This window comes from Sphaeramia orbicularis, chromosome 9 (genome assembly GCF_902148855.1).
Source record: "Sphaeramia orbicularis chromosome 9, fSphaOr1.1, whole genome shotgun sequence".
Lineage (NCBI taxonomy): Eukaryota > Metazoa > Chordata > Actinopteri > Kurtiformes > Apogonidae > Sphaeramia > Sphaeramia orbicularis.
The window spans coordinates 18,679,331-18,813,330 of record NC_043965.1 but is presented as its reverse complement, the minus strand read 5'-3'; the positions used below and the strand labels follow the sequence as shown (position 1 = coordinate 18,813,330).

The 134,000-nt window shown below is 40.2% G+C and overlaps 1 protein-coding gene across 1 annotated transcript; it reads left to right on the top strand.

Annotated features, from left to right (window-relative positions):
* The first annotated feature begins 12,598 nt into the window (after positions 1-12,598).
* On the top strand, positions 12,599-124,937 carry sema6a (sema domain, transmembrane domain (TM), and cytoplasmic domain, (semaphorin) 6A). The gene is given in 38 exon segments (XM_030142590.1): positions 12,599-13,102; positions 57,521-57,671; positions 58,589-58,706; positions 70,350-70,410; positions 72,274-72,336; positions 73,240-73,273; positions 73,276-73,340; positions 79,960-80,050; positions 81,419-81,474; positions 81,476-81,539; positions 82,069-82,092; positions 82,095-82,155; positions 84,857-85,026; positions 85,029-85,074; positions 88,136-88,267; positions 90,207-90,362; positions 93,058-93,231; positions 94,821-94,923; positions 94,925-94,962; positions 95,058-95,135; positions 99,329-99,366; positions 99,369-99,386; positions 102,088-102,108; positions 106,622-106,638; positions 106,641-106,797; positions 120,607-120,651; positions 120,654-120,701; positions 120,704-120,738; positions 120,740-120,763; positions 120,765-120,861; positions 120,864-120,913; positions 120,915-120,944; positions 120,946-120,991; positions 120,994-121,154; positions 121,156-121,176; positions 121,178-121,237; positions 121,240-121,294; positions 121,297-124,937. Coding segments are annotated over 37 exon segments (3,033 nt in total). The 5' UTR covers positions 12,599-13,102; positions 57,521-57,571; the 3' UTR covers positions 121,773-124,937.
* Positions 124,938-134,000: the final 9,063 nt, after the last annotated feature.

Genomic DNA, 134,000 nt, shown 5'->3' with positions numbered 1-134,000 from the left:
GGTGTGTGAAGCCCCTTATGAAGTCCACTGGATAACCACAGGGTGTCACTGTTGCCCAATGATTTTGATATTGATCATTTCAGATGGCTAAACTGGACTATCATTATTAATCTTTCTTTACATGGATGATACTGTTTTGTTTTAGTAGAACTACAACAACTCTCTATCTGTTAGAGAAATAAAGCATTAGAAACTGTTATCATGCACTCTTTTTTTTAATAAAAGGCTGGGTATAGAATATTCAGCACTGTTGAATTTTGAGTAGATGGCACGGAGGTGGATTCTTCCAACTCAATACAAGCACTTGAAGATAAATGGGAAAGACATTCTCCATGAAAAATTAAAACAGCTGACATGTCACTGACATTAGGGAGGGCTGGCAACCGCTCGTGGCATTTGAACGGCAGTGATGATGAAACTGTTGAATCCCTGCTGAAGAACTAGGTCACAGTATTATTAAAGATGTAACTTCATGGCATAACCATGGTGAATATTGCATAGCTTTTCAACATTGATATATGCACAACAAATGTATCTATCAGTTCAATTTATGTACACTAAATATAACAAATAAGCCTAATGCTCCTGTGTGCACTGATGCATGCAGTGATTATCTACTCACCAACATATCATACATTTTTGAGTTATAATGTCACCTTAGGTGTCTTGCTTTACCATCTTTGTTTTCTACCAGGGTGTGTGACTTTGAACAACATTCTCTGAAAAAGTAAAGGAGAATAGTTTCATAGACAAACTTTGCTCCACTGTGTATAAAAGATGTTCTGTGTGATATTGAATTCTCTGCCTGAGTGCATTGTTCTTTGCGAAAGCACAAGATGCAGACAAAAGAAAGTAAAAAAGTAATGCTGCTGTACTCAAAGACTATGCTGAATTCTTAATGTATTTTTTTGAATTAAAAAAAGTTCAAAAAAACTACTGTGCGCGGTCTAAAGAAGCTCCTCATGTTGACATTTTTAGAGCTCATATTGTCTTGTAAATGAGGTCTTGCCATTATCTCCTGCAAATAACACACAAAATACTTCCCATTAAGTACTACTTTTTATCTGTGAGCTCCTGTTCACCGATGATGGCAACAACATACATTTTAAATTGGAGAAATGGATAAGGAGAGCAACAATAGAAAACACTAGTAGCTATTCATCACTTTGTCTAATGGGCATTAGACACAAGAGGGCAGTATTGTCACATACAAAAAACCCCAGGGTGGTCCGGCACTGCAATTTAACCTCACTACCTCCAATCACACATAGTAGCAGCATGGTTCTGTTGTTAAATGTGAAATAGGCAGTACAGCTGTAATACAGAGTTGAGGCTGGTTAAATCTCCCCAAACCAGTAGTTTGCTCAATTTTAAGAATCATGTAAAATTTATTTTCAGATTACTCCAACATAAATCTTTATTATCAACTTCAGGTCTCGCTCTAGATAACATAAACTCTGCCTCAGCTGCTCTGAAAGGTTGAATCAGTTCTTCCTAATGCATAATCCATGAGTTTTTATTTTTCCCTTGAAATGTGAGTTGTCTCTTTGAAGTGCTTTGTGGTGTTATTATACTGTGGTTTGACGAGTAATAATGTTGATGTCTTGTATGAACTGTAATTACTGGATCTGGAGGTAGGAGGGCAATGCCAAAATGGGCTTGAAGTTTCAGTGTGGCCTTGCTTTGATGTTTCATGGGTGGGGGGAGAGAAGCAGGGCAGCTTTTCCACTGGAGAAAATACTCATAAGTTAGTGAACTTTGTCTGACAGACAGCAACAGGAGTAACAAACCATAATGAAGCATAATGACAAATAAAACAGCTACTCTTTTGAAGAGACCAGACATTTTGCATTTGGCTTCACTAATCAAAGACTGACAAATAGTCTCATCTCAGGGTAATTATGTGCATCCTTTAAACTCTCATCAAATGATAAGCTTTCAGTTTGATATATACATATATATGTATAAAACTGCACAGAGAGGGATAATAAGCTTTGTTTGCAGTCAGTAAACCAAACCAGCTGCACTGCACTGCATGATAATATTGTTTTTGTTAGTGCCATCTCTGGCAGACTTCAGTGTTTATAATCCACTGTCTATTTCTCTGCTGTACCATAATTTCAACACTGCCCTTCATTTGTGCGTAATGCGGTGACCTGAGTGAGAGTGTCCTTGGCTTTGAATGTTGTTGAGTCAACTGGAGGTAGGTGTGTGTGTGTGTATGTATGTATGTGTGTGTGTGTGTTTTGGCTGTCAGCATGTGTGAAGGCCTGCGTACCTCAGTGCATGCATCCATCTGTGTGCGTGTGGACAGTGTCATCATGTGTGTGTGTATCTCCTGTGTGTTTGTGTTGTTTTGCACAGCTATGACCGTGCAGAGGTGACTGTGAAATGATGGGAACAGACATTACCGATGGAGGAAGAGAGGTTAGCGGGCAGCTGGCAGGATATCCCATCACATTAGGGCTGTTGCTGCACCCACTTCCTGTGACCCTTCCCAGCAGCCTGATCCAGGAAGGGGTCAGAGGGGGTCAAGTAGACTCCTCCCTCTGTCATTATCCTTCCATCACCTGCCGGTCTCTCTATGCTGACAACAGAACTTTCTCTTCTGTCTTACTCATGACACCAGCTTTAGTTTTTTTATGGCCCTCGGCCCTTTTCTTTTTCTTCTTGTCTGACTCTGCCTTTATGATTTTCACATCTTTTTTCTCTCCATCTGTTCCCCAGTTCTCTTTCCTTTCTCAGCTCTTTATGTGTCTCTTTTTTTGCTCTTTTGATAGTCCTGCATCACTCTCAATTTCCTTCTGTCATTTTCTCCCACAGATACAGAGACCTCGAGGGTCCCCTTTTTCTGAGACCTTTTGTTGAGTCTGCAGCTGATCTCTCGATTGCCACAGTGATACTACACCCAGTGCTGTTTTCACAGACAGACTGGAGATTAAACCAAATTCGTTCAGAGGAGAATCTCTTGTGGGTTTTTAGTAAGAGAGGCGAGGACTAGTTGTGTTCTGTGAGGCTGAGAGTACAGCCTAATGTGTGTCAAAAATACCGCTAAAACTGGGGCAAGTGGTAATGCAATATAGATGTTATATCATTATGAATATTTCATGATACAAAACAATGTACTGTAATAGAATAATGTATGGGTATTGACTGAACTGAGCAGCAGAGGTGATGATTTAATGGCTTTAGTTTCTCCATCATGCAAATGTAAAGTGATTTCCTTCAGCCATCTTAGCACAAATAGCTGCCTCAAAACGGAAACTTCATCTGCTTAATTCAGTATCTGGTTCAACATCTTAACATGGCGGATCGATATTTCTGCAATAGACTTCATGCAAAAGTGAGGAATAGATTTTGAATTTAATTTTTGTGTCTTAATTTTCACACTTGAAACCCACAAAGCTGTACAAATCTACTTTTTAAGGAGCTCATCAAATGTGTGCTCTAGTTGCCTACACATGTTTTGATCTTGTTTGAGTCCTATTCTCTTCATCATCAGATGCTTTGGCGTCATACTTTATCTGGCTGCATCCTTCTGACTGAGAAAATCTAGAGTGAACTTGTTTAATGATGAGACAAGAATATTTTTACATGATTTAAACTAAGATCACAGAGCAGGCATCCAGAACACAGCTCTCTCAAACAACAGACATCTGATAACAAATCAAATACAGTTGAGAAACACTTTAGATAAAAAACACTCACAATGGCAGTGAATTCCATCTCATGCCATCACTCAGATAAACAGCCCAGAGTGATGTGCGGATCCAGTAACAAGTTAAAAGCTATTTTTCACATGAAATATCAATCAGTTAATGAGGCAGTTTATATCACTGACACTGAAATGATCTGTATATGGTGATCATTATATTGCTATTTGTTGAACGTAAGTCACTCTCAAACCACTTTCCCTTTTAACCATTAAACACTCACTTATGTGTTAGCAGTAAAACATGCAATCCAGCATTTAGCTGCTATGACAGATTGTTGAGTTACTGCTGCTGAATATACCTGAAATGGCTCTGGTTGGGCCATTATCCTCAATGATATCTGGTTATTATCCCTGTCTGATTTATGCAGCTTCTGTCGACCCTCACCCATAGTGACCTACATTCACTTTCATCTCACCCATCAATCATTTAGCGGTTCAAAGCCAAGGTCTGTCTGGGGAAGAATGAGGAGGGCTTGATCATAATGGCATTAATTCTCTAATGACACCTAGAAAAGTACCTAATATTATGTACCTAAACATATTTTCACTTAATCAGTGTGGATAAAACACAATACAACTGACATCAAGGGATAAAAACAGCACACAGATTGTTTTGAGTGGCTTCTTCAATTAATTAAATCTCTGGAGTTGTCCAGCTATCATTAAGAACTGATGGATATGTAAATACTGTCATTTCCCAAGATTACTTTCCAAATGCAGTTTATTTCTCCTGTAATGCTACATAAATACCCAACCATTCACTTCCTCAAACGCCCACAGTTCTTAGAAAGGAACACCAAACGTGATTTAATACAGACAACAATAACATAAGAATTTGTAGTCTATTGCAGCTAAATGGGCTCTGAATGAAAACAATATTTACATACTATATGGGACACAGTCTAACCAATAGACTTTAGGATGAAGACAAATACAGACAGAGAAGGAAAAACAGAGAAATGCCCTGGTCTGAAAAATACATGAGCACTATGGGTGTGTAAGCAGAGGCTGAATGACTTATTCAGTAGGGACTGTGTGTACATGTCATTAAATCGGCTGCTATACCAACATCGAGCCAATCACGGGGAGAAAAAGTGAGACAGTGGGGTCGAATTTGGATCTGGAGCGGCTGTGATGAAGATGAGGATGATAATATGCAACGTCAGGGGAACATCTGCTTCCACTTTGTATGTCATTGTTGTTCTTTCAGGAGATATTGTGCTCTGCAACCTCCTAAAATCAATTCCACCCAACACCTGATATGCATTCACAGGTGCAACAAGGTACACTGTACTTTTATGATGTCTACACAAATATCTTGCTTGCTCACAGTGAGAGACCAAGGAGACAAAGGTCAGTAATGCTTTTTGCAAAAATGTATACTGAAAAATAGAAACTGAAAAGAAAGTATTATGTAGCTGAGCCAATATAGACACGATGTTTTCACACAATTATGTTATCATGAAATACTTCATTAAAATCTGTATTTTCTGGTTTTATTTTGCTTTTTTTTTATTTTGCTCTTCACTGAAATTGTGTATACAGATACTGGGAGAGGAGCAGGCATGTGGGCAGGAAAGAGATAAGGAGTAAATGAAGCTGAGCAAGACATTTTAAATGAGCTGTAGCCTGCAGCTCACCTGTGGCAAGGGTTAGCTTTCCACTGTCTGCCTGTCTTGAGGCTGTGGTTGGTTATGAATCGTGGGTCTGTGGGTGCATGGCCAAGAAATTTAACAATGTCAGCCCCCAAAAATTTTTTGACACATGAATTATTAAAAAAAAAAAAAAATGTAATACCAAATATCGTGATTGGATGCAGTTTTAAATTACATGAAAATGAAATGCAAGTGTTTTTCACAGGCCCAGTGCAATTTATACTAATCCATACATATAAAAACGAAAGAGTTGAAGATAGCTTTGTTACCAGTTTGACTTTTTTATCATTTAGTTTATTTAGATGACAGTTATGACCTTGCACTTTCTTACAGTTCACGTTCCCTGACAAACTAAGCAGCATTTGCTAACCTTTTCACATGAGAGTCAGTATCAGGACACTTAATTATTTGCTGCTGTACATGTTTCAGCAACTGCTGTTCTTGATGTCATGCCCAAATCATGAGATTCCCAAGTGTGAAGGTGAGTTGTTCTGTGCTCTCTGTCCCCGCCAGCAAGGACGGTTTCTGTAACAAGCAATTTGAACAATCATCCAGCCTGGATAGATACAGCCACACAGAGATAAACCATGCATCAGTAAATTAAATATTTAAAGAAAAATGAGGCCAAAAGGAAAAAAGATGGCCCAATACATACTGATATGTTTGTGTTGTAGTTGCTTCATCAACCAAGGACAATTACCTATTAGTCTCTTTTACCTTAACCCTTTTCTCTTTCCACCTTTACAGTTCCATTTACCAGTGACGTCAACAACCTTTCTCTCTGTTTCTGTCCTCATCAGCAGCATGACGTCCATTTGTGAGGTAGATGAGGGAATGGGGCAAAGGACGCAAACTCACATGCACAAGCACTCAGCCCCCTCCATGATGCACACACAACCACGCAGACACACACTGAGTCCCATCTGAGATTCTAAAGACTATGCTCTCTAACTGTCACTCCTAGTTACAGACCTATCATGCAGAAATGCTGACTTATTCATGCCTTTCATGCAAACCTGGATGCACAGAGGAAACTGAAGCTGTTTGGGGCCAGGCCCAGCAGGCCGTTTTGTGTATGTGTGGGTGTGTGAGCACAGTGTGCCTCATAGTACGTTACTTACTGTACCTTGCTCAGTCACGCTTTACATCATTTTGCCATTATATGTCACACAAGTACACACCTGCACAGACACTATGCTCTTAGTTACAGTCATAACTCTTCAACTCTGTATTACATCATAATTTTTACCTGTATGCATTTTCATTGACAGTAGTAGTGGGATTTAAAGATTACCATTCTGAATATAAAGATATATAACCAATAAAGCAATAATAATAATGATAATAATAATAATAAGAAGAAAAAGAACAATAACAACAACAACAACAACAAACATGATCAACAACAATAAGATAAACATCCACATGAAAAAATGATAACACAGGGTTGTACTTGTTTATGCCTGCATTTGTCAGTGTTTAGGGGTAAATATATCTCTGAATATAATCAGTTAATCAAACCATTCTCATAACAGCAGCACTGTCTGAACTGTAAAAACAAAATGATTCACTCGACTTGAAAGTTCTCTGAGCCCAATTAGAGCTGTGTGAAAGTGCTACTTGCCAGTTGGTTGGTGCTAAAAAATGGGAATGCTCTTCCTGTGGCTCTGAGTGGAACTTTTTTCTTGTAATCTTTACACTGTCACAGCTTACAGGGATTTCTTATGTCAAGCTCCACTAAGTAACAACTGCCAGGAAAGTATGCATATATATTCATGTATGTGTGTGTTAATAAGTGTCAGCGTCGGTATATGCACACTGGGTGTATATGAGTGCATGTGTGAGTGGCGGATTCTCCTTGAGATAACAGCGAGGCATCTAGTGATGGTAATGCAGCTGCTCCGGGGGCAACAGAAGCTCAGTTTATATGTTTTTTTCCCTGTCACAGCTGAAACTGACAGTGTCATCCTGGATCAGCTGAATATTGATTTTGAGGTGTGTGACAGCTAAAGAAAACATAAACAAAGCTACATGCAGATGCAGGTATAATGATGCATAATGCTGGATATTAAAAATTCATCAGGGAGGAACATAAATAATATCAACCTTTACATTGTAAGTTTTAACACCTGTGACTCCAATATGGCTTTTTGCTTGTTATTTATGACTATGGTCCTTATATTTTAATGCAGCCTGAGCTAATATGAGTTACTATTAACAGACATTCACCAGCTTGTTAAAATTATTAATATAGATAAAATAATGTTGGAAATAAACTCATTCAAGGCTTCAGTTTATATGCATGTATTTCTTCTGTATCACATTGGTTGGTGAACTTCCGACTCAAGGGTTTTGGCGAGAAAATTGTGTAGTGACAACAAGCTAAATTACTTTCCTCTATCAAGCCTAAGTGCCTAAATACAGCTGGGACACGAATAGTCTGTTGACCAAAATGGCCTATGGAAAATGACGACATACATCTCATTTTGCTATGCTGTGTGCAGTTTCTAAAATGGTTTGTTTTGTTTTCTGGAGCATTAGTGACTATTATAAATTACATGCAGTTTATTCATCCTGGTATTTATTTCACAAAGCTTTGTGATGGGTTTTGTTAATACTGAATATGAACAAATGGTATAATTGTTAAGCATGTCTGCACTACAGGACACTCATTTTATACACATATATACAATATATTGGTCTTATAGCTTGAAACTCAAATTGTATTGAGGGTATTTTACCTGAAAAAGATTGCTAAATTAACATAAAGTGCCCTGATAATTAACCTACTTGATGTAACACCTTCAATGCTCCATGATTTTTCAGTAAGGATGTTCTGTTCTCTGTAGCCTACTAACAAATCTTACATTAAATAATTTTGTCTTCTGGAAAAAGTAACACGGTAACCTCCAGATATTTTTAATAATCCAATTTTTAGTGACCTTGATTTTAAATTTAGTCTTAAGAAAGCAAAAATCTAACACAGTAACTATTAAGGTTCTTCTTCCTCTCCTGACAAACTCTTTAAAAAATACAGTGAACTTGGACATCATTTCAAAAAACCTCACAGTATCACTTCCACGCCCTAGGCTATTTACCAGTGTTAGTCCAGTTCCTTAAAATCCTCACTCTCTTGTCTGTTTTCAACATTATCCACAAGCAAATATCAATAATAGAATGACAGAAACTCCAAAATACAAGCTATGTTATGAATTCAGACATAGCCGCTGTTCTCCCAGAAGTCACATATGGAAAGCTTTAGTAATCAGTGCTTTACCAGCCACAAATCTAAACTGAAACTATATGTTTACCCCTTTCCACTTTGCACCCTTTGGGAAAAACAAACAGACTGCAGTGCCCATTAAACTACTAAGAGTAGAGGTAGCAGACAGGTCCAGTGATTGGCCTGCAACACTACGCTGTTACTGTAAATGGGCTCTGTTCCTTTTTCAGCTGTCTGTATGATCCACAGGTGAGCAACAGCCATTAGGGCTCAGGCAGCAGCAGCAGTGGCATTTTTAACAAATGATGCTCCTCCACTGGTCCAGCTGTAAAACACACAGCTCAGCAGGGCTGGAATAGACAGCCTATCACCTACATCACACTATGATATAAAGGCACAATGCAACACCTGTGACTCCAGAGGGCTCAGACCCAAAATCTGAACAAGTCTCAGGGACACATAAAAGACAATCTCTGGGTTTGTTATTATTATAGTCCTTAACCCCACAAGGGTATTGCACCTGGGTCTGGCTGTCTGCCTGTCTGTGCCTGTGACTCAAAGACTACAGCACATTATGACTTGAATTTTTCCCACAAAGTAGGTCTGGCCTACATCTGAGACACCCTGGAAATGGACTGGATCTGAATCAGGATGTAATTCTTTTTTTTAATGGATTCTTCACCATTAAGAAATAGGGCAATTTTTGACATTTCTTAATTTTTCTCAGAAATGAAAGCAGTTATTGCTATGAAATCAGTCACACACATGCTGCATGACAATGTCTGTCAACATGATCAATTTCTTGTTGGTACAGATGAAATTTCAGAATTGAGGGCAAATTATCGTTGAAAGTCTTCACGTCACTTTTGAATATAACAACTTCCAATTTGGGTTTGACACTCATTATTCATTCATTTTTCATATAAGATCAGTTCATACACAATAGAGCTTACACCACTGACACTGAAATCACACTCAGTCCACCGAAAGGGACTTCAAAACCATCTCTGATTTTAAAGTTTTCAACAAGTTTTTATTTAGCATATGTAATTGATTAAAGTTTTTATATAACCAATGTACAGTGATGTGCAATTTTAAGACATTTGTGCTGAAAGCAAGTAGCTTAAATACTTTGATATATGCCTTTATGGTGGTATTTTTGTGATATCTAGGTAGTTAAACAACCGACTAAAATATGATACGTTTTATAAATTTACACTATCCATCTGCAGTTCTTTATATTTTATCCCTCACTATCAACTGCAGTTAAAAGCCACTTACAGAGGTCTAACATTTAAATGCACTGTTACATACTGTTGTGTTCATGCAGTGTTTTCATCAAAACCTCTTAGACCACCCGTGTACTGCATGTACTTTCATATTTACAAATCAATATGTGTGCATGTGTGCAGGGTTTAAAATGTGCATAGATGGTGAAAAATGGTCTGTTGTGAATGTGTAACAGACAGTTGTATAACAGGTGTTTTAAGCAAAAGGGAGGTGGGAGAATAAAAGGACAGCAGATTTCTACATGTTGTTTTGAACATTTCAATTCCACACAGTTGCCTGATATTGTGAGCACTGGCACAAAGGTGAGAACTAGTTGTTAAACATTACCGGAAACAGTAAAATGAGCATAAGATATGTGGGACATCAGGAAGATTGTGTTTTGGATCAAGTTGCAGAGGTTGGAGAGGACACAGGCGGGTATAATACAAGCTGCTCTACTCGAGTCAGGAGATGAAAAAAGCCTGTGTATAGAGCTGTGCAGAGTCCCTGAAGAATAGCTGGTGTATGCCGACTGTCTGTCCCACTCTGGGATGTGATGGCTGCTCAGTTACAGCTGCATCACACACAGTCCTAATGCGCCTGGGAGAACTTTACCAATATAAGTGAGATCAGCTCTGACACGAGCATATTTCCGGAGTTCAAACTAACGGGTGTGTATCTTGACATTATTGAGCTCAAATTATACCCTTACCGCCTCCCACACTTAGCAACACTTCCACTTCAAAGTATGTGCAAGAGAGTGAGAGACCATGATCAAGAGAGAGATTTTAACAAGTGAAAAGAGTGTTTTAGAGTGTGAGGAATTCAGAGGGTACTTTAATTTTCTTACAGATTTGCATATTTATTGATATTGACACCTTCCTTATATAAATTTTTCAGATTTTCTGGAAAGGCTTAACTAGAAATTGATTATTTGATGATTTTTGTTAAAAAATCATTACATTTAGTTGATTTACAAGGCCATACTTGTACTATGCCTTCCTATATCTATAGTTTAATAACAGGAAGAAGTGTTAATTCTTATTGTCTGTGATCAAATGAGCATTTGTTGCTCTTTGTGCCGGTCGCACTGTACAAAGCTGGGTAAAAGGGCATTTGTCTACTCTGCTCCTTGCGCATGGAATATGTTGCTAAAAGACTGGAAACTGACTGAATTGATCTCCTTGCTTTTAAATCCAAACTCAAAGTGCTAGAGAATAACTCAATGACTTGCACTTGTTTTTCATAGTTTGATTTGTCCTGTAAATTATTAGATGTTGTAATTGTATGTTGTAACTGTATGTTGTAACTGTGTGTTGTATTTCATGCTGCCTCTTGGCCAGGACTCCCTTAGAAAAGAGGTTCTTAATCTCAATGGGATCTTTTTTTCCTAGTTAAATAAAGGTTAAAAATAAATAAATAAATAAATAAATAAATAAATAAATAGAAAGATGAGCTATGTTATAGTTATTTTAGAAAGATGATGATAAATAGCATCCATAATAGTTCACCTATATCAGGTACACATATTAATCTGCACTCAAGCATTGCTCAAGACTCAGACAAACACAAAATAACCCTGCTGTACATTGGAATGTAAAATGAGATGTATGGTGCATAAACGGGCTTTGGGTAAAGACAAACAAGAGTGCAAATTTGAACAAATGAATGATAAAACAACAGAGTCATCATTATTTTTCAGCTACAGGCTCTAAACTACTTGATGACTCACTTGCATAATGGTATATGAGTTATGTTTAAAGCAATTATAAGTTGCTGCAGATGAAGAACTGAATGGCCATCATAAATGCATTTACATTAAAAATAAATAAATAAAGTGTGTGGCATTGGGACTGTGGAGGCAGCACTGAGCTGTTAAAATAACAAGACAGCAATAGTACTTAATAGGCCACTACTCAGGAGCACAGTTACGCACACATACACCTACACACACTGGTGCTCTCTACAGGTGGCCGCTTATTATATAATGCTACAGCCACAGCTTCACACATATCATCTTAATATAGTGAATCAATAAGATCTACAGGTGTGTGCAGTTACTGAACACATACTAATTCTTAGTGCATGTTTGTGTTTTGTTCCAGGGTAATGTAGACCATTTTTGTATTTTGGTTTGGTTAAATGCTAAATAGATTAAAGACAGAGAAAAAGAGGGAGTATCAGATTGTGTCTTAAATGTACTGTGAATTTAGTCAACAATCACATGAACTTTGTAGTTGTTTCCATGTTTTACCTGATGGCCCCTCTGATTAAATAAGGGCCAAGTAAGTAAATAAGAAAGTAAGTGAGGGCCCATTTGTAAAGCCCCAATGACTGCTATGCGTGGGTGATGTGTGCGTGTGCGTGTGCCACCCTGCGACCAGAAGGGACCACCAGGGAAGGAGGGGCGGTCCTGACACCAGAGACAACAGAGGGAGCGACTCTCTGAACCTGACCACGTCGGCTTTTACAATAAAGTACAACATGAGGAGACGCTTGTGCCATGCGTTTTTATTGCCTCTCTAATTACCAGAGGCAGTTTGCATGACACAGAGCAAGGCTACAAAATGGCACTTAATTTTTCAGTCAGTTTTTAGTTAAGTTACTTTTAACACGCTTTTTTTTTTTTTTTTTTTTTTTTTTTTTGCTTGTGTATAAGCTATTAATAGCGCGCAGACTTTCTCCGCCGCTTCGCCAGTGCGCATTCTCATGAAATGCCGCTGCGTAAAAATAGAAATACAGTTGTCCATAACTGGCACCCATTGACACAATAGCTCCCGTTCCAAAGACGTAGCTCCTCCCTATGTATGTGTGAGGGAGCGTGTGTGTGTAGCGGGTGGGTGACAGCTGGGCTCACTGCGCTCCGCTCCAGTCTGGTAAGAAGCTTCATCTCCAAATAGGATGACCGTCGGCTTTTGTGGAGAAGGGACTGCATTCAAGCTCCGTAGCTAGTGCTGGGACACCCGTTTGGTTCGGTCCATTTAGTTTACCTGAGGGGACTTTAAACAAGAAAACGTCGTTTTTTTTTCTCCCAAGTGTGGATTTCCGATGGATATTCCGATTTGAAGAGGTGTGATTTAAGCGCGGCATGTAACAAAAAGAAGCGCAAGAGAAAAGTAGCGCTCGTATTGTTATTCTGAGACGAGCACCGTTTGAACTGCCTTTAGAGCACTGTCTCATGGATTACTAAAGGACAGAGCTGTGTAACCACTCCGCAGCACATCCATTCATGAGCTGAAGGTAAGATTTCTTTGTTTATTCCAAACTTTAGGTGCGCTTCCAGCCTCTCCACCAGTCTCTCCCCAGCCCCGGAGGCTTGTTTTCTGTAGAGCTGCCGGGCGACAAGTGCACTGCTTTACAGGGGCTTCCCTATCAACTTCAGCTTATTTCACGGGTATAAAACGCATTTTAGAAGTTAATAAAAAAACGAAAAAGTGTATTTTCCCAACTCAGATGATAACTCAGGGGATTTGCGCCTAAATAAAAACAGCCTTTGTGCCGATATAAACAGACTACATTATCGTGCGTAATCCCTCTTATGCTGTTTACCCATATGAATAAAGAAGTGTCAGTCTCTCAGGAGATATTCTAGACCATATCGTGCTTAAATACAAGCAAAACAATAACAGTGCCATTCCGAGTAGCAGGTACATGTGAGTAAATGATAAATGTGTTTGTCGGAACTTACTTGGCTCGGCCACCCATACAAGGCGTTTCTAAACCTTCTTTGACCCTGTACAATTAAAGCATAAGATATTTGCTTTCATATAACCCATTGTAAAATTTAAATAATAATAATAATAATAATAATAATAATAATAAAAAGATTCAAAATACTTCGTACCCCACTTATTGTAGTTTCATCACATCATATTCATAACTAATTGTTTTCCAAATGCTTTACTTTATTTGTTACAGTAAATGATGATGTTTTTATCTGTTATTTCTTTTCATTTTACAACAGTTTCAGAATAAGAGCAGGATTTTACATGTGGACCAACACGCCCCTCCTTACAGTCTCTTTTTTCCATTTCTCTCTCTCTCTCTTTTTTTTTTTTTTTTTAAAAAACATGCCCTCTTCAGTCTCTGACTTAATCTGTATTTTGTAATAAACACATACAGTAGCCTACATACAAAGGTGTTTAGGGAAGAGACAGAGTGGTCATTAATATTCTCTGGCCCAAAGGATAATTCAAATGTTTGTGATTCTGACCGGGAAACCAAAAATGTGCCAGTCTCAGAAGTGGATTTGCCATTAAATGAAGTGCTGCTGCACATTATTTCTTTAACAAGCTGGGAGAGGAGATAGAGGCCTCACAAACCACATCCAGCAGCCTGACTGCCAACACCCAGTCACTCCCAATGGTTTTCCTCTCCTCTCCTCATCTCTCCTCCTCTCTCCTCTCTTCCAGTATGAAAGATTCCCAGAGGCACTAGGAAAACCTGGAAAAAGGATTCAGTAACTCCAAATGTAGGTTATACACAGTCAACTGTGCAGTGATGATAGAAATGGTGGAATATAAGGAGTACTGAATGCCCACAAAAAACGTTTCTCTCGTCAGCTGATTTCTGGCAGCATGTTGTTTTGGAAACATGATTGTATTAACAGCCTTTTATTAAAAAAGACAAAGGTTTCATGCCAGATCAAAGAGGAAAGGGTGTTGTTTTTCCAGCTATCATTGGAAACATTCAGCAATGCTTTGTGATGTGTTGTGCGTTTTTTTCATCTGTGACCTTATGGTTTTTGCAGTCGTTCTACATACTGTGCTAGGGATTATAGACCTTGAATGTGAAATAGCAGAATGTTTTAACATTTTACCTCTGCTCCTCCTACAACATTTGCCTGAAGGCATCTAAATGTCCTGGAGGCATTTTTTGAGATGTTGCTTGGGCTGTAAATCCCAACACACTCTCTCATAAAGGCTACAAGACCAAAATCCATGGTGCTAATCCCGCTGTTAACACTTTATACACTGACATGTTGTGGTAGTGATACATGAATTACAGCATGATTACCTTTGTGACAGCAGCCTTCTTGTTCCCTATATGGAGTAGGAGAATAGCACAGGGCAACCAGAGTTGCTTGTATTTGGAGCAATGCTCTGTGGAGCGTTTGATCTGCCGATCCCCTAACAATAGCAATGGGGATGGCATTGTGTGTGACTGATGTGAATTTGTCACACTGTATGTCTGTCTGAAAGCAAGGGAGAGGGAGAGGGAGAGGGAGAGACTGAGGAGAGTTTGTATTTACCTTTGCCAGTTAAGAACAGATGCAAATGCAGCCTGAATACAGTAGGTTTAAATAATTGATAAATGGCTTTGCTTTTGTCCAAATGAATTGTCCTTTTATTATAAACAAGACCGGTCAGCTGCTGTTAACCATTGGTCCTCATTCAGTTAGTGTCAATACCCACATTCAATAGTGTGTGTATTTATGCATATTTTATAAAACCCATGTTTTATTGATGTGCGTGCTTGGTGTGTGGGCTGGTGTTTTTTGAAACAATTAGAGAGCGAGGAAGCATCAAACCCCTCTCACTCATCTGCATGTGATTTATTGATGCTTAACCCATTTTCCAGTTTCCACATCTTTCTAAATTGCTGCTGCTTCAATTATGTTGCCTTGACGCTGAATGACAAAGCCTGCTACAAACGTTGAACGGAAAAAAAGGCTAATCATGAGTTTGTGCACAGTATACAGTTTATGTTTTAGCACATTACATTCAGAAATACAGGTCAGCATAATCAAACAAGCTTGGATTTTAATAGAACTGCCTATCATAGATGTTACATGGCACATTTGCTGATTTTAGCTGCACTCTAAGATTCAGTGGTAGCAGGTGAAGAAAAACAAACAGTATGATATTCTAATCAGCCATTACAAATTACACTCTGTGTAAACTGTTTCATCTGAATCTCTTACTGCTCCACCTGTTTCATTCTTACTTGTGATTTCACTGACCCTCACATGCCAAACTTAATATTTGAAAAATACTGTTCATTTACTAAACGATATGCAGGATGAGAGAGTATGGTAGTGTATTTGCTCTATGACCTCCATCCTTAAGTAGAATATATTGCCAACTGTTTATATGATGATAAATGATATCTAGTGTATCCAGTGTGTTTTATTCACAGCACAGCTCATTGAAAAAGTAATCATTTGCTAATCACTGGCCCTAGTCTATGTTCGCTCTCTATTTCACATCAACACACACATAGACACACATGCATGACGTTCCTGTTTCCAAGTTTTGCTTTGTTGTTCTAACTGCCTCCCACTTAGTGTTAACCCTTCCAGCTCCCCATAAATGACTCTACAGTGCATCCATTGAATTAACCAACCATGTGTTAAACGCTCCTCATACTCGTAACATTAGCATAATTGATTGCTCATGTTATGCCAACGAAGCCAGAGGCATGAAGGACTGAGCAGAAAGGCTTATTTTGGGCTGGGTGCCACATGTCAGTGGCAGAATTGGATGACTGTCTGTTGGTGTTTTGGCTGTTGGTCCTTGGCAAGGCTTTGTTGTTAGAAATTAAGTGAATTAGAAAGTGATAGCCAGCCCATTTTTAGGGAGAATAAGGTTCGGTAGCCAAACTTTACCAAACATGAATCAAATCAAAAGGCTTCCACAAACACTGAAAAACAGCTTATAACATCATTTCTCCCCTGGGAAATTTTGTATTTTAAGCACTTTAGCACTACATTAACATGCCATAATACCTTTGTCACATCCGAGTTTGGTTATCTGTCATTACTCATGATGCATTTGCAGGGATAATCCAAGAGCAGCAGGGCTTTGTGTGATTGCCTGGGAGATGGCTGAGTGACTGGCCTTGAAATGAGCCAAATCTTGTACCACAGGTCAGATGATGTAAACTGTGGTACATAAAGTAAGAATATGATGTCCTACTTCCAGTTGTGCTGTTGTGCTTTTACAGGTGAGAGCAGCCAGCTGTGAGTCACGGAGACAGCCACAGTCTGTTAAGACTCATTAGGGCCCAGTGTGCTGCTGTTGCCTCTTGCTCTGTGGTTATTTCTGTGGTTAGTTCACTTGTTGGCAGCCAATAAGAAGGTGTGTGTCATGTGGATGTTAAGCATTAGGAAACTCTGCCGCCTCTTCGTTTGCTCCTTTAGCCTCGACTATGGAGGAGAAACCTATAATGCACTGTTTATGTGTCTTCCAATGTGTGTATATGTCAGACCATTTCCCATTTTCTGTCTATACTTCCACAAAGCACAGAGGGTGGTTAATGGTGGGGGGGTTTGAGTGTGTGCACTTAGTATGTGTACACTCTCTGACTATGCATGTATGTTTGCGTGGCATTGTTCGAGTGCATCTGTCCCTCCTCCCCAGGCCCCAGCGATTGGCACTGCATCTCTCATCTATTAATCATAGGGAGCGCTTGCTCTCTCATTCCGTTGCCATAGTTTCAGGACCTGAGACAGTGTTGGGGTGCCTAGCCGCCTAGAGAGAAGTGAGAGGAAGAGGAGAGAGGAGGAAAGGCAAAAAAGGAAAGGAACAGGCAGAAAGGAAAGGAAAGGAAAGGAAAGGAAAGGAAAGGAAAATGATACAAACACTGTAGTATGGGAAAAGCAGAACAATCGACATGCAGAGGAGCATAAAAGATGGGAAGTGATTGAAAGACCCATGTCAAGCCAACACACTGAGCAGGTCCTCACAGTGTAAATGAGTGTGCTTCAAGAACCAAAATGGATTCCATTTTTATCTCTCAGCGGTGAATCCTCTATCTCCTTTGGCGCATGCATCTTTTCATTCTCTCTCTCACACACTGTATATACTCTCTCTGTTCCTTCTTTCCTTAAGAGAGCAGAAGAATATTTTCACAGTAGGCATCATCTTGTGAAAAGTGTGTTCACGGGGCCAATGCATCTCTAGTGTGTTACAGTACATTGAGCGGCTGATATTTTACCTTGCTTTTACAATGGAAGAGCCTTCCACTGAGTAGAGATGGAAGATGGGCCAGGGCCTCCTGTTTCATGCTCAGTTGGATGTTTTGATGGTAAATCATGCTGAATTCATGTGTTATTCAATGATGGATTACAAAGGAAATCGACCTCTATGGAAATTTCCAAGGAGATATAAAACCTTGACTCTCTCTGTCTTTTGTCCCTGTATTTATCTCTGTCTTTCTATTTCTGCTTTTCCTGTCCTGTTTTCTTTCTCTCAACCATCTGCTGTATTTTCCTCATCTGTGCAGAAAGCACACTGACCATGCACTCTTACTTTCAGTGAGACTGTTCTTGTTTTGTCTGTAGGCTTTGTACCTCCCATATGACCTCATAATCTCATTTGGGTCTTTTAATGGCTAACCATGCTCTAATGTGGTGGTTGTATTATCGCCTTGTCTCATCACATCATACCCCACTTGTGAGCATTTCCAAAGGGAGTTTTTGGAGGGCAGACAACTGGCAGCACTGTAATCATGGGATTCTCAGTGCTCACAACCACCTTTAACTTAAATGCTTGTGCACATTTACAGTCACACACAAAAGACACTTATTTACAGGGAGGTTTCTTTCATGTTGCTGAGAGGAAATTGAAATAAAGAAACCCTGTCATTGTCAGAGTACTGCAGTGTGAAGAGGCAATAGGATAGAAAAACAAGAATATACCTGATTGTAGGCCATGCTGCGTATGGCCTTTCTGTAGAGGAATTACTATTAGGGGACAGAAGCACAAAGGAATTAGTGAGAGAGTGTGTTTGGTCTTTGTGCTGACAGCAAAGAGGTACATGTGTGGCTTTGAAGTGATGGGATTGCATGTGACATCACAGCGGTCGCATTCTCAGGTGCAGCAGGTGAATTAATCCAGGTGGGGGAGGGAGTAAAGGTGCATGTGTTTGTGTGCGTAAATCCAGGGTTTTAATGCTCCTGAGTACTTGTAGAAGTGAGATGATTGTGTGTGTGGATGTGCATGCATGTGTGCACATCAGTCATCAAAGCAGAGGAAAGCCGGTGTGTAAGGTGATCTGTATGCTCACAGCAGAGCAGCAGTCCTACTCTCCCAGAGGCTATAAGCCCTGCTGAATGTGGAACAAGCAGCTTCTTCTTCTACAGTGCTGTTGCTGGTTTCCACACGTGGGCCCAACAAGGCTAGACAGATTTAGTCTATTATCCATGTTTCTGGATTTCCTTCACTGCAACATTTCTGTTCAAATTGTCTGTCAGCAGGGATGTAGTTTCACATAATCTAATATCACTCGCTATCCTGTGATGCAAATATTTTCAAGTTGGCTCTAAACCTGGCAGGATGAGCTCAGCTGAAACAAGCAGCAACTGATATCCTAGACAGCAGGTAATTTGTTGCAACCTTCCCTAGCTCCTCAAACACGCTGATGATGATGATAGATTGCTTGTAATTGGCCCCGGGTGAATATTAATTCTTTCCAGGTGAGTGGTAAATCTTTACAATGACCTGTAGTTATTCTGACACATAAACATAAGATATTATGAGGAGAGAGTTTTACATTCAAGCATGTGAAAGCAATCAAATCAATTAAGTTACAAGTTGTGGAACATATCTGAGCCAGCGATATCTGAAATCTACTAAATCAAGATTATTCAAGCCTATGGTCAAAGTGTCCTTTAGAGCAAATAGAAAAATGCAGACTACATGTGTGCTTAAGAGGTTCCCTCAAACCTAGTTAAGAAATCAGCCTTCTCTTGGTCACAGTGGCTGCCAGACTACAAGTCATTCCCCTGAGGGTCCTCTATTTCAAAATCCAATCAGGCAGAACTCGGAACAATATTACCTCTGTGTGTGTGTGTACATTTATTACATAGCTAATGAACAAATTGCAGCCATGTGGCATGGCCTGGTGGCATGGCTGCTGAAAAAAGGAATACACACAGACCCACACGCACACTCCAGTCCCCAGCCACCACAGCACACCAGCTCTCCTTCCCACTTTTTACCACAATAAACACACATACACACACACACAGGCAACCACAAGGCCCCCAGTGTTCGCGGCCTGTCTGTCCATCAGCTCATGCGGAGCGCTGGGCTGGGAGTACTTATCATCACTCTGCTGAGTGGAGGCCTTACAAAGGCCCACTCACATCCCACACACACATACACACACTTACACACACATACACACGTACATGCATGCACACTATTCAGTCCGCACAGAGAGGCTGCTCAGTAACCAGGACTGCTGGGCTGATTAAATGTATGGTATGAAGGCAGTCTTAGCTGAGAGGTGCCTGATAGGCAAATGCAGACTACCAGGCCAGCAGACAGGCCAACGGCCAATGCTATCTCCTATGTAACACACCTACATGCTATTAATTTGGTTTTCAAGCTATATTTTAGGAAAAACATACATGGTACCTTCACTATCTGCACCAGTGAAGTTTCCTCTCATCTAGGAAGGGATGCATTCTTGCTGCAAAGAAGTCAACAGGGGAGGTCAAAGTGGTTGGATGGGTGTACAAAGCAGGGGTCTTTGACCCCAGAGACAAGGGTCTTGCCCTGTATCCCATGTGGTGTTTATTTTAGGCTACTCAAACACTTGCAGGTCAAAAAAATGTTAAGTGTTGTCCGTTCCATTTTTACCAACACCACAAAACATACCTACCTATTTTACCATTAAATCCTTGAACATAACCAGGAAATGTTTTGATGTGACATGTTTTGGTTGGTTGACATTCATGTTTAATATTTGTGTTTTCGGTGTTTATTTTGGAGATATCTTACATACGATGTGCCTTCATTGTAATCCTGGTAGTATTTTGAGTCATACAGAATGTGTCAAATTGCCTCTTGTACCTCATATTTTTGGTCAGCTCACTTCAACTGATTCTCCTTGATTCTTCTTGACTCTACTCACCTTTTCTTGATTTTATATTTGGCAAATGTTGTGGATTGTACTTTTTTGGAATCATTTCAGCAAGGGAGCAGATGTGATACAAATAGGTAAAGGGAAAACACTGACTATGGAGTAGGCAGAGAGATTCTTCATTGTCTCTGTGGTATGTTTTTTTGTGAAATGGAACTGAATAAACAGAAATTATTTTTGATTTATTGTATTACACCACTATAGCATACTACACTACGGCATATGGTAACCCGTGTTGCAGATGAGATGACGTTGCAGCAGTTTCATGTCATGTTGCTATGACAACCGGCTGTATCAATGGGGTACTAAATCTGCAGCGGGAAATGAATGAAAAGCTAGTTACTACATGTGAACAGAGTTGTGTTGATTGGGAACTATGCAGTGGAAAAACTGAAAAAAAAAATGAGAAAAAGAGCTTGGAGAGTGGCTGATGATGTGATGGCAGTCAGGCTTTGATGGAAAATGTTCAGTTGAAGAAGGTAGTCATGAGATGTATTGAAGTAACTTGGATTACACAGAGGAAGTAGAGGAGACAACGAAAGTATCTGAGAGTAAAGGAAGGAGACTGGGCCCATCCAGGAGGGGTGGAGGTCAGTGAGGCTTTGAGGCACGGAGTGAAGAAATGCAACACACTACCTGTCAGAAGGAATTTTGTGAAAAGAAATAATTTTTCACTTTGCCCCCATCCATCCTCCCCTTTAATGTGGACAAAAGGTGCACTGTATGTGGGCAGGTAATCAGGCAAGCAGGTTGATAGGCAGGAAGACTGACAAGCTGTGAGGCAGGAAGAGAGAAGTTGTGCCTTGCATGATAATGTATTCATTCATCCCCCACTCTGATAATGTTCACAGCATGCTTGACTTAATTCATTCATCACAGTCTACTGGGGGCCTTTTTACGTTATTTGTTAAAAAGCCTCATTGCTTTTCTAAACCTGTTAAGGGTTTGATATGTGTGCTGACTGGATTATTCAGGCGGCGATTGCTTCTGGGTTTATGAAGGTGTGTTAGGGTATGCACGTGCATTTCAGCTAGTGTTTTGTTTGTATATGTATGCACCCTTGAATAAATTGGTGTGTGTGGAGACTAAGAATTCTGCAATGAGGCCTATTTTAGTCTCAAAGTAGTTTGGTTTGATTGGGTAGTGCATCAGCTGCATACTAAATGGCTGTCTTTTGATCTACTCTCATCCTCAACTAATCTGGGACTGTCTCATCTGTTTCGCTGATAACTTCCCTGTATTTGTTTCTTGTGGGATCTATTTAATTTCATCCAAATTACGAACAAATCTTGTGTTTATTGATTGTGGTATTATTCAGCAATTGAACCCCTGATTATTTAATTGGGTTTATAGTGTGAGTGAGTAGATGTGGCTATGTGCCCAGCCTCTCTGCAGAGAGTTTGATGAGTCAGAACTGGTCAGACACCATCACAGAGAATAATCCTTGTTTTTGAAGGGGATTAATACAATGTGTGTGTTTTCTCAGTGAATCCCGTTTGCATAAATGCTTTAAGCTGTGGTTCTCAACTGTTCAACAGGTAGTAAAAACAAAAAAGAGCCAATTCATTAGTCATCCCCTCTTCAGTTTCTCTCCTCCTTCCTATCTTTCCTCTGTACATCTGTGTGTTTGTGTCAGGGTACATGTGAGCTAACACTGAGTGGATGAGTTCTAGTAATGGTAGCTAGTCTAGTAATGCTAGCCTGGTAACTGGATAGGAACATAGGACAGCAGGTGAGGCCATCTAGACTCACTATCCGTTAATGATTTACATGATGTGACAAAAGTCTCATTATCCAGAAATCACTCTTTGGATGACATCTTTGTGGATATATTGATGGGTAGGGGATTTATTAGATTTGATATGTGTGCATATTAGAGGATTGTAGCCTTCCCATTTATGGAATGTGTAATTGCGTTTGCCTCCTCAGTTTTTTACTCCACAGTACCTGTTATTCGAGAGAGTATTGTTGCTTTTTCCTTGAGTGTTTTTTAGAAGGGAGACTCACTACCTGGTCTCCATGTTGAGTTTACACTGCAAAGTTACAGTATGTTACATCATCACACATGACAACAAAGAAATCAGACGGCAAGGAAAGGAGATGGGATGAGTCTTTGGGAGTGCTGCTCTGACCTAGATAAGCCTGGGAGTTTGGAGTGTTGAGTTAATATTGTGGTGTAGGCCTATTGTTGTCATTTAGTCTGTATCCGTCTTTGATCTGCATACGTTCTTCATGTTGTGCTGGTTTCATGTCTCTGTTCAACCCTGTGAGGTGCAGTCATCCAGGGCCAGCTGAATTCCCTGTAGCAGACTGGTTGATTGCTATAGACTCTATCTAGAACAAACACGGTTTCATGCAGCCAACCGATAAGATGGGACGTGGTGGTGTGTTCACACTGGCGCCACTGCACCCGTCATTTGTTTCACACACTAACAGGTGAAGGACTTATTGTGTATGCACAAGTGTCTGTGTGCGCTTTGGTTAGTCAGGGTGTCTCTGAGCGACCCAGACTTCAGTAAATGAACAATCAAGATAGTGCAGACAAAGGCATATTGTCATTACAACACTGTGGAGAATGAGGATGTGGTGATAAATGAATAGGTCATTTGTTTGCATTACTAATGAATCAAACACTGGCACAGGTCTGGACAGTTCTTACTTACACTTACATGCACTTATACACAAACATAAACAGTTAAACTTAAGCAAAATGCACAAATAATAAAACTGTGATAGGTGAGAAGAGAAGTGGGTCATCTGGTCAAAACATTCACTGATGAGCCACAATTTGGACTGTGATCTTTCTTCTAACTTTTGATTGATTTTAGCTAGATTTATTGGTTAATCAAGATATAGGGTGTTTGCAATGAATTACCCACATTATAACAGCTGCTATAGTCTACTTTTTGCTTTCCACAGTGTTTCATAATGAATCAAGACATCTCAGAATGACGTTGAAGATCTCCAGCATTGTGTTTTGGATCAAAGGCAAAGCATCTGCATGATCAGCTTTGGCCACCACCACTACTACCACCACCACCACCACCACCACCACCACTAAACATGATCTTAACATGTTCTCGTCATCATGAATTTATGTCAACAGTGAAAGAAAACACATCAAACAAAGTCCTACAGATTAAAGTGAACTAACCAAACATGTTTACTGCTGACAGACTTTAAAGAATTACTATAAATGGACTTAATTCCACTCCCCAGTCTAGCAACATTAAAGCTGCAAACAATCTACAACGCAGCACTCTGTAAAATATAGCAATTATGCTGGCAGCTGACCCATTTACAATGATTATTAGTGGAATAGGAATTTAATGATGTAATCTGCATAATTCCTCTGAAAAGCAGATTGTATGCCAAATGACTTTCTACAATGTAAGATCACCTAGTAGTTTGGATATATAACCTTTATAATATTTTTATGATTTGATGATGATATGACGTGTTGGCAGAATGTAATAGAACGGCAAAAGTGCAAGAAAAGCATTGAAGAAGTACTTACAATACCACAACTGAGCATTGTATTTAAATTTGATAGACCCACCTGTTTTGTAACCCACTCATAACTCGTTACTTTTCAATATTTAAGTAGTTGATATTATCTTCTAGAACCATGAAATATGCTGATTACCAAGGGCAAACTACCACAGGGGTTTTGCTATTTTCATTTCCACTTTATACCATCATCACACTTTGTTCAGGGTGATCGTCTGTAAGAAGCAGCCTACATGGCATTAATTACCTGGGGAGGCAGCATTTCTTACCTCCAGCACATGCATAATAAGGCGTGACTTTCTGTTCAAGCGTATTCATTGCCTGTCCCACCCTGGAGGCAGTCAGATAGTTACTCCGTCATCACGGTGATTTCCATGCTTGTAACACAGGGCTAATTATTACAGTAAATAGTGCCTGGGCTACGACTCCCGCATCATCTGAGTGGTGGGGCTGAGCACAGGGGAGATGTGTTTCATTATATAATTAAGTGTTGGGTAGAATACTTTGTGAATGACTGGAGTTGTTCTGACATGGCAGTGAGAACGAGTGGTGCTATTTTTATTTTAAAGCACCTTACAGGATAGCAGCAAAGTGGTTTTTAGCCTGGCTAAATCAGTCTAAGTCCAAGTAATATATAAACTTGAGATAGGATGTAGTGACAGTGTTTCAGTCTGTTTTCAACCAAATACATGGAGTGAAGTGTCCTGTTCAGCTTCAAACTAAGCAATTTTTCATCTGTTCTTCATCGCTAATTCCTTATGCCACTATATTGAGATTAAATAAAGATTGTGGTTGAGGGAGTTATTGATTTTAGTGGCCAGAACGTTAGCTGATTCTCAAGAGCTTTTTATAGCCATTAGCAATGGTTATTCATTCCCTGGGATGCATCGTGTTACATCGAGGAGGGTGTAGAAGCGGATGGCGAGATCGTAATCAATAGAAGCATTATTACTGTTTTTGACCTGTGTGTCTTTCCTCGTCTCACAAGTGACCACTACGTTCCTTTTTTTTTTTTTTTTTTTTTTTTTTTAATAGCTTAAGGAGCATACATCATGAGTTACCTCATGGTTGAAATGAGCCTAAATATCGTTATCATATGATGAGTGATCATGAGGATGAAGTAGTAAAACCATAGCAGAAAGGTTAGTCATATGAACAGCTTGCTGATTACAGTAGGCCTGCCATATGCCTCAAGTAAACAGAGCTAAAAGGAGATGTTATTCTCAGAGGGAGGGATGCAATGAGGAGATGAATGCAGAGAATGGGGGGACCTGAAGAGTGAAGGGGCTTTGGTTACCCTCTTAACTGATAGCTATCTCTCAAATGGGCAGCTAGAGGAGCACACCTGTATTGCAGCCATTTGTGTAAGAGGACAAATAGTGTATTTTATTACCTAGCGGATGATGGAACTTTATCCACCTCTGAGGGCTTTTACGATGGAGTTTGATGAACAAATATGAGTTAGAGATAACAAACTTTAGATTAGCTTTTGTCGTGCAGTGACAGTTAGCTTGAAATTCTAGATGACAAGCATACGAGTGCACACACATACACACTCATGCACGCTTGTATGACATTTAACTTTGATTGAGGGACGTAACACTGACATTCACACACATGTCCCACCATCTATATTCTTTCAGTCTGTCATTGTTATATATACATTCTATGCCATCCATGCTATGGACAGAGGTATTCACTATTAGCATTTAGGGCTGGGTTGTGTGTATCAGGTGTCAACAGGTCAAACATGTGCAGGGAGTCAGATAACTTTGTGGTCAGATGAAGATCTGATCCATGAGAAGCTGGATTCTCTGACTCAGGTTTTCTTTGTTTGCTGGCTCCAGATGCCTGCTGGGGAAACACAATTTAATGATGATGGGCAGTGGCATTGGCGATCTAGAATTTAATCAGTTTAATGCCCGATGCACAGACAGACTGGTAAACCTCACAGACGTAATAGTACATTGTTTTGGCTTGATGGCTTTTGGCACTGTTTCCTTACAACTCTAGTGGGAGCAGTAAAACAAGGTATGATACAATATTGCTGCATAATGTAACGCTTTGTCACACCATCTGTTCTTTCCGATTTCTTTCAATTACAATATGTTTCTGAATTTACACATCAAAGTGCAGCCCAACCAAGTACACTGAGTCATGGTCTTAAAGTGCATTACCTTTTCCTCTGTTATGGATTTTTGCAGTGCAGTGGCATTTTCCTTGTTTGTGATGTATTAAAAACACATGACAGTGTAAGTGCAGATCTGATTGCAGGGTGTATATTGTGCTTCCTGTATTGAAACAAAGCACAGATCTGAGTTTCCCTCCGTCATGTTCTAACACAGGAGAACATGAGTATGGTTGAGTGTTCAGTTTAACCTATCTGATAGTGTTTCTGCCCACCCACCCTGCAGGCCAAGGATGTAAGCTATAGTACTGGATCACAAAGAGCCATTCAACAAAACTTCCTCCCCCAAGCAGATCAAATGTATAGATACGACAAACAAACTCGTGTTGGGTACCTGACCAAATTATATGATATTTCCCCCCCGTCTCTGTTTCAGTCAATAACGGCCGTGCTTTTCAGTGTGGTGGATGAACAGAGCAGGTCACCCAGTCTTTGAGGTAAAGAGATGCAAAGAAATAGATCAGGTCAAAGTAGAAAAGATGATACACCTGCCCGCACAGTGTGAATTACAGATTTATCACCACAGGAAATATTCTTCTATTATAGTTATGACCTTGTGCACACACAAATATTGTGATGTAGTTTTATGATGTCATTGTTGTAATAGGAAATTAACAAATGAAGCCGATGTTTGTGCTGCAAATTCCTTTATTGGCTTTTCCTAGAACATTATTGCTATCCAGTTTCTATAGTCAGTGTTTTCCTTTTCATTTCAGTTTCCTTACACACACACCATTGCCTTACACACACACCATTTCCTTTGTATGTCTCTACAGATAGTGTGCTTTATGCTGCTAATAGTGTAGTCATTCTCTACTTACTCACAAAAATGTGTTATTGGAAGTAAAACAACTAAGCATAAGGCAATATTTTCTGTGAGGTATTTCACTTCTTTCCACTTCTTTCAATGGAAATGCTTTAATGAACTGCCCATGGGTGAATAGTATTATTGTGAGCCACATTACAAAACAGAAAAACTAAGTTTTATCTGTATAAGTGTGAGAGATTTGAAGAACAGCTAAAATAACCCATGCTCTTCCTTCTTAAAGATTTCAGCTGTTGACCCACTGTAAGATTTTGAGTGTTTCTGTGAGGAGGTGGATGAGAGAAGAAATCTTCCCTTGGTGGAGGTTGGCCTCTCAAGTGCACAGTATGGTGTGCTTGTAGTTGAAAGTGTGTACATGTATTTGTGTGAACATGTGTGCAAGTGTGTGTACATCAAAGTTTTTGTTTCATGTATTTTCTCCCTGCTTATGCCCACCCTGCTGTGAGCCTGTGTGTACTTAGGTGTGTGTGAGCTTTGCTTTTGCAGTCGACCCCCTATGAAGTAAATATTGCAGCACTGGGAAAGCAGAGCCAAACAGACTGGGCCTGAACAGAGGGGGAAATAGGGAAGACAACCTGCACACAGACCCTTCTTTATACCCCATTAATAACACAGTTCCACGAAGTACAGCCTGAGGCCAGCGAAGGTCTGTCAAGGTACTTCATTGTGCAGTAGGAAGTGAGTTGTTCATATGGTAATAGCTGCTGGAGTGGGTTCCTTCAAAGCCCGTTTGTTTTAGTGAAAGTTGTAGTCACTCATTGAAAGGGACTGGATGGAATGTGACAGGGTGCACTGCTGTTTAGTTACTGTAGCTTAATTGACCCTGAGAAAGGCGAGCAAAGGCGGGGAGATGGAGAGAGGGTTGGAGGAGGAGGAAGAGGAGGAGGGTGTGGAAAGAAACAGAGGAAGAGGGAGGGAGAGGGAGAGGGAGAAAAATGCACAGAGCAGTGGGGGGCAAAAACCGAAACAAGATATTGATGGAGACAGAAGGAAAGAACGAAAAGAGCATGTTTCATATTGGCACAGCCGCTCTCTGCTGGATCTGTTTATCTGTTTAGTCGACAGGAAAAGTCGTATTGGTGAACACACAGCATAGTGAGATGAATTCCTCTGAAGTCCCTTCTGCTAATGAGCAACTTGTCCAGAATCATCATCATTATAATTATTTACTTCATTTTTATTTACGGTTCCATTTATGGTCTTTCTATTTTTATTGCTCGCTGATTTGCCTTTTTATTTTCTGGGTCATGGAAAAGCTGAGTCTTGTCTTCTCTCATTAAGCTACATTAAGATAACAGTCATAAAGTTGATGCAACTCTGTGGGGAAGCAAAATGTTTCTGCAAAATAAGGCTTTCTTTACCTACATGGGTGCATGGAACTATACTTAACCTACTCTAAACATATAATGCTAATATAACCAATGAGTTGTCGCCATAATTTCAGGAACCTGGCCTTGTGGGAATATTTGTTTTAGTAGGCTAAAAGCAGCTTAACCTAGAAACTTAAAGGTTCAATGTGTAAGATTTGCATCTGTTTGTCCGCTTTCATGAAAGTCAGTTTTGTACTGACATTAGTTAATTCCATTTTTAGTATCAATGACTGTCTGGGTTGTTTACATGTACAATAACAACCTATACACTGATTTTTATGGAGAGCATGTGGGTTGTTTTCCCCAGAAAGCCAGTGTCTCTCCTCTGCCTCTCTAGAGTAACACACTGTGTCTCAAATTGTGTACTTCTTTACTTAAACTTATTATTTTGAGCATGTAAGTGTGTTCACACTGTCAGTTATGCCAAAAGGCAGAGAACTGTCGGTACCTTGCTGTATACTGAAAATAGTCAGTGTGGACATTTCTCACCCTCAGTGATCACATCCCGATCCCCCTATCTCGGCTGTGAAGTGTCAGGGGAAGGACCAGAAAACTTCTGAAATGGTGGCAGAGGAAACTCAGCAGTAGCAGCAAACATTGCTCTGTACAAAATCATGGTTATGCAGACTGAATGAGTACATTGTAATGCAAATAAAAGTACAAGGTAGTGAATAATGCGGTAGAAAGCTACATTTATCCTCAGATATTCTGGCAGGTGGGAATTCTCCACTGATAAACCATTAAAAAGAAGTGAGAACGAATGTTGTGATACCATTTATAGTTGTAGTAAGTGCACAGTGGGTCGTTACATTTGAGACAATGCTAACATGTTAAAATGTGTATATTGTACTGCATGTAAGTGTACTAATGGGAATATTTGATTTGAGATACAGTGACAGTGTGCAACACTAGCTACCTTTAGGTCAGAAGGGGGGTTGCTGTCAACAAATAACAAGCTCAAAGCACAATACAAACTCCATTTAAGCAGATAAGTATTACATCTCGACTCTTTCATTAAGATTGGTTGAAGTATATTTGAATTTTTGTGTGAAATATGAGTCATTAAAGCTCTTTTTCTGCTGGATATGTGCCCACTGTGATCATTAAAGTTTCATCTTATCTTAATGTGTACTCAGGCTCAGCTAAACCAGCATATCCCTTTGGAAGACTAGGCTTTGATAATGCTTTATTTTTGATAAGTTTTCATATTCAATGTCAAGTTGTTTAAAGAATAAAAAGGGTTTAATGGAAATATATGTTTTTATGTATGCATGTCCATGTCTGGGTAGGTGACCGTCCGCTCTTTCCCTGAAGCCATTGCTAGGTGGGTCTAATCTGACAGATGTGATGGATGATGACTAAGAAGCACCACATACACACACCAACACACACCAACTGTCACACACCCCCAGATGTGTTGTATATGGGCGAGATCACCACCTTACACCTTGATCTTTTACTCAATAGTCACCTAAACACCAGTTAAAAAAAGAGCGTCAAGGCCACAGAGACAGAGAAAATTAAATAGGAATACCTGTCCCATTTTTCTGTCTCCACAGTATGAAATCTCTCTTCTATCGCCACTCCACCCTGAGGTCAGGAGCTAATCAAAAATGTAGGGACCTCCCCAGACCTTGGTCAGCCTCCCCATTATTTGGGTTAAAGTGAACTGCAATCGGCGGAGCTATTTTAAGGCGCTGGCTGCTGCTGCTGCTGCTCTCTCTGTACTTCCTATATCTCTCAGAGGGAACACAGAGTCATTGATCAATTGCCTCGAAGCCCTGCTGCAACCCCAACTCATGTCCGCTCCACTCGGTGAGAACTCACACAACTCGCATTCACCTTCAGATGGCTTGTACAAGGCTGTAAGGAAATGAAACATCAATGAGAAGAAAAATAAACCACTGAAAGTGTTTTAACCACTGGCCCCTGTCTAGAACAAAATGCTTACTGTTAGGACTTGTCATCCATCAGTGAACCCCTCAGACCCATTGCCCTGCTCTGTGTTTAAGAGAGGGAAAGTTTTCCTCATATATGCACTGACACAAAGATGAAACACTGCCTAACTGGTTAATACTGAACAAATAGCCCATGTGGATTTCTTTGAGAGACAATATTTGTCTGTTTCCATTTGTTTCTGCTGTTCACAGGAGAGGCTTCTGTCTTTTTTTCAATATAGTGAATTTTTAGAGTGGACCATTTAACTGAAGTGTGAATAGATGCATAACACTCTTTAGCGCTCGGTATTCAAAGCTGTTCCTATGGTGAAAACACAGATTACCTCATAAATTTTAATTTATTAGAGAGATCCATGAGAGAATGTCACGTAAAATGATCTGTCACAACTATGTGCTAAAGTGGGTCATTTTCTGTTATTGTAATCATCATTTGACCACATATGCAGTGGTTGTGAATGTTTAACCTTCCCTGCAAAAAGTCCCCCACATTCATTTTCCTCTCTGTGTCCACTGTGTCTCTCATGTTTAATCTCTTAGCTCTTAGTTCAAAAAAGGTGAGAAGAGAAATGAGTATGTGTGTATTAGTGTGCTTAGCGACGCTTAGGACCAGACTGTCTACGTGCAGTTTGCATGGCTAATCTCTCAAAAAAGTCAATAAAATCTATTTTTTTCAAGTTACAAGGAGACTTAAGGGATGTTTCAAAGTTAAAATATCTGAAACGCACAGGCTAAGCAAGTCAGACAAAATCCTCTTGAGCTTGAGTCATGATGTAATGACTGTGGATAATTTTGACTAATGAAAAGCATTTACCCAAAGTGTAGACAAGGAGAGGCATTTGCATTTTCTGTAAAAACTTGTATTGAAATAAATATGATCAGATGGTTTTCAGAAACCCCCCTTTTTTCGCTTGAAAGCTAATCCTGTTCCACAAAGCTGTGGGGGAGGGGGTTGCTCAAATGATAATGCAACTATTGAGACATCGTGTCATTCTGACATGGGTTAGGTTCACCAGCAGCCGGGGTTGTTCTCCCTGCGCCTCCTCAATCACCACTTTAGTTTACATAGCCTGTCCCACAGTTTGAAGTTCCTGCTGCAGACTCTCCTGCTATGTCTTTGTTTGTTTTGGTAATGGATTCCAAGTTGCTATTGTTGCTCATGTCACTTGGTGATTGATGGAAAAAATTCACCTTCCCTTAGCACCCCCCCCCCCCCCCCCCCCCCCCCCTTTTCCAAAGCCATCCTGGCTGAACACACAGTTAGAAGAGCAAGTTGTGTCCTATTCTCCTGGTGGAGTGACTCACTGGCATCCGGATGCTCCTTTTCTTTTTCCTTCTTTTTTCGGGCCAGCAGGCCATGCCTTTAAATCACGAGAGAGACCTTTCGGAAAACAAGGTTGAATCTGAGTGACTACGACAGTGCAGTCTCTAAAAGGAAGGCTGAGATTATATGCGTGGACGGTTTGGGGGTCCCTCTATTCATCGGCCTTGTCACCCCATGGGGGAGGACTAATTGGTGCCCCAATGAGCCCCCTGTTTTGTCCCCGGTGCTCACAAAGGCGTCGGGGTGCGGTCACATTGCGAGGGGAGGGCGGAGGGAAGCGGCAGCGGGGATGGAGAGAGAAGCAGGTTTCCCATAGAAGAGTTGGCTGGGATGAACTGGAGGGGGGGCTCACCAGTGGGTTGCAGGGGGACACGAAGCACTCATTCACTCACTCACTCACTCACTCACTCACTCACTCACTCACTCACTCACTCACTCATTCATACAGACACACACACATAGAGACACTCAGTGGGGGATTCTGGTGCCAGTTGCTGGCCTCCTCTACTACAAATGATCCAAGACTGACCCACATAGTCAGCCATGTGTGAGGCTTCCCTTTATCCCACAGCTCAGTTGAAACATTGAGTTATGGGTGTTCTCTGGTGCTCCCTGCCTTCTCGGCTGGGACAGCACTGGGGCCCCATGTGGGCTGACATTGTTCACCCCAACCCAAGGACAATGAAGCTGTTGGCTGGGACGAGAGAGAGGGTGAAGGGAAGACACAGAGAGAAGGAGATTGAGATGGACAGAGTGAATAATGGAAAGAGGAAAGGAACAAGGGAAAGGTCCAGGCAGAGATGTAGGAGGTATGGAAGTGTTTGGAGGTATAAAACACAGGGAGCGATAGCATCTTTGTTAACAGAAGGGTACGAGATAAGGAACTGAGATGACAGAGGTGACGGGAAGAGAGAAAGATAGGCATGAGAGATAGAGGCAGCGTGGCAGTTACACAGATGGTAAGACAGACAGAGGGAGAAAGAGTGAGGCAGTAGAAGACGGTATTGATTGCAGTGTGCGCTGGGTGTCTTCAGTTGTCGTAGTTGGATCCAGAGTAAGGTCGTTAGTGTCTACGAAGCATGGAGCCATGGACATTAGTGGCTCTTTAACAAACTCTGTATTGATTCAGGCTTAGAGGAAGACTTACATGTATACCACGGGATAATGTCCTGCATGTAATTAGCACCATTGCTCTGATAGTGAATCCAGTGACATTGCACAGGACATAAGACATCAATTCTAGAAAAAAAATTCTTTAGAATAACGCGGTTACGTAATTTAATAATTTTCAGCTGTTTTTATGAGCCTTTTAGCCTTTTCACCCTCCCTAATATTCAGTCTGGATTCAAGCATTTGGGCATTTAAAAGCAGCTGATGAAGCTAATACTAATAGTTTATCATTAAGACATAAAGTGAATAAATCAGAGAATAGGAGCTGCAACTGTGTCATGGATCATTTAACTCATTCCCATTATTTCCTCGCTTTCACCGTTTCTCCCTCTCCATTTGACCATGATTAGTAGCTGGCACTGCTCTCAAATTGAGCAATATAGTAATTGACAAATGACTTTAGCTAATCAAGTAATTGTGGTGATGGTGAAGGAAAAAATGTTCCTTCACATGCAGTACAGCAAATGCAAGCCTGCTGACCTGATATTACACTTGCTGCTCCTTTTTAATTAAGAGGGAATCTTTGGTGAAAGTCATGCTATATATAGTAACAGACAGTGCAGGGTTTTTGAACACTTGCCAATATAGATACATATATAGTCACACAGACACTGAACTAATATGTTTTCGTTCCCCAACACAAACAGATTCATCTGTCAGAACTCTCCTTCTTGAAGTAGTCCCTCTGAGCTATTTGTTTTGACGTTTCATAGCATTGGTGTCCATAGATATAGATGAAAGATGGATCTGAATCGAATGATAAAAGCTGCCTGGTTTCTACATCAGTCCTACGGCAGCTGATGTATGTCAGCTGTCATGTATTTAGGTATATCAGGAGAGATCAAAGATTTTTTGGTGTTGAGCAGTTAAACATTATGAGCGTTTGATGGCATCTTGGGGAAAAGTGCTATCTCAGTGGCTTTGTTTCAGTTAATCACTTGTAGTATCTTAAAAAAAATGAGTGGCTGATTAGTGGCTGATTAGTGACTTTAGGTATACACAGTTTTGTTTGCTTCAGTTGGTAGCAATCTCTCTCATGTTGCCGATAAAAGTTCTTGGTTTTTTTCTTGGATCACATCCCCACTTTTACTCGACTTACCCCCTAACTTGACTTTTTTAAACAAAGGATTACATGGTTCTGACTAAGTGTGTGTTTGGAGGGGGCTGTCGTGATCCTATAAACATCTTCTAGCAGACACACACAGACACCACACCAAACCAGTAGCATATCATCAAAAGCTTAGACTTAAACGTGGTGCGTATGCAGCACACTCTCGTCTGGAACCCATTTTAGAGTGGGCTGAAAACCACATGAAAGGTCTGCCCCTGTCCTTCCGCCTATACCCCCATCCCTCAATTTTTCCTTTCCTCTGCTTCTGTTAGAAGATTAGACAACTTTACTGGATTTTATAATCAGAGATGTCAACTGCAGATGAAAATGCCCAACCAAATGCTTTTTGATAGCTCCCAAGAAGACGGAGACATATGCAGGTCATTACGCTTTTTCCTCAAAGACAGCTGCTGCCTCTGGATCTCAGGACTCCCTGAAAGTCTCTGGCATAAATGGAAGGTAATTACCATATCAGAGATCAAGACTCTGGGCTCTGACACCACTTTTTCAATTACTCAGAAAGGTTGTTAAGATGCAAATTCAACAAAATGGCTGAAACCCCCAGAGAGGGATACAGTTTCACACCCAAAGCTGCTTCTTGAGTTTCTTAGCTCATCACATTTTGACAGACAAAGAGAGAGAGAGAGGAAGAGAGAGATAGTGGTTGGGTGGAGTGATGCAGGCATCTATAATTCATCCTTTTCGTTAGCGTGACAACCCAACATCTCATCTGAGCACAAAGTCTCTTAATTGTATATTCCTGGCAGTTTATATGTTAGCATGCAAAGTTACCTCATTCATCCTTTATTTAGGTGTTATTTTGTGTTGATATGCAAAGTGTTAGAAGTCTGAAACCTGGAGTGACTTTAATCTGCTTTCATGTCAAAATAGCTTTCGTCGACTATACACTTCAATGTCCAAAGTTGTTATCCTTGCAGTAAAATATTTATTACCACTTTAAAACTTTGTACTGGTATTTATTCAGTGAGGTATCACTCTATTCCACAGAAAGCCGCCTTATTTGAATTTAATTTTTAAGCTTGTTTTAAAAGTTCTAATATTTTGCTTCCTTATATGATATTTTGCAATAGAAATGAATTATGTATCAGTTCTATACAGGATTGGACTGTGTTTCTCTTGTGCAGCTTTGCGTATCTGTGATTTTGCCTAAAGGGCATGCTCGGAGGGAGTGATTCATAGTATATGTAACGGAAAGTGTCGCTGATATAATACATGAAATACATCCATTCATATCCAGCTGAGGACATGTAAAGAAAAAAATGTAAAGAAAGTATTTAACAAGACAGCTATAATTTCTGTATCATACCAAAAAATGGTTTGACTGACTCGCAGTAACATTTGTAAAAGTTACTGTGCTGCTGTTGAGATGTGAATTAAATGAATAAAGCCGTTGGTGCTTCTGGTCTTGAATCATTTTATAGTTTTCAGGCTTTGAACAAAAGTAGATTTTTTTCCCTGAGATGTTAAAGGGATTCAGGGTATTGCATTTGGGGAGGACAATGCATATTTATGTTATGTTTCTTAACCCATGGGAAAATATAATTACAAGAACTGTAGTTAAATAAATGATGGGCAACCCACAGGGAAGCAGCAGAAACAGAAAAATGTGGACGAGCAGACTGGATTGACTGGTGCTGCCAGGAACGCTGGGAACAGTGTGTGTGTGCGCACATTTGTGTGTATGTGTGTGTGTGTGTATGTGTGTGTGTGTGTGTGTGTGTGTGTGTGTGCCAGGGGCAAGAGGAGGAAAGTCTCTTGCTGAGGTCATGCCATGTAGGCCTCTCCACTGGGGCCCACCCAGCCTGGCAGCGACACACAAACACACACAAACACACACACACACTGGGGTCAGTGCCAGATAGAGACCTGAGGAGACTCTATGGCTCTGTGGTATGAATGGGTGTCTGTTAACTGTGTGTTGCCCTCATCCATGTGGCCTCATTATGACAGTTGAATTGTGTATATAACTGTGTAGTATGTGTGTGTTTGTGAGTTGGAGTGAGATAGAAAGAGAAAGAGACTGAGCGAATGACAGACACAGCTCCATAAAGAGTGCATGCTTGTGCTCTCATGTGCAGCATGTTCATTCACTCACTGTGTATGTGTTTGTGTGTGTGTGTGTCTGTGTGTGACCATGCTCCCAGGGTATTTCAATGTGTCGGTTTGCTGAAGTGTATCAACAGGATGTTTCTTTTCAATGAACACTTTAGGTAGAACATCTTCATTCGGCGAAGGACGAGGACACCCCAGTTTCCAGGAAAACACTGAAGGGTTTATGTAATAATTCATTAGAAATACATATTCTGCACATATACATAAAGTCCTCTGGCTTTCTATTGTTGCTGCTGTTCCCAATTTTTCCCTTGACAGTCTATACTGAGAACTCATACATTATGCACAGCACACAAGAGATCTAGTTTGCTATTTGAGAAAAACGAGAAAAAGTATGACTCCATAGCGAATTATTATAACACACACAGCACGATGTTGTTCATACAGTCTTACATATTCAGAAAGAAAAGCCAAAAGACAACTAATGATTGGGGTGATGTTTTATACTTTTCCCTTGCCTCTGTATATCTTTAATGCTGCTTCTTAGAATTAATAAAAAAAAACACTGTTGAAGCTAAAGGGGGGGGGGGGGTATATTTGCATCAGCATACCACATTTCTGGATGCCATTCTTTGTTTTTCTTTTAAGTAAACATGAGTGCATCGTGCGTATCTTCATTTTCACCATCTCTTTCTTCAGGCGTGTATTTATCTCACTACTCAATTGTGTAGATTATTTGCGGAGCTTCATCCCCTCAGTCTTTCATCCTCCATTCAACCCCCTACACATTCATAGAGCACTCATATATTTACACCCCGATCTCTGCAACCTCATGCCCTACTTTTGCTTCCTCTTCTCTCAAGTAGTGCCATCTCCAGCTCTCCCATGTGTATTTTGCCATCTCCCTCTCACCCCCCCCTCATGGCCTCACGTCTCCCATTCACTCATTGGAACCATCGCAGACGCATAATAACTTTTAATCACCAGTCCTCCCTTTGCACCCGGTGTTTCATTATGGCCTTGGCTCTGCTCCCTACTCAGGCAATTCAGATTGTTACCGGAATGGCTCTCACCGAGCTCCTGCTTGATTAGAGGAAAAGAAAGAATAAGCACAATGGAGAGAACAAGAAGTGAGAACGATCAAGAAGGAAACTGAGGAAAAGATGAACTATTTGCTCAGGGGAAAGTACACTGTAGAGAAAAAGACGAACAGTTACAAAGAGTAACACTATCAAAGCGCACCGGTAGTGTTTGTGTCGGCCAGTCTGACGGTTATAGACGTCACCTTTGCTTTTAAAATAGTTAATCTGCTACTGAAGGGACAATGACTGCTTTAAGTCCCTCACCTCGCTCCTTCTCTCTCTCCTCTTAGTCCATCCCCTGAGCTAAAACCCTCTGAGGTTCATTGCTCGGATTAGCTTCTGCTGTTGTTTCATCTCCTCAGCTCAACACCAGCCTAAGATGCAAATAGCCTGCTTATATGCAGTATACAGGGAAAGCCATGTATGTAGCAGTATGTCTGAACAGTCTCATATTTTCTGAACAGAAAACATCTGGGAATTTGCTTTTTTTGGAGCATATCCTGTGTAAATATATGTATATGCATGAGTGCAAAGTTAATTCATTTTTAGCTTACCGGCTGACAGGCTGTAAGCTATTGTCATCATGCGGTGTCCGTTGTCGTCATCTGTTGTCATCTGTCGTTGTTGTCTGTCATTGTCGTCTGTCGTCGTCTGTCGTCATCTGTCGTCGTCGTCGTCGTCTGTCGTTGTCGTTGTCGTCTGTCGTCGTCGTCTTCATCTGTTGTCGTCGTCTGTCGCCGTCGTCTTCATCTGTTGTTGTCGTCTGTCGTCCGTTACAACATTTCAATCATCTTCTTCTCTGAAACTACAATTCCGATTGACTTCAAACTTGGTATACAGCTTCTTTATGATGATGTCAACAAAAGTTAGTGAAATTATTTGGATCCGAATCTGATTCTGGATTTGGTGCGACTTTGAAAAATTTCCCCATTATAAGCGATAGGAAGTGGATCGATGCAATAACTCAGTAAATATAAATGATATCAAGTTGAAATTTCTACAGTCCAGCCCTGATGGGGAGATGACCAAAACATAATGGCCACATGCTGATCAGGATCTTCTTCTGGATCTGGGAATTTACCTAAAATTTAACACGGGCTCTTATGGGGAAAACATTTCAATCATCTTTTTCTCCGAAACTACAGTTCTGATTGACTTCAAACTTGGTATACAGCTTCTTTATGATGATGTCAACACAAGGTATTGAAATTATTTTGATCTGGATCTGATTCTGGATTTGGTGCGACTTTGACAAATGTTCCCATTAGAAGAGATAGGAAGTGGATTGATCCAATAAATCAGTAAGTATCAATGATATCAAGTTGGAATTTGAATTTTTTTACAGATCTGATTGGAATATGACCAAAACATGGGCTATTTCTGTAATATAATAAATACACATAACTGGGTGATAATAAATGGCATCTGGATACATTTCCCAAAGCTTTTAATGTGGCCGGTAAGCTACAGGGCCATTGGTCCTATTTTTGTGTTTGTTAGGGAAAAAAAGAGCTAACATGAGGGACGCATATTGATCATGTGATCTAACTCATGAAGCTGCTAGTTGCTAGTGTTAGAAATAGTTCTCTTTTGGTACTTGCTTAATTATGTTGTTTTGTCACACTTTCTACCATATTAAAGCCCTGGGAAGGTTATTTTACCCAGAGCCATCTTAAAAACTGTAAAACAGATGTGGTTTAACACTGATTTTCCTGCACAGTTCACTAGGTCCTGTTTATTTATTCTTAGAGATGTGATCATATCACTGTAGATATGGACTGAACTGTAGAGTTCCATATCCTGTTTGTTTGTAAGAGATTATTTTTTCTACAGCACAGATTATCCTGTCCATTTGGATTAATATGATGATGTGCTTGTATTTTAATGATGGTGCACATCATTAAAACACATGAGAATCATTGAAGTCAGTGAGTCCTTCCATGAGCTGACTTTCATCACATTGCCTCCAAACATGACATATGGAGGTGGATGCAATGTTTGACAATTATTTTGGACACATATCAGTCTTGACGTGACCTGTTCCATGTTAAAGTTAATACAAGAAAGCTGAAACTATGCCCCTATTAAACACAGATAATCCATGTGTATTTAACATATTGCTGTCTTCTACACCATCTCAGCGTTCTTTGACTTCTCTCCTTGTGCAATCTTCCCATGAGTCAGCTGGGTATCCTCGTGGCATGCAGTGTTGCTTTGGCATGAGGGGATTAGCTGCCTCTTCTCAGTGTTGTCCATAAGCCTATCTCATCAGCCAGTCAACGCACACCAAGGGGCACCAGTGGACAAGTAGTCTAGAGGGTCATTTCGCATCTAACAGGCAGTTTTGACAGCCCTTTAGTTGACAGCTTCAGTTTCTGGAACATGTAGAAACGGTGTCAAAGGGTAAGCAGATGTCTGTGTGCAAGCATATGTGTGTGTCCCAGACTGATTCTGTTGAAACGGCATAGATTCAACAGGACAAAGATACACAGACAGTGTCTCTTTACATGCTTGTTGCTCTACCCTCAAGAGAGGAAGTAGTATTTCAAGAGAGTTACTGGCCATAGAACATTTTTCCAGGCTCTGCTGTAAATACATTGAGACACAAACCCAGCTCTCCACTTCTCTTCTATCATTTCTTTAGGGAGACACATCTATCGACAGTACCTTTGCTAATTTTCTCCATAACCACCCATATTCTCCTAACCTGTCAGTGACTGATTATAGTTCAACATATTAATGCACCACAAGGGGATGAATCTCTAAGGTGTCAACTCACAGGTGGTGAAAAGTAAAAATGAAAAATGAAATGTTGTGGAATGCTGCACTGAATTGGTTCCTTCAAAAACCAGTGATCCGAAATAACTACCAATTAACAATCCAACCTAAGAAAGAAACAAAGACAGAAGATGATTAGACGCACAGTACATGAATGTGAATTACACACGCTAATGAATTTAATCTATTTTGGTTTGGGTTTTTATGGTTTTTTTTTAATGTGTGGTGCTTGTACAAAAATGAATAAAACAAGGCAAAAGACAGGATTGGGTGTAGTTTTTATACCGAGTAATTATTTTTGTGTAATCTCACAGTTGAGAATGACTTTGTCAGTATCAAATGTGGCAGTTAATTGTGATTTTTTTTTAATAAAGTAATGACATCACATAAATGCAGACAAAGTTGGATAAAAAGGAACATATCTTAGCTGCAGAAATGAGGATAAAACCAAGGATAGTGTGATGTCAGATTAAAAAACACTGCAACTATTGCTAATTATCCCATTGCTCTATTATCCTTCTTTTAGGACTTCAGTTACTTCAGAGTTTTAAAGTAAAGATAATCTGCAGATCCTTTCCTAACAATGAGCCTAGGCGCTCTGGAGGATCTGTAGTGCTGCGTTTGAGCTTATAAGGCAATTACACAAAGACAAAGTTTGCATTTAGCAGGCAACTCTGGGTTTCACTGAAGAGGAGGAGCATTAGAAACCCTTGGAAAAAAACAAAACAAAACAGGGAATATGGAAGGTTTGCAGCAAAATGTAACTTTATGATTGCTAAGTTTGTAAAAGTTGTTAAAGTTTTCTGAATTCCACAGGAGTATTTCGGTTAATCCAGCTTGATCAGGGTATTAAGCCTCAGCATTGTCTGACAAGATAGCTCCTTTGCATTGTTTTCTGTTTAAAAATTGCATGTATCTGGAATTAAACGCACAAACAGTTAAATGGTTTAAGTTACCGGATGAGCAACTTGATCCTCTTATGTCTTTAGGGGCCCTAACTCTGTCAGTAAGGCACAGATTTCATTGTTGCAGTTGGTAGAGTGTAAAGAGCTGTCCTGAAGGCTCTTTCTATGATTGCGTGCATGCATGTGATGCTACGGACCCTGTCCTTGGATTAGAGATAACTGTGGTACTGGTGGTAATGGTTTGGATGGAATTATATCTGGATGGATGAAAGGAGTTTTGGATGGATGGAGAGATGGAAGGGAGGGCAGGTTACCTCAGGGACTCATCAAAACACGGCAGAATGAGGGAAAACAAAAGGGAAGACAAAAAAGGAGGATATTACCGACCCTTCTTTCTTTCTTCTCCAAGGCCAGTGTGACAACAGCTGAGGCCTGCTCACCGTCATTGCTTTTAGCTGAGTGGATATTTGAACCCTGAGCAACCCTCTGCCTGTCTTCCTCTATCTCCTCCTCCCTCCTCTTCACTGTTTCATTTTGTGTCTTCAATTCCATTAAGTTGATTTACATTACTCCGACAAACTCATTAATCACGTTTCCCCTGGATATAATCTGCTTGTCAATCTAAACTCTGGTGAGGAGGAAGGGAGGGAATCAAGGAAGAAAAAAAAAAAAAAGAAGACAGTAGAGGTAAAGAAAAATGAGGGAGGCAGATGGATTGTGTTCTGCTGGAGCGTTGCATGGATAAACCAGCCAAAGCAGCGCAGTTCACTGTGATTACACTCATCTTTATAGATATTTTGTCTGCATGAAGAAAGCCAGGCTTGTTCTTTATCTCAAGAGCCAGATGGACATGAGGAAGATAGAAAAACACTGAAAGAAGAAGAAGAAGAAGGAGAGAGAGAGACGTAGGAAGACGGGAAAGGAAAGGCAGAGACGGGAATAGAGGTAGAAACTAAGAGAGAGCGATGTGGAGTCAGGGGAGGCTCCAGCCACAGTCTTTTAGTCAATGATGATGAATTACTTTGACAGAGACAATCAGGATGAAATGTTAATGTGAGTGTGCCAGAGGATGCAGTAACAGCCAGACGAAGAGTCCTATGGGGAAATGAGATGGTTAGTTAGAGCGCACAAAAGCACACATGCACAAATAAACACACAAAATGCATCAAACCAGCAAAGAAACTGAAGTTATATTTACTGCTGTTTGTTCATGTATAGTATATCACTGCTGTGTATGGAACGCCACCACTCTCCTAACCTTTATACACACCAAGACGGTATGTGTGCGTCTGAGCATTATAAGATGTACAGTTCACCAGAAGCCGTGTTGAGAGGCGGCAAGTAAACATAGCACCAGTACTGTACTTACGTAGAATTTTCAAGTATTAGTGGTTTTCTTGAATGCAGAGAGCTGAAGTCCTGCCCTTTCTGTTCATGTTCGATGGAGCCTGATGTTAAAAATGTATAAATATAAGTTGCAGAGGTGATATCAACATAACCTTTTTCCATGATCTTTCAGAGTCACTATAGTTGTCTTTGCAGCTTCAACATGAACAGACTTGCAGTGATTTTAAACTAGATTTGTTAGATTTCTTTAATTACTCATGCTCAAAGACAGACAGATGTGTATAACCTGTGACGAGAGATGCAGTACACTGAGCTGTTTAACACTAAACCGGGTGTTGCATTACAATCTTTACCTCAAACTGCAACTTCCCTCGCTCATAAAATTATCTTTTAACTCGATGAACATGTATATATGGTGGCACAGGTTAAATGGAATGAGAGTCATTTATCTCTCACGTACAGTATATTTTCCAAAATATAGGTCCCATGGGGATGTCAACTCTATAATTTTCTGACAACCTCTTGACATTTTAACACAAAAATAACTGTACTTGCTTTACAGGCTTGCAATTTAAGTTTTAATTCATTTGAAGGGAATTATCTTATGTTATTTTTGCATAATTTTGTGCCTTCCCAACATCAATTCAGATGGATGGGATACAAGATGACCCCTAAGATGGATGCACTCATGCATATGATGTAGAGCTGCACAATATATTGTTTGAGCATTGTCATCGCATTGTACGTGTGCGTAATAGTCACATCGCAGGTCCTGCAATGTGGGAGGCAAATTCAAACTCATTCGAACTCAATGTGTTCTCATCTAATTTTAACCTGGGTACCTGCCATACACGACGCACAGCGATCCACCAATCACAATCGTTCTTAAAAAACTTGCCGAAGCAGACCACGCCCCTGCACATGGAGTGAGTCGCTGGTAACAACACTGAAAAATGAGAAACGAACAAGAGAAAATCACTGAAAACAAAGACTTGGTGCCAAAAAGAAAAGCAATATCAGTTATCTGGAATTATTTCAGCTACAAGAAGGATGATATTGAAACATGTGTTCTCTATTGACAGTGCCTTACACTTGTTGGCACAACGAGAGGTTACACAACTAATTTGTTTGACTATTTATGTCGGCACCACACAGCTATTATATCCTCCTGAGTAGTTTTTCATATCGCAATATGTATCGCAGGGTTAAAAAAATCACAATGCCAGTTTTTTCCAATATCGTGCAACCCTACTATGATGCATGATAGAACCACATGAAAGATATATTAAAAAAAAAAAAAAAAAAACACATGGAAAATATGTTGAATTATTTGACTTCAAAAGTTGGTTAGTATATGATAGCAAATTTAAGATTTAATTTTCAGTGTATACTGTTTTTTTTATTTTATTGAAGTTAAAAGGATTCAGTAGTCTTCACATTATATTAATATGACAGGAGACTCAGTTGAGAGCTGAGAGAAAAGGCCTGTTTTTTTCTTTTATTCTTAGAGAACAGTTGAAAGACTATATTTTTCCACTTTAGAAAAGGCTGAATCACTACTTTTACATAAGTGTTTATACCTTTGTTTGAGTAAAGAATGCCTGTAATCTTATCAACTCTGCTGACTTGGTTAGCAAAAAAAAAAAACCCAATATACAAATCTCTGAATGTAGCAGAACAAATTAAAAATCTCTGCACTCTTTTTCCTTTCACTGTCTCTGATGTGAATTTTGCACAATCACTCGCTGCTACATATTTTGTCATGCATGCATATGACAGAACGTTGAACTTCCTACTCTTATTCTGTCTTTTTTCGTAAAACAAGGGAAATCATCAGTCATCTCACGCTGCAAAATAAAGGCATTTGGAGAAAGTGCTCCGGCTATGAATCAGTGTCTACAGACTCTCAATCATTATGTTTGATAAAGAGTATCTATTCTTTTGTCTCTTTCAACTACTAAAGTGTTTGAGACAAAAAAAAGCCGACCTGCCACAGTATTAATCAAACTCTCCTGAAAAGTGGACTGACATGATAACTCTTCATCCACTAAATAAATAGCCGTGATGGATGTGTTTAGCAGAAAAAAAAAAAAAAAAAAAGTCTATTTTTTTGCACCTTTTCTCGCTCTTGAACCCACTTCTTCACTAGTGCACTCCAGCAGTCACATCCTAACTTCTCTTTAAAGTCCCTCTTCAGATCTCTCCACGCACTGTGGGAGTGTATAATTAAGAGAAGCTGCTTTAAACTGTTTCATACCTGATCTACTGTAGGTTTGGCGTCTGGCAGACAGAGCAGGAGACAGACAAAGAAGAAGTCAAAGAAACAGCCAGATAGGAAACAGCCAGATTTCTTTGCAGGGGTTTTTGATTGAAAGGAAGCAGTAATCTTGGCATTAGCTGAGCATCGCTGTGAGTGGGCTCGACAGGTTTCCCTCTGAGTTTCCACTGTGGAAAGCCCAGGAGCTGCAGGTAGACACACGCCCACTGTCTGAGCAACTGTGACTGACTGTAACACAACACCAGTAAGGGCAAGCACGAAACCACGCTGCACAAAGACACACAACGGCTCAGGACTGCAGTCTCTCCTCTTCACTCTCCTCACACTCCATCCTTCATTATCACTCAGACTGAGAACAACAGGTCACTTTTTTTTATTTCCCCCCTCCTCTTACCTTATGCTGACAGGAAGTCGTAAATGTAGATCTTTAGATGTTGCCTGAGAGACCTGGATGCAAGGTTACAAGGTTAAGATAAAAGCCAGAGGAGCTGTTTGAGGTTTTTTAAGAGAAACCTCTCGTGTGGTGTATTCTTATAAATGCTCTTCTCTTTATGTGAGTGGCTGAAACAGAAGTTCCATGGAAAAAAAAAAAAAGTAAGAAGTAATCACAATTTGTAAGCGTGAAATTCTGAAATGGGAGGCTGTTAAAGCTTTTATCACTTGAGAGGAACAACATTTGGTGAGTTAGTGTGTGAGAAAGAGAAAATAGATGAGAAAGAAATATCTTCCACATTTGAAAATGCACAGTTTTAACAATCATGGAGTGCTCTCAGACGCCGTAAGCATTTTTTTCCACTGCTCATTTGTATTCTTATTTCTGCAAATCCCTTTTCTTTGTTTTTAATATTTAGAATAGATTAAGATGCATCTATTGTTTGTGCATTTCTTTCGTTGTGTTTGTGTGAAATCCTAAGATCTCCAAAGTGTCACTGCTGATGAATGAAGATCTTTACTTTATCAGAAAATCCTACAACTATTCAGCTGAGAGTATAAGTCTTAGTTTTTATAACGTGACACACAAGCTAAAAAAGAGCAGAAAAAGAAAGTTGTTCCCGAGTAAACAGCTTTATGTCTTTTTTTATCTGTTCTTTTTTTCAATCTGTGATATGAAGAAGCTAAGCATTAATCGTCCAGCTCAGTGCTCTATCATTAGTTATCTGTTCCTTGAAAGCTGTTTGAGCATCTTGCCTGGTATGGCCTGGTCTAACCTGGCTCAGTTCAGCTTAGCTTCAGCTCTGAGACCCCACAAGGGAAATTGCAGCAATGATGTATAGCCCCAGCTGATGAATTAATGCAACACTTCCATTAGAAAAATTGCATGACACAGCTGATATAAGAAGTTAGTGATCACAAAGATGCTGTGACACAGCACGGAAAATTACTTATTGGAAAACCGTCATCCGTGCTTTTCTGAAATTTGTGACATGAAACAGTGACGGAGACTGTATTATATACCTACGGCGGGAGAAAGCTCAGGCAGTGAGATGCTGAGAGGGATCTAATAGCTTATAAATGATTCATTTTACTTTTGATATAAACTTTGAATAAATTATGTTGTGCATGTTATAACATTTAAAAATTGAAAGGAGGTGATTCAGATACAGTTTCGGATTGTTTTCCATGAGTTAGGATATGATGTTGAAGTCTCTGAAGGACAACCGGTGTTCATTGTAACTGTACACTGTAATTACAGCATAATTACTGTGCATGAAGAAATGAGAAATGATGGCGGGAGTTCTGCTTCACGCAGCAGTAAACCAAACACAAGGTCATATTCTCTTTGCCTTCATGCCATACTGCCCACTATACGTCTCATTTGTATCTCTGTGACATTTATTTTTTTATTAGGAGACCTCCCTTTGTGTTGGTCTGGATCCTGAAAGAGTGAGTGTGCAAGTGTGTTTCAGAGTGACCTCCCTTAAGAAAACTGCATATATTTTTAGTTGTCACACACTGTTACATTCATAATTAGCATGTGTACTTTTCACTCAAGCTACATAACCAGCCAAGCATTTAAAGAGCTGTGGGCACTTGCATTACAATTACATCACTTACAGTAGGCAACAACAGAACGAACAGGGGGAGAATTGTATTTCTTTTCCCTATGCTGATCACATAACATTTCTAACTTGAATCCCTTTTTTTCCTGGGGGCTGTCTTTTAGACTGCTGCATAAATGAACTTGTAGAGCTGCAGAGCTGCTTCTCTGTATTGATTCTGTGGTATCATTATAAAGAATTCACCTCTCTTGTGGCACTGATATTCATACAGCTCATTAAATGAACCTGACATTCGGTGTTTATTAGCTTATGCTTCACTGTGAAACTTTGTCAGCTTTATAATTTGCTTGGCATAAAAAACATCACATTCAATTATAAGTTGATGTTGCAACATTAATTATTATCGGCAGGAATCTAAGGGTATTCAGCTTACCCTGATGATATAGATGTGCACATTTTGAGTTAACCGAGGTTAATTTATACTCCAGCCACAGGTATGGTTGCACCCAAAGGGATTTGTTTTTCAGCTGATTGTTAAAGGATAATTAGTCTGCACTGCTAAAGAGTCTCTTTAATGGGCTCAGTATCATGAAAAGAGATTTTTTTTTCTTATATAAGGCTATTTCTTGTATATATACATGAGGGCAACAAAGATCACAGACACTAAAAGATTACCAAGTTTCTAGTAGTAGTTATGAGGCTTTCAGAGAAATAGAGAGAACCTGTTAGTGGGTTATTTTGTAGGCTGCTGTAATTTACGAGAAATAACATCCATCCATTCATCCATGAGGGTGGTGGGGGGTGCCAGAGCCCATCTCAGCTACCTTCGGGGTAAGATGACTAGCACAAACATGCTAGTGTCCCATGCTGTGGGTTTGGTAACAGACTAAGTGGTCTATCTGCACTGATTGGCTTGTCTCTAATCAGGTTTGGAGACGGAGACTGGCTCCCTGTAGGATTAAATGCTTTACATCACCACTCTTGTCTTTGCCTGCATCTTCCTGTCCTTTCTTTTCTTTCTTAATTTGTTTAATTACTTCCTGTTTCTTCTGCAATGTGATATTTGTGGCAGCTGAACCAAAGCACATACAACACTAGACTTTATTAGTCTTTCCAATTTCAGAGCTGAACATCCTCGTCATATTATGTAATGGTAATGACGGTTACCTCTCTGCTGCAGACTCAAAACAATTACCTGCAATAGGCTGTAGCGCACCGTGTAACACATTTTCTTTTCGAACATTTTGTTTTTCACACTGCAGGCATCACAATGATCTGCCTGCCTGAACATTGTCATGTCGTTCATTAGTTTAGAGCTGGATGCAAGCTCCATCACTCCTACAATATGGTGTGCAGAGATAACAACATTCAGACAGATTCATTCTGTATATGGCAATACAACTGCTACTGTGGTATAATGTGTTGTCAGTCAGTGACTGTGGCCTCGTGCAGCAGCAGGATTGAATGTCCTGGTTTATCGGAGATGATTCATAATGCTGTTGGATATAATGCACTAACAGAAAACAAGATACTCTGTTATCAGTATCACAATATCACGGGCTAACACAGAGTGTAATTGTGTTTAGTTTATTCCGTTCTCCATTATAAAAATATGTTTCCTGTCATGGAGGAAAATGAAGAGAAACAGAGTCTGTGGGACGGGGTTTTATTTTATTCTGAAGATATATTTGGAGTTTTGTTGCAGGGAGCGCAGAGGATTTAAGACTCAGAGGAAACGGAAGAGAAAGAGAATAGGGAAGACTGTGATGTAAGATGTAATGTACAGAGACTGAACATGATGGTTTGTACTCTGTGGATGAGAAAGAGAGAGAGAGAGAAAGATTGGCAGAGACGAAGAAAGCGTGTGCTGGTGGTGTGCTCTGTTCTCCGCCGACCCGTGGCCAGCACATTACCTTAATAGAGATTAGCATCATGCTCAGTCAGATCTGATAGGCCCGTTGCTGTGGAACGGAAGGCCAGCTAGCCAGTTATCTGCGAGGACACAGCCTCAGTCACTTAGCATAATGGAACCTGCATCAAATGAACAGGGAGCTCAACAAGAAAAAAATGCTATTAACGGACCTGAAATGATTTTCTCTGATGGTAAAATGGAAAATTAAATCATAGTACATTTGCAGACCTTGTTACTGAAACAAATGCTGTGATTTAACAGCGTTATTTACAAGACAACACGGCATTCCATGTGTTTTTACCTCCATCCATAGATAGTTGACATGAAAACCATACTGTTTGTAACATTGCTTGTGACATTTTGCAGTGGCTGAAATGCACACTTGTGGAAAAATGTGGAAAAGTTCAAAGCTATCGCAACAGCAAAAGGGAAGATGGCATTATGTACACAATGAGGCGCAGATAGAGATGGTATCACACCTTATAAAACTCTGAGGCACACCTATTATATAGAAGCACAAGAGATGCGAGATGCGAAAACTGCACCAGATGGATACAACAAAAAAACCATCACACCTCTTATTCAGTCCCTGCAGGCCATCCGTTTATATCCTGTCTGCTTTTGCAGTTTAGTTGCAAGGAGAGGAGAAGAACACAACAAAAACAGCTGTATGAGTGTTACAGAATGTATTACAGAGGGACTTTTTTGCATGCATTGAGAGTTGGAGTTTTTCACCAGATGTCTTAAAGTGTTGTTGCTATAGAAGCTACAAGGTTAAATACAGCTGTCATATTATCACTGCATCTGTATAGGAATTAAGGTCGTGATTAAATGAGCTTTAATTATTACACACGTATCTTCTATTTAAATGAATATCTATTTAAACGAGGGCCAGCAAGGGCAAAAAATTCATTTCATTCCTTCCACTCTCCTTGAGCCTTTTACACCCATGTAAAAACCACTTAGTAAGTCACGGTTGAATATTGACTTTGAGACTTTTCTCATTTGCAGCCCTGGCCTGTTGAGGAAAAGGGTTTGTAACTATCCAGCTCTGGGGCCAGAATTACAGCTATTGTTTTATTGATTGCGCATCCTTTTTTTTCCTTGCTTTTTCATTTTTTTTAATTTGTATGAAAAACTACCCCAGGAACACTGTGTCCCTTAGCTGTGTCTCCTATATTCCTTTAAATACCCAAACTAATTTCTTCTATGACTCAAACAACTCACGCATGGATTGCTGCAAGTCTATCAAACTGACCTTCTTCCAGTTAGTGAACTGTTCTAGAAATTACACAAAAAATCTTTTTAAGACTCATGCATTTTGGATTCAGGAATACTTAACCAGACACCCGCAGAAATGGATTTCTCATCTCTGTTATGCTTCTCTGAGTTTACTGGGGACATAAAACTTAGACGGATGTGCCTCACCCCTCCCTTTAAGTCATTTTTGCTGGGTGAAAAAGTTGCCCCTGCATTTAATCCTGTATCAAATGCACCTTCATAAACAAATTGTCATATATATAAAACCCCATGGTGCCTAATTTAAAGTATTACTTGACTCACCAACCTTAAGGTGTCAGATATCTGAGGTCTGTATCATGACTTAGCGTAGAACGGTGCAGCATCGCCTGAAGGCACCCCGCAGTCGGCCTTCGTAAAGTGACTTTCTAAGTAAAATGTGCATTACGCCGTGTGACAGTTTCAACACCCCCATCGCTGCTCCACAGGGCGCTGTGGTTCAGTCAATCCAGGATCTCTGTCTCTCTCTCTCTCTCTCTCTGTGGAGTTAATGTGGCATTTAGCACAGTGATAATCTGACGTCTTTTACTGCCGTTCCCTCCCTGCCGCCCCTCAGGAGAAACACTGAGTCTATGTTTGTATCTCTTAGGTCCTTTTGCTCTTTTAACCAGGGTCAAACCTTAGACTAGACAGGGTGGTCTTTACTTAAAATGACCACTGGCCAAACTAGCCCTCATCGTGTTATAAAGTTCATAAAGGAATAATCAAAAGAGCAAAAGAGATTATGGATCAAATGACAGAACGGTGAAGGCCATGTGCCACCAAGCATGTCCTTATCAGCAGCAATTTTCTCTGCTCAGCCCACACTGCTCTGTATCAGCTGCCTCCATGTTGATTAAGTTGCCCCGCGTGTATCATCATCAGCTGTGATTGACAGGCTTGAAAAAGGTTCTGATATTTAAATGTGCAACCTCTTTCTTTTTGTAGGGTCAGTATCCTAAGCATCAGTGGTGTATGCGTATGTGTGAGTTTGTGTTTGTGTGTGCGTGCCACAAAGCGACGACTATGAATCATAAATGCTTTTTCCAGACAAAGCAAAGGAACAGCCTGCACCGCAGTCGCTTTTCTTCTTGGCTGCAATTATTGCAAAGATGAAAAGAAGCGAAAGGAGAATTAGGATGAAAAGAGCAGAAAGATGGTTGGAAGTGATGGTGACACTGTAACAAATGTTTTCATTAAAGACATAATTTGCAAGATTAAGACTTTACGGTATAAACAGAGGGGGGCAGAGTTTTACTGGAAAGTTGTGGTGTTTGCATCCGCTGAAGAACTACTGTGGCTCACTGCTTTTTCACATTTTTACTGCTTTACCTTGATATAAAATAGCTCTGTCTGGCTGGGAGTCAACTTCCTTGAACATGAAATAGTTGGTTAGCAAGCTGTTGATGCATCTTAAATATAGTACACATATTTCTCCTACATAGTTTAATGGATATTTTTATTCTTTTTTAGTGTGTTGTAAGGTACAATGATACTTTTAAGTCTCTTATGGGTATCGACACACACATCTAATGCAAAAGGACTATGTTATGTTCAGGAATGTTTTGTTTTTTGTGATGGGTATGTATAATTTGATTGCTACTTTGTGTTATTTTTTAGATTAATCTGACTCCATGAAAATACTCTTTGTCTGTAGTCTTAAAACTAAGCAGCAGAGCTTTTTCCTATGTAATTTGTGGAACTCATCTTCAGCCCCGGGTGCCTAACAAGTTCTTGACCTACTTTTAAAAACAATGTAGTGAGTTGTAGGTAGTTATCTCCTCTCATCTTCCTCCACGGTTGATTTCTGCTGGTGGCAGGGTTGGTGTGATGTCAGTTTACTTTGGATCATTCTCAGACAGAGAACACCCATTAACTCCCCTTCTCTTTCCTCTCTCTGTGTTTGATCTCCCCCTTTTCCTTTCTTATATTCTTGTCACACTGTTTTCTTTTAGTTTATATTCATCTTATTTTTAAATCTATAGTAATTTGCTGCAAAGACTGTCCTCAATACATCCAGAAAAAGGATATCCATTTCTCAGCGACAGATAATTATTTTTAATGATTAAGACACACAGAAGCATGTCCAGGGCTAATGGCTTTCACATCACAGAGGCAGAGTTATAAAGATAGCAGCTTATCTCCAGTCACTGAATGTCTTTGTTAGGTTGCTGTTTTTCCAAGTTGGCGCTTTGCCTCTGTACTCTCAGTGTTCTTCTGTCTCTCGTTCCTTCTCGCTCTTGTCTTTTTTGAGTCGTCTTTGGCCCGTTTCCAGAATCAATCCGTCACCTCTTTAAAGGAAGACGTTCGTGCATTTGGGCTCCTGCTTCAATAAAAGGCCTACAGCGACAGGGTGCCTCATTCATGTCCAGTTCATTGTCTTTTAATAATCAAACCATGATGGATTACCTCCTTACATGTATTCACTTGAGAGCAACATGTAAGGGATTAGAACGCAAGGAGGAGAAGGAAAACACCAGTATGCTTTTTGATAGCTCAAGGACTGTTTATGGGAGTGTGTGTCTGTGTTTTTGTGCTTATATTGGATGCTCGTTTTGGCTCCTTTTCCGGGATAGAAAACATGAGTTCCTCCCTCTCGCTCTCCCTCCATTCCCTCCTCTTATCGAGGCCTCCTGGGTTCAGGCAGACAGCTCCTCCTGTCTTTTCTCTCTGATTTATCAGGCCAGAGCTGACAAGTGTAAACACCTGCCAGGGTATCCACCCCCATTTGGGACCCCTAGGAGGTTGGATGTGTGCCATTTTATATCCCCATATGGTGGATCAATGCGTTATTCTCACCTTGCTTTCTTTCCAACCTTTTCTGTCGGCTCCTCTTCAATTCTGCGTTCACACCTCACCCCAAACACTATTTCCTCCAGTCTCTTTCTTTTCCGATGTTCTCAACAAGGTGTTACCATGAGAGTTGGTCTATTACATTGTTTAGGTTTATGTGGCTGAGTTGTAAAAGTGTTCACTTTAAGTGGTGTATGGTTTTCAAGGAGTGGGAGTGTTCACACCCTTGTGCAACGTCTGTTTCTGCTCTGTAATTCGGTGAGATTACACTCCTAAAGTTGTTGGAATTACATCTGCCTGTAAAATCACTTTCATTTAGTTTCAACCCTGAAAAGAGAAACACACAGAATACAGACAAATTCCTCTACTTGTTCGACAAGATACCCTTTTGCTTTTTTATGTGTTTACCAAAATAGCCAAAAGCGTATCTTCCCTTTTATCTTCAGTATGGAGACATTGTGTTAGTTTTAGGTTTTTCAGGTTTTGAGGCGTATCTGGTTTTGATAATTGAATTCGACTTGGTATATTTTCCCTGAATGGAGTTGTGTTTTCTGCTTTCAGCATTCAGAAGATAGTGTTAAAAAACACTTTTACTATGGATATTTCATAGGAAATGTGTTGACTAGTTTTGCTTGAATAAAATAGTCCAAATGACAGTGACGTTAGTGGATTATGATGAGGGTCAAACGTGTTAAATTTTGCTACGTCAACACTTTATGTCATCACGTTCATAAAGTACGCAACTGATGCAAAGTATGAAGACATTATCTAGTATTTTCTGTTGTTCCATATACCAATAAAAAGTCAATTTAAAGTTACAAATAGCAGCACCTCCTCCAAATTTGGTGACTGGCCATAATTACAGACGTGTAGCGTCACATTGCCAGTAAACAGCCCCTTCTCTTTGGCATTCCTGTCATCTGTAAACCCTTCAGCACCAATCTGTAGACATTACCCAGACGGCCAAATATAAACACAAGCAGACTGCACTCATATCAAAGCTGTCACACAGCATTTATAGGAAGCTGCTGGTTTTAAAAGACTCATATGGGACACTTCCTCCTTGACCATGAGCTAAAATCCAAACACTGAAGTATCTGCCTTTTGAGAGGTCTGATGCAATGTGATCACATAGAGTTACACAACAAAGTCAGTAGACGGACCAGACAACCTCATGCCCTCAACCCACAGGTCAGCTATTCAATACAGCTGTGTTATGTGGCGCTACTTATACTCATAGTTGGCATTCAAAATATGTGCCAAGGAATGGTCATGGAGCAAGCGGTGAACAACATACAAACAGACACAAACACATGCAGAAGTATCAGTCCACCATCAACAGGTCAGCTCGGATGTAATTAAACGCCATTCTCTCACTTCATTGAACACTGACCCAGTGGGGGCCTTCAGGAGATGAATGGTCTGGACCTTCTCAGCCTTAACCCATTGTGTGTGTATGTATGAGTGTGTGTGTGTGTGTGTGGGAGAGTTACGTCCATCTAAACTCTCGTGTGAGTCTTTCAGCTTGTTTTTTCTGTTAACTAGGCTGACAATCCAAATGTGTGACTAACGACTGGGTAACATTTCCTTCCTTTTCCCCATGTGACGTTCACAGCAGCTGACCTTGTCACTGTAATAAATTTGTGTTCATCACGTGTATGTTTTACTGTCGAGGAAACACGTCTAAAATGTTAGTCCAACTGCAGCAATAACATCATTAAGCTCGGTAATGTGTTTATTGTTTAAGCTAATGCTGTTTAGTTCGGCTGCTCTCATGGGGCGGCTCAGCGTAGATACGAAAAGGGTACGAATGTGTGTGTCTACTTTGAGTTGTATAAGGATTATGATTTGAATTTGTTGTTTTTTTTTTATTACTAATATAGTTAAAGTTTGTGGATTTTTCTTGAAGGAGTCTACCTTTGTCTGTGGGTTTTGCTTTTATATCAGATGCAAGGTGACTATGTGCAAGTAAGAGTGATTGAAGGAGTGTGTGTGCACGCGCATGTGTGGATAGTTAATCAAAAGATGGCGGGGTATGTAGAGGAATTCTGGGGGGTCCTTGTGTTTTTATTACCTGCTGGTGGCCTCCTGCCAGCATCCAGCTTGATTAACTCTCCCACCCTCCTCCCCCCATCCCTCACATACACACACACACACACACACACACCACACACACAACCAGCTACTTCATCATTGAGAGCGACTGGGAGATGTAGTGAAAAAGCAGCAAAGGTTCTCAAAATGTTATTATCTATTAAAAGCCTGAGGAGGAGGCACAGGGCTCCACTGTTACTCTTTATGTCTTCTCTTTGGTTGTTTTTCAATGAGAGCTTTTATAAGAGAGGAAATCCACACTCTTCCACCTGCACAAGTGTGGTTTTTCATTGTGGGTAATTTAACACATTGTTGAAATTTAAGCATGTTTAATCCTTGATTCCTGCCTGGATCCTCCTTTCCTCTGCATAGATGCCATTAAACAGTTTATAATGTGGTACAAAAGTAGTATTTTATATCAGGATTTAGCACACATTCACACACACATACACACACGGAAGCTATTTGCTCTTCCATAAAAAAAGAGTGTAATTTGGTAAAGACAGACTGTGTCTTGTTGCCTCCTGTTACTCATGTGTCCAGGCTGGTAATGAAAGGGTTAGAGTTTCACTTTAGTCATTTTGTGCTCAATTTATTTTGTGTATCAAAGGAGACAGTGTGAGATTATTTGACAAACTGTTTTTAGCATTCAATTACAACACAGTGGTAAAGATGAAAGTAGAGATTCTCAGCACGTGCAAGATAAATGTCTGGTGCAAAATGAATCTCCTGAGATTAATTTATGCAAACAATAAAAGCACAGCATCTACACTCATATGGGAGATACAGATATTGCTTTGCATTTCATACTCTGGCTTCTGGTCCTCTCAGAAAATATAATTATACAGTATATACATTCATGTTTAGCTTGTTAACCATGTTTTTTTCCCTCAGTACACAACCTCCATTTGTCATCAAGTGTTTGCTCAGCTCCCTTAGGGCTAACTGCTGCTTCTACATACTTCCTGCTCATCAATCAGTCAATTACAGAGGATTTCCGGGTCAAGGTTCAGGAGGGGAAAAAAAACACATTTCCAACCTCTGTATATGTGTTTACTGTACTATATAGAGAGGAGGGAAAAAAGAGACTAAGAGAGGCAATTATTGTTTAGAATTTGGCCAAAGTTGTGATGCACAAGTCAACCTTCACTGCATGATAAAGGTGAGGGAAAATCCATTTCAGAATGTTTTCTTTTCGTAAAATATGGAGTGCAGTACAAAAAAATAGTGCAAGGATAAGAGGAGTAGGCCAAGGAGTGAGAAAAGAGGGAGGAACGGAGCAGCTTGTGAGATCAAGGTCGTATCCAGGCTTTAGTATTGGTATTCTCCTCAGTGTTTAAGTGATTCTCTTAGTGAATAGTGTTTTCATTCCTCTCCTGAATGTGATTCACAGGAGCATGGAGAGAGAGAGAGAGAGAGATGACAAAAGAGAAAGTAGTCTCCCCTCTCCCTCTAACTCTCTCTCTCTCTCCCTCTAACTCTAACTCACTCTCTCTCTCTCTCTCTCTCTCTCTCTCGCCCCTGTTCCGTCCTCCCCTCGGACATACAATAGCGTATGAAAATACAGTGTGGGATAAACAACTTTTATCAGATTGGAGCAAATGAAATCGACTATTTTATTCAATTCTTCATCCCTGAAGCATCCCCCCGCCCTATCTACTCAGCTACATCTCACCCAAGAAACTCCAGTGAAAAAAAAAAAAAAAAGAAGGTGCTTTATGCAAATTAAATGCTTTATTCTTGATTAGATTACAGACGCAATAATTGTCTTGGATGATTTATGGGTGTAATTTGTTGCCACAAACTGCGGTGAGAAAAACTCAGTTGCCATGGTGTATGCAATGAAGACATTAGATTAACAGAGTTTAGGGTATCTGCAGTAAAAATGTGCTTCAATAGATGCGTATACATTACTTTAGGAAATTGTCTTGTTATGGGAGGAGTGACTTGAATAATTAAAGGTAAAAAAATTAAACCAAAAAGGTTAAAGACATCCAACAAGGAGTCATGCCTGCTGAGTGAAAATACAATCACCAGTTGACATTTAAGATCAACTCCAAGTGCAGTAGAGATGAGGAAGAAAGGTAAAGAGGCAGAGAGTCTCCAGGTGGCTTTTAAAGTATGTCCTTGGTAAAACAGTGTTAAATAGCTCCTCTGATGCACCAATTTAGCTTGGAGTCGTCATCAACCCGTAGGATTTGGGATTGGGGATCACTGCCGTATGAGGAGACTGACAAGTGGGAAATTAGGTACTTGCCAAGCCATCCTGCCCCATCTCCAGGTACTGCTGATAGTTTACAGCAAGCTAATCTCAACAAGAGCTCTCCCACTTCACTAAGACCCTGTCACAGAGAGAGAGAGAGAGAGAGAGCGAGAGAGAGAGAGGGAAACAGAGGTATACAGATCTTCTCTGCCTGACATCGATCTATGACGCATATTACCACCCTAATCCAATTAATTCTGTTTCGCTTGCTACGTGGCTCACTTGAGTCATCGAAAATGCATATATAAATATATCTCTGACAGACTGCGACGGGCCGTGTAAAATGCACAAACAGCTAATTCAGGTGGACTTGAATTTGTTTGGATAACTTCTTTCTGTTTCTGCCTCTCCACAAATGCAGAAAAGAAAAGTAATTGTGAAAGCAGTCAGGTGAAAACTGAGTTGTTTGACAAACTGTTTTTTTTTTTTCTCTCTCTCTCCGTTTTTTCCCTCTGCGTTCCCAATCTCACCCCCTCATTCCTGCCCCTCTTCTCCATTGTCTACCTCCTCTGTCTGTCTTTGTATACAGGCTGAGGTAAATCTGTAGCAGAGGACCAGCAGCGGCAGCGTTGGTGCGACCATGAGGTCAGAGGCCTTGTTACTCTACTTCACGCTACTGCAAATAGCCGGGGCAGGCTTCCCCGAGGACACCGAGCCTATTAGTATCTCACACGGCAACTGTGAGTAGAACTGTCTTTCTTTCTTTACTTTTTTCCTTCTTCCTTTCTTTCCTTTTCTCTCCTTCCTTTTCCCCTCTTTTTTCTTTAATTTTTTCCTTCCTTCCTTCCTACTCTTCTTTCCTTCTTTCTTTCTCTGTGTGGAATGTCCTTTCACTCATTACAAGTCCCTCCTCGCTCTTTCCCTGAACTCTTTGCACCCACTTCTTTGTCTTCCACTTCTTACCCCATCACAAATCCCTCTCTTGGTATCTCTCTTACTTGTTCTATCCTTTTTCTCCTCCACATCCCTCTCAACCCTTGCTTCCTCTACAACCCCCACCTCTACGTTGAATGCATTTGAAGGCACAGAGTGTAATTTAGCGCCCAAGGATACACACACTAAAATGAACGACTTAAAGCAGCATTTGAAACGGAGCCCACCCCACATCAAAGGATAATCCGCTATTTTTCTGTTGGGCTCCTAATGCTGTGTGTGATAGTGTAAATGCTGTGGCAGGCTTTAAAGATATGGTCATTGTTTCCTCTGTTTTGCTCTGTGTTTTCCCTCTGTCCTGTTGTCCTGTCCCTCATCCTACTCTCTTTGGGCATAATGCTGTATCTCCTGGACAGGAAAGCAGGAACAGTAGCCAACCTGCTCCTATATCAGACTGTTTATTCAAACCAAGCACTTTCATCCAAAGCCACTAACAATAGAACAATTGCACGCTACAGTTCAGCACAGTTTTACTCTACAATTTATGGCTAAAGTAGACTTCAACCAACAATTGCGGTGAACTTTTTTTCCTCTAGCTTAGACACATGGGTTGTCATTAGATGCATCGGAAAAAACTTAATTTCATATAGTTGTCATTCATTTAGTCATTTCAGCCACCGTATTATGTTTTACCTGGGTTTGAACTGGTTTTCTGTACTTTCAGATACAAAGCAGTATCCAGCATTTGTGGGCCATAAACCTGGCAGGAACAACACGCAGCGACATAAACTGGACATCCAGCTCATCATGATCATGAACAGGACTTTATACATTGCTGCCAGGTAAGTCAGGAGGGTTTTCAAGGGGGGCATACATGTAGTCTGGTTTTTGCCTATATTGAATCAATAGATGTAAAGAAGAACTCAAGGAGAAAAAAACTCAATTCTGTTACTTTGACTTTCCGTACTTTTTATCTGGCAAATCAAAATTCGGGCAACTTTTAGGTTGAGACTGATTTATTGGGCAAGTGAGCATCGAAGACATTATTGAATACTTCACCATTCCGTTTCATATTACAGTTGCTGATCGAACTTGACTTTCATTTATGAGCGATTCTCATCATTGGGTGCCAGCTGAGCGTTCAAGTCACTCTGTGAACATGTAGTGCTTTTAAACTCAAAAATGGATGAGGGCTGCGAGATCTACAGCAGTCAGAGTTTATTGAAATAAACTTTGGAATCCCGCTGGGTTGTTTTCTTTCAAAGTTTTGAGAATCGAGGGGGGGGATAATTTCGAGCAAAATGAAAAGAATTGAAAGCACTTTGCAGACTGGACTTTTTTTCTTTCATTACCTCTTTGTTGTTTTCTATTTTGGGCTCGCCATCTGCAAAAGCTCCTTTTACCTCGAACAGTGTCCCTGAAGAGTTATGCCCCACTACATCCAGGCAGACGTATAAACTCACAAACACAGACACTCACATGCACCCAGATGAACAACATCTGATGGGTAAAACCTTTGGATCAAAATACTTTTCAATTTTTCAGAGGGAACATCATGATATAATCCTCATTTAGGGCTTAAAGGATCCAGCTCAGAAAGTAATTTAAAGTATTTACAGACGTGTGCGACAGTGCAGAGTACTTGTTGTCAATAAACTGTAAAATAGGAGTAATACTGAAGGCACATTGGCACCCTCATTGCCCTCAGAAATTGATCTTAAAAACTCTTTGTTTGTCTGCATGACTGTGTTCTTTCTTGCTTGTCCCCTGCCAGTACTGACTTTTGTCTATCAGTTTTTATGTTGTGTGATTCAACTTTATGAGATAGCTCAATTACATCATCTGGAGACATGAAGAAAACCAGTATTGATCCTGTCTCCTTTCTTGTCCTCAGTTTTCTAGTGATTATGGCAAAGTGAAATGTCTGTGAAACAGTCAGGCCTGTGTCTACAGCGTCACCAGGCAGGTTTACCTTCAGCACACTTTGAAATCTAACACCAATTATAAAGGCGCCCTAAAAAAAGTCTCAATGAAATGGATCCTTATTGGCTTGTTTTATGTCATCCATAGCTAATTGAGTGGCAGGCTTGATTGGATAGTGTTGAAAGACACAATAGGGGTCTTTCTTTGTTTTCCTCCCAAGCATGTCAAATTAAGTGCTGGAGGGAGGCGACTGCTTTAAGTGGCAGAGCTTTTTAACATATCTGTGGTCATTAAGAGGAGGTGAGTGGAGAGTGAGGGAGGAAATAGAGAATGTGTGTTTGTGTTGTGTGTGTGTGTGTGTTGGGGGGCCAGACACCTTGGTCTGATTGTCGCCCACCTGCTCCACAATGGGGTGGCAGGGGTCTGTGGGGAAGGAGAGGGAAATGAGATGCAGAGGGTTTATTGGAAGGGTGTGTATGTCTGTATATATGTGTGTGTGTGTGTGCGTGAGGTTGAGGGTGTATTTCCCAGTTTAGCACCAGTTGTTGAATGGATTTAGGAGTGATTTCTTGCGTGTGATATGTGGGTGTGTGTGCATATGGATGTACATTTGGTATGGTGAACATGTGTTGGTGTGCATACGGGTGCGGCCGTTGCATGTAGCATGTGCACCGGCATCATGTGATCCCGTCTGCTTGCTCTGGCAGTTGTGCCGGCGTTTGTGGGGTCAACTGCGTGCAAGGTTACCCGATGTGTCTGTCCCACACTTGCATACTTTCCCAAAGCAGACAGGAATTCTAACACATGGGTATGTGGGTATGTGACCCCTGAATAACTGGAATGACTGCCTTAGATTAGCCCGAGCCGGATGACCGCCATTGATCCTGACACAGAGAAGAATGTCTGAGTCGATAACATGGACACACAGATCAATCTGCACTAAAAGGATATCGATAAAGACGTGTAAAAGTTAAATGACAAACGGTTCAAGGCAAACATTGCAGATAATCACCGGTAAAGAAATCAATGTGAAAGTGAGCCAGCGATCAAGTTGGCAAGTCAGCTTTAGCTACGAAACAAGGAACAATGCTTCAGAAAAAAAGCTCCAAAAGCTTCAATAGACGCCTTTATGACTGTTGTCCAGTCAAATGACTTGTTTATTCTGGGGCCAGCATCACACAGCTCTGCCATCATGCCTCTAGACCAGTGAGCCTCAGTTCTTGGTGCGCAGCAGCTTGCAGATGGCCACTGTGAACACAGTCCAAAGCCCAACACTGTTTCAGGCTGTTTTTTGAATGGCTGCTCAGTGTATTAAATCCTTTTGGCTCCTGATTTGGTGCTGGCAATAAAATCACAAGATTTCTAAGCTGCGAGTTGCATACAAACATAGCAACTGATAAAATTGTAAATAGACAAAAGTGGCTTAATCCATAGAGGGACAGAGTCAAGTCATTGGCAAAGGAGGAGCTGAGCAACAGATGCAGTAACTGATAATTCATTCGCAGTTTTAAGCTCTGAATGAAATATATTGATCTGGTTGAATTAAATTTGCAGCTGTGTTTAGGCTTTTGTGTGTGGATGAACATACAAGTAAACAACCTCAGCTGATGAGGTCAAATGCCTTTTCCAATAAATATCATTAGCCCTCAAAGACTCATATACTATATTGATGGCTGTTTTGTAGATCACATTTCTGAATAAACTCTCTAATATTCTCCATGGCTTCAGTTTCCGGTAGGAGTATTAATAATATTATACTAGAGACAGCCTGATAAGATACTGGACAAGTGTCTTTTCATATGCACGCTGTCAGAAAACAGTCTTTTTTGGTCAGTTTATATAATGCAAATACTTGGCTCAGGTTAGTTTTAATTCCCCTCACTTTTCCTCCAATAATTGTTTGTAAAAAGAGGGACACCAATTTTCCCCTGAGAGCTGTTCTTTGCATACAGGTGCAGTCGTATGCAAATATACCTGTAAGTTATTAATCATAGTTAAAAGTGTTTCTGTGAAGTATTTACCAGCTATGGTTGTACATTATCCATGATATATTGAAATGATGATGTATATCAAAATACAGTCTATGAACATTAAACCATCTTTATGCACAAGCGCAGGGGTTTATTTGTATGTGCTGTCATGTGTGTTTTAGTATTTAGTAGCAGAGTCACGTTCAGCAAAAAGCAATAAACTGCTCCAGATGCTGTGAGAGATGGACACAGGAGGATTCCTATCTCATTGGTCCATATTTCATGGTCAGGGTACACTATGCACAGCAGAGAGGGCATTCATCACTGTGCAATGGAAGATTTATCATTCTGATCTCTGCAAAATATCTGCGTGCGCATGTTACTGTGTACCCTGGTGTGTGCATGGAGATGGGTGTGTACAGCCGAAACCAAAATATGTCACAGTAACTTCTCCAGTGTGTGTTTGTGATTAGTCTATGAGTTTGATTGAAAGCACTTGTTATGCATGTTTTAAAGAGACAGAATAAAGTCTTCAGACCTAGAGTGTTTCCCTTTGGTTGTCATTATTGTCAGTTTAGGCCTTTTAAAAGTGAGAACATTAATAGTAGTAGTAGTAGTAGTAGTAGTAAGGCAAGGCAAGGCAATGCAAGTTTATTTGTATAGCACATTTCGGCAACAAGGCAATTCAAGGTGCTTCACACAGGACATTGAAATAAAAGAAACAAAAAGAAACACATTTAAAACATTATAAAAGAAACATGTAAAAGGTGATTAAAAACAGCAAGTAAGAGAACAACACATACAATCAAAAAACATAAAATAAAATAAAAAAATAAATAAATAAATAAAAAAATAAATAAATAAAAACACACAAATTAAAGTAAGAGTTGCAGTGCAGAGTTTCAAAGAGAATATAAAATTTAAAAGTCAAAAGCATTTAGTCAAAGGCAGCAGTGAACAGGTGAGTCTTTAACCTTGCCTTAAAAGAACACAGACTCTCAGCAGACCTGATATTTTCTGGTAGTTTGTTCCAGATATACGGAGCATAGAAACTGAAGTAGTAGTAGTAGTAGTAGTAGTAGTATTTATTTTCTACTTTTGTTTTCCTCCCAAATAAGTTTGGCTTACAATAGCATTAGATTAATGCATGTCTGACTGTCAATCTGCTTATGTTCCTTGGTCCATCTGTCTTCCTTTTAGCAATGACACTTTTTTATAAGATTTCTGTAATTAACTGAAGCAACAGAGTGTTATTGTTACTTGAAGGAATGATGGATAAAACTCTTAAAAAGTAACCAACAAAGTGTAATTCCTCTGTGACAACATGGTAAAGTTTAAGGACAAGATAAAAGACGACATGCAGAGACTAGGACAGACAGCTTTTACATGATGTGCCTATGTGTGTGAATGTGTTACTGTATAGCCTGCCCAGCGAGCATACCCCAGGTCCCTCCACATGCAATGCATAGTCGCCATTCCCGGCCCTCAACTGGCCTTTGCCATGGTAACACTAACCACACACTGTTTACACCCCTCTATGAGGCTGGGAAGCATGGGAACCAGAGATTAAATGTGTTTGGGGGAGAGAGAGAGAAAGCGAATGGACAGCCCAAAATCTGTGGTTGCCCTTAGCAGTCACAAAAACACATACATATGCACTCAAAAATAAAGATTACCTTCTCTCAGCTGCGTCCTCTGGAACAGTTGTGCCACTGTAGCTGCTGTGCTTCCCTGTTGGGTATCTTTGGGTTTCGCAGTGGAGGCCACTAGAGTCTCCATTATTGTAGCTGCACCAAATCCTGTTAAAACCCACTAATGACTGGGATTACACGGTTGCCTCCTTTCCCTAGCCCCTCAGCACCAGCAACATCCAACTACGTCCGTGCCCTGAAACAAAGCTTGCTGCTTCAGTAATCATAATCACCTGAATTAAAAGTTGGTCAAAGTTTCTGTTCAAAACTCAGCACTTAATTTATGCAAAATACTCAATTTTCTTGCAAGGTTTCAGGACTTGTGGCAAGCCAATCACCCAAATAAGCCTGGTACTTGTAAGAAGTACCTTATTTAACCTGCAGATGCATACACTTGCTTCTGCGTGATGACTTTGAAATAGCATTGGGTGGCACAGCTGCTGGTCACTGTGGTTAATCCAGTCTGTCACACTGAAAGGTCTGTGAGCAGAAAGCTTTCAGATACATACTGAATATGGAGATGTGTACAAATCAAGAGAAAAATCCTTCATAGTCACTCTGCATTTGTCCTAATCCCCTTGACTTTTCTTTTTAGGCAGATGTATTATTATTCTGTCCATCCAATATTCTGCTCATATACTATTGTGCAGTCTAATACAGCACAGCACTTAAATAATAACAGTGCATGACAGGCTTATTCTTATGTCGATAAATACAATTTTTTGTTGTATTTTTGTAGCAATCTGATTGTTTGTGTTTGCTTCCTCCATTTCTAAGTTAACACCTGTCTCTGTTGCCTACATCTGTGATTGCAGACAGAGCTACAGCTGCTTTCTGGTTCTTCAGTACCTTTACAGCTACATCAACATGCAATGCAAACTACTGTTGGATTATAAATGGAGTCAGATGACATAAAAAAAGTCAACCAGTACAGCACATAACCACCCAAGAACACATGAATCCTCCATATAGAACCCTTGATTATAGTACTATTACTGTTTACTCTGGCAACTATTAAAGTTGCCAAAGTTTGGGGATTATAGTCTAAACAGTGGACTGAGATTCTGAGATGCACTGTTTCACATCTACGAGCAACAAGTGCTGTTCTGCTGACAACTTGATGACTCAAGAGCCACAATTTCTTTATTTAACATTAATCACTACATATCTTATCTCACCCCAGGACTACTGACGAGTGCTTTTTTTTTTTTTTTTTTTACTTCTTTCATATATGTAGAGGTATGGAACCCTAATTGCCTGTTCATGTCCTTGAAAGATCCACCTCACCTCAGTTCACCGATTCATACAAAAACACATACACTCACTCAAACACACGCACACGCACACACACCAATGGAACTGCGAACTGAATGTAAATCACCATAATGAGAACTTAAACCTTCGAAAAGAACAACCTGCCTCAGCGTCGGGGTGAGTGAACCCTGGCTTGTTGTATTTCATGCCACCCCATCACCGAGGGCCTCTCTGTGCCCTCAGCTCATTCAGAACCTTAACAACTCCCTTCACAGCCCAAAGGTGCCTGCTGGCTTTCTCGGTTCCCTCCCATCCACTTTGTGAGGAGGATTTGAACCAGTGAGAACCAAAACAATGTACAATGGGCCCTCCTCTACCACCCATGATTCAGTTATGTATGAAGAGAGAGGAATATGGGTGAAGAGGGTGATGAGAGAGGAAAGGGTGGGAGGCGCAGGGGGTGGACGTGTAGGCATTTAGTTTGAAGGAAGAGGGGTTGTGGCAAAAGGTGCGGGGTGCATGCTAATCACATTCCGCTTTTTTTTTTGCTACTGAAGTGCGAGATAGTTTGACAAAGGCCCAGCAGATGGACCAAGCTGGCCCACGGTCACCCCAGAAGAAATGTGCTGTTATGAAAACGACATTCTTTCACACAAAGCCCCTGTGTTCCCGTGGCCACGCATGGCTACATGTCCGACGGAGACCCTCTATGTCACTCTATTACACTCAATCTTGCGCTCTTGCCCCGGCTCAGTTGGTCTACTGTCCTGCCTTGATCATTCAACTCTTTTTCTCCCGCTGTACCCATCCTTCTACAGTGCCCCCATGCTTGTGTCTGAGAGGATATTTGCATACCTTCCGTCCTACTCACACATTTTTGTCGCTGAATTTCGGGAAATGAGAAACCCACGCCAAATGATTCACATTGACAGCCAATGTTCTGCATCCATCGGTTGTCAAACACTTCTCCATCTCCCTTTTCTCAGAATATCAGTGTACTCTTTAATTCCAGCAAACCCCCCTATAGGCCCTTATGTTCTATATAATGACTTTGCGATATCCTCTCTACAGTTTTAGAGCTGACGTTGAAAAGGACAAGGGAGCGAATAGTATGCAAAAAAAACCCCAAAAACTACAGATACTGATGTTTTTCAGTAAATAGAGTCATTTCATGGAGTCGGGCAGGATGAGAATGAAGATGAAAAACGAAACTGCTTTTCTAAGAAGCTTACTGTATGTTATCTACATATATTTTAGAGGGTGACACGAGTGGATTTTTACTCTTGTTCTATCCGACTCCTAAAAAAACCTTCAGAAAATCCCATTGAAATCCTAGAATAATGACTTTTGTCCCATCTTCCTTTTTTTTTTTTTAATTGACTTTCTGCACCTCTGACATCTTGCATTTTATAAGGTGGTGGTTTTTGGCTGTATTTCATTTTATTATTCATATGACAAATACATCATTGATATAAAACACCTGACACATTGATTCCTGTTCCGTTTATAAACTTTCTTTTCAGTCTAATCTCAGTCATTTGACAAACAGCAAAACTAACTACCATCCCACTGAAATTCTACAAGACTGCCTTTACCATCACGATTCTCAAAAAATTGTCATCCTCTGATACATTCTGTACCTACAGATGCATATATGCATATTACCTTACATTAAAGCTCCATCAGTGTAGTTTTCCTTCACTTTTAATTACAGTGAATTTTCCCACATATTGTGCAGAATGGGGTAGGAATATTCCACCTACATAAATAACTACAAATTAAATGTAAATTTCTACATCTGTAATGTAAATGGTTTCTACTCTTTGAAACAATGCACAATAAAACACCAGCTTTTGTATTCAGAGAAAAAACATTGAGTATAAATGGAAACAGACTGTTGCATAATAACATTACATTAGCTTGTATGATCACTCTCTGCAGCATTTGTGCAGCTTTTTACTCCGGCCAGTTGTTTAGTCTGAATTGCGCTCAGTGGGCAAGAGCTGACTTGACCTCGGCATGTCTGACCTCAGCTTTAACCCATAAAGACCCAGTGCTACTTTTGTGTCAGTTCCCAAATGAAATTTTCTCTATATCTAACCTTTCTTAAGTGATTTATCACCATTTATTACAATATTATCTTCTGTATTTTGTATTTTATCAGTATAAATCATGTATTTTCCTGTATTTAATTTACTGATCAAGAAGATGTTAATTAAAGGTCAGATTAAAGTTGAGAATTATTATATCAAAAACAGAGAAAACTGCAGAAAAAGGGACTTTTTCAGTAAAATATATCATTACCTGAACATAAACCCAGTGTGTCCATCCACTGTCATTGATCCAACTCCATGGGTTTTACTGGTGAATCAATGTTGTAGAAGATAACAGTATTTCCACGGTAACTACGGAGCCTCTGAAAGTCCAAATGGGTCATATCTGATGACCATGAAAAGATGAATAACTGTATTTTACACCAATTATTTACATGTATTGATAGGATTAGTGGATCAACAGGGATTAAACATTTTAAATCAGCAGATGCTTTTGGCTGGTGATGGATGTTTGGGTCTTTATGGGTTAAACTGCTGTGTTAGTAGGATGCCTGTCTATATTTACAGTGTCATATTTTACTGAAGTAACCAAAACCAAACCAAAATATTACAAGAGGACCATCTTCTAAAATGTACTACAGGGTTTAGATTCTTGGCTGAGTTTGTGTTCATTTATTAAGTGATCAAATTTAGGTGAGGTTTAACTTTATAGAAGGCCCATGTTAAGTTTTTGGTGGTTTTGCACTCTGTGTCAACATGTAATAAAATAGTTGTGACTGCAGTACTTTTTGGCCAAGAATGTTGGGATATCAGAGTATGGAATCAGACAACTTTATAACTTTGACAGGAAATAATAGCTGACTGTGATGGATTATATACTTCAAGCATGTTTCAACTCTCTCCAAATCAATTCTCACAGGAAACCAACAGCTGCCTCGAAGGTTGAAAATCTATTAAAAAACTTCAGGTTCACTTCGTCAAATAGTCTGCAGTAATCTTAAGTATGTGCAGTTTGTATTTAATGGTCTACAACGAACAGGACAATACAACCAGTGTGGTCTGGGGAGACCCTCCTGCCCCTGCTTTCAGTCCTCCTTTTTCACTGTCAAATTATAAAGATGTGATTTAAGGACAATGAGGAAGTGATATGTTGTAATGTGAGTTCAGGTGCAGTGCTGAAGAGGGGATAGGGTGCATGTGGGTGCGTGTTTGTCTGAGCATGTTGGGGTAAAGGAGGGGGGTTGGGGGGGGTCCTCTTGCACATGTGTGTGTGTTTGGAAAGCTGGTGTTGACACAGACACAGCCGCTCCATTGTCCTCCTCCAGTGCTCGTCAGGATGTTTGAGGGACGCCTCATCGCTTGGCTCCTTCTAATCTCTGCTGGAACCGAAACCCTGTGGCTGGAAGGCCTTGGCCCTCAAAGGCGCTGTCAGCACAGGGGACAGGAGCAGCATAAGACTAGAAGCACAGGATCGGGAAGGTTACTGTCAAAAATTACAGAGCAGTCAATTATAGATTACTCATGAGCTGTTTTAAAATTGCAGGCAGTAAAATAACCCAAGGGATTATACTAAATCCGCCAAGTAATCCTCTGTTTTAACTGCCTCCGATTCAGTTTCTGTAAAGTTTGAATTTTAATATAAAGATATAATTAAATGAACACGTTACTGAACTTTTTAGAGGCAGTGTTGAACATAATGACATCCATCACTTCCTTTACACTTACACGCTTCCTCTTTTCAGACTTTAAGATAATATTGGGATTATTGTAGGTTTAAAAAAAATTACAGGTACCACTTTTTAATCCTCTGAGAAGGTTATGAGATCACTCCTGTCTGTGTGTTGGCAAAATGGCCTCCATAGAAAGCACAGATTCCCTCTCAATAGGTTTTTCTTTTTTAACACTGGGAATCAGCAAATCTAAAACCGTTTTTAGTGCCACCAACCAGTGGCACCAATTGTCAGAAAGGAAGAAAACATATGCCATAATTTGTGGTTTTATTATATCGCTGAATTAGAGTGGACCGCTGGCCGTGGTGGAAGTCTATGCTCTCCAAGTGCCCTTATGGATAATAATCAGTATTATTGTAGCCTTGTGTTATGGCACTCTGTTCTTTTCAGAAACCCTGGAAATTCAATCCAGATCAATTAGCCAGAGCAGTGCAATGGTAATGCTACCAGAGAACTAAAATGAAAAGCATTTAGCAGCGGAGCTTGTGGTTTTGGCCTGAAATGCTGGAAATCTACACAGTAACAGTCATTATTTGGTATTTGCTAAAGCAAGTGAACTTGAGTCTAAGAAGGGCACATGCTGCATCTCAGTGACCTTTAGTTGACTTCTTCCTTTCTTTTTTCATGACTAAAAGTGTTTAGAGTTTCAGCAGAGGTGTGGAAAGAAACCAAAGCTGTCAATCATGAAATGGTACTGAGATTGCTGCCATGGCCTTGATGGAAACGGATCCTCTCCGACTGAGAAAGATGCACTGTTTTTGTAATTTCAACTGCTTCAAAGATTAATTATTCAATTTAAGCATCATGGCTGATAATGTACAGTAGACTGGGTTTTATCCTTGAGGAAATGGAGGTAGCCCCCAGGAAAGCGATATAAGTGGATTCATTTCAAGATGCCTGTTCCTCCAAAGACTTTATTAGATTTAGTTAATGAGAGAGCAAGGCAGCCTGCCTGGCTGAGCGCAGGTTGGGGAGCTGGAACGTAATTAAGCTGTGAGTCTGACAATGCCACTGTTACACACTTTGATTAAAAACACGTTCAACAGCTAATCTCCAACAAATTAAAGCAGTTACATCGTTTGGCACGGTCACCTTTGGTTCTCTCCTCCAATGAGGTAGAACCCCTTTCTTTCTGCCTCTTCCGCTCACACCACTTCCACACCTTCTACCCCCTGTTGCCCCCTCCCTCTCCCTGTCTGCACCCTAATTCTCCATGGTAAGTAGGTGTAGCTACATGGTCAACCAGCCGGTCCGTCTGTCTGATACATCGTTAACCCTTGTGGGTTTTATGTCTTCCATATGCCCTGTTGGGGCCTATATGGCTGGACTGTGTAATACAGGAGAAGCCTGTATATTTCCAGGCCAGCACACATAAGTCTTCTTGTCTGAGCTATAATGAGTGTTAGTATAGATTTCCTGTGGCTCAAACACTAGGCTTAATTGACCTGAACAGCTCTGAGTGACTTGGCACCTCCCGTCTCAACCTTCCCCTCCTCCTCTACCCCGCCTCAAGACCTTTCTGTGGGACAAAGAGGCTTTTGTCCCCGGGCCTGCGCCGCAGCGCTCTAAACCTTTGTTGACTGTTTCTGTCTGACAGAGCAAATAGCTCTGGCCTCCTTTTGTTTATTGTCATTTTTTGAAGTTTGAACAAAGTTTATACAAAGCCCCATTTTCTGACGTTGTTTGCTGCCTCCAGGGGCAAAACATAGGGAAGAAAAGAAATGGGTTTATTGTTTGTTGAATTTCTGACTGTCTGCTGCTGTCTGACCTCTTATCTTCTCATCTCTCCCCTTCTCTTTCCTTTCTTTCTCAATGTTTCTGTCCCTCTCTGTCTCTCTCTTGCTCTCCCTTGATCACTTCTAGGGATCACATATACACGGTGGACACAGACACTGCCAACAGCGAAGAGATCTTTTTCAGTAAGGTGAGTGAGACGTCTGCCTCTCGGAGGACGTGTTGTTCTCAGCGTGCTGTGATTGACAACATAACCCTAATAACTTGGCTCTGAGTGTGTATGTGTGCACGTGGGTGTATTTATATACGTGTGTGCGCATACATGTGTCTGTCAGCAGTCTTACTCACCTGTTCACACTCACTGAGTCTGGTGTGAGCCTGCCATGTTCACCATGGTGACCCTATAAGCAGATTATCCAATCAGTCAGCTCGCGAATCACCTACGTCATCGTTCCCCATTAGTAGGACAGCGGAAGGTCTGATGAGTGTGTAACGGAAGCTGAGAGGACAGTACAGGAAGCTGTGGGAGGGATGTGGGAGGATGAGGGGAAAAACAAGATGAGCAAGAGAGAAAGAGAAGGAAAGGACAAAAAAGAGCAATAGGAAGATGAGATAACTGATAAGTGATACGCATAAAAAGCACAAATGTGATTCACAAAAATAAAACTCAGCTTAAAAAGTGAAACACACAAGGCATAGGAACAATATTACAGTTGCCGCCCTTGAGCTTGAGAGCTATCTGGAGGTCTTGTGCTTGTGTTTATATGCTGCCTGAACTTACCCACTCACTAACAACCAGTGTGGGTGTTGAAGACTTAAGAGAAAAATTGAATTTAATCTGTGAATGTTTAATCACCCTAAATATGATTGTTATTGTAGTGTTACGGTAAGAAGATAAACTGATCTGACCATATCTTAATATATCAAGCATATTGTTTATATTTGTAAAACTTTGTAAAGCTGCGTACCTGATCTGGTCTTGATTGAAGTGGTCTTGAGTAAAACACTAATTCATGCAAAAACCCAACAAAAAGCTTGGCATTATAAAGATGAGACATGCATTCTATAGTTAAATGCCGCTGTTTGGAAGGATTGATCAGATGCAAAAAGGACACCTCTCCAGCTCCATATTTACATCAGCTCTCAGCTGTAATAACCCACTCTTGATTCTATTCCAACCACTCCTCGCTGGCATCACTTGCCCTTAACATAATGCATGCAAACCAAATTCAGACAAGGCCATTCTTATGTATACGACAACCCACCATCCCTCTGCCTCATCCACTTCATTGTCAAAGCCCGGCGAGTGGGTCTTAATGAGAGCAGGCTGCAGATGAAAGGCTGGTGGGAGACGTGTGGATTGATTGATGACTGAGAGTCTTTAATCAGTGGCTGAGCTCCAAACATGTTGTACAACAGCGGCAAGTATGTGGCGGCCTAAAGCAGCGGCTCAGTGTTGACCCTCAGGCCACACAGGGCAGGGCTGAGGAGGGGTGAGTGGATTTGTGTACGCAGTTGGCTGGACATCAGATATAACTTAGCATTGACTGATAACTGTGTGTGACACTGCAAAAGGGTGTATAGCCTGTGTGTGTGCAGCTGACTGACAGGTTAGCACTGACCCACAGGCCAAGGCAGTGTATGCGGGTGTAGGGGTTTGTGTGCAAGGATGACCGGACTATCAATCCACAGAAATGAGCTCTTAGCTCCGAGGTAAAATCTGTCCTTGGTTTGACTCTGTTCTGATCCAGGGTCAGTATCGTATTTCCTCCTCTGTGGCACAGAATTGGAAGTTCAAGGAGGTAAACTGATCTCCTATCGACGCTTAGAATAAAGTTCACCTCAGAGCAGGTGCCTCATGAGGGAAATCAGTGGTGGAGAATCTAAAATGATGATTATTGATCAGGGTATAGATTGGTTATCGAGCTCCTACAGCGTCAGTTTTCTCTGTCTGCTCTGCCGCCAGAATGTTTTACTAGTTTGCTCATTTTCTGCCTCCCCTCTGTCTGTATCCTTGCCTCATTTTGTGTCTCATTTTGTCTCTTTTCTCCAGAAACTGACGTGGAAGTCCAGGCAGGCAGATGTGGACACTTGCAGAATGAAGGGGAAGCATAAGGTAGAGAAAACAATCACAAACGAATGCTGAAACCGAGAAAGTTGTTGAAGTCCTGTGCATATGCAACAGTTTAATTCACAGAGAAAAATCTTTTACAATACACTTGTGAATCGAACAATATGCAATGCAAATGAGCTGCAACAGATGTAATTCTTCACTGTTTCCTTTCTTACTTCTCTCTGTCTCTGTCCCACATGCACATACACATGATTGTTTCTCTGTCCTTGTGAGAGCAAGTCATTGACACTGATTAACCCTTTAAATGTCTTCCCTACAACCCTTTATCCCTAATTTCCCCTTGTGGGACTAATAAAGGAATATCTTATCTCATCTCATCTCACCTCATCTCATCCACAACTATCACAACTCTAACCCTAAACCAAGTCAAGATCAAAACATTACTAAAACATTCTCACATTGTCAAAATGTGCTCCCAAGAGATGCTAAATACTGAAATTTAACTTAGAATCACACAAGAACTGCAATAACACACCTGCAGTTGATATAACTTTCTGCAATGACAATTTATAGAGCACATTAATGTGAATCTTTATATGAAATGGTAGTGTAATTAAATTTTCTCAGACTTTTCTATATGGCATTACAAAATCTTTATTATGATTCTTTTATTGTACTAGACAGCTACTGAATGACACACTAAAGCCTGCTATAAATACGTTTTTATGTACCATGAGGAAACACTGCATTACATGACTATACGCTTGATGTCTGTTCCGCATGCATTTCATTTGTCAGGAGAGTCCTCCACACTCAAAGAGAATGAAAAGAAACAGGCTCTCATTTCATAAATCGTATGTGTTTTTTAGTGTAAATGCATCTATTATGAATGTCACCACGGACCATCTTTCTTCTTCTTTGTTTCCTGTTCTGTGCTGCCTGAAGGATGAGTGCCACAATTTCATCAAAGTCCTCCTGCAGCAAATGATGACACTTTATTTGTGTGTGGAACAAATGCTTTCAACCCCTCCTGCAGAACGTATAAGGTACGGGTGCAAACACATACTCACATATAAGAATACTGTGATTTGATTGGTGCTCTTTACCCTTGCTTTGACCTCCAGGCTGTCATGCGTAGTGTGCATATATAGTCTCTCAGTGCTTTTATTCCCTGTCTCCTCCTTACTCTTTGCCTGTCAGTTACCGTCATGCACATACTCACACAATCATGGGTATTTCACATGCAACCCAGACCATATGGGAGTTGGAGGGGTAAGCTATGAAGCGATGGACATAGATGGATGACTTTCACAACTCAGCAGGCGCTCCTCCTATGTCTTTATCTCCAGGTGTACTTTGACACGCTCGATTTAGAAGCAAGGAAACCTAACTACCTACCTTCTTCACTCACACACTGATGCAGACCTGACATATGATTCAGCCTTCCTTGTAAATAGAAGCCTGTCTAACCATGTCCATGAGGGCTTGTCTGGAATAGTTTTAAGGTTCTTTGAGGAAAAGCAAAACCATCCAGTGAAGATGCAGTTTAGTGACCTTAGGTCAAGCAAGACTACATGTCGATGTCAATATAAAAGAAAGATCTAGATGGGAAAAGAAATGGCATACAGGGAAGCAGATGGACAAATATGAAAAGAAAACATAAACTCAAAAAGCACACCGAGTTAAAGCATACAAGCAGGCAGCGAGGCAAACATATGAAACAGACTGGCTGTATTTCTTTCATGTTTTTCTAACTTCTTAGCACATACCTGAAAGGCAGAACTGTAGGATTTCGGGTTTACTGTAGAATAACTTTGCGCTGCCATCCAGGGTATTTACTGTGCAAATGTCCAACAGGAGAGAATGAAAGCCAGAAACAATTAGACATACGGGCAGGCAGAAAGACTCAGAGGAGATTCTGTCCTGGAGGATGTTATTGTTCGGTTTGTTAGGATGTGAAGCGATGGTCACAGCACACGAAGATGTTATCTAGGTGGCCTGTGGGGAAAAACTCTTCTGCTTTGGTTCACTAGATCTGTTTACCAGAAAAACAAGACATCTCCGCTCCGTTGGCTTTATGGTTCAGCATGCTAAGCACACACAGAGTGGATGTCTTTCAATTCACTGACTCCTCCTGGAGCAAAAGTGGAATTTATGTCTCTGCATTTATCAGGCGTGGTTAGCTTTATAGCTCCTCTGGTTATGATTTCAAGGTTTGTGTTTGCAGTGATAATGCCACTACTCTAGTAAGAGGTAGAGAGGGAAATAAAGCTTGATAAAAGGCTCATTTTTACAAACATTATCATGTTCAATTCATAAAGCTCACATGAATTACTCTCAGTGTTGAAAAGGTATTGAGATCCTTTACAGACTAATATAAGATGGAAAATATTCCACCACATGCAAATGCTCTGCTTTCAGAACCTTAGTTACGTATAAATATCTATTATTGACAGCACAGCCTTAAAGTATAAAAAGTGAAAGTAGTCATTGTGCAGTAAAATGGACCCTGTTGGTGATTTACTATTGTATATGATACATTAGATTGTTATGGCTCCTGTATTAATGTGTCTGCTATACACTTTTAGTATTTTAATCTACAGAGTTCATCAAATATTTGTAACATCACTGTCATGTGAGAAACATTTCAAAAAACATAAGCTTAAAAAAGAGGCCTGTTTTTAGATTAGTGAAAATGGATTTCCAGTGAATTCAAGGTTTGTAAAGAGTTTATTCGGCTTTAGAGGATGAGAATTTCGTCAGCCCGTGAAGGACTAATTCATTCTTCAGAGTATCACAAAAATTTAAATCATCCCATTAAAACCAGTGGACAGGGAGGGGATGAAAAACACCTGTGAAAGAAAATAAAACTATCAGATACAGTACAATAGTTGCATGTGAGATGTAGTGGAATAGATGTATGAAATTGCATAAAATGGATATACTCTTGAAACCTACTTAGTATGTACTTGGTCACATTCTACCACTGATTATGTCCTTGGATGTCTCAACTGCATTCATTAAAATCCACCAGTGCTGAGAGAGACTTTTGAAATTTTGTGAAAAAGAAATTATAATTATATTTTAATGAAGTATGTAAATGTTTTAAATATATTCAGAAGAGGAACCAAAGCTTCCACTGATTTAACTATAAATGATTAAAAGTCACTATCTGAGGAACCACTGAAACAATGTCATTGTCAACAAAGTTAATTTTTAATGATAAAACTTTAAAAATTGCTGAAATTACCAGTGATCTCTGGCGCAGAACCATGTAAACACCCAGACTATGTATTCAGACATACAAACAGGGACAACTGTGCAAACTCACAAACATACAAGTCACACATTTTACAAAATCATCACACACACTGTACTGCTGGCAGGCTGGTAGACTCTCTGGGCAGATACCAGGCCTTTGATGGCCTGCTGGGCTCATCCACTCTGCTTCGGCAAAAGTGTGTGTATGACTGTGTGTGTGTCTTGTGGTGTGAGTGTGTGTTTGTGGTTAAATCCACCTTGGCCACAGTTTGCCTCTCCATCTCCCCAGTGTGACAGTGCTGAAAAGAGCTTCTGTTTCGGGGCCAGCCTCATCCCACATTAATCAACAACACTGCGAGGGCGAGTGGGAGAGATGGAGGGGGAGCAGAGGTGGAGGGGTGGGTGGGTGGGCAGAGGAGAGCTCCCAAACCTGCACCACCCTACACTCTGTCCTTTCTGTACACCTTTCCAGCCGACTTACCTCTTTTTTCCCTTTTTTTTCTCCATTCATTAGCTTCTCTTCTGTGTCCTCCCTTCACATTGTGTTGCTGGTGTCAACACTTTGGTGCTCAAACACACACCCATTGTGTCACACAAACATGCATGCATTCTGAAAAAACACAGACAGACACCTTGGCAGCCATGGCACAGTCCTCTCCCTGAACACAACACAGCACAGCACCCAACTCCCTCTCCCCTTCTATTCATCCTCCCTCCCCCCGCTCTCCTGCGCTCCTGCCAGCCTTAATTCCTCTCCCCCTCCATAGCTCTCCCACCACCACTCCGCCATCTTTCCCTCTGTTGCTTTCTCCCTCTGTCACTCCCTTGCTGTGTTGTAATAATAAACACCCCATCCAGCTGGGCTGATATATGACTGGAGTCAGCTTCAACGCCTGTTGCCGGGCGAGGCGGGGGGAATCAGTGGGGAGTCTGGGGGCGGAGCTTGGAGACAGTGAGTCCCAGGTGATACATGCTTGATTCATATACTGAGGTGTACTTGGACGTTTCATCTGTCTTGTGTGTGTACATTCGTAATGATCACACAGAGACATACAGTATGGAAATTGGCTGTGCTATCAAATACCTCCATACTTATATTTCAGTCATTTATCTTATTTATGCAGCTTTTCCAAAAGCAGTTTGACTGACATGACGCTCTTTGTGGAGAAAGACAATAGCACACATTGTCAAGGGACTGTAATTAACAAAGATTGTACATCAGAAAAATATAATTAAGAAATGATTGTCATATTTCTGCAATGTTTTATGATTTTTTTTAACAATCTGTCATTGTAAAAGTTGAAAGTTTCGATAAATGAGGGTTTTGCTGTGTGTATTGCAGTTCTGAATTCTCTCAACAGCTGCACACACTGTAGTTTCCTGCTCCAGGGTAAGAGGATGGTCAGGGAAAGGGTTCATTCTCCTCAGGGCTCAGAAACAGGTTGCACAGAAATGGGCCATGACTATTAATCTCCCAGGGAGATGTGTCCTTGTTAGGTTTTCATAACTGCCTCATGGCCCAGGTGTGAACTTGTGCACTTGACCTTCATAGAGCAGAAGGTTTTGCAGGTGTAACTACCGAGTAGAGACTTAACTTTCTTACAGAGTGTAGGACACCAATATCTCTATATATTTTAGCCTGACTTTTTCCTAAGGGGTTGTTTGAGTGGCTGCCCTTTCTGACACTAATATGATAATATAATAAGTCAGTGATGTTTTAAAGATATGGTTTTAAAAAGTGTTTATTAAGTAGGGTTTTGGCACAGTTCACCCAAAGTTTGTCATCAGGACCATTTCACAAATCCCAATGCAATGACAAATAAATCTTTTAAAAGAGTCCTCATAAAAATAACAGAGACCAAGAAGCAGGACGGGTCCCTCACCCATCTACTGAAGCTGATGCTGAACCAATTATAACACTCCTGATGGGCATGTTTTGAATCTACATTATGTTTGTCTAATTAATTAGCATATAGCCTATGGAAAACACAATTGAGCTGTTGTTATAGTAATTAATTCATCGAGATACACTGCACTCCGAGCCAAGGTTACTGTGCATTTGTCTGCCAAGCTACAGTAAATCCCTAAAGAACAGCGAGTTGTTAATGAACGTGACAGTGCTACTGTTTCGCTCACATTACTTTGAATTGTGTTTCTACAAAGGAGGAGCAATCCTTTCCTTTTGTGTCTAGCAGAGATGACAGCATAATAAGGTTTTCTGGTAAACAAGGTAAAAAAAAAAGAAAACATCCATCAGGCTGTTTATACATCTGATTTCTTTATGGAAATGTCTGAAAATGTCATGGCTCAGTATAGCAGTTTTATGGATTGCTATTGCCCCTTTTTCAAATATTGGATATTGCTTTGGACAAGGCTAACAGCTTGAATGTGAGCACTTGGCTGTTGTTTTTCCACACATGCCAACTTGACAGGAGAGCGGAGCTGTGCGTATATCTGTGGCTTGGCTGGGAGTGTCTTCCTCCATTCAAACGGCAGGAATAGATCAGTGACAGCCGACCAAGCCCAGCAGACAGAGGTCACTGCCTCGGTGAAATCAGCTGAGGAGATGGAAGGGTGGGGTAGCTGCTGTGGCGTGGGAGATATGCGAGTGTGTGTTTGTGATGTGTCAGAGCGGGGGGGGAGTGTTTGTGTTACTGTGTGCTGCTTGTTAGTTAGCTGACACAGAAGCTGCTGACGTTTCAAGCTTAACGGAGTAGCCCCATCGCTCTGTAGAACCAGACGCTCTGATTCAGTGGACGCACCTGACCTTCAGCTATTCAAGTCCCTTATGATTAACTCAGCCTAATCTATAATTACAGTCTCCCCTGTCTAATAACAATATATAACTTTAAAACAATCCTGCCCCATATTTTATCCTATAATTTCTGTTGAAACACAAGGAATGAGAAATCGAGAAATGTGCTGCTGCTGGTGGTGGTGGTGGTTCTGTGTTTGTTGTAAAAGGTCACTTGTAATTTTCTCTGCCAAATCAGCCTCAACAATTTCTCTGGCAGGCTTTTCCAGCATTGCGCTGGAGTGTGTGTGACCTTTTAGTGGGCAGATGATAACCGTTTCCGCCGAGACAGGAATAGAAAACAAAATGACCTGTTTAGAGACCAGAAAGGGTGGCGTAAGCACTTGCAGCCTTGGCAAGCTATGTTTCTCTTTGTCGAGAGAAAGTGAGAAAGGAGAGTATACGAGATGAGAGAGAGATAGAGACAGAGATAGAGAAGAAAAATGACTATGTATTCTGAACTCAGAAAGCAGTGTTTCAGTAATCTTCCCTGACCTCAGCCCTGGCCGAGTGCAGTATGGATTTTCTCCTCTCTTGTGTGTGTTTTTGTGTATTCTGGGCTTTAGCCAGGGTAAGAGAGTGTCCTAAGGCGTGCTGGGGTAGACAAGCCTACCCATGGAGGGATGCTAGTGACCTTTCACCCACATCTGATCCTCTGCCATGTCACTGCCAATCGCACAGAAACCAAACAAGAAAATTTGGTCTATATTCCAGTTTGCAGAAATCATCACACCAAGCCCTAAACTAGACTAGAAGTACTTTATAAATAACAGGTAAGGGGTTGAAATAGTGTATTAAGCTTTGTCGAGCTGGGTCTGTGAAGGCAAAATGAGCTGAAATGTGTATTTCAAAGTGGAAAGGCCACTACTTCTCTTAGTTGTTAGAGTAAAATTTTGGTCTTTCCTGAAGTACTTCAATTCACTGAACAAGTCCTGGAATAGAACAAAGCACAGCAGAGACAGAACAATAAGCATCATCATCGTATTATCCACTATTTGAAAATTACTGTGATTTAGTAAACATTTCTCCTGTTCTCTACTCTGCACTGTTGGTTCACAATGAAATCACAGACCTTAGAGTTTAAGGCAGGGTGAACTGACAGCAGTAAATAGGCCTGACATCTCTCTTGAGGGTGTTAACACTTGTACTTAACACCATACAGTTGAAGGATAAAGAATGGCAGGGGTAGCGAGCCAGATCCACACGTACTGTGAACATTTCGCTGTGGAAAATGTCTGTTTTTTTTATCTTTCTCCATGACAGTTTCCCAGATACTCCCAGATGGGCTGCTTTGACAGCTCTCAGTAGGACACTGGAGTGGCATCCACAGGGTATTAGTGTAGGTCAGAGTCAGATGGACGCCCTCCTGGACTGTGTATCTCTGCCTTTTTGGACTTTAGTCTGACAAAACCATACTTTTTCCCTTCAGCACAATTTATTTTGACACAACAGTTTCATGTTTTGACTCATTAGAGTTTGTTTCTTTTGTTCCATATCTACCATATTCTGTCCCAACAGGAAGCAGCCTTTTTGTCTTAGATGTTATTTTGTTTAAGAACACTGCATTGTCTTGATTTTTTGGTAATGTTTAATCTTATTTGTGACCATAGATGGATACCCTTGAGGCTCTGGGAGAGGAGATAAGTGGGATGGCGCGCTGCCCGTATGATGCAAAGCACGCCAATGTTGCCCTCTTTGCAGGTAAGATTAACGTAAATGTGAAGTAGCAGTTTATATACACGTATATGGTAATCTTGTATTTTGGCACACTTTTTAAGTTTAAGCCCTGTCAGGAGATAAACACTTACGTTCCTGTGTTGGGATGTATGATACCATTACAAGTCATTGACTGCCATGAGGCAAAACATTAATCCTAATTTTCTCCTATCTGCAGTTATTACAAACTGGAATATGTTTGAGCTAGATGGGAAAGTTGAGTCTATTTGAGCGATGGGGATTAGTTTGCGGTTGTATTTAATATTGTTCTTAATACCCTGCGGTTTATTCTAATGGCAGTACTCCGACAACATGTCAGGAATGAAAGCCAAATCTGTGTTCCATGCACTGGAGCTCTTCGAACTCCGGGCCACATTTGCTCTGCATCAGAAATTTGCTGCTTATTAGAGTCCTTTGGAAACACATCAATAGTAAACTGTGGAAACGGAGGGAAAAAAGCAGAATCGTCTTTCTCCCTCCTGTATTATTGTGCTTCTCTCTTGTCCTCTTTGTCTCATGTAGCTGTCTTTCAAAATTCTTATGATTAAAAATAATGTCAGAAGCAGATTAAATGAGTCAGTGTTCCGTTGGCGGGGTGCGATTCCTCTGATGCAACTGGCCAAGTGGCTGTTAAAGACATTCAGTCCCCACTCATATTCACTGTGAACCGATTATGGCGGTATTGATGAGCTGTCCCTGCCTGTTTAAAGCTGAGGAGGGGAGTAAACGCCTAGCCCGACTGGTTAATGTGCAGCAGAGCTGCTTGGATGGAGCTGGAAGCACTGAGTAATCAGGAGGGTTCCTCTTGCTGCTATCCTTTCAATTATGTCGTTTGAGTTTCACTGTGGTTATAGCCAATGGCAGGCTGAGGTCATGCTGGTGGTGGATTGTATTGTGTTCAGTGTGTGAAGCACTATGTGTATGTGCATGCACGTATACATGAAACTATGGGAGCTCTAAGACTATCTGCGACTGTGTGCACAGCCTCAGCGTTGTTTGCACTTTTGAAGTGTGCTTGCACCAGTGAGTAATTACACATGTGTCAAATGTTCGAGTATGTGTACAGGCTGTTTGTTGTCCATCAGAGTCTCTTCGGTTTGTGTGATTCATTCATTTTCAGGTCTAAGCTATTTGAAGCATTGTTTGTGTATTCAGCCGCCAAAGAGGAGAAACCTCCAAGTGGCTTTGTGTTCAATCCCTGACTTAAATTCACTCTACTCTACTTTTACCCTTTCTTTGTGGCCCTTTCTGTCTTTCTTTCTCTCTGCCATTCTTCTCGCCTCTCTTTTCACCTCTCCATCTCCATCTTTCCTCCTTTTTGGCTCTTTCCTTCACTGGTGTCTCCCTCTCCAGATGGCAAGCTGTACTCGGCCACCGTAACAGACTTTCTAGCGATCGATGCGGTCCTTCTATCGTAGCCTAGGAGACAGCCCGACTCTGCGCACTGTCAAACACGACTCCAAATGGCTGAAAGGTGAGTGCAGAACACACAAAGTCCCTGTGGTTAGAAGGCACCAAGCCCCTGACAAGTTGGAAAACAACTGGAGTTTGGACACGCATTCTTAACCGAGTGTTTGTATTTTTATGATTTATGATTCATGATTTGTGTGTTTGTGTGTTTTCACTCGTGTGTTGTCCCTGTGCTTCTTTGACTTTGAAGAGTAAGGGTACTTATGCTAATGCTGTCCGCTCTGTTTGATGAAGTCACTTTGCCAAACTGTCCTGGTAGAGCTGATGTAACCAGGAAATTGCTTTGACCTGGGGAGAACAAGCACAAGTCCAGCCTGTCAAAACCAATAGAGAGATCCCTCTTCCTTGCATGCAAATTGTTTCGGTGATATGATGGATGAGTAGATTGAGGCACTCAAGTGCTCACAGTCAGTGCTTTTCTGCATATATGACTAGATATTCTGGATGTTTACTGTGAACTATGGTGTCAGAAACTGTTTTGTCATGGCAAAACATCACTTGGCTTTTATTTTATTCTTTTTTTTCTTTTGCAGAGCCTTACTGTGTTCAGGCTGTCAATTAGGGGACTTCATCTACTTCTTCTTTCGGGAAATTGCCATGGGTACAACACAATGGGAAAGGTAAGCAGGGAACCTATTGTTCTACTATTGTTTTAACTGTAATCAGAGGTGACTTCCTATTTACTGGGAGATTCAGGAAGTGCCTAAGGAAACAAACAGGATATGGGTGTATCACATAACGGGAAGAAGGCTTTCAGGAGCTGTAAAGTGGCCAGGCATTTTTTCAGTAACAGATAACACTGGGCAGGATGCAGGGCCTGAAATAGATTCGAGAAGAAAGACCTGTGGATGTGTGGAGATCCCATTTTGAAGTCTAATATACCACTTGAATTGCACGTCCGCTTCTTGCCCGGCAGTGCTTCGGTTGACCTGTTGTCTCATTTTGTTTCCCACGAGGAATTAATTCTGAAAATTAAGACCAAGAAGGAACTGATTTGCCTAAAGTTTTACGCTAGAATGACTATAACAGGCTGTTTCCCCCATCAGTCCCCTCAATTCGCTTCTGAACTATGTCTTGAGAAAGTTTAATTGGATACCAGGTAGAAGATGGAAATACATTATGGAAATCATCCGCTTAATATGTATTTTTCAGAATAAATATACGGAAACACACAAGAGGGTGCAATAGATAGGCGACAGATGAGAACAGAGCGGAGGTAACAAGAAACACAGAAATAATGGATTCGGTGCCAGAAGTGACAGGCATGTGTTGCACCGAGCATGAATGCAGATCAGGCCTCTCAATCTGCTGGGTGTTTGAAAGCACTGTCAGTATAATTATGCCTGTGCTGGTAGAACTGATGGTGCACAGAGCAATTCAACATTTAGCAAATGATATCCTTTCATTAATTTACAGTAGATTGGCCCTCCAGTCATCTGTGCTTTATGGTAAATTGATAATTCTTCTGTGTTTGTTTTGTGTTTGCTTAGGTTTAAGTGTTAGACAAATGATATCTGGAGAATGGAAAGATATAAATATTTCATTGAACAAGTAAATTAACAAGCCTGGAGTAAAGATATTTCTGCCTTGTAAGCGATCTACTCTCACCTGTTCTGTATAATGCAGAGTATTTCCTCTAGTCTCGTTGCTCTTTAGTATCAGGCCTATGTGAGTTTATGAACTGCTGCCTGTATGTGTGTATGTTTTTGTAGAGATGTGTGTTTTTTCTGCATGTATATTTTGTGTGCTTGTGAATCAGGGAGGGGAGCGTTGTGGTGTGTAGGTGACGTCGGTTGTGTTTTCGGCTGTCAGTGGGTTGTGTGTGCATAGGGATCTGGTTTAAATGCATGTTCACTCCCATTCACACTGTTTACTCTAGGTTGCAATTTCAGCTCAGGGTTAGATTTATTGCTGTTAAGTATAGTGTGACAACAACTAATTACAATACTCACTACATGATCTTACAGCACAGTTGTAATTACAGCGCCGGCTTCTATTGAAGCTGTGTACTTTAAATTTTCTGTTGCCAGGTGCTGACGATTTAACAGCATATCAAACTCCAATTTACTCGCCTGTGTCTTAATTTGCTATGAAGTGATGAAATGCTGGATTAAAACACTGTAGCGTCTCCCACATATTTTTGTCATTCAAAGGGAACAGCGAGGCCTCTTTTGTTCTTCTTGGATGTCAGTCAGGAGGTTAGACCACTTCTCTGTGTTCTCTGTGTAGTGAATTACAACCTATAGCATATTGCCTTTAGTATTTTTATGCACAGTTTTCTGAAAAGTCTTTATTTGTACACCCTGTGTCTATACACAAGAAGACTGCAAATGATCTGCTCTTATTTACAGGTTTATTGGTAAAAATGCAACTTACTGAGGAAACTTTTTGATCACTTTTCTAGAAATCCTTAAAACTGGGCAAAACTACTATGATTGCTGTCATTAACTTTATAATTTACTTCAGGGGTTTGGAAGGTGGCACCGAAAGATGTTCTGTGCCAACAACATGGCCATTCATCTTGTTGCATTAGAGCACTGGTTTCTATCTCGTCTCACCTTGGGACCCACCTTTATAGAATTTAAACCGAGCATGTAATTTATTTTTCAAAAACAGGGAAGGAAGCACATAAACAACATCATTGTGAGCTTTTTGTAAACACAGTATACACACATTTTCATCCTGCATTCACAGCGCATTATTATAATAATGAACTGAGTGAACATCACAGCTGACTGCTGCTGATTCTTATGCATATGAATAAAACTCACAACTGTGTAACTGTGTTTACACACAAAGTAAGTCAGGTTGAAAAAAAAAACGGGCTTGTTTCACACAACAGATATTTGTTGAAGGTGCTTTGATTTTGAGTGACGTTTTCGTATCTTTTTCTTTTCAATGTTTGATAACCCAGATTCATTTTTTAATTGAATAAACTCTAGGTCATATTTCTGCTTCGACATCTTGCTTTTGAATCACAAAGTAAACTCTGTCCATTCAGTCGAATATTTGCATTACCATGGAAACAACCAGCCTAGTGAATGTTATCCTTCACATCTATCAAAAACATAAGTCTTATATCAGGTAGTTACATATTTATAATACACTTATTATGTAATTTTCAGCCATAAACTCTCACTTTGAAATCCTTAAGGGATTACAATTATAATTCTGTTGTAATTTAATGATATAACTCTCAAAGTGGTAGTAAAAGAGACTCTTCCGTTGCAAAAAAAGACAGTTTTATCTCATATCCGAAAGAAAATCTGAAAACTCAGAGCTATTAAAATGTGACCTTTCCTCTCTGTGTATTTTGTTCAGGTTGTGTTTCCCCCGGGTGGCCAGAGTTTGTAAAAACGACCGTGGTGGCTCTCCCCGAGTCCTGGAGAAGCAATGGACCTCTTTTCTCAAGTCTCGCTTAAACTGCTCCATCCCTGGTGATTCACACTTCTACTTCAACATCCTGCAGGCTGTGACAGATGTCATTCACATCACGGCAGGGATTTTGTGATGGCAACCTTCTCCACACCTTACAACAGGTACACTGAAGAAACACTGAATAGATGAATGAATAAAATACTGACAAGTCAGTGCAGTTGACTCAAACCTGAAAAACATCTGAGGTTGGACTGAAGGGATTTGTTGACATCATTTTATTCGATCATCTGATCCAAGTGAGTACATGTGTGACAGCAACTATTCTGAACTTTACGTTAATTAAACCAATTATCTTTCATGCTTTTGAAATACTTCTATTCATCAACATTATGTCAGCCTGACCTTCATTAACGGGTGTGCTTTGTGCTGTGCCTCCCAGCAACATGTATTTCCGAGGCTACTGGGTCAACATTTACATCTTCTGTCAAAACAGTTTTGCTGCCCTTTTGACATGCAGGTGCTTAATCTTATTTTCCCCCTACAATTCATATTCAGAACTGCTTTCATATTCATAGGCTGGAGGAGTTGTTATCTAAATTGAAAATTACCACAAAGCCATAGAGCTTGGCTGATAGCTTGCGCATATTGTAATTTTTCCATTTTATGGCTACTTTTAGCCAGATAAGACAATTGCTTGTGACAATGCAATTGAGCATGGATAATGGACATTAAAACTCAATGAAGCAGCACTGCTGAAAATTTCTATAAGCGCCAGTTTTTGATCCTAGCATTAATTTTCCATTTCATAGCGAGGGATTGAAATTATATTCAGACAGTTTGTGTGTCAGTCTAGGTGTCTGGCACAGTCACTGTCTGACCCGACACTTTCTTAAAGCCTCATTCATTCACCATCCATCAGCCTCTTAAACTGATATAAACAGATGTATGATTGTCTAACTTTTTGTACATATCTAATGCAGAGGGTAATTACTGTAATTTAGAAGCTAAGACAAGAATTAACAACTCCCTGACCCGACTCTCTATAATACTACCCTTGTGTATGCTGTGTCCAAATGATGAGTTTAACCCATGATGCAACAGTCCAAAAATCCAGCCAGAGAGAGAGAGAGCACGCTTTAAACCAATAAAAAATAAACAATTCTAGTTTTATTTCTACTTTCCTAGAGCAGATGGGTGAAAAATAGAAAAGTGACTCAGCAATCTACTATGCATTGATTCCTCAGAGACGGAAAGAAGCCAGTGGCTCTATAGCTATCACAAGATGGCTGTTTTTTCCCCTTTAAACGAATAGCAATAATAAGATAATCTGTTGTCCATATTTCTCTCCAAACAGTAGACTTGTGATAAACTGTGATGCCTCAAGGCTTTTGGGGAAACCCAGTTTGAGAGGGGAGAGTTGGCGTATTAGTGTCCTCATGAGGCCTTGTTGGCAGGGACACTAAAACTCATAGACATGCAGCAATACCATACATTATATGCACTGAAGAGCCTTCACACTGTAATAATACAGGAATTGGGATTTCTGCCAGGATTAGCACAAAAAGGCAGTTGTTCTTATTCTATTTTAAAGCACAGAGGATATTGCAAAACTCAATCAAATTCTAATTTCACGTAGATAATCTTGTCTGCCAACTATGAAAATAGGTTGGCTGTTTCTCCAGGAGCAAAGAAATTATCTCTCCCATGTTTTGTAAGAAAAGGGCTGGTGACACAATTTTTATGTCATTTACTGAGATCTTTTATAGACCTGCACCTTCAACTCTTAAACCTCTGTCTATTAGTGCGCCTTAAGATTTATTATCAGTGCAGTTCATGATACTCACGTCTGAGTTTTATATGATGAGACTGGGTAATCTTAATACTTATTGGTGTCGTCCTACATAGACCTTACCATGCAGCCTTTCAGAACTGTTTCATTACTCAGATGGATTTCACCTCGACACACTCTACTGTTGGGCTTTTACTTCATGTTGCAAGAGGGAAAAAAAGCCTTTAGTTCTACTGCACCTACTCTTTCCTTAAAATCATTGCGAACATCAAATCAAAATCAAATCAAAGTTTATTTATATAGCACTTTACAGCAACGTAAAGAAGCCCAAGTGCTTTACATCTGAAAGCATGATTGAATTATAAGATAGAAACAGGTTAGTCAAGTACCATAAATATGCATAAAACAATAAGACACAATACACAGTGATGAAAAAGACCAAAACAAACCTAATAATGTCTCAGTGCAAAGGGTTAAAAGCCAGTCTAAACTCAAAACTTTCAGAATATTGGGAAATGATCTGCAATGTCCTATGTCAAGTATTAGGATACACAATTCCAAAGAAACCTGAAATTCTTTATTATGCAACTTTGGTGATGGCACTATACGTGAATATGATAAATATTTGGTAAAGGTAATGTTGATAGCTGCAAAAAAATGTATAACAAGGAATTGGGGGAAGATGAACGTACCATCAAAGGATCAATGGATAACTACGATCGAGGACATATTTCTAATGGAAAAACTAACACACAGATTGAGACTACAAGAACCACAAATGAACAAAAAGTGGAAGAAATGGACATTATATAAGCAAAATAATTGATAAGATTGTGCTACCCAGAATTATTTATGTTGTTGTGTTTTCTTTTTGTTGTTGTTCTTTTAAAACTAATAAAATATAAGAAAAAAAAAAAAGTCAGTCTAAACAGGTGTGTCTTTAACCTGGACTTGAACAGGGGCAGGTCGGTGAGGACTCGCAATTCAGGAGGCAGCGAGTTCCACAGTAAACATAGATCACTCCCAACCTCCTCTTGCAGTGTTTTGCACTAATTGCAACTTTTTAGGGCTTTTAAATATCTGCACCTACATTGTAATTATCATCACTCATCAGCAAAATGATTGAAAAGTTTTGGCTTGTACTTGCTTTGTTTTAGTTAATTGTGGTATTGCTGTTTCCTTTGTTAGCATAACTTCCTTTTCTTTGTCTTGACTGTGACTCAGTGCCTTGTAAAGAAAAGAACTCAACTTGACAACATTGCAAACTTGTCTCGTCTCAATGTAAACAAGAGCTAACTAAAATGACTCATCCGTGAGACACTTTTTGGTTTCTGCTGGTCATAGTCAGCACCAGGGTGAGGTGTTGGCAAGGTGTTTCTTGATATGTTCAGTTGAAAGGTTGTTTATGTGTTTTTTTTTCTGTGTTCTGGCAGTATTCCAGGCTCTGCAGTCTGTGCCTATGACATGGCAGAGGTGGCCAACACGTTTACAGGGCGTTTCAAAGAGCAGAAATCCCCGGACTCGACCTGGACGCCTTTTCCTGAAGAGAAGGTTCCTAAGCCGAGGTACGACAGCAGTTAATTAACCAACGCACACACATGGAAACACATGGCATGGGAGGCAGTACAGTCACACGATCTTCCCTTCCCTCAATTTCTCTCTATCTCACTCACACAGATTATACAGTATATTATCCATAATACCTTTATCGACGCATTCATTCTTGGTTATATGGTAATATGTTCATGTTGCATCATGTTGCATCATTTTTCAATATATCCTTCCTTTTTTAGTTGGAGACTATGCATTTTATGTCACATTTAGTCACGCACACTTATGCAGTTGCACCCATAGCCCATTACCTCACCTCTCCACACATGTTGCTGCATCAAAGAAGGGCTCACTATCACCAAATGAAGCATGAGATCATTTTACAGATGGCTGGCTAATTCCACAAATGCACCAGCCTGATCAATCTCCCATCTACTGCTTGCTAATTAGTGCACTAAGAGCTGCTCTCTTCTTCTTAAAAAAAAAAAAAAGAAAAGAAAAGAAAAGGAAAAAAAGCAGATTACTAAAAAGATCTGGGCCATGATAATTGTTAGGGCCCCTGTGCATGTGTGTGTGTGTGTGTGTGTGTAACCCATATGGTGTGCCTGTATTGTAACGTGCGGATCCACATGTATTCTCATCAATGCATGAGTCTAAATTAGCCGATTTGCGCCCTTCCCTCAATTTACATTTAATTATTTATCTTGTTTTTGACAATGTCATGCATGCAAGGACTAGATATATACGCTTTTTTTTTTTTTTTTTAATTGATGTGATGGGTTTCACTTCTCATCCTCTGGTTCTTTCCAACCTTTTATCTGCAGGAAGACAGACGGAGAGTTGTAACAAACCCACCTAGGTCTGGCCCCACAGCAGACTGTTCCTCCATGTGTCAGACTCTCATGCAGAATCATTTACAGATTTTTGTATTTAAGAGATGTCTGTTTCTGTTCTCCTCCCCATATGTCCACAGGCATTAATGTAGCTGCAAGCACAAAGCCTGTTGCAGGACTGTGTTTGATTTTACACAAATGGTTTTGTGAATGCCATGTCTGAATTCTCACATGAACACTTAAGAGGTCAATTGCTAACACTGGCGTAACAAATTGAAAATCTGTCAATGTATTTTACCGTTTTTTGTTTTTTTTTTCATGTCTGACCAGTGCTTTCCAGATGACACACTCAACTTCATGTCTGACAGTGCTTGTTTGATAAAAGTTTTTAATGTCTGCGCAGGATAAATAATGGCTCCATTTTTAATTTATTTTTTTAATACAGCTACTTTCTTTGTATAAGCTGAAATGTGTTCGCACTGAAAGGATTTTCTTCATTTCTACAAATAACTATGTCAAAATTCTCATAGATTTTCATGGGAAGGTGACTATTCCTATCTCATGAAGACACAGAAATATGTTTTTTAGGGTTTGGTCCTTGCATGCTGACAGTCACAGGCATTCAGCGGCCAGTTGGCTATAATATTTCTAAGACCTGGTGTGGATTATGTGGTGTGGCAGGGTATCAAAGACCACGCAGTAAAGGGGTTTTACAAGCTCTCAGAGGTGAGATGCCTGCAAAGGGGATATGCTATCAAAAGCAGCTTCTCTTTTACAAGCAGCTCACCAACTCCCTGTAAAAGGATCAGATAGATAGCATGTCTCAGTGCTATACCCTGAGTCCAAAGAAAAGAAGACATCTTGTGTCCTTTGCTCTGACCAAAGCCTTTTGGAATAGGAGTTTAGTAATTTAAGTCTGCAGTCATTGATTTTAAAGAAGTACAACTTTCTGTCGTGTGTTGCACTTCTTTGCTCACTCCCCCAAACAATCAATGTAGCAGTTTTTCTTTTCTACTTTTGTACTCTTTACATTTCCTCCTACATTTACCATTTTTCTCTATTTTTTCCACCTCATCACCTTCCTCCTCCTCTTCCTCCTCCCCCTTCTTTCCATTGGCAGACCTGGTACCTGTGCCGGCTCTCCATCCATGGAAAGGTACAAAGTATCCAATGAGTTTCCGGATGACACACTCAACTTCATCAAGATGCATCCGCTAATGGATGAGGCCGTGTCCTCCATTGCCAACAGGCCCTGGTTCCTCAAGACCATGGTCCGGTAAGTATTACATACTCCAAAGACCGCCCTCATCAGAGGTCTATGAGGCTCTTCAGCTCAGGACATTATGTGAAGAGCTGCTCAGAGAGTCAGGCTCATTAAAACAAAGTAGTACTCAGCTGCTGACCTATTTTCAGTGCAGTGAAGCTGATCAACACTATAATATCATTTTCCCAGAGTAACTGCATAGTAATGTGAGGAGGACAGGAAAGAATTTTTTGCTTTGGTTTAACAATGATGAAATTTTGTGCTGAAATGTTTTTTTTTCACTTGTGTTATTGTTGTTTGAGAAGTTAAAGTCTTTGTGCAGACAGAGATTTCACATTCACACTTTTACAGTTTTAAGCATATAAAATGGGTGATTTTAACAATATTTGGTCCCTTTTGCAAATTAGCTGTTAAAAATCCTCTGAAAATATTTCTATGACAAGACACCAAAGGAAAAAAGTTATTTTTTTCATTTTGTTCTGCGGCTGGCTTTTCTCCAGACTCTTTGGAGTTTAGCCCAATCCCAAAAGCCAGTGCACTGTGGCTGATGCCGTTTGATCATAAAGGTCTGTCTGGCCTTTAGCTACACTACACACAGACATTTCAGCCAGGCTCTGGGGGAATACGACAGCACACTGCCATCCCACTGCCACTAGCAAGGCGAAACTAGCTGACAGAGGTAAAAAGCCAAGAAGTAAAAAGTCTCTAGTTTTTAATTTGGATCTGGTTCTGAATTGCAGCTGCTCTAAAGTTAAGGTTACAACTGCCTGCCAGACCTTTGACAAGCCTCAGTGGTGGTAACATCACTTTAAAGATGAGCTACATAAAGAATTCTTCATTGGTTTTACAAATTATTTGCAGCGTATCACATCTTTCTGGTGCTTTGCTGTGGTCTGACCTACATACTCTGCCACCTTAGCTAAAATACGAACAGCTTTCATTAAGGTTATCCCTACAACTCGCTCCGTTCATTAAGGCACCATGTCACCCAGCCACGTTCTGCACATCTCAGTCTTTACATAATAAGGAATCGGACTATTTTTTCTTATTTAAAATGACACCACAGTGAGCCGAGCATTGCATGTAAGTCAGAAGCAGTAGTTTAAAAGCATTATGTAAGCTCAAAAAGCATTACTAGGGCATATGGGGGGAAAGAAATGAGGCCTTTTGTGGTTATCTGTCACACTCCATTCTATATGGAATGGTATTCTTTGGCTGAAGAAGTCAGTTGGAAACAAAAGCAGTAATAGGTTTTGATCCTTGTTACACCCCAGAAGGGACACCCAAGTATCCAGCAGAGGCTTTCGCTGAAAATTTGTAAAAGCTTTTCTGTCCTGAGAATTGTAGCAGGGACCTCAGCTGGACAGGCACAATAATCAAAGTGAGGGGTCTGATTCTCTGAAGTGCCCCCCTCTTGAGATTTTTACTATCCTGAATAGGGAAGACAGTGAATGTCTGAGTCCTTGAGATTGTATTTTTTTTCCAGTGAGATCAAATCCCATTGACACTGTCCTTGGAGCTCCTGTTATTCTTGAATAGATGAAAACCTACTTAGATTTGCTGTTTTGTGCCGTAGATTGGATAAAGTCATGGATGCAGAACATTTTAAGCTCCATAAGGAAACGAGAAAATCTGATAAAAGGATGTGACCTTGTTTTCTGTTTGGGCATTGGCTATAAACTGTGCTGTGTACTATGGTTAAATTGCCATCAACTAGTTAAATTATAATTCAGAGTAAGTGCTGTTTTATCACTGGGTACCTTTTTGTTTGTCTTTAAGGAGAATACGCAGTAAGTATTAATTAATGAGGGTAAAATTGGAGAGATTTCTTGATAAATCATCTTTAATCTTTTCCTCCTATCTTCCTCAATTAAAATACCATGAATTTGCATAAAACACTCTGATGATCAGATATGTTCCTTTTTGATAGTTTTAATAGTTTCCAGGCTCTTAAACTAGATGGGAGGTATTTATGAGCATCTGTGTGGGTCTAAATCTGATGATAAAATAAATAACCTAAAGAAGTATTCCTTCAAACCTGTTCTTGTTATTTAATCCGTCTGAATTTTCCTTGTAACACCCACAAGCCCAATTAGGCACTAATCCAAAACACACTGACTGGCAGCTGTCTAGTTTTCTAATTTAATCTTTTTTATTTAAATAATGAGATGAAAATTAAGTTTCATGCACATTAGTCTGGTGCTGAGCCAAAATGTTTGATACACAGCTGTCAATAAAGAAATAAAGTACAGAATCTCAGAGCTGATGGTTGGTAACTTTCTTGCAAAGTTTATCCTTTAGAAACCACCTGCCGTACCCCATGGCAGTCTGACTAAGTAGCGTATCAAGTAATAATCAATTAATCAGATTAATAAGAAGCTGATTTTCTATTCCCCCCTGCTGCTCCTTATTGTCTTATAGTCTCTTATTTGTTGCTGATGTTGAAAGGTAAACAACAGGATGATTGACTGATGCCTGCTATATACAACTGTGTGTTTTTTCATTCCTTGTTGTGCTTTCTGCTTAACTGTTTAATTACTCTCTTAATGTGGTTAAATTAAAAACACCAAACTTGAATGGAGCGAAAATATGCAAAGAGAACTCCTATGTTTTCATCCATGCCTGCTGCTTCGCTAATAGCCACACTTGTTTGTTACTGGATGAAGTGAGAACTCTTTTTAATGGGATTCGTCATCTGTCTTTGCAGATATCGTCTGACGCGCATTGTGGTGGACAATGAGGCAGGTCCCCATAAGAACCACACTGTAGTATTTCTGGGATCTGAGAAGGGCATCATCCTCAAGTTCCTGGCCAAGATGAACAATGGCTTTCTCAACGATAGCCTCTTTCTTGAAGAGTTGAACGTCTATAATCCTGACAAGTATGTCGCCCTGTTTGTGTGGAATATCTGTATGTGTGAGAGAAGTATGTGTCAGAGGCTGAAAGTTGAAAATAAGAAAACACATGGATACTGTTGCTACAAACGATGGAAGGTCAGTTATTGCATATTTGTGTGTGAGAGCGTATGTGCTTTTGCATGTTTCCAACCATCTTCCAACTGAGCCAACCCACCATCCCCATCTCTACCAGTCAGTTCCCCCAACCCAAGCTGTACAGTGAAGCCAGCCAGCCAGATGGCTACTCTATCATTTAAAAGAGTTTTATCAGGTTACACTCTGCCCAACCACAGCTACTAAATTAAAGACATAGACCCTAAGGCTCTGGATAATGTAGCGCTGTGGTTCCTGACCACAGCGGAGCCCTGCTCCTCCAAAACCTTGGCTGATTAAAGGAAATACACACACGCACTCACATTGAAATCTGTGTTTGTCTTCAGAGCCAGCCTAGGATCTCTTGCTAATACATTACACGGCTGTTGGTGCATGTATGGATGTGAGTGTGTATGAACAGAGTATGGCTGGGTTGAGCAAGTTAAGCATTGTTGTGTATTCGGAGTAGAAGTGAATAAGGAAAAATCAGCCAGGCTACGGCCGTGCCAAAGCAAATATTTGGATGAGGGCTAATGGATGAGGGGGAACGAATGGCTGCGCAAACACAGGGAGAAGAACAGAGGTGAACATCAGTGAGACGACATGGAAAGAAGCAGAGCACAGAGCGCATTATTGTGTTCAAAAGCCAGGAAGAAGAAGGAAAGGGAAGGCGAGGACTTGACAGGAGGGCTTTCAAGGTTACCACTGTTTTTTGTCCAACATGCTGCTACCATGTGACGAACCGTATGGAAGGGATGAAGGGCAGGGCCTTCCCTGCTCTTCTCTCCATTTTCCCTCATGGTGTCTCCTTCTCTGCATCTCCCTCTTTGTTTCTCTTTCTGTGGCATGGGCTGAGCATTCGTCGGCTGCCGGCCATCTGGCTTTAGCAGTGTACAGTAAGTGACTTTGCCTCCCTGCCTTTCTCTTTGGATCAGCGTAGGCCCGATTGTCGTGCATTACCCGGTGTAGATGGACTCTAAGCTCTAATTGAGAGCGTTAATGCGGGACCAGAGCACTGCGAAGAGGAGATTAAATCCCAGGAGCTGGATGCTGCAATAGAGACAGCAAGGGATGGAGAGGAGGGATAGAAAAATGCTTGACACACCCAAAGAGATTAGAGTGGGCTCCTGTGGGGAGGAGTAGACAAAGAATGGTGGAGTTGGAAATGGAGGGGGTTGTGTTAGTGTTAGTGGGTTTTACAGTTAAGAGCAATGTATTGCTGACTGCTCACAGTGCCCATCTGTCCATTTTTCTGTTGCATCTATATCACTTCTTTCTTATCTCTCTTTATCTCCCACTGTGTTCCTGACCCCGTGTTTTCGATTCTAGCTTTATCCCTGCTCTTTATCCCTCTCACAGTTTTTCTTTCCACCACTTTTGCCACTTAATTCTTCTAACTTTCTGACAACTTTGTCAATAGATAACCACACAAACGTCAATCTATATTTTTTTAAATCTTTTTTCTTGTCTTCCACTTTAGGTGCAGCATAGATGGTGTTGAAGACAAACGTATCATCGGTATACAGATAGATCGCAAGAGTCACGCTTGTGGGGTTGCATTCACTTCCTGCGTTGTTAAGGTTGCCGCTGTCACGCTGTGAAAAACACGGAAGATGCAAGAAGTAAGTTTGATCTCCACTCAGATAGAAATAACACCAATCTGCTACTAAATATAACAGAGAACTGATATTAATGTGGATATGTATGTGTTACTCAGGTCCTGTATAGCCTCCAGAGACCCGTACTGTGGTTGGGTATCAGAAGGAGCCTGCAGACAGGTGGTTGGCAACACCAAGTAAGTAAAACACATATGGAAAAGTGGAGTTATTTCCGATGTCTAGTCAACTTTCTGCTTGGACAGTGATAAAAGACTAAGCCTGGTTGAAACAGTTTTCTTAAAATTGAGAGAACTTGTATTTGAACAAGACATCTGTTCACTGGTCTCCTTATGGTTTTTATATTTTAAAAAAATGTTCACTTTAGTGTTTCAGATTTTTACCTTATCTTGGTTTTATGATGAAACTGTTGCTGCAAAGTAATAAAAAGTTAAGGTACCTCTCTCTTGACTCTCTCTTGCAAGACTTGGACTGGTATTAAACTTACTCTTTGGATCAATACATAGCTTAGTTAAAGAGAAAAAAAACTGTAAATTAACAGAGTATAAGAGTTGTACTCTAGTGACAAAATATGTGTTGCCTTTCAAATTCAAGGTGAATTTGACCCATTCAACACACGTTGTCCTCCGTAACTATTACAAAAGACCAAAAGCTTCAAAACATCCATACTAAATTGAATGAAAAGACTCAGAACACATCAGCATTATACTGATGAACAAAAAAACTGTGGTCAAGAAAAGATCAGTTACTCTAGTCAAGTGGAATCATCCATAACCATCATCCCCTAACAATTCATGATTAAAACAGCTTATTTTCATTACAGTGGAATCAGTAAAATTGAAATAGTTTTACATTGTCATCCATAAAATCAAGTCCATTTGTCTCCTATTAATGTTGAGGGATCTTCTATTAGAGTTAAACTGCAGCAGATTCATAAAATGTAATGCTGGTACACTTTTATAGCGGAGATAAGTCATAACATGTTGAAAATGTATGCACAACATGTGGTTTTTAATCAACTTTTACTAGACAGTATCTTACCTTTTTGCTTTCATGCCTGGTGGGGTTTGTTCACAATTTGTCGTGTGTATTCTCTAGTTTTATAGTGTGTAAGTACAATTTCATCGGGCTGAAAGGGCTATTGGAAAGATGAATGGAAGAAAAGTGTTGTTTTGCTCCAGGCCTGGGTTAGGTATGCAGGCTGGGGAAAGCTTGATGGTCGTGGTAGCTATAATTGTGGCCGTAGTTATGATACAGAACCAGATTATGCTTTCTGAACAAACAGTATATGGAGTTTTGCGGTGGGAAAAAACATTTCACTGATGAAGTCATAACAAAAGGACCAGTGCTTTAGTGGCTATTTGAAGTTGAATGAATTTGATCCCAATGCTGCGAAATGATGGGTCTGGCACTCTGCTACACCAAAGGCTTATGCGCACACTTACCCACATGGACACACAAAATTTACGTAGCAAAAACACGCACGCAACCTATCCTATTATTATTCTGCAAAGCTGAGGCGGTGGACTGCTCTGATTGAGGTTCTACTTTGGAGCCGAAGCCGACACAGAGGCATTAAGAGGGGAGATGACCTCTCTCCTTTACTGTAAATATTTCTAAGTCTGTGTATGTGTGCGTGTGTGTGTGTGTGTGTGTGTGGTGGTGGGGGGATTAGGCCAGGCTGCTAGTCTGTGGTGTACTATTCAGAGCATTTACTGTGCTGGACAGACGGAGGGATGGAGAGAAGGGAGGGAGGAAAGAGTCAGTTGGTGTTAAATAAAAAGGTTTGCTTGAGCGCTCCCTGAAGAGTACAGACTTCCCTCCCCTTCCTTCCCTCCAGTCTGTTTCTTACCTTTTCTTTTCATCATTAAACTAAAACGCCCTTTTGCACCATCTCTGTCCCTGTTTTTCTTTGTCTGTGTTTATCCATCTTCAATAGATAAACCAGCCGCAGTCTGTCATTGCATCTATTTTTATCTATCTTTCTTTTTCCATCTTGCCTCTAACAAACTCTTTCTCTCTTGCGTTCCCCTCTTCCTTTCTTCTTCCATCTGGCCCCGGTGTTAGCATGCCAGCTCTCCCATGTGGAGTAATGCCTCTTATACCTACTGCCTATAAACAGCTTGGACTCTGGTCTCTTGCAATATGGTCCCCAGTCACCCTGTGTTCGTGCATATGATTGCATATGATCCTGTATGCTTGCTGTTATGTAAACCAGGTATTTGGCTGTGTTACACTGAAACAAATCAGCATATTAATACTTTTTTGCAGGTAATTTAAGCCACACACTGCCCTGCCTTCTCTATGGATCTGGGGTGGGGTCCTCTACTGATTACACATGCAAACATATTCAGCCTCAATGCCCAGAGAACCTCTGATTATTAAAGTATGTGATTACTGCAGGTAGTGCTTTATCAAATCCATGAATTAAATGAATGGTAACTTTAGTGAATCATTTATCAGACTTAGTTACAGTGTATGTACAGTACATTGAGTCTCTGGTTGCCCATTCACTTGTGATATGAATAATTAATGCTATTATGCCTGACCTGCATTTCAGCAGTCAGAAGTCCCCTCTGTGCAACCGCCCATCCCACATAATAATCACATCTGATGCAAGATAATATAAAATGCGTCTGTTGGCTGCCTGCAGTTATGTACAGTGCATTTTGAGTCTGATTTAAATATGCATTAGGCAGTTGCACTAGTATCTTAACCCTGAGATGAACCGTCTGTAGTGTCATATTCTAACACACTGAACTTCTGTTGCTATAATGCAGACGCTGTGGGACCTGAACCCTTCAAAGAGGGTTCATATTATGGTTCGTTCACTTTCACATGTGTTACGTCAAGGCCAGACATTGCATCTGTAGTGTGACTACTCATTGTTAATTCATCTTGAGACCAGTGGGATTTCAACCGGCAACGTGGTAATTTTATTTCAACACTGTCTCACCAGAATCTGTAATGTTACTGTCAATTTATACTGTAAACCGTGGCTCAAAGGTTGCCAGTGTTTTGGTCTTTTCGAAGGAGCCAAACAATGTTTCATGACAGAATGGGTTCGGGTGACGATATCTGTGATGAAATCCGAGAGATAGCAGGAGTGCTTGGATGGCATTTGTGCGTCGACAGGTTTAATTGCACAACTCAGCATCTGCTTTGTGATTATAACTGTGTATGGATAGCAAATCAGATAAGCAGATTAAATGTACGTACAAATATGAAAAGAGGATGCTACTGTTCCTATTTGGATGTCAATTGTAGCTTCTGTAGAACGGAGATTGTTTTTTAAGAGAGTCAAATTTACCACCCCCATCCCCAGTTAAGGTTCTGTCAAGTGGAGAGCCAGTCAAAAGGAAAGAATGCCAAATTTCCAATCATCCCCAAACTATAAATATACATAAAGCAGTTTGACTCCACTTCTAGAGTGCACACCCAAAGACGAAATTTAATTTTCCTTCAGAAATCTCCGGTACTTGTCCTGTTGTCAGGTTCACGCCTTCAACTCTGATCAGGGGATAAGGGTGGATGATGCAGTTTGGAAAATCATTCTTCTTCATGCTATAATTGTGACCAGTGGAGGGTGAGGAAGATGAGAGGCGGGCGGACAGGCAGGAGGAGGAGGCGGGTTGGGGTGGTGGTGGTGGTGGTGGGTTTAGCTGTGGAGGACTGTGAAAAGCTGTCATGCGTGACTGTGATCCTGGTTGACAGTTGGTCCGCTCTGTTTCACAGATCTCCTTACTGTCTGCTTGGTGGTCTTTCAGGAAGAAAACAGGTCTTATTGCAGATTGCATCAGAAAATAACATCTCCAAAACTCTCTGCTCCTCTGTCTGTCTCTCACCCTCTCCCTCTCTCTGTGTCATATGATGGTCCTCAAGCACAGTTACCCCTCACTGAACTGGTTTTGGCCCATGTGATTGGGACTACAGCCTCATAACTCTACTACAGTGCCAACACAGAAAGAGTTTCGCAAGAAGTTTATGAAATCATTTGCATCTATCCAAAGGACCTTATTGAAGCTATACACACAAAGATAGCATTTTTTATTCTAGTAAAATAAACACAAATCTATGTTCCTATCAACTCTACTGGGACTGTGAATCTTATGGCTGCTCTGGATTTACTATCCTGCCAACTTTCTTCATAAACAGTGATTTTAAGCCTCCAGGGTACCGGCTTGGTCTTCTTTGATTGTGTTCCAGTATAGGGCTTCCTGCAGCCTACACTGTGTTCTACCATGGTATGCGCTGCATTTGGGGTGTCTTTTGTAGTAGCTCTCCTATAGCGCTGTTGCTTTGTTAGGTGTGGTGATCCCACGTAGCCTGGCCTGTTTTCCTCTGCTGACCATGATGTCTCTGTTCCCCGCAGATCGGCCTTTGAGCAGGACGTGGAGCATGGCAACACAGATGCCTGGGAGACTGCCAAAGTAAGCAGGCCCCTCTTCACTCTTATCTTTTCTTCTCTTTTCTGCACCCCCAACACTCCCCTCATCATCACCACCACCACCATTCCTCTCCTCTCTTCTCTGTTAACTTGGTCTCCTTCTTCTCTAGGCCCTCAGTTTTCCGTCTACACTGCTGTCACCTTTTTTCTACCCGTCTGTTCCGCCTTCACAATCCTCTCTTTCAGCCTCTTCCATCCATCTGTCCCCTTTCGGCTCTCATCCTCTTCTGCCTTTCCCCCGCTGTTTCTCTGGTCCCCTGGTCAAAAGAGTGTTGTGCACTGTCCGGCAAAGACTGGACTCCTTCTTGCACATAGAACAACAACAACATTCACAAACACAGGGAAGGATTGACTTGTGAGACATTAAGGGCCATTTTGAGACACTGGAATGAAGCACAGTGACCAAGTTAGTCAGCCATAAAAATCTAAAAAGACTTTTTATGACTTTTAATTTTCTCAGATGAACTGCACTTTGACTCATGTATCACAACCCAATTGTGAGATTGCCCATGTTAGATGTGTTTTAGAGCTGCACAATATATCGTTTGAGCATCGTCATCACGATGTACGTGTACGCAATAGTCACATCGCAGGTCCTGTAATGTAGGAGGCAAATGAACTCAGTGTGTTCTCATCTAATTTTCAAGGGTATGTGACACACATTGCACGCAGCGATCCACCAATCACAATCATTCTAAATCAGTTTGGAGTGAGTCGCTGGTAAACAACATAGAAAAATGAGCAATGAACCTGAGAAAATCACCGTAAACGAAGACTTGGTGCCAAAAAGAAAAGCAATGCCAGTTATCTGCAATTATTTCGGCTATAAGAAGGATGATATTGAAACACATGTTCTGTGTTGACAGTGCCTTACACCTGTCACCACAACGAGAGGAAACATAACTAATTAGTTTGACCATTTATGTCGGAACCACACAGCTATTACATACTGAGTAGTTTTTCATATTGCAATATATATCGCAGGGTTAAAAAAAATTGCAATCTTAGTTTTTTCCAGTATCGTGCAGCCCTAGGTGTGTTGTCAGTAGAATTACTCCATATCCTCCTGAGACCCAAGAAAGTAAATGTTTTGGCCTTTTTACATTATATAATTGTCTTGATTAGAAAAAGCATAATGCAACAGTTTTTCAGATGCAATTTTAATTTTAATTAAATTTTTTATGAAATGTCCTTTGTGGTGGACAGCATTTTTTTTCTAAGAAAAGCTGTGAAACTGTTGTCCCCTACAGAGGGACAAAAATGCATTGCTGGGTCTCAGGAGGATATGTTTTAGGTGAGGACACGATGCAAAAAGTAGTGTTTTGTTTACAACATATCAGTGATGGTGGAAGAGGTTATAGTCTCATCTGAAGTGATGAGTTGAGTTCGTAGCTCATAAATTTTATATGTATTTGGTTGTATCAGTGAGAGAGTGGAAAACAACATTGATGTGAGTTGATATGATTTATTGATACGTTGCCATAATCAATTGTACTTCAGTCCTATCTTTGCTGATTCCATCACTGATGCAATTGATCCGATCAATTTCTGTGATGAATAAATACTACGCCCACCTAAGTTTTCATCGTCCAGGCAATTGTTCTATTATGTTTGAGGTTCATTATGTTTGCTCTGAGGTAGTTGTTTTTCAATATTTGCTATGTCCTTTTCTAAGCTAATGGAGGTTAGTGGCACACACTGTTGTAAAGAAGCAGAAAAGAGGCTTTGAAGAACTCAAGAGTGAGAATAATGATTTTTTGCAATGACCAGCTCCTAGCACAAAACAAACTCCAAAACAAATTTCTCCCAAGCACAAACACAAATCTAAAGTATTGACCCTTTAACACAGTATAGAAGCATAGTATAAAACAGTACTCTGTTTCCAGCGGCATATATGCATGAGTTTGATGTCAGTGTTTTTCAGTGTGAGATCATAAGGAAAAAAAGCATGTGGCATTGATAAAAAGAACTGATCAGCTTTGATGCATGTGATTCTAATGGAGCTGATCCTCAAATGGAACAGGCTCACAGTTTCCATCCCTAGAAAGCAATAAACAGCAATATTTATTCTCGGATGTTTGTGTTCTTCTGATTTTGCACCAGTCACATGAGAGAAACATCAACTAGCCCACTTGCTCATGGTGCACTCTCTGAATAATGAACTGTTCATTACACTGTACTGACTTTGTGTTAGGGACCTGGCAGAGTAAACTGTACTCAATGTCCAGTAAACAAGAAGCAGACATTTGCCTTCTCACATACAGCTAATGTCTAGATAAGTACAGGTTTGCAGCGCATGTCTGAGAAAACATTGATTAAATGTGGTGCTCTCTTTGTATTCTAACCGAGCTGCTCTTTCGCAAGAGAGATTCCAAAACAACCTGACATTAAATCACTCATCTTAGTCCATTTCATATCAATTTTGCCTGTTTACTCAGAGTAAATGAAAGCACTGCCATTCTCCTTCAGTTTCATCAGCATGTGTAGTCAAGGGAGGCCATACCATTGAACCTTCATTAGCTGGAGAAGCTATATAGATCACTTTGTATAGACGTAAAGAGAATATTGAGCAGCCGGTCGATTCTGAATTACTTTAAAAGTCATGGTTTTTGATCATGTTAAAGTGTAAGCTCTTTACTGCAAGCAATAACACGTTTCCCTTCATTTCTCTCTCCTTCTTTCAGATACCTTTGTGGCACTGAATGGTAAGTATCCTGCATATTCAGTAGAGGCAATCAATAAAAGACAGGAGTGCTACATTTCATTTCCCCAGACTCTTTAGCTCCAGCCACACCTTCTCATCTAGTCTATCAATCAGTTCCCTCTCTGGGAAATGAAAACTCCACCCACATGTGTAAAGACGGTTTATTAATGACACAAGGTTTTAACTGAATTTCTTTCATTCCTTCTTTTTGATAGACGTTCCTTCCGGTATGAAGGTAATGAAAAAGCATGGTCGTTTAATTTCCCCTTTGGTGTATAGAGTAGAGGACACAGCATTAGAAATCCAAAAATGCAGGATTAAAAAAAATTAAGATAATTTACATTCCATTTCATCTATTAGACCTTCTCCCGACTTGTTCCCCTGCCCCTTCCTCGTCATCCCCTGTGCAGTAGCATCGATTAGCCCTGACCTTTGATTTGCTAATTAGATGGATCTGGTTACTGGTGGTTTAAAGGCTTCGTGGTGAAGAAATGCCTCAGCGTGCACATTAAACAGGAACATGTGTCGGCACAGAGAGAGAGAGAGAGAGATTCAGTTGGCCTGTTTAGAGTCAGAAAAGATCAGATATGTTTCTGCCAACCGCGACCAAACATATGCAGTTGGCACAGACTCTCAGTCGTTCCACACTCAGAGACGATTCATTTGAAAATATAAACAGGCAAAGACTTATAAGCATTAAGCCCTGTCCATGGAGATTTTTGCAAAACAAACATTTACCTCTATGATTTGGCCTCTCCTCCATATGCAAACTGCATTTCTAAAACTGAGATTGCTTGTTAAAACACCTTGCAAAATAAACATTTTTACAGTTTATGTGAATCTGTGTGGAGGGTTTGAAAACAATGACCTCACACCCCAGTTTGAGCATGACCAATGAGCATGCAATTACAGCAATAACATGGCTGATTTATAGGTGACCAGATTCTTTACGTCTGGTTGGCTCTTGCAATTACAAGTTTCACATTTATCTACATTTAGAGTCAAAAGTTGCAGCTTCTTCTGCATCCAATATTACTTGACCCATAGTATTCACAGCAGCATTAAAGTCTGACATAAACAACCAGAAATAATTGTAGTTGTGCGATGTGTACATATCGTTTTGTAAAATTAAAGTCATGTGGACAGAAACTGCTATACCTGTTTAGATAAATGTCCATTTTAGTCTAGACTTGGAATAAAACTCTCATCTTTTTACAGATGCATTTTTAGCACTAACGTATTTGTGCAAATACCTCTGCTCTCCTAATCACACGGCACAATGCCACAATCACACTGAGTGCTGACTGATTGATACAATTTTCCTCACTCAAGTCTTTTTAAAGAGCGACAAACAGATGTGATTAGGCCCATGAAGTCACTCTTACACATACCACTCACACCTACACTTGCATCTACATTATTTTATCTAATTGGAGGCTGCATTAATTTCGTTTTCACTGAGTATGTGCTTTTCACACACAGATACACACACATACCTCGCAGCTGCCAGATGAAACAGTCAGATCCATATAAAATGACAAGAATAGATATTTTGAAGTTGTTCTAGAAAGCCCAGCTCTCTGTCTCACCCCCCTGTGGCTGTACCCCTACCGTGAGTCTCCCTCCTTGTGGAGATTCAGGGTCACAGAAAAAGCATCTGTGTTGATGTGCTCTCCTATAGTGCTGAATTTGCTCCCACAGGCTTGGCTGTGTGTTCCAAGCACTCACACACAAACACACACACACAGACAACACCCAGTTTACCCCCTCCCCAAACAAAGTCTGAGCCAGTGCCCCAGCCCCTCAGTCTATCTGTTGGTGGTTGATATGGATTTGAAGATAATAAATGCCCCCTCTCTATTCTCCTCTCCTCTACTCCAGACTAGACATCCTCGCCTCTCTTTTAATCTGTAGAAAGAGAGGGATGTGCATCCGTCGGCAGTTTAGGTCTTTTTTTTTTTCCTGATCCGTGGAGGAGCTCTGAGGCTCCGAGCCTCTCTCTATGTGTGTCATCTGCCTGAATTGCACTTCCCCTGGCGGTGGGGGAATGAATTATAAAATAGGCCTGTCACACTAATCTCTCAGCCTTGGGCCAATAGTTAAATAAATCATTTTAATGATTGCCACGCCACATGGAGGAGGAGGAGGAGGAGGAGGCTCTGGGTGGTGTTGTGTGGGGTGTCTGTTGTGTATAGTCTACCAGCCGCTTCAGTTAGCCCTCTGAAATGCCTCCCCCTCTTCAAACACGGGCATAAACACACACCGAAAAGGCACTTACACATCTGCAAACAGACTCGCTGCTGTCACTTCCTCCGTGGAGAGAGCGAGTTAAAATGAGGATCGGGGGCTGAGCTCCACAGAGGCGGTTGATAAAGTGTTGTCAGTCTTCATCTAGGAGGATTTTTTTTCTTCAAATGTGTATCTTAAATACATTATGTTGAATACAATATAGAGCTTGTGCAAATTTGTGTAGGGTGGCTAAAGTATAAGCATGTGGGATGGTAATGTGATTAGCATGGTTTCAAAAATAAACAGTCACACAAAGCTCAGTACTTTCCTCTTATGAAAGAAAATGGGAAAACTGAAACAACCCAGATGCTAGAAAATGCAATCTGTTTGAGAGGCATGCAGTGATAGATGAACAGAAGATAGGTATGATCTATGAAGCACAGATGAAAGAGTTCTTTGTTTTCAGTTGTCAGATAATGTCAGACTTTGAGGTGTTAAAGTGCTAAAGTGTGTTCATTTCTACAGAGAGATATTCTATGACAGCTATTCTTGTTATAGTCGCATCATCTGTGTAAGTTGCTAGCTCTGTTATGATATCCTCTTCAAATGTTGGCCAGTAGCTCATTTAGCCATTAAGGAATTTAATTACAGAGAGGAGTCAGATGAGAGAAAATTCATTAACTGTTAATGGTATGTTTCTGATGATTGATCTAGCCATGTTTCTGAGGGCTAAATAAAGATTACCAGCTGTGAAGATATGAAACTTTTGAGAGATCTTTTATTTAAAAGGAAGAATGTAAGACAGGAAAAGATAGAAGTGGAGGGAAGAGGAGAAAGTTGATCACACATGAGAAATAAACAATGACCACAAGCAAGACTTAACAACAAAAACAAGACCAAACTGTAGATCTGGAATTGGAGCGATCAGTGGGGGAAAGCAGAAAGAAGTGAATCAATGTTTGGTGTGTTTACATGGAGTTGAGTATCCCTGTTATGATTCTGTTTTTTTCAACTATTCAGTATTTGAGTTGACCTTTAAGACATCATATCTTGATTCAGAAATTTAGATAAGCCCCTATCCTTGTTATGATGCCTGATTATACTAGCAAATGAAAGTGGGATACATGCTCGTATTCATCTTATCCTGCTTTCTGCTGACAAACAGCAGCAGCAGTGAAAGAATGTCTCATTTTCTGAGGGATGGAGAAACAGAGATATGTTTCCTTTCGGTAATGGAAGGGTTATATGTAATTAGTAGTTTAGATGGGAACAAGTGTCCAAGGGTTGAAAAAACCTATCACGGCTAAATGTTTTGATCTGTTGTAACAATGCTGGATCAAGACATACAATGCAGTGTTCTAACTGTGTAAACGGCAGTGAAAAGCCAACACCAGTCAAAGTAGAACACATGTTTAACATTACATCACTGTTTAAGACAAATTGGAAAGCACAGTTGTTTTAGTGCTAAGGCAGCTATAGTTACAATCAAATAGCTTAAACATGATGAAGATACCAGTGCTTATTGTATATATGAGGGTATGTATATCCAGATCTCTGTGTGCTCCATATGAAAACCATATGCTGAATATGATAAAACTGGGAGAAAAGCCTCATAACAGAGATATTATTGCATATGTAAACACAATTATGAACATTGTTACTGACTGAAGTGATAAAAACCTGTGTTTAATGTAACAGACAGCTTTCAGAAAAGTAGCACAGAAGATCAAGAACAAAGTGGGAAATGCTTTACTGTTGTAGAAAGTTAGTGGCAGGACTGCTCCACAGGAGCAGTTGAAAAAAAAAGTTTGGTCTCTTGTCCTTCATATCAAAGGTAGGTGCCCTGCTGTGATGTGGAGAAATACGATTGTAGTCTGCTCTGCTCTGACAGGCCCAGCGGAGCTTTGACATGTCAGTCAGAACAGGAGGGGAGACAGTGAGAGAGACAGAGGAAGGAGGGAATGACACAGAGAGGCATAAAAAGAAAGGACATTTCTACCCTGAGAAACACACACACACACTACAAGTAAAGACACACAGATTTGCTAATGAGTTGCCCTGGGTCAGCATGGAGAAACACTTTGTAGCCCTCACACAGCCCAGCAGCTGTTCTTGTGTGTGCGTGTGTATGTGTGTGTGCGTGTGTGTATGTTTGTGTGTGTGTGTTGTGGTTGGTGTGTCGTGTGCGTGTGTGTGTGTGTACCCCTGCTGGCCTGTGCTCACATGCACATGAAGCCTATCGCTCTCTGCCTGGAGCAGCGGTTAACCTGTGTTGTGTCCGGCAGGCCACCATCACCACCCACCCATCACTACTCCCTCTCACTCCCCACGGCCCTTCCCGAGGCCGCTGAGGGCCCCCTGGGGCGGGGCCGTATGGTGGAGCGGAAGGACCCCCATGAGCTCAGACAAGGGGAGGACCCATACGTGGCCGTGCCCTCTCAGACTCAAACTGAAGCCAATGGTAAGCCTTGGAACGCAACAGTGAGCAGTCAATTTGGTCCATTGTCACCTGTGGCAAGGGAGGGAGGGAGGAATGGGTGAGGGAGGGGTTTGTGTAATTGAGATTACGGCTGCCTGGCTGCTTCCAGCTGACGAGGTGTAGGGATAGTGAATCGCTTTCTCTCTAGGGACAAATTGTCTCACACTGTGCACGTAAACCCCCCACAGTAACGCTCTCAAACACACTTACGTACTATGCTCATATGCAGGACACATGCATGTACACATCTCACGCTTATTAACGCGCATGTACACTCACAAACATTCACTGTGCACACAGTGTTGGATGGATTTATTATCCGTGGACGATAATGTCCCACAGGAGATGTAATATCCAGACCATTACACTCTGAAAAGGAGTATGGCGATGTATTTATTTCCTGAAGACGATGGGCATAGGCACGGCTCTATCACGCTTTGCGACACAGTGACATGACATTGAACGCCCTTTCTCCCGTGGTTACAACCTGCCTACCGCTGCAACCGCCTCAAGGACAGTTCTCTGGACAAATGAGACGGAGAGGAAAGGAGAGAAGGGAAGGAAGGGGAACACAACAACACCCATTGGCTGGGAGAAAAAAGGTCATTGCAGAGCTGCTGATCATGTTTTGCCCTTAATAAAACAGATAGACCTATTACAAATCCTATTAAAACACATGCAACATGTCTCCACTACATCATATAGTTTATGATTTTAGACGCACTGTCACCGTGGCCTTGAGGAGATATCGATTATCAATAAGGGTGATTCATCATGAAGGTGGCCTGGAAGCAATGCTCTGTAGATGTAAATAAAACCAGACAGACAGAGAAATGAGCCGCTAATGAGCTAAGATGAAGGTGAGTTTTTGCCTTATTGAAGTATCTATATAAATAAATGTGCTACAGGCGCATCTCCATAATTACAACCACTGAGATAAGGCATTATGTTTCAGCCTGTCACAGAACCCGTTCAAGTATGTGCTCTGTATGGAATAAAACAGAGGTGGGGCTGTGAATACAGCATGTCAGCTGGAAGCAGTCAGACACGAGTCAGTAGATTCAAGCACAATGGTGGCAGAGATTTCAGACAGCATGCCTACAGCCAGCATCACAACATGCTGTCGCTGCCCTTTGTTGCTGTTACCTGAGTAGGTGTAACATAAGTACTCAGCCTCACGTGCAATGAGAATGACCGTATGTGAAATAATCAGATTTCATAACATTAATAAAAAAAGGAATCTATTTGGGGCGGGGTTCCAACTGCATGTGCTCAGGTAACTGCAACAAGACTTCACATTTCAAAAACAATGCTTCCTGCTGTCTTTTCTGTATTATCATTGTTATTATTATTATTATTATTATTTTTAAGACACCTTTGCAGCTTTTTTTCAGTATTTATCAGTTCTGTTTCAATTTCAGCTCTACAGTCGCTTTTTTTCCTTTCCAGCTCTGATTATATTTGTTGATTTCTTGTGTTCGATTCTTGTGAGCAGTTTTTTGATATTTTGCATGGCTTGGTCTGAGACTACGTATTTTTTTTTTTTTTTTTGCTGTATATATATTTGGATTTTTCTTGCCTTGATTGCTTTGATGGTATTAAGCACAGTTTTGCCTCTTTGCAGCTTAATGCTTTTTTTCAGCATGGCAAATTGAGCACCACAGTCAACAGAATTCATTTCCCGCTCCACCCATCCTTCCTCATCTTTCTTCCTGTCGCCATCAGTATGATTGGCTCCAGGTGTCAACTGTACTGTGAAACTTCAACAAACGCATATGCGAAAGTTAAAATGGAATCAGTGCGGAAGATTGTGAAGTCGCAAACTAAGTATGTCAGGAAAGTAAATGAGTCATTCAATCTGCATTTTAATACCTCTGAGATAAACCCATGCAGCCATTTTACAGGAGTAATAAGGGATAAACATTTAACCATGCCATCAATCTTTCAAATTAAGCAAAAAGTTTATGATTTAATGAAAATGTATTAGCTCATCCAAAGTATTTAGCAAGTGTGTTCATGATTTATAAGAAATTACAATTACTTTCCAACTTTTCATTTGCAGTTGAGGCATTGTGGAATCTTATCAGCTAATGAATATTACAGTGCTGCCAATAGTATTAGCCCAACACCACCAGTGTAATTAGAAATGCTGCAAAGTGATGAGTATTCACACACTGATGATATTTAGCACCCACAGCATCGTTTATCCACCAGTCCAGTGGGGCCATCACAGTTACCAGGTGGCTGCTTGCGTTTCACAGTACATTTGAGCTTGATGTTTCCGTCTGTCTATCTGTCTGTCTGGCCCTCATCTGTCTCTGTAATATTTTCTTTCCATTCGTGACCTCCCATCCTGCCACACACCCCCTCCCATTGCCTCCTAATCACTCATCTTGCCCCCCAAAAATGCCAAATCCCACTGTTTTTTCCCCCATCTGCTGCCATTGTGATCAGTCTCCCTTCCACAGGACCGCTCATCTGACTGGGATGGCATGTTCCAAGGCTATACCTTCCTACCTAGCGCAAATTAATTCCTAAAACCAATTTATGGAGCCTCCTCCCCTCTGACACCCTCCCCCTTGCCCTCCTCTGTTCTTTTTTCCTCCTGCATTTCTGTATCTCCTCCTCCCCCTCTGTCTCTCCCCTTGTAGTCTGTCTCTTCTCCAACTGGACTCATATCTCTTCCCCTGTCTGCAGGAATGAATCTCAGCCCTGCTCCCCCCTTCATTCGCTCTCTCTCTCTCTTACTCTCTCTACCTCTCTCTTATGGTCTCTCTCTCACTCAGTCAAGCCCATCCCCTCCCCCCCTTTACATCCACCTTCCCCCAAGTCGACCTGTAGCCACCGCTGTGTTGCTCCAATTTATGGGTTCATTACAGGAGCTATCCAGGAGAAAAGGTGGAAGGAAAGAAGGATGCAGAGACACAAGAGGGGAAGACATGGGAAATAAGGGAGGGTGGGGGTGGGGGGGTAAGAGAGAAACAATCACATGATAAAGATTTATTAAACAGAACAGGACAATAAAAAAAGGCTTGTGAGGAGGAATAAGGCAGAGGCAAAGAGATTTAAGGTAGACAAACTGACTGAAAAGCCTGAATTGAACAAATGAAATGGAAGAAAAGGGGAATCAGAAGAGACGCTAGAGGTGAAATATTGATGCAAAAAAGGGTGAACCAGCCCGTTTCCTGCTGCCCTGCTCATTAATTTTCATCCCAAACCCAGAGGACACTGTCCTAAACAGGCTATGTGGTCTGTTACACTATAATCTAGCTCATCTCCAACTGCTAACCATTATATATTATACTGAAACGTTTGTCAAAGATGAAAACTGTTAATTAGACAGGATTAAAATTCACTATGTTTACATGCACACTAATATTCCACATTATTTTATATATAAGAATAGACAGGTATCATATGAACAGCATATTCTGTTTGGATAATATGAATTAGGCCTTGATCTGAATGGAGAATTTTCCATTTTCCAGACATTTGGGATGTGCTTATATTATTCCGGTCAAATGAGGATATGTTTACTCCACATTCAAAGTATGTTGTCTCATTTGTGGGTTTCATTTGCAGACACACTGCCCCCGTTTACAGTCAGCTGGGGCAGAGACAAAGATCCTCCCTAGTACAGAAGCATACCCCAAAGGATAGTCCACACGTCTGGCTGGAAAAGAAACACACCTACTCTTAAATATTATGAAAAGAGGATATCAACAGGTTTTTGGGTATGAGTTGCTTACATTTTTAAGAAGTTGCCTGAAGGAATGAAAGAGGGAGCATGAGTTTGCACGGTGGAATGTCTGATATCAGATGAAAACTGAAAAATGTAATTTTAATCAGGGTATGCACTGTTGTATATAAATGAGGATATTAATGATGTGTAAAGATCGGGGTAGAAATGTTGTGTTTTTTCAGAATAAGGGCAAAAACTGAATATTTGTGCATGTAAACGAAGACTTAGAAGATATGATGCAGCAGGCACATTTTGATCAAAACAAACTCAATTTGTGGATTTAAATCATTATATGTATTTAAAATAAACCTAAAACTGTTCCGAGTTTGTTTACCATTAGATGAGAGTTACTGGAGTTTATTGAGAAATATGATTTCCTGATGCCGAGGATTTCACTGTAATACCAAGTGCTTGACAGCTGCTCTGCAAAAGTTATTTTCAGAAGCAGGCCAGCTCTTTGACACCTGTGTGCCAAGGTGAAGCCGGTATGATAGAGGGAAGAGTATGACCCCGCTCCACAGGGATCCAGCACTTTTTTTTTCTACCAAAAGACCTGATAGCCTGAGCATTTCACTTACATGACTGTCTGAAAGTCAGCTGACATACATTCATTATTTGGAATGTTGTGTCAATCATGAATGTGACCTGTTGTTATGGAAAACTGTCAAATATGTCCAGTAGTGACAGAGTATCATGCATTTATTATTTACAGGAAAATCTCAAAAATGCAGGTTCAGTGCAGTGACAGGTTGAATGCCTATAAGGGCAGATATGTGACACCATTCTACAGCTATGCTCCCACTGGTTTAATCACCAATTTATTCCCATAGTATGTCTGCAAACTCTGTAACTATTATGAGGACAGCAGAGCAGTTTCCAATCAATTCATTACCAGTGTGCAAAGTATACCATGGTACATGATACATGTTTTTTTCATCTTTTCAATGACAGAAACTATAGATACAACATTTGCAAGCACTTGATTTCGTGTTTATGATGATTATTCCCACCAATAAGATATGAATAAAGAGAATAAGAAAACAGAGGAAAAGCAGCTGCAGCCTGCTGTGAATCTTTCAGCTGCGAGAGAAACAAAATATGTTCAGTAAAAAATATCTAATCATCTGTTTTTCAATGCCAAAAAAGGAAAATTACATCTTTTATAAATGTTGCATCTGCTGTTTCCAACCATAAAAACAAAAATGCTTATAAGTTTGTAAATTTTGAAATGAAAATCACTGTTTTCTTTGCTAAAACAGGAACCAAGATACCTTTATGGAGCACTTGATGTAGGTGTTATTCTTCAGTGTTTGCAATATTAAGAATTTACACATCAGTCACTGACAATAGCCTTAAAACAGGAAAATAGAAATGTGTAGAAATACTAGTGTGTAGTCAGTAATTTTGACAATCTCCCAACATTTCATAGGAAGCACAAAGATACTTATGACCTTTTTCCATATTATTCTGAATATTTTCTGAAATGTTTCAGTGTGAGCTGTTTAAGGCCAAAATTAGCCTCTCATTTCTTTAAAGTTAAAGGTTTAAAGTTATATAAAATGAGGTGACATAGGTTATAGTGAAAGCTGGAGAGGAAAGTCGTTTGAGAAGAAGTGGAAACAGGTATATAATATACAATAGAAGGTGTAATTATCACACTTATATTCTTGTATGAACTATAGAAGTTAATCCCACTCTTGTCTTAGTGGTCACAGATTTTGATAGGTCTTTGTTAGGAGGACTGAATTATTGGCAGTTCATTGTGAATCATAATAGAAACAGTGAACTGGATGTTTCCCAGCATTACGCACTCCCTGGTTGACGTCAAGCCATAAGCCATAATTTCCTCCCTGATTAGCTTATTGTTCTCTCTGACTGCTTTTGTTTTCTAAACACATTTGCTGCTGACTTTCCCATTTTTGTGTTTTGGTTATCCTTTTCAGTAAGACCTCTCGCTGTTGCTTGTTGGTAAAATGCTCAGAACAAAAGCTTTGATGTATCTTTTGGACGTGCGAGCCTGGTTCTCATATCAGAGCAGGCTGTTCTTTGTGCTTTTGAAGCTTGTCTTGCTCACATTCAGATGGCGTTAAATCGTCACATTCCCTGTGTCTGTGACTTGGCAACTCATCAACTAGATACAAGTCTTTGTTCCTGGATTGGTACTATGATGGGCCACTTATGAATGTCCATTAAGAGGAATTATCAGTGCATTAAAGGGGTCATATTTTGCTAAACCCACTTTTATTAGTCTTTGGTACATTTATTTGTGTATTTTTGGACCCTAATAGTTCAAAAAGTTTGAATTTGAACCCTCCAGGTGCTATGAAGCTGTCTTTATATTCATTTTGGCAAAAATCAAGTGGATTTCTATAACCCGTTTTAATTCCTGCCTAATTTGTTATGTCTATAACTAGTTACATCACGACATTTGCACACATAAGGTCAAGACCTCCAATGAATATTTCTCCGAATACGCCATAACTGTTTGTCAGCAGCAGCGGTTGAAAGTATGTCCAAATTTTGAGCCAGTTACCTAAAATGTTCAGTTGCTGGTTGAACGGGACAGAGCAGCACAACCAGCAACCTGGAGGGTGCGGGGCCTGAAGTGGGTCATGTGCATTTAAAGGGCCAGCGCTCAAAACAACCTTTCTAGTGTCATTACTCAGAAATAGGGTTGAAGATGGACCTGTGGAGTTGAATTAATGAAGAATTCAGACCCAAGCATAGCATTTACAGTTTATGTAGACCACAGGGAAATGTTTTTAAATGCATAATTCGATTTAAAAAAAGCAAAATATCACTCCTTTAAGTCCAGCAGATATCGGAGCATATATAGTCCTTAAGTCACCCACAAAACTCAAAGCCTTTCCATATATTTTCACCACTCTCAGGGCAAAAAAGTAACTCCAGTGGCTCACCATCTGCATGAAAGTCAATCATTAAGAATGGTGACTGGGTGCAGTCAAGACTATGGGAAAAAAACACTACACAGCAGTCTAAGCTACAGGGTTCTTCTCCTACTGTGCCTCATGATTTCAGTGACTGATAAACTTTTACCACTGTAGAGCTGCTGTCACATTAAAACTTCGCCAACGTGAGATCCCCCCAAAATTTTGATGTAATTGGAGCAGCATTTAACAGTATTGCTCATGCTGGGCAGTGTCTTTTAATAACTCTATTTGCTGTTAATATAGAAGATACTGGTGTCATTTTAAGGAGTCCTCCAGCTAATGAAAAATGTTCCCGTTGATGTTTAATTTGCAGTGATTGCCTTTGAGTATCAGAAACTACGCTATGCATGCATGGAGGTGGATAGGTTAGTATGTCGGTGTTAGTACCTGATGTGCAGAATGATATAATTAGGGGTTTAATTATATCTTAACTGGTTCGTCAGTATGCAGCGCAGTGACATAGGACTGTGTGATTAACGCTTTAATTTTGGATAACACCATTAATGCAAGTGCCTCTTGAACACAAACATACACAAGAGTTAATGGGATAATATCCTAACTGGGGATTAAACAGAACTTAATGAATTGTTGTCGTCCTACTAAACAGCACCGTCCTCTTAAAAAGATGACAACAAGCGAGTCCCCGAAAGCAAATAAGGACTTTCCAAGGCTTTTGCTGCAGGGAAGGGAAAGTAAACATTTCCTGCGTCTTGTCTTTCATCTCTCCTTCAACTCACTTCACTTTACATGTCAATTCCACTGTTTATCTATCAACAAGTAACATGTCAGTGAGCGCAGTTCGCACTGATTAAGATTTTGTCATTTTTGCAGACAACGAATGTGTGTAGCAGTCTGCGGTCAGAGGTCAACACCCTCCCTGTAACCCCTCTGTGATGTTTAACTCTCTTTGAAGTTTCCCAACGCTACACAAAGACCAGCTCTGTGGACTTAAATCAGAGAGATTAAAAGGAGTCGGATTGTGTATGTGTGTCCGACATACAGAGAGATACCATTCATAAGTTCCAGTCACACCGCATTACAGTGTTTCTGATTTACAAGGAAGTGTTGCCGACCCGGGCTGTTTTGACAGCGAGAAATATCGGAGTATCTGAGATATGTGTTTAATATCTGAATGTTGAGGCCGGGGGCGGCATGAAATTTAAATCAATTCAAGCGCAATTCAAAGTGTTGAGCTGCAGGATGCCTCGCAATGCATTCTGGGGGCGAGTCAAAGTTGAAACCAGTCAATTATAAGTCACTGTGTATAGTCTGACGCTCTAACACGATGAGGCCAGAGCAGCAAATCTGTGGGTTTTAGCAACACTTTAATATATTTGAAGGTCACACCACAGCAGAAGTTTGGAGAAAGTTTGACAAGATCACACACAGGGATTTGAAAATGTAAAAAGTGAGCAGCGTACCACCTTGATACAAACGCCTGAAGTCCTGTGATTCGAACAGAGACGACTCCGGTGTCCTCAGTGGCCACTTCCATTCTCTTTGATCTTAGGATGAGAAACAATTCCTTACATGAAAGATGGAAGTCTTCAAAGTTTTCTCTTTTTTTTTTTTTTTTTTTCTTTCTTGTTTCGCTCAAGGCCTTGGGCTAAGTACCCTCCAGGAGTGTGTGTGTAAAGCAATCTAGTGACATGAGGGATGGAAAGGGGAAAAAAGGGGAAAAAAGAATGAAAGGATTTTTTTTTTTTTTTTTAACTTTTTTTTTATGAAGACATAGACAGGAAGACCCATGCAGTGCAGGTTAAATAGGGCTTTAACCCTGGCTCCCTCACTCAGAACAGAAGACAAAGATCTGGGTTCACAATTCGCCTCTTTGACCAGAATGGACAACCCGCTTGGCTCTGCTGCCTTGTTATTCATTGTGAAATTCCAGTCCCTGATTTTAGACAGTTAACCTTTACCAGCAATAAATTCACTGTCATGAAATTTCATAACAGTTTGACTTGCACTTTCAGCATGTAAGCACTGCAGACAGAGACGGATGAGTGTATGGATTTACTTCTAACAAGGACCAAAATTAGAAAGGTGACAAAGTAGGTGTCAGTAGTTGCTTTTCCAGTGACCCTCAAATTGCGCAAATGTAACTTGCGTATAAAAATTTACCTAATGGAAAAATGACAATTTCGCCAAGTCTCATTTTTCGATTAAAAGTTTTTGCGCTGGCAAGAGGTGGTTTTTCAGGTGTAGCACAAATGGTACATCAAGGAAAACTGCAATGGAAAGACTTTTTTTTCACAACTAGAGTCAGGTGAATTAAAAAAAAACGGATGTTGACGTACGTTACAACAAGTGAAGAAGAAGAAGAAACATGTCGCCGTATGTGTGGACACACCAGGAAACCCAATCATTTTTTAATTTAGTATGAGATAGAGGGGTAATGATATAATAATAATAATAATAATAATATAATGATAATGAATATATCTGTAAATAACACCATATTTACATTCGTCACCATGTTATGGAATGACTTCTCGTGTCCTCGCCATAATAGTAAACAATCATCCATTTGTGATTTAATGGAAAAACTGACATTACGCACTTCTGTTTTTTCGACATTTAATAAATATGGGTAAAGTTTTGCGCGGATGTCCAATGAAAAGCGACTAGTCTTTCACTTGAATTTTCTAACATGAATAGTTTTTAGGATTTCAAAGGGTTCTCACCTCAAGTTGTCTTTTCATTTCTTTAGCTTTTTTATTTTTTTTTTTCCCCAGCAGCTCTATAACAGCATCCCGTCACCATGGTGCTTCTGCCAAAGCATGATAACTCACCAAGACCACAAGTTATAATTATAATGTTGCCATTTTCCACTGCATAAAAAAAACATACCATATGAAGCTGAACAGAACAAAAACACACTGTGAATCAAGAGAAAAGTCTGGGGGGTTTTTTTCAGCAAAGAAGCAGGAAAACAGATCTAAGTGAGGATGCCAGAAAGACAACAAAATGACTGATGGCGGCGAGGGACAATATCTGTCTCGTTTTCAGATGTTACAGTATTGAGATGAGAAGCAGATGTTTAGTCGGACAGGAGCGCCATTTGGCCATTTGGTCACAACGAGTCCAGGGCATAACACATGTCAGACTTTAATGCTTCACTGCAGATAACACTCATCACTTCTCACTCTATCTCCGCACCAGAGCAGAGTCCCTGATAAGAAGTGATTTTTGCCAGAAACATGTTTTAAAAGTCTTTGTTAACACTAAATGAGATATCACCAAGCTGTGGGTTGTCAGCGCTCTATTACAGCAAGAGAAAAAAAAATGAAGCTTTATTTATATTATAAATGAGAAATGATCTGAGCTAAAGTAACTGTGTCTTTTTTTTTAAATTCAGGTTGTGCTTAAAAGATGAACAGAATTTGAGGCTTCACCCGTGGCTTTATTTCAGCTCAAAAAAACGGGTTTAAGTCAGGTTTTTGGGCTAATGAAGTATGATGCAGCGAGTGGAGGATTAGGCTGTTAGTTTAAAGAGAGTCTGGATTTCAGCTCCATGAGAACAGATTACCATGCTGTTCTCTGTGTCTGTGCTATGTCTTACTGAAAGACACAGAAGATATTCTCTCGAGTGCGTCCTCGGTGACCACGGCCGTGCTGAAAAGCCTAAACACTATTACCAGCTCCCTTCAGGATTTTACTGAATTATCGTGACTGAGGTTTTATTTCGTGCATCTTCTTTTGACAAATTACAGAGCACAAATTGAGGCGCTGGTTATTATTATATTATTATTATTATGTTCAAGAAAAACAAGAGCGTCCCTGGGAACAGAAAATAACAAAAAGACAAAATGGCAGTCATTGTCGATGCTTGTCTTGATTGATATGTTTGTTGTGTTAAATTGTTTGTGCTCACAGTGTAAATAACTTTGCTTCATATTTGTATTTAATGTGAGTCATTAGTGGGGCCGATAGTAGGTACTAACAAGTTTTCATAATTGTAATTGTTATTATGATTGTTCTAATACAGACAGAAGATGAAACTGTGAAAGTGTTCAGAAATTAATCTAAACAGGTGAATGTGAAGGTTGGATTATCAGCCAATCCAGTGGCCTATTATTTTAGTATTATAATTCACAGTGAATGACAGTGTGATCTCCTATAGTTGTTAATATACATATCACCCACACAGCACTTATTATAGAAACATGAATTCAGTGTAAACACACACCTCCTCTCTCATAGAGAAGTATAAAGCCTTCAGGCATTATTGGTGAATGTCTTCAGATATTTCAGGTTGTTGCCCTCTTGTTATGTTATCCACAGCCTGACGCATACATTAAGAAAGGTATTTTTAGTTTTTTTGCCTTTACTACAACATGTAGTGTTGGGGGAATAACTAGTTATGAGAATAAATTTCCGTGATGTAAAATGTGTTAATTACAGTTATTGAGAACAAAATCTTAATCAACAATGTTGGTGATTAAAAGGGGTAAATCTGAGTTTAATCTTTGGTTAAAAACACTCAAATTTAGATCAAAACATGAAACAAGCAGGAGACTTTTATTACATGTACATTACAAGTATTTCCTCAAATATTGATACAACTGCAGGATGTACCACAGGCTTGTGCACTGTTGACAATAAAGTTGGAATAAAACATTTTTCCTCTTCTCATGAAATGATTGTGACACTGATTTATTTTATAGATAAAGTGTAAGTGGGACTCAGTATGTAATCATTGGACCTGGTCAAAGGTGTTTGCTGATGATATAAATAGGACTAAAAGGAGGAATGTGTCCTGAAAACAAAATTATTCCAACTTTATGGGCAACAAATGGCTTTTATTTCTTATTTTCTCTGGTTAATATGAAAACATATTTGAGTTTGTGATGTTAAAACTACTGAAAGGAAAAAATAAAATAAAATCCCTCTAGCTTTTCAGACTGCTTGATTGTCGTTTAATCAATAGACATGATAGAACGAAATATAGTACGCAGGTCTCAGTGTTTGTAGCAGGAAAAACAAGATTAAATATTAAATAGAAATAAAATGTAGAAACACTAAAAACTGAAAGTTTGCTACAATATAACAAAATAAAATAAACCTCTGAATCTGTACAATATTGCACTGCTGTGTGCTGCCATCTTGGAAAAAGTTCATTGTGTAGTCTACAGTAGTTCTACCAATGCTAGTTTTGCTGAAAACATAACACACCTGCACTGACTTAAAACAGCAAAATTCATGAAATAATGTGTTTAACAATGAAATTTCATGTGTTCAGACATTTAAGACTTCACATTGAATGCATCCCCCGTATGGGTCAAAGAAACCTACACCCATGTGTAGAATTTAACAGCTACATATCCGACACCTTCAGGGTTGAAACTCAACACTGTTTTCCTTCTGAAATCAGAAAAAGGCTTGTGCTGTATGATTAAGACTGTTCGGTTGTTTCAGTTAGTCAAATGTACATGTTACATTAACCCATAAAGACCCAGTATTAATTTGTGGCTGTTCCCAAATGATTTTTTCTCTGTTTCTACCTTTCGTAACTGATTATCACCAATTTTTTAAAATAATATTATCCTGTGTATTGCATTTTTGGGTGTAAATCATGTATTTTCCTATATTTAATTCACAGATCATGTAGATGTTAATGAAAACTCAGCGTACTCAAAGTTAATTACAATCAAAACAGAGAAAAAATGAATAAAAAGTCAAAAGATATTGCTAAGTGAATGTTAAAACAAGCATGTCCATCCACTGTCATTGATCCAACTGGTGAATCAATGTGTAGAAGATGACGGTGAGCCTGTGAACATCCACATGGGTCAAATCTAATGACCGTGAAAAGGTGACAAACATTTTACACACAATTATTTACATGTATGGATAGGATTAGTGGATAAAAAGGTATTAAACAGTTTAGATCTGTAGATGGTTTGTGTTGCTGGTGGCCGTGTGGGGTCTCTTTGGGTCAGTCAATGAATAAAAACAGTCATAAAATAGTTACTCATTACATTTTTAAACTGGTTAGTTAGTACCTGGTATCTTCTTACACCTCAAAAGTAACCCTCCCTTCACTGACATTGTATATGATGGGTATGAGACTGTAAGTGCTTTGCACATGTGTAACTGAGTCACGCTATCATCTGACAGAACCAGTGCACTGTGGGAGCTTTTTACATGATAGAGCCCACCTGCCTAATCCTCTGTCTGTGGTAACTGATCTATGTTAGCCACAGGTCATGTGTGAACACATTATAAATCTCTCTGCTGTGGACTGGTGTGTTTAACCCAAGGAGCAGAGTGCTGCATTAGATGTCTTCATTCATCAACAGGCTGGAGGTTATCATCCATGTGCATGTGTGTGTGCGTTTGTGTGTGTGTAGTGGGGGCATGTTTTTAACACTGGTGTGTATTTGAGCGCAGATTAGGGCTGACCCCATTTCATTACACACAACCTGCTGCTCCCACTCTCCCGCTGCTCGAATACTTCATAGCTGCTTTTATTGAATTATCTTTTATTTGGCCGTATCGCAGCCTGTCTTGCCAGTCTTTGAAAGTGGCGCTTTCACACAGACACTGATGACACAGCTCATTGGATTTAGCGCCTAATCAGAGGCTTTTTAATGTATTCTCTGTGATTCATGAGATTGGATCCAAGCTTTATGAAAAGTCTCCCATTTGCATCTATGAGAAAAAGGGTTTGGGTATTTCAGGCTCTTTTATCTGTGCTCATATCTTTTTCATTTCAAAGCTGAAGGTTTTATCTGGGATTTAAAATGTGAATCATAATCACCTCCTCCAAAACACATTTTCGGTCTAAGATTGGATTTTCAGAAATATTGAATGTTGCTACTTTAAGCTAGCATTGTGAATAGGTGTTCTTATGACGGGATAAACCCTTTTTCATTTGCATGTTTTTCATAAAATTATTTAAACCTCTAATCTCTATTAACCCAGCAAATCATTTTTTAATTATTGTTATTCAGTATCACTCTCTATTTGTTGGTGTGTCTAATAATATGCATCTTGTCCAACAGCTACATTTCAAAAAGCAGCGCCACCACGCAGCAGCTGTGTCACTTCCCCTCAGTCTGTCAGTCTGATGTGATTCTCCATGTCTCTCTGCAGGTGTGATCCGTGAGAGCTACCAGAGAGGCCGTGACCAGCTCGTTCCTTGACCTTGTTGGCCATAGCTGTCATCCTGGCGTTTGCCATGGGCGCTATCTCTCAGGCATCATTGTCTACTGCGTCTGTGACCACCCGCCGGCGAGACCTAGACATGACAGGGCCGCAAGGAAAAGGACAGCCACCACCTCCACTCCCTCCGGGGGTCCATAGAACAGTGTGACCAAGCTGACAGGCCTGTTGAGACGCAGGCTAAAGACGACGCCCAGAGCTATCCTCACCTCCTCTGATGCACAATGGGAGACTGACAACCGAACGCGAAGATGTTGATCAAGGCAGAACCAGCACCACCCTAGATCTGGCAGCCTGCCGACACCCGAGTCCACACCATGCAGCGCGTCGCCAAGCCCAGCCGAGGCAGCCGTGAATGGGAGAGAAATCAGAACCTCATCAATGCCTGCACCAAGGACATGCCACCGATGGGCTCCCCTGTTATCTCTACAGACCTGCCCCTGAGGGCCTCGCCGGGACACATCCCCAGTGTGGTAGTACCTTCCTCTGCCGCAGCCTCAGCCACCAGCGCCTCCAGCCTCACTTCGAGCAGCATCAGCAGTCGTACCAGCACGAATACATTGGAGCAGCCCCACCCACAGTGACCTGAGCATGGGCCACGGCGTCATGGACGACCAGGGGCCACCCTAGAGTACAAGACTGTCAAAAGCCCATGCCCCAACCTTAACATGGTGGATCCAGATGGGGTGCTTCCGCCCCGTGTGCCGCAGCGGGAGGCGTCCCTCACCATCCCCGCCGTCCCGCAGATGGGCAAACGCCTGGAGGTGCACTCGTCAGTGTACGGGCTTCGGAAAGGGTCTGCGTCATCCGCCTCCGGATCCTCAGTCCTTAAGAAGCACAACACCAACTCATCTAACTCCTCCCATTTGGCGAGACATCACAGCTTCAACCGTGTGGAGACTCCGCCCCCTGCGCCTCAGAGGGTGGACTCCATACAAATGACAGCACAAGGCATATCGCTGTCACGGCAACCTGGAATGAGCTCCTACGGGTCACTGCCCTCGAACGGGCATCAAACATCTCAACCTGATGTCCCACCCAAACCCTCAGTAGTTTCCCTCTCAACAAAAGTCAAGTCCAGTGACTCGTGCACATAGTCAGCTCCATGACCAGTCAGTTTAACGAACAGTAGGAAAAGGTTTTCTTCTGAACAAGAGAAAAAACAGGGAATACTGTACAACTTGCATCTCCTTTTAGTGTTTTTGTTTGTTTGTTTTTTGGTGTACAGTACAGTGGAAAAAGCAACACGGTTCTTTTTTTTTTTTTTTTTTTTTTAAGAAAACACATTCTTTTATATAAATATGTAATATTATACAAATGGTTGTTGTCATTTGTTGCCGTCATCGAGCTCATGCTCTGGCTGGCTTCCAGTTCCTCTGTAAACACACATGGGAAACATGTGCTACTGAAACAGAAGAAGATGATCTTGTCCTGAATATTTCATCCAACGACGCCCTGTAGCATCCAAGACAGTGGCTCTCCTGTTTGTTGTGTTTTTCGCCACCGGGACCTTGACGTGATACTCTTATCATGCTGGTAAAAGCACATACGAGAATAGGGTTTGTTTGGAGAATAATCACTGTACAGTACCGTGTACAGGACTGGAGGAACACACAGGCACTTGGACCCGAGACTGAGCTCAAACTGAACGGACAGAAAGCCACCTGAGTTCTGTTGGAAACTGTGAAAAGCATCTCAGTGTTACAGCAATCAAGTCTTGCCTTGGTTTTAATTGAAAGCCGGGGCAGAAGAATCTTCTACTGTACTGGTTACTGAATAACACATGACTGTTAATACTAATAGCTTGTTGTATTTATTTTTATTAAGTGCTTTGGAAAAAAAAAAAGACTGACTTTCTAGGCTCAGAGAGAGAGAGAAGAGAGAAAAGAGATCTTTTAATAATAATTAATCAAGTGTGAGGAAAAACTAACTATTTAAAGTCATTAAACTGGAGCCAGTAGAACTTTGTTGATTGACTAAGGGTCCATTAGGTCTTACTTGGTGCTCAGTGGGACCTGCAGCTTGACATATGTGACCTCTGTGCAGAGGAGGAGATATTTATTTAAACTGTGCCAGACAGGGACTTTTACCTTTACGGACCAGAGTAACCATTGTTTTTTGACCAATCATAAAAAAGACTTCCTGAATCTCACCCTTTCACTTCTCCAATGAGCATCCCCCAATCAGCACTGTGGTTTTGTGTGAGTCATAACATTTGTCCTGATTGTCGCTGGCTTACCGTTGCCATCAAAGCTCACTGTTGCATGTTGCAAAGAAATAAGAGAAGCAGCTGCAGCAACAGTAGGGAAATCTGCAAACACACAAAAACAAAAAGCAGCTGTAAGTGGCGCTGCAAGGGAATGGGGCGATGCCTCCATCGTGGAACGTATCGTCTTTTCTAGCAGCATCACAGATGAGCAGGTGAAAAAGAGAAACTATACAAACATCTGTATTGCCTGCTTCTTTTCCACATGTAAATTTGTGCCTTACACCCTAAAATAGTGTTGTTTTCTTTATTAGCTGTTAACTTTGTCTCCTTGTAGTATTTTTTATTTTCTTACATCATAACGTTTCCCTGGTTTGATAAAAATGCAATTAAAGAATGTAGGTGTTATTGTTGTAATTCTGGTCCCCTAGACATAACACACTTAAAATCCAGAGGGAAGATATGGAAGAAGATTCCTGTTCTTCTTTTACTCTTTCTCTCTTTCTTTCACACAGACACATGCACATGCAAACACACACACATACATACATACATTTTTGTGGTTCATTTCTGATTGTGCCATTAATGCGCTTAAGCAACCCTTTATGTTGTGCTGGCAATGTCAATGAAGACGTGAGTGGTTTTTCATTTTCTATTTTATACATTTAAAAGTCCTGGTATTTGTTTTTACTTTTATTTTGCTGTCTGGTTTGTTTGGCGTGATGGTTAATTGACTGATTAACTGAACAATTAACATCTGTTACATGAGAAGGCCAATGTACATGTATCTTTCTGGTGCACTGCAATAATAATGCAAGAACAACACAAGCAAACTTAACAGTAATGAGATACACAAAAGCACCCGGTTGTACTAACACAGCTCTAGGCTTCTTTATGTGCATTGTAACACTCAGTTGTTAGATAAATGCATAAACAGGCTGGTTCCTGTGAAGAAAGTTGACAAATAAAACAATATTAAAAATTTGTACCTTATTTAACCCCCCTTTTGTGAGGAAAAATACATTTTGATAAAGTTTAGAGAGAAGTTTTTATTTTGCTTCACTAACTCTCACTATCAAGGCCTTAGGAATGGCTGAGAGTTTGACTAATACCAATTTGACCTTTTTTGCTTTAACTTCCTTTTTACTTACAATTTTATTGATCACCCTTCAACACTTAAATCAACAGAGCACTCCCTTAGTGTTGTATGTGTAGATAGGTAAAAAAAAAGTTTTCTTTATATTGAGGCAATTTTCTGTTTATCAATGGAGGAAAGCCAACTATGTCTCAATCCACAGCTAACGTTGAAAAGGATCTGTGACCTGACTAATGTGTACATAGATGCCTACAGGGTTTGGTTGCAAATTACTGAGTCGTGGGTAACGGATTAGGTCAAAGAGGGAGTCTTTAGAAACAAGTCTGGGATCAGTTCAGACAGTTTTCTTAATAAATACTCAATGCTATCATGTTTAGAGTGCAACTAACCCAAGATTAGTGCGAAGGGTTGTATTTACTCTTCCAAAAGACCTGTTCTGCACCCACTGTGTTCTCGACCTGAGTAAGATCTACAGCTAAATATTTCAAGCCCAGAGACGCCATGTCCAAACAGAAATGTGAACATAAAATTCAGTCATTGTTACAGCAAATGTCAGAAAGTTAAAGTCCACTTCCTGCAGAGACATGTAAAATTTAGCTGTGGGTGCATTTAACGTTCTATAACATCGAGATGTCAGAGAGGGTTGGAGCATTTCAAAGACTAGATTGGAAATGACTGTGAAGGCTGCTGTGGACAGTGAGGTTCTTTGGTGTGTGCCTTTTTGTCTTTCACCCTTGTTATAATACACCGCTGTTAGATGCAAATCAACTCTCTTCTCAACTTCTCAACCTTTTGAACTTTGTAGCTTGTAAAATATTGTTGACGTCACAAAGTTTTTTGCCCTACTCTCTCCACTTCCTTAACATCTGATCACAGCTTATGTATGTGTAAAGAAAAAAAAACTCTTTAATTTAATGCAAAAATGTAATTAAAAAAAGAAAATAAAATTCTTGTCATGAAGACTGTCATACGTCCTTGACTTTTCACTTGTTTCTGTGCCTGGGGTAGTTACCTTTATACTATGAACATCACAGTTCTTGATTTAGAACTACACTGTTTTGGGAAAGAACCAATTCCATGTTTGCTCAGTGTCTGAAGTTTCTTCCAATTGTCTATCTACAGTAAAGTACTGAACTTTCTTACCTCAAGTACTCATAAAAAAAAAAAAAAAAAAAAAAAACTCTCAACCAACCCCTAGGAGATCAGAAAACATTTCTTCAGAATAACATATACTGCTGCTACAAAGCACGGCTTAGTGACTGAAAACACTTTAAACTGATGTGAAAATCATTTTTTAACTTTATGTCTATTTGGTGAAAAAGAGGAGGTTATGAGCAGGAGGAGAGGAATCTACTCTGCAGCAAAACTATTTGATGGAGATTTGTGTTCGACTCTTGTCTGTTTTTTATCTGACTCTAAATCACCACATAAAATACATAATTGTTCAGAGGAGTATTAAGGGTCTGTAAGTGTTGTTTCAGAGTAAACTGTTTTTTATCCAATATGGTAGATCAATGAACTCTTCAAATATACTCTGAAGGCAATTGCAAAGACAATGGAAGAGTCAAAATGTGATTGATGGGTTGCTTTTTTTTTTTTCTTTACACTGAATTAAAATCCCATCAGGTGCAACTGGAGTCAACTGGAGAAAATTAAATTCTTATATAGTGAACTATGTCAGATGTAATGAATTGAAAGCATTAAAGACTTTCTCAAGGGCAAGCAGAGATGGGCAGATTTAGCAAATAGTGACAAACATGAGTGAATACATTTGATATAAAGGTCTGAGAATCTAATTAGACTAAAGATGAGGGTTTTATGGTTGCCTTGATGACATTGTGAGTGTACAAACTAAACTCATATCTTTAAATTTGGGAAAAGGTTGAGTGCTGTAACTGTGCTTAATTCTGCCAGTGAAGACAAGTTAAGCTACAATATAAATTAACATTAGCGTGTTTGAAGTTTATCATTTATTGCAAGTAATAATGAAATGCTAATGGTAAAGAGCAGGGACAATTATGAGGTGACATCTGACACAAATAGAACAGTGTTTGTTAATGTAATTTCTATTGCTTTGAGATTAAAAAAAAAAAAAAGAAAAAAAATATGTGGAGCTGCTGGTCCACAGTTTGATTCCACTTGTACCAGGTTCTTTCTGTGTGGTGTTTGCATGTTTGTCCCGAGTCATGTGGGTTTCCTCCAAGTCCGCAGGTTCCCCTGAAATCAAACACATACTAGCTTAATCCAGTGCACTTGACCAAGGCACTGGTATAGACCTGGAGGTGGCCCCAGGGTGCCCTCAGTGGTAGCCCACAGCTCCTTGTGTGTTCTGGAATGGGGGAAATGCTGAGGGTGAATTTACCTACATGACCAATAAAACTGAACCTGACTTACAAAAAACATAGTAGATGACAAATAGTTGTGTAGGATCATGGGAGTATGCATCAAGACTTGGACAGAAAATTGTGTCAACAGTTAAAGTATGGTGTTGAGTTTTACAGACATTACTTTCAGTAACATATATTGTTGCTGAATGAAATAGCCCCAAGTAACATTAATCTGAGTAGAGGTGATATAATGACTGAATAGTGTTATATTGAATGCCTATATTGAATTCATTGAATTTGAAGTCGAGAAGTCAAAAAATAAAAACCACTGGCCTTTTAGAAAATCTTAGTGCTGAAACTTTACACACTGCAGCTTGAATGCAAAGGACTATCAAGAAAGTGTCAGTTCCAGGTAAAAGCACTTTTGCAGTTGTGACTCACAGCAGAGTAATCATGAAATAATGAACCAGTCTTGTCTTTGGTTTTACCCAGATCTTAAAGCTAAGTCTCCCCACCCGCAGTGCATCAGCGCTGACTAACACTTAGCACCAGTAGCTCCCGTTCAAATGAAGGTCTCTACTTTCAAATGTTAGCAAATCTTGGTATCATTTTGTCAGGAAATGTGGCTCTGACAGGTAGTTTGACACTCTTGTCTTTGATCCCGAGGTGAGTCATAAGACTCAGGCGTTGGTACGAGTCAGGCTGAGCATGGAGATCAGATATCCAGGATGTGGTGCAGCTAATGAGGCCTGTCGCTGCCTTCACAATGCTGCATTGTGCAGCCCGTGCTGAGGCAGACGTGTGTTGTTGTACTACTCAGAGATCAAGATTCAGATATTCACCACCAAGTCTTTTCCAACATGACAAGAGCACAATCGCATCAGACTTGAGTTGAATTGAGTATTATCATAGAGTTGAGTCAGAGTGTGGTTGATGAACTCAGCGGAGGTAGTGAAGAGGTCAAAACAGGTGAATCCCTCTGTGTGTGATGTGTATAAGAACAGCCTTATAATCAGGACAAAAAGGTGCATTGTATTGCTGCGTGGACGACACGGTGGAGCAACGGATAGCTCTCATGCCTCACAGCAAGAAAGTCCTGGGTTCAATTCCAACACCAGTCGATGGGGTGGGACCTTTCTGTGTGGAGTTTGCATGTTCTCCCCGTGTCTACGTCTCTGGGTACTCTGGCTTCCTCCCACCATTTATCTAATTGCCCATAGTTGTGAATATGAGAGTGATTGTTTGTCTCTATATGTCAGCCCTGCGATGAACTAGTGACATGTCCAGGGTGTACCCCACGTTTGCCCATAAGTAGCTGGGATAGGCTCCCGTGACCCTTGTGAGGATAAAGCGGGCTCAGAAAATGAATGAATGTATAGCTGTTAAACATATCAGAAAATATAAATGATAACATGAAAATAAAAGTGATTTTATGTATGTCCCTTATTTTTTCAGCTAAACAAAAGCTTGTCTCCCTCATAAATTCATCAGAATGAGGGAGACAAGCTTTTGTTTAGCTGAATTAAAGCGGTTTCCTTGTTTACTGACGCATTTAACCATGAACTCTGTTGAAGACTGAAAAGAGCAGGTAAATAAATACACCAAACACAGTTAATGGACCTTGATAATGCAGGATAGTATGTTTTTTATCTTAGGTACTGATAGTAATTTTACTACTGAAATGTTTAAGACAAGATTTCTTCATGAGAATCATATAAAACATAATTAATTTCATGCTACAGAATATTTTGAATGGGCACGAATGAATGTCATGCACTGAGTTCAAGAACACTGACTGAATCAAAACTTTAAGCACAAACTTAATTCTACATCTACCTCATTGAGGTCATATTTGCTGCAGACTATAACGGCAATAGTCAGGTCAAGTTTTTCAACCTGTATGTGCAAATAGAAATGAGAGTACTATGGTAAAATGGTTAACTATTAATAAGGGAGACCATGTTTTGGTACAGCACATTCCAGTAGAGAATCCAAGTGACTGCCCTGAGGTCAGTGTGGTTTTGTGGCTTCATACATTGGTACTTAATATCTCCACTGGTCTGGAAGTGAATATGAACTGCTCTTTGATTAGCAGTGGCTGTGAAAAAGCTGTAAGCTGCAAATCTTCCCTCTGTAAATCAGCACAGATCACTTTGGCTTGTGACATGACATTATGACCCGTCGATCCATGAGCTCAATGCTATTTTCTCTGCCAGCGACAGCTACAGAAGGCAGCCAGCCAATCTTCCAGCAATCCCGGCAACGAACCAGCCATGCACCCAGCGGTCAGCCAACAGAGCAGCTAACCAGCCAGCCATTAAACCCTAAAGCCTGCCTTTAAAGTCAGCCATCTAGTCATATCCACGCAACCATCTCATCTCATCTCATCCCATCCCATCCCTGCCCTAACCCCCTCCAACACAGTCCTAATCCACCCTGGCCACGGCCTGGCATTGCTCATTTCAAGTGCCCCGCAATCTGTGGTCACAACAAGCTTAGTAGTGTGCTAATCCTCGCCTACCCATCCCGCCATCATTATCCAAGCACTGATACTGTCTGCATCCGCCGCTGCTCTTCATGGCAAACATCCGAGTTTTTTAAATGCATTTTTCTGCCAAAATATGGCTGCTGCAGCAACAAAGGCACACACAGAAAAAGAGATACAGATGCACGAAATGACAGACGGATAAATAAACAGCAGAGATAATTATCTGTCTTGTTAAAAATAAAAGCCTGCATAGATTCAAATGAAGTCAAAACACAGACAGGGAGGCAGACAGGCACACATTTGCCCACACACATAATTATGTGTCCCCTGTGATTTAATGTGGCTCTCTATGAGTCATTAATGGGGGTCAACAGGCCCCTTAATGGCCATTCTCTGTGTTGGTTGGTTTGTCGTTAACGTGCCATGTTTTAAGTACATGTGAGCCTGATAGTGGAGTCTGTGTGTCTGTTTAACAACTATGTTCATGTGTGCGGCTGTTGTTCAGTCAGTGCAGGGACTGACACTGAACTCACATCGTCAGCAAACCTCAGAAATTAGGGCAATATAAGAGTTTATGCCAGACGAACCCAAAAACCAACACACTGGATATTTTACAGGCTTATTCTGGTATTTTTAGATTCTTTTAATGTATGTTTTTTTTAATTTAATTTAATTTTACATTTGGGTCATAGTAGACTCAGTATTTTTCCTTTGAATCAAGTGTGGATAAACCAGCATGAATACTTTTTTGGGATTGAGACATTGCAGCAACTGTTGCATTTATATTATTACCTCTGCCAAGTGAAACGGCGGAGGTTATGTTTTCATTGGGGTCTGTCTGTCTGTCTGTCTGTCTGTCTGTCTGTCTGTCTGTCTGTTAGCAGGATAAGTCAAAAACTTATGGACGGATTTTCAAGAAATTTTCAGGAAATATTGATTCTGGCACAAGGAACAAATGATAAAATTTTGGTGGTGATGGGGGGGGCTGCTGATCTGCTTTGGCGTTGGTCTGCGCTCTCCGAGTGCTATTCTAGTTTTATTTATTATTCCACCGTTGCCCATAAGGTTGGAATAATTTTGTTTTCAGACACATTCCTCTTTTTTACTCCTATTCATACAAATCAGTAATCACCTTTGACCAGGAGTCCTAGTTACACTTTATCTATCAAGAATAAATCACATTGTCATAATCATTTCATGGGAAGAGGTAAAAGTATTTTACTCCAACTTTAAGGGCAACAGGGTATTTTGTTGCATACACAAACCAACAGAAAAAATACCAATCCAAATCACCAACCAAAATCTTACCAATGAAGTATTAAAGGCTGTAGAGCATAAATTGTGCATTTGCATAACTTCCCAGTTGCTGTGTGTGTCTCTGTGTGTGTGCAGATACACACTAGCTCTGTCTATGAATGCCTGATCCAGCACTCTGAGGAAAACAGTCTCCAAGAGGAAATGCAAAGCTTATTGTGGCTCTATTGTTAACTGGCCTCAACAGACTTGTATTCACAATATACCACAATATAAATAAAATACTGGATTTAATTTGGCTACTGCAACTGTATCAGCACTTTTGTTAAGCATTATAATGGTGCACAAAGCCAAATCTTCTATGCTTTCCAGTTAAATACAAACTATAATGGTTTAAAAAGGAATTGTGTAGTGGTAATAAAGTGTCACACTGGTAATCGCAGCTCTCTGTGGTTTAATGGCCACCTCAGTCTTTCCCACAACACCTTATGTCTTGTGCACACAACAATATCTGCTGCTCTTCATATTAAGCTGATTAGGTCTTGCAGTAATCTGGACCTTGGCCAAAACACAGTGCAGAGCAGACATTACTGCTTTGTTGAATGCATAAAAGCACACTGGAGACGTTTTACCCTTGTAGGAAACGTATTAACGCATCTTGAACACTTCAATTGCAGTAAATGTACCTTATAGGTATTTCAGTGGCCTTGGTGTGAATAAATAAATCTGTTAAGATTTAGAAGTAAACAATTAAACAGACCCTTATACTGCTGCTAATGCTTATGAGCTATAAAACCTATGATTGAACAAGTTAAAAGAAACATGTAAATTTAAAGGGTTAAAAACCAATAAAGACCATTTTAACCCTTTCATGCATAGTGGTCACTACAGTGGACAGCTGTTCAAAGCTGTTCTCTTGTATATTTTCAAGATATAATATATTTATATATCAGCCAACATAGTAGACACTTATGCATCATCCCATACACTGTAATTCATACCATTACAGTAAATTTGCTGTTCGAGATAAACCTGATCTGCAGTTACATGTTTGAGTGTAAAAAAAAATTGCTAATTGTTATTAGACTGTAATTAACTGTTTTGTGTTCTTAAAACAAAAAGGGGTTTTTTGTTTTTGTTTTTTTTTTGCTAATTGTCTCTATGCAGGTATGTTAAAATGTGAGAAAACATCAGATTAGTGGCGTGAACATGTTTTATTTCATAGTTTTCATGCAGGATATTAGTAAATACATGCTTCTTTGCTTCTAAAATGAAACGAATGGTGTCCAGCTGACTGGATATTTTAACTCCATGAAAAATAGGCTCATAAAAAAAATTCAATCACTTTTTTTTTTTTTTTTTTTAAATACCTAAAGAGCAATTAAAAACACCCAGGAAAAAAAAATCTTGATTAAGCTTCTCATAATTAATGCATGAAAGGGTTATTTGTGGTGACTTGGTAGCAGTGCAAGCAGGTTTTCAGCATAATATTAACATATTATGACCTGATGATTTTAAGTTGCTATGGTGATGCTGCTTATTTACACATTCAGCAGTATCTTAATAACTCTGGTTTTGGTCTTGACCAGCTGTTAAATTATTTAGTTTAGCAACTATAGGATGTTGCTCATTTTGTTAGTTTAGGCAGAATAGGTGGTGCATACTAGGTTTTCAGAGAATTTTTGCTCCAAGCAGGTGTTTACTGCAACTCCAAAGCCAACAATAACCACACAGTCACCATAAAGCTCTACAGAGTTGACAGAAACTGCAGTGACAGGTAATAATTCTCTGCAGGTTCATCAACCTAAGCAACCAGTTTTACAACACACATTATAGCAGCTTTAATTAGATGAAGAGCAAAACTGTGATAATAAAACAAAATCAAATGTATCCAGTATGTTAATGATGCCAAAGCTTTGCAATCAAATAAATGACTGCAAGCACTTTTCAAAGATGATTCATACAAAAAAAACTAGAAGGGCACTTGGCAAGGGCAGACTTCCATAGTCCTGTAATTCAATCAAACTCTTTATCTAATTATGGTAGAGAAAGACCCCTTTTTGATCTATTTCAGTGCTGAATGGGTTTGTGCTGGATCCATGCTCTAACCCCTGTCTTTCTTCCATGAAAGTTTTACATTCAATGCAGCTAGAATGTGCAATATAACTGCAGTATTAAGTACTGGAATTTTTTTTTTCTTTTTTTTTTTTTTTTTAAATCAGAGAACCAGTTTTTTTTATACTCACACATAGTTTTTATGTGTATATCAGTTCTATTTTCTATATTCTATAGTTTTTATGTGCATATTTATTCTATCTTGTATGTATTATCCTGTATATATAGTGCCTGTTTGTATTTATTGCTGCTGTCTGCTGAGCCAACTGCATCAGTATTTCATTTTTGATGTAAAATCTGGAATGACAAATAAAGTCTGTCTACGTCTAGAAATGGACAATATGGTCCCCCCCCAAAAAACATGTATATGTTAAGTGATATGATCGATTTACATTTTTAGTTGATTGCTTTCTGGATAAAAGATATAGAGAAACATTATGAATAAAAACTGGCTTTCTTTACTAAAACTATATGCAATATAGAATCTGGAAAAACATACAACTATTATATTACAAGAGGCAAATGGGTTGCATTGTTAGTTTTCAATAAGCAAGGTCCCCTGGGGAATGGTCTGAATTTTTGGATTTAGGCATTTTTCACAATTTTCAGAAAGCCAAACCCTGATTAATAAAATCATTTGATATACTACAAACCCATTATTTTCATGTAATCCCTAGACATACAAACTCATAAAAACACAAAACCTGATGGGGTTAATGATAATAATAATTGTATTCTTGTACTGAATATTGGAATTGTACTTTTTCTAGAAATCCATTAAAATGTACTTGAATTGCTCTCACAATGATGTTTCACTGAAACATACATGGAGGGCAATGGATATTTCTTGGAAAACTGCCACAACAGTTTATTCTTGTATAATTTCAACCGTACTAGAGCATGCATCATTCAGCTTGAATGTCTGAGAAACTGAGAGGAATCCAGCAGGAGATTCTCAGCGAGGATTCACAGGAACAGGAGCAAGAGCAACTGTCTCTTACACTTTTGAAAAAAAAAAAGCCTTGGGCTGTGAAGAAGCTGCAAGAGGAGTATACCTCTGAGACTTCTGATGGCAGAGTGAGCAAGGAAAAGAGCCAAGCCTTGTTCTGCCATTATAAGCCCCACACTGCATACATTGAGGAATGAGCAGGAAAGAAATTGGCAGTGGGAATAAGGGCAAGATAGTGTAAATTTGGAGCACAAAAGGCTTAAGGGGGACACAGTGCATGTATCCCTGTGGCCTTTGCTTGCATATGGACACACATACAGTGTAATATGCACACAGCTTAAGAAGTGGCTGAGGAGAAAGTTTGGCATGGAGATCAAAACAAAGCCCATGGGTGATGTTAGAGGGGAGCTCAGGGACTCGAGATGGAAGTCTGCTCCTCATCTACTGGTCATTTGTACATTTGGACGTGCACATACTCACACACATATCCCAGAGGTCTCAGAGTATAATGACCATAAGAGAAGGAGTGATAGGCCAAAAAGACACACCACCAAGAGCAGGAGGACAGAGAAACTCACATGAACTGAAGACCACATAGACACATTCAGTATGCATACTCTAACTGGCTGATAGTGCCAGAAGTGCAAAGATAATCCTGTGAAACTGTTTATGTGGAGAAACTTAGTTTCAGTGGCCAGGAGAAAACATCCTCCAAATGTTGAGAGAAGATGCCAATCAACTTTACACCTCAATAATCTGTGACCTGGTTTCTCCATGCTGTCAGCTTCTTTGATGGGTGGGAATAACAACAACACAACTACATCCAATTATTTCAGTGTCGGGGCACCTCAACATTTGCTGTAAATATTCCTGCTATTTTCATAGTCACA